This window comes from Anolis carolinensis, chromosome 6 (genome assembly GCF_035594765.1).
Source record: "Anolis carolinensis isolate JA03-04 chromosome 6, rAnoCar3.1.pri, whole genome shotgun sequence".
In the NCBI taxonomy this organism is placed as follows: Eukaryota; Metazoa; Chordata; class Lepidosauria; order Squamata; family Dactyloidae; genus Anolis; species Anolis carolinensis.
The window spans coordinates 38,307,345-38,451,523 of NC_085846.1; the positions used below are offsets into that span (position 1 = coordinate 38,307,345).

The window sequence follows — 144,179 nt, forward strand, 5'->3', positions numbered from 1 at the left end:
CAGTCTGTTATGTTTCTAATGTATGGTTGGCATTTTGCAATTATGTTGTAAACCACTTTGAGTCCCCCCAGGGGTGAGAAAAGCGGTATATAAATGCAGTAAATAAATAATAATAAAGTTGCTTTTCAGAACCTAGAGAGAAGCCACATCTGAGATCATGGATCATTTAGGTATAAGTAATTTTTATTATAATACTTCCTACTAACACATTTATGGATCATTTAGGGCTAGGGCAGGATCAATATAAAGGGTAGGCTTTCCTTCCCCTGGATGTATAAGAACCACCCCATTTCCTGCTCCACAAAAGACCTTCTTATCAGTTTAGCACCAACGGTCACCTCTTTCCTGGTTACAAAGGCATTATCAAAAAGCAGAAACAAAGCCAATCACAAGTGACAAGAGAATGCAACTCAGAAGGAATGGAAATGAGTGGCACAGCCACAGTAGATTTGCCTTGTGGACTCTTTTCTTCCTTTACCTCTCTGGTGTTTTCTCACCCAGTACAGTGGAGTGGTTCTGAAATGTTATATAGCTCTTCCTGGCATCTGCTCTTGCCTTGTACAAGCCACCACAACAACATCAGTCACTTACTTCTCTTACCTTTAATTAAGGGGAAGTAGCCAAACAGCTAAAGCAGATTACACAAAGTCTGATGTAACAGAAGTTTATCCTCAATGCCAGTATGGTCTCCCAACATGGTTTGGATGGGGCTGCCTTCCCAAATTTTCAGATCCAACTGCTTTCTTTAGGCCTGTATGACAGTAAGGCCCAAATAGTAACTGCCTTCTGCTGCTTAAGAGTGAATTCTTATAACCACTTCCAGGTAGAAGTTGCAAGGATTCATTTACTAATGCTCTTGTACTCCAGTGGATGTGGCTCTTAATGAGACATGCACATTATCACAGGATGTCTATGCCCCACACCACTGGAGAAATTATACTGTTTAGCCAGCATGGCACCACATGGAAGTAGAAGCCAATAATGAATGGACAAAGGCAGTGACATCTCCAGCCCATCCCATTTAGATATCAGCCAACACGCCAACGCCTTAAATCAAGAAACAGCTTTCTAAGATCTACAGAGATACTCGCAGGAACACCTCAGCAAGCGAGTCTGGAAGTGGTAGGTTAGAACCCGGTACTTCAGTGGCTGAGATCGGATAAGAAACTCCCTCCTAGGCACACAGAAGACTAGGAGATTTGGAAGGCGCTGAACAGACAGCTCTGCCACCATGAGATGGAAAGCCAATCTTAAGAAATGGGGCTACAAAGTGGAATCTATGAAATGTGAGTGTGGAGAAGAGCAAACCACAGACCACCTACTGCAATGTAGCCTGAGTCCAGCCACATGCACAATGGAGGACCTTTTCATAGCAACACCAGAGGTACTCCAAGTGGCCAGCTACTGGTCAAAGGACATTTAGCACAATGCCAAGTTTTTAACTTTGCGTTTTTAAATACACTACAACTGTACCCTGTTTTGCTTCTGATATGATAAATACCCAGAGGCAGTATTATCGCTGTCTTGACAATATACTGCATGAGAGCTGCCTTTGAAGAGAAGAACCTTCAAAGACTGTGGAACACTCTCACAAAGGAAACTAACCAAAGGCTCTTTCACATTTACAACTGTAGTGCTGGGATCCTACTTTTAACTGCCATTGAAAATGTACTGTACATTTCTGGGATTTGCAGTCCAGGGAAGGCATTTAGACTTCTCAGACAGAAGGCTCCAGTGTCTTACTAAGGATTCCACAATCCTAGAGTTTGCCAAAAGCTAAAAGTGGAATCATGGTGCTGCAAGTCTATAGTGTGAAAGATCGTCATGAGTCTATACTGTTGGCTTGATGACATAGAAAACAGTTACCACCACCTCTCATCATATAAACACAGAAGTTACTCTCATGCTAGTTTTAATTTTAGTCACATGTTTATTTTATATGATGGTTTAAAAATATAGCTTTCATCTGAATAGTACAGTATATAAAGAAATAAGTGGAGGCAGAAAACCATTAAAATGGCTGCTAGAATATTATTCACATAGAAGTCTGGGAACAGGGAGACTTCTTCAAACCTCCCTTGTCTCTATGACGAAGACCATTTAATCAATGACACTAAAGCCTTTTCCTATAGATACTAAATATGAATGCATGAAAAAAAAATCTAGAATATCAATTGTATTTTCAGTATTCCCCTACCCTAATTCAGGAACCTGCCAATTCATGTGGAACCTAATTCTGGAACTAAGAACCAGAGGTATGTTGTAGCATAAAGATAGTCAGACAAGAGAAGTTTTTCCCAATCCCCAATGGAAAGTATATTATATGAAGTCAGGAAGGGCTAAACATAATCAAAATGAATGAAAAGATGTTTTAGCTCCATCCCAGAGAAAATCAATATGGGATCTGTAAAAAGATAGCCAGGCATGAAAACAGCGACATGGAGATGTGCAACTTGAATCTTATACTTTGGAAAACAAGTACACACACACTTCCCCCAAATTACTAGTTTATTAGAAAGTTTATTTTCCTCATTTTTACAGCATGTATATATATTTATATATATATATACTTTTATGTGACAAAGTTAAATATAGCCTGCTGATACTGAAGTAAGAGCGTGTTCTCTTTTTCTGTAAGCACTCTCGCGGAAGTCCAATTTCCTGGGCCCACTGGGGTGCCATGTCTTCACTCTGAACCTCAAGGGAACCAAGAACTGAGAAATTAATACTGTTACTTGTTGAATATCTACAGCAGCTACAACTGAGTCCTTTTGTCAGAGCAGCATTTTCCAGTGCTAGATTTTTTTTTCTAGCAAAGTGTAAGGAAGCTCAGGGCGGTATAGAGCCTAGAAATTTCAGGGTAAGAGGCAAAAGTGGTTATTTTCGAATTTTGGGAGTGGAAGCCATGTTCATAAGACAAAAACTAGCAGTGCCCCTCTGGTTTGGATGCCACTTTGCCAGAAGCCAACTTCTTTTTACACTGAACCGAAATGGCAGGAACCTCCTCCTCTGTTTTTTAAAGAAGGTCCTATTTTAGGGAGTGGAAACAGGGGAATTCATTATCTCTCAAAAGGCGATGCCACCTAAGTGAAAAAGGGACACTTCTGAGGACTGGGCAACTCATTGCTCTAGAAAAAAATCCCAATAAAGAAGAGGATTCAAACTAAAACCACTGCACCCAAAACTTTTCCTAAACATAAAAAGGCACATATTTGAAAATAAAGAGCCTTAACATAAACACACATACACACCTACCTAGAAGCAATGTCCTCTCAGCAGCTCAGATTGAGTGGTTTGAATCCTGGGGAAAGTGCTGGATTTTGGGGTGCTTAATGAGGGAGACTCACTCCTTTCTTCAACGTAAAATTCAACTTCTTGCTCTATGGAACCAACTGGCTATTCTGGTCAAACTAGTGGTGCTGCTAAAGCATGCAGCAAACACCTTAGCTGCCACACTAACTCCTATTTTCTTGGGAGTGACATAGGATGGAATTCTTCAGCTATAATACAGAAGGGAGTCCAAATCACTGTGTCTTGTTTATTCTTCTCACATTTCCTCCTTAAAAGGATTTTTTTTTTCATTTTATAGTACATAAAATTAAGAAGAGAGAGAGAGCTTGAAATTTACATGCTTGAAGTATGTCCCCTAGCCACAACTAGAAGCTCTGAAATTTTGATGCAGGTTTTCTTTCCAACTACATCAAAATGTATAGATAACCAAAGCCACCTGAACAAGTACCACTCAAAGAACGGACTGTAAAAAGTGTTATTGCAGTATACTACCAATATGGAACATTTTTCAGAGGAGCTACAAAAAGCAGCATTGTACATTTACAGAGTTCAGTGCAATTTTTAAAAACATTTTTCTTCTGAAAAAAAATCATAAGTTAATAAGGAACCATCAAATATTACAGAGTAAAGAATACAAGTCAGAGTCATGTTGAAGATGTTCACAGGACTCCAGCACATTATATTGCTTCAAGGACTAATAGAGGGATCGCTCTGTGTTCTCTCTCAGCATAACTGGACAAGGGCAGCCTTGCCTAGCTTGTCTGATGTTGGAAACTGGTCGCTGTTTCCCGTTTTGATTATCAGCAAGCTGCTGAACATGGGAGCAGAGGACAAGAGAGATAGGTCTAAGTTGGATATTTCTTGGATCTTTTGCTCGGTTTAGCATCAAAGGTGAAATCCAATTGCCGCTTTCACAATTTAAATTAAACACGGGTATTGAAGGCAAGATAATTTAGATATTATCCACTTTGGTTTTCAGAGTGGAAAGGAAAAAAATAGATGATAATTGCAAATTAAAACAGTGGGCCCACCTGGTAAGAATTTCGTATTCATGTAGATGCGAGTAAGCCATCTTCTTGGATGTACAAGGCCCTGAAGCTCCTTACAAGCAGATCTCTGGCAACACAACTTTCCCCTTTTCCAGAGATTAATTATCTTGAGTCTGCCTTTTCCTGCCCAATTGTACCCTTCTTTGGCTGTTCTCAGGTCCAGTGTCAGCTGTTGCTTTTCAGGGAGCAAGACACATGGATACGCACAGGCATGCCCCGTCCTCCTTCTCCCCTCCCCACCAGCGAGACTGCTTCTTTCTCACACCCTTCATGTGCCATGGCTGGGGGGATGCTGTAAATCCTGTCCTGAGAAGATGGGGTGCAAAAGAGGGTGAAGGTGCAGTGCTGTTGCGGCAGCCGTTGCTGGCCGGGGTGCTAGAAGAGTTGGATAGAGGGCAGCATGGGGGACAGGATGAAAAGTGAAGGGGCCTGGGTGGATGGCTGAGGCAGGGATGATATGGATGGGGTGGCTAGCCAAGAAAGTGGCAGGGTGCCCTGGGATGATGGAGTGGGTTAAGTGGGACAAGGAGATGGGTGTTAAATGAGGCTGGGGGATATGATGGACTTGAGCAAGAGGCTGGGGGTGTGGGTGTGGATGGATTCCAATGGCTGCAGCAGCAGCTGCTGCGTGATGCTGCAGGATAGCATGTTGAACGGTGGTAATGGAGGTGGCTGCAGCTGCTGTGGGCTGCTGGATATGGATGGGCTGCAGGGCAGGGGCTGTGGCCGGAGCCAGGGCAGCAGAGGCAGGAAAGGCCTTGACCTGCTTGGCAAGGAGCTGCTGCTGAATGTGTTGTTGAGCGGCCTGCTGAAGTTTGCTGTATTTCTCCATCTCCTCTGGGGTAAAGGTAATGGGTTGGCTCTCCAGGGGTGCCAAGGAAGAGTCCTCACTGCCCTCAGGCTCCCCACTGATGCTAGGCTCCCCACTCTGTGGTATGTAGCTTGGAAAGTGCTCTACATCTGGCCCCAAAGGCACCATCCTGTTTTCTATGGAGACAGGTGGGTTTCCACTGTCCAGAGGCTCTAAAGTTTCACCTTCATTTGGATCAGGGAGGAAGCTGTGCGCCACAACCACGTCTCCAGATCCATAGCACTCTGGGAGTGCTGGTGGTTCAAGGGGAACAGAAGCCACTTCTATGGCCACTTCTTCTGTTTTTTGATCAATTGGAAGGTTGCCTGGTGTTTCTGTTTCTGGAGTTTCCTCCTCTTGGGGTTGGCTTGCCAGGACCGTCTCCCCAGTGACAGGGGTTGCTTCTTCCACTTCTGAAATCTCTAGGTCCTCTACTTTTTCTAATCCAGCTTCTTCACAAGGCTTGGTATTTGGTTTTCGGACTGTGGGAAGTTTTCCAATTAATGGAAGGACAGGCTTGTTGCCAAGAGAAGGAGGGAGCTTTGGGCCAAAATAGCCCTGTGGGGGATCCTTCAGCTTTATCCCAACCTTGTGTGGAGCTGCAAGGGAATCTTCATTGCTGCTGGGCTTCTTCTCCACCTTTCTGGACTGAATTTTTTCCAGAAGTAGTTTGGCTGTGGCCGAGTTCTTCTCCTCAGGATTACAGCTGCTTCCCAAGCTAGAGCTGCCACTATTCTGGGGGTGACTGCTGGTTCCTGTCACTTCCTCTCTTCTTGTTTCTTCCTTTCTCACAGATCCTTCACCTTGTCTGCCTCTGAAATAGTGAGGGGACTGTGAACGGTAGATCTTGGACCGGATGAAGTCTCGTCGCACAGATCTTCTTTCACTAGGGCTTTCGTGGCCACGGGATCCCTTCCTTGAAAGGGACCTCTGTGAAAGACTTCTTGTGCTCCTGCTGCGCTCCCGGCTGTAGCTTCTGCTCCGCTTCCAACTGTGTCCGGTTCGGCTTCGACTCCTCCGCTTACTCCGGCTGTGACTGCAGCTGCTGCTGCGCGTCCTGCCCCGGCTTCTTGTTCTAGATCTCCCCCTGGCATGGGTTCGACTACGGCTCCGGGTCCGGGACCTGCTTCTACTCAGACTGTAGTCGTCTTCTGAGGAGGAGTACTTGCGCCGTTTTGATCTGCGTTTGGAGCTTGCATAGTCTGAATCATCCTCTGAGTCATGAGAGCGCTTGGTACGACTCCGTGATCTATCACTGTAGTCACTGTAGCTGTCTTCTGAGTAGCTCCGCCGTCGGCTGTATCGGCTATTGTCAGAGGAGGCATATGAGCTTGTTGAGTATGACCTCTGAGATGATCTGCGAGAGGAATGTCGATGTCCTGACCTTGAGCGGCTTCGGGAACAGTCACTGCCAGAGTCATAATCGTCACTGTACTGTGATGCTGACTTCTGCCTAAAACGCTTGTGACAGGAGTCCTCATCACTTTCATAGCCACCACTGCTCTGTCGGCCTCTATGGCTGGGGTGAACTGAAGCCAAGGTGGAAGACCGCCTCTTGCTAGCTGATGATGCCTGTTGCTGGTCCCCCTTGTTTTTTTTGCTGTGATCTTGAGACGAGGTGCCACCATCCTCTTTCTTGCTACTACTATTGCCTTCTTCAGTAGAAATAGACTTCCGTTGAGAATCTTGAGTGAAGCACTTTCTTTTTTTGGAGCAGCCAGCATCTTCGGTCCCTTGTGGTCGCTCAGCGTCCGTGGGAAAAGAAGGCTTGCTCTTTTTGTGTTTGTGTTTCTTCCGTTTCTTGGATTTATCTTCTGGCAGGTCTCCTTCTCTGCTCTTCTCCTCTACCTCACCTTTACGTCGACGTTTGTGCTTAGTGGACTTCTTGTGCTTCTTCTTCTTCTTGTGTTTGTGGGACTTCCCCACTTTGCGACTGATGACATTGCCTTTGCTGCCATCTTCTGGCCCTTCTACCTTGCCAGTGCTCAAAGGGTTGGACTCCTGCTTACTGCACCCTGGCAGGGACTTGCTCTCTAACAAAGTAGCAGATCTGCCAGCTAGAAGATCTGCCTCTTTGCTCTTGCTTGCATTACCCTCTTCTGTAGACTGTGTTTTCTCCTTAGAAATACTTGTTGCTGGTTTCTGTTTTTCCGCCCCCTTTGCTTTGGTGTCTTTGTTACGAGACAGCTTAAAGTCAAAATACAAAGGATTGCAGCTGTACGATACCGAAGGCTCTGCTTTAGTAAAGATCAGCAGTTCTGAAGGCCACTGGAGGGTGGTGCTCTCATCTTTACTCAGTACTGGGAAAAAGGGCCCTGTTAAATGCTTAGGTCCATCTGTGGTTTCTTTACTAGTTGCTGGAGGCTGGGGGCTCTCTTTAGCATCCTCCACCTCCATAGGGTCACTTTCCTTGAGCTGTTTTGCTTCCTGCTTGCCTATATCTTCTGAAGGGTCTTTATCTTCTGTTTTACTGCTTTTCCTGGCAGGACTCTGCTCCTTCTGATGGACGACACACTCTGCTACCATTGCTTTCTCACCATTTTTTGCCATTTTAGGTTTGGGGGAATTGCTCTGTTTCCTTTCACATGTCAATTTCTTACTTGCAGCCTCTGCTTCTACTTGATCCGTAGCCTTCATGAACAAAAGAAACTGGAAGTTGGGCTTCACTTTGCAGTGAGCTGGTGGGATGTAGTGATAATACTCTGGTTCTAGTGCCACTGGCCCATCGTCTCGTTTCATCTTCTTCAGTTTGGACAGTGTGGTGTTTAGAGTTGTCCCATCTTTGTCATGCTGTTGCTCCTCTTCATCTCCTTTACTGTCAGGGCTGTTTGTCCCCTCTACCTCTCCAATTTTCCCTAAAATATCTGTATGAGTTCTTTCATCCGCTTTAACTTCATCATCAGGAGAACTGGATTCGTCCACGTGGTCTTTGAAGACAGAGGCAATTGATTCAAGTTTCACAGGGGCCTTTTTGGCGAAGGAGAAAGACACACCTATTTTAAGAGGGTTAATCCCCAAACTGACAGCCTGTGGCATCTGTACAAGAACCTGGCCAGGGGCAGTGTTGTTGCTGGATTGCCCACTGGTGTAAGTAATGCCCTTGTCAACGGTCACACCAGTAACTTGCCCAGAAGCTGGTGAGAAGGAAGAACATGTACTGGGAGCTGCTGAGTCCATGTCATCTTCTCCTTCTTCATCAACAGCAACAGTAGTAGTTCTAAACATAGGCCCGCTTCCGGGAGCACTGGAAGAATGAGAAATGGAGAGAGAGAAAAATATCAATAATTAGGTAGTCTGGTTATCAACATCCCCACTTTCGTATTTTACTAATTTGTGCCAATTCAGCTTTTCACTGTCTTTCCATAGAATTGCTTTAAAAGTTGGGAATAAATAAAAGAATAGTAGTTTAATGAACAGTTCTGCACATATTGGAATGTTTAATTAGTGAATTGTTACCTAGCAAGTCTGAATGTCAGAGATTCTAATTTGTATGGCTACAGGGCAAAAACCCTCAAGAAAACAGTTAACATTCAAAGCTTAACAAAAATCTTATGCATATATAGAGTTTACATGACAATTTCTTTCAGGATGAAAGCTCAAATAAAGTCCACACACTTTCACCAGATTTGCTGAATTTAGACAAATGTGTTTAACTATTGCATAGTATTTAGGGGACCCAAATTGTGACTGGCAATCAATGGGCCAGAAATACCATTTAGGATGTGTGTATATGTCGGACTTGCACATTTTATTTTACAAAATAAAAATAAAAATCAAGCAGTAGCATACAATTCAGTGAATGGCGGATGACTGAGACAAAAAAGGATAATGGTGTGTTTATCCATAAGTTATTTTAATCAAATTGTTGTCTGGCATTCATTTTTCTCTATAGTGACAGCAGATCACCACTTACCATTCAGGTTGCCTCCTCTGTTCAGCCAGCTCATGCAAACGTCGCAGGGCTTTTTCCTGCTTTCTCTCATCTTTTCGAGACCTTGATGAAACATTTCGAGCAAATTCTCTTTGCTTGAGGTCCTTCAATCTCTGTAGCAAAACAAGAATGGGAAAAGGAGAGAAGAGTAAGATAAATATATGTTTCTTTCCATCAGACAATTAACAGAATATCTTAACGTTCAGTGGTGGAGAACACCCTATTATAGGCTTATTTTAGAGTCACTATGAGCTGGGTATGACTTCAAGGCACACAACAAAAGCAACACCTTATGAAATCTTATTTATTTAATATGGAAACTCCAAACTGGGTGTTGCCTAGTTCCATAAATCTGCGCCCCGGATCTAGAATGCCCTCCTTTGAGAGATCAGGCTAGCCTCCTTGCTTCAAGCCTTCTATTCCAGTTTAAAAGCATGGTTTTTTAAAAAAGCCTTTGATCTTAGATAGATTTTTAAATTAGCCCAAGGATTTATTGTTGGCGTCACGTCGGCACTGGGCTGTGTCAGTTGGAAACAACTTGTGCTTATCCACAGCTATGACTGCATTTTATGCATTTTAATGTTTTACACTGTAATTATGTATGTGTGCGATTGTAATTTTATGGTGTTATCGTTTTAGATGTATTTATTGTCTATATGCGGCACTTCACTGTGTTTTTTTTAGCTGCTCCGAGTCCCTTCGGGGAGATGGTGGTGGGGTAGAAATAATAATAATAATAATAATAATAATAATAATAATAATAATAATAATAATAATACATAATCATACTTTTGTAAAGAAAAAAAATAAACTGAAGGGTAGGACTGAAATGTCTGAAATAAACAGTCAGGAGAGAGCAACTAACACCTTGGTTTGTGATTCTCAGGTGCTATGTGTAAAGTACTTAGGTAAATCAAATCCTGCTCACCCCTACTTTACTTGATGCATTTTAAGAACACCGATACAGAAACACCTGGGAAAGCCCAACCTTCATTAGAACGAACAAGAACAACAGTAGTATGGGAAGACAGCAATAGAAACCCTTATAATAATCACCAAATGAATATCAAAGCTCTACCATTAAAGAAAATTATAGTTCACATTTAATGATGGGCCAGGAGGATGCTTTTTTGCTTAGTACTTCGACAAGCTGTGGGGAGTGAAGAGCACTTCAACTTGTTCTTATCTGAAGAGGTTTGGCTTGAAGGGTGACATGATTATAGGGTTGCACTCCTTTTACTAGATGACACAAGAGGTCTTTTTGCGGCGGGAATGCTTTGTGTTTCATTTTGACAGGCACACAATTCCTTAAGTTAGAACATTAGTTCTCTTTGCATGGTGAATTTTTTATGCATGTAATAGCTGAATATAGTTAGCAGAGCTATGTATATTCTCAGCTAAAACATCCAATGATTCCAATCTGGTTTCAAGAAAGAGCAATACAGTAAACTGTACTCATTATGTCCTGTAGACCAAATCAAAAAGACTCCTTGAATCTCACTCAAGATACTACAGTGGCTGCCATGATCTTGATTCTGAGATTAGTAAGCCTCTCCTTAATTTAATACTGAATTTTGCTGATAGTGTGCCTGCAGACACATATATATTTATTTATTACAGTCGATGACCAGCACAAATTTATTTATTTATTTCCAACATTTATATCCCGCCCTTCTCACCCAAAGGGACTTAGGCTGGCATACACAATTGGCAACAATTCGATGCCTACACATAATTAAAACAGCAATGAAAATCCAATTAAAACAATATAAAAATATAAAACATATGGTTAAAAATCCATTCATCCAAAATCCTCGTGCTGTAGCCGTAAATCAGTCCGTAAATCAAAGAGAATGGTTTGGTTCAGTTTCCATCCAGCTACCTTCAGATTTTTTGGGAAAAAAACCTGTCTGAGCACATTGGCTGTGAAGAACTGCATTTAAGAAAAGTATGAAATCAAAAAGAAAAAATGTGAATTATTTTAAAATTATTATTAATATTATGTTTATTTGTATCCCGCTTTTATCTCTGTGATTGAGACACAAAGCAGCTCACAACAAATCATTACTATTTAAAATCTCCACATATACGTATTAAAATAAACTTAAGCATACAATAAAGACACAACTGGTTTTAAGCAACAAAATTAAAACCATACTTTCAAACAGAGGTTAAAAACAGTAGAACATCACAAAGGGCCCCTTTTTAACATCATTTTTCAAAGGCTTGATGGAAAAGGCTTACTTTGCTGCTGAAAGGATAACAAAGAAAAACCAGCCTAGTTTTTGTAAGGAAGGAGTTCCAACGTATGGGGTTCCCACCAACTCTGCCTATGAAGTAGCAGAAAACTCCCTTGCACATTTTAAAATTTAGGCAAGCTCGTCTGGAAAATATGGCCCAAACAATCTAGGTCTGAGCCACACAGGGGATGGTTCAAGCTATGGAAATCCTACTGGTGACCATGGGTGAATCAGAAGCTCGAAAGCCCTTCTGAAAAAATCTCACCAAGGAAACTCCATCTTAGAACTGCCATCAATTGACTTCAAGACACATAACAACATCGCCTGGGTGAAGCACCCCATGTTAGGAAAGTCAAGCTCAAAATGGAAATGTCATCTCAGTTTTCATCTCAGTATGCGAAATATGAGCAATCTGAGAAAGGATTAGCTGTTCACCTGGGCTCAATCATTTTGCTAGAGTCTGGATCATAAGCACAAATTCTAAAGGCAGGAAACTTGAGCCTGATCTAAGCCTTTTGGTTGGTGAGGGAGTACTCAGTATCAAAATACTTCAGACTAGTACTTTACAAACATTACAATAAAAAATTCTCAGCAAAAACTACGGAAAGGGAAAGCCCTGCAGACAGTCAAATAGAACGGGTAAATAAGGCATACAAGGTAGGGCTAGATATTATTTCTTTTCCTTTCTTTCACAAGCTTTCTAGCTCAAAACAGCAATTTCTTAAGGTTTAGAATTTGTACAGGCAGGAGGTGTAGTCAGCACCATTAGAGGAGAAGACCTAGATATATTTGCCCGTTACTCTCCCTGGCTTATAAAATTGACTGGAGACAAGCGAGTGGGGTAGTAGTGATAAGCATCTGTTTACAAAAAAGATGTAAACATATAAAGATGTTCCAACATATTTAAAAGAAGCAATAGTGAGGCATCTGAGGAAAAAGCCTCCCTACTCCTAGATGACATCAGTACAGAGGTCTGTAATATTATATTATTGGGAGAGATATCAGAGTGTGTGATGGCTGCAAGAGTTCTAGAATTAGATGGTTTATCTAGATCCATTTGTATCTGGCTTCAATCTGGTTATGGGATAGAAACTGCTTTGGGAGCCTTGTTGGATAATCTATCCTGGGAACGAGAAAAAGGGAGTGTTACCATGTTGGGTTTTGCTAGACTTCGTGGTGGCTCAGGTTTCTGCCTTGCCCTGCAAACTGTATGGTAATGTCACTCAATTCAGTCTCGCCATTCAATCTAAATCCAAAAAAGCTGTTCTAAACCAATGCCTGATGTCAGTAATAGACTTAAATTGGAGAGTAACACTAGAAGGGGCTGCACTCTACTTAAAGACTTGAATTTATAGTTTCGACATAACCTGGATTTAGCCTTCAACCTGTATGTCCATGTTTTGGCCAAGACTATACCTGTACATATGGGGCAGGGGGATAAACTGTGCCTGTTCCCTGAGATAACTAACTCGGTCATAGTGACAGAGGCTTTAGTCACATCCTTTTTCAACTGTGGTAATGTACTTTACCTGGGGCTGTCTCTGGAAAGTTTTCAGAAGCATTAGTTCAGAATATTGTGGCCAGACTACTGAGACCAAATGACTCCCTTGTTACAAAAGCTCCACTCGCTTTGGTTCTGGTTATAATCTATAAGAACCAACATGGCCTGGGTCCAGACTATATGAATGAATGCATTGTATTTCTGGGTTCCAGATTATAATCTTATAATGGCTTCAGCATGCCATTATATTAGTTATCTTGGAAAGTAAGCTTTATAAGCTTTTCTCTGAGTAATGTGAACAAGGGATGAAGCATTCCTAATGTCTGATTTGAATGAATGAATCCCAAAGAGGGGCCCGGGCAACTTCATAGGACAGTTTTTCCAAATCCTGCAGGCACATTGTTTAAGAGCTTCAGCATACAACACTACCTCTGGAAAGCACATTCTAGCCTATAAAAGCATTTCACATATTGTCTTTAATCTTCTTTTAAAAAATGCAACATCCTTTCTTTGTTTTTCAAATACTGTAATGGGTGGGGGGAAAATAGAAAACATTTTACCACATTTGAGGATTACAGTATACCAGAATTGATCAACCTCACAAACTAAAACTGCGAAATCACTGAAAGGACATGATGAATAGATTTCAGAGTTTAATTTTTAAATTGCAGGGCTCAGCAATTTCCCTTGCTAGCACACCAACAGAAAGGGCATCTTCCCCTCAGGTGAGCTCTTTTAACCATCCAGAGTCTTCAGGAACTGTAAAGGCATAGAAGAATAGGGAATGTTATCTTCCTTTTACTCAGATGGGCTGTTCACAAGAACATTCCCAGTAATTTTGAAACAAAGGATTAAGAAGAACAAGGTCCCAGCAGAGGGAGTAGTAAACTCCAGAGAGCTCTGCACAGCAATTGAATCCTGCCTCAAGATTTTCCTGAAGCTCTCCCCTGAGCAAAAGAAGCCCAACTTTTGACAACAAGTGGATTTCTATTCAGTCAGACTCAATGATTTGTTAAGCTGTTAAACTGACTGCAAGGAAGATTAGTTCCAAAGGTGGGGCTATGAACACCCTTTCCTTCAAAGAGGGAACAATAAAAAACACTTTGCTCTCCCCACTGTCATTTTTTTTTTTTAAAAAAAGCTTGCCCTGGTCTCAGAAAAATCACACTTCAAAGAGGAGCAATGGGGTGAAAAATGCACAGTTTTCTGCTCCCTCTTTAGACAGGCATTGTTGTTGTGCAAGAATACTTGCAGACTCCTCTCCCCAGGGAGGTTCACTAAGCTCTTTACTTTTCTATTTTTTGAAAGATACTAAAACCCTTTTATCCATCAAACATTTTATAGATATTTTTGATTGTTTTCATGTGGTGTCCTTGGTTTTTAATGCTCTTATGTTATGTACCTGTTTTGCCTGAAGTGGTTTTTGTTGTCATTATATTTAATGGTTTCTTTGGAATGCTGATAAAAGTGAGGTGGAAGGAAAAAAGGAAGACCGTATTATGGATAGATTGACTCAATAAAGGAAGATACGGACATGAGTTTTCAAAAGCTGAGCAAAGCTGTTGATGACTGGGATTCTTGGAGGTCACTTTTTATACGTGTAATATTAAAGCCAACATCGTAGCAAATAGGAAAAACAACAAAAGCATCAAAAACTCCTTGCTTAAGGTGAGGAAGTGGATAGGTAAGTAAAGGTTTTCCCCTAACGTTAAGTCTAGTCATGTCTGACTCTGGGGATTGGTGCTCATCTCCATTTCTAAGCCGAGGAGCCGGCGTTGTCCGTAGACACCTCCAAGGTCATATGGCCGGCATGACTGAATGAAGCGCCGTTACCTTCCCGCCAGAGCGGTACCTATTGATCTACTCACATTGGCATGTTTTCGAACTGCTAGGTTGGCAGGAGCTGGAGCTAACAGCGGCCGCTCACGCCGCTCCCGGGGATTGAACCTGGGACTTTTTGGTCTCCCGCTCAGTGCTTTAACGCACTTTGCCACCGGGGCTCCTACGAGGAAGTGGATAGTCTATGCAAAATTATTTCCTTTTCACAATCTCTGAGAGCTTTTTTTTAATGCTTAGCCAAGAGACTTGAAGAAAGTAGTATAAAAGTAAGTTATTTTGTTTTAACTCCTTGCGGGAGCATGATTATGGCTTCTGCTCAGTATCTTTGGAGTCTATTGCTCCGAGGGTACTATTGTGTGCATGCATGGCTTTTTGTCATGGCCTTGGGCGTGTACAATAAACTATTTTGATTGATTTAATCCTAGACACTGTGCTATGGCTCCTGGTTGCTCTGGCCCCCACAAAAACCAAGTTGAGCGTTTCAGTGTCAGACACTTGCTTTGGCATGTTTGGGTTCTTAAACCATAACATAACACACATACACACCCCAAAAAAACAAAAACTCTTTCTTCTTGTGTCTTGGGCCCCTTCTACACTGCCATATAATCCAGATTAACAAAGCAGATAATCCAGATGGTTTGAACTGGATTATATGAGTCTACACAGCCATATAATTCAGTTCAAAGCAGATAATCTGGATTTTCTATCGCAGTGTAGAAGGAGCCATGATTTTTAGGCCTGTTTCTGGGGTTATTGGGGGGCAGCGATTCAGAAAATTGTATTGAATAAACTGCATCGGCTCTAGTTTCTTTGATACAGTTACCATGATTTTCTATGGGCGAGCAGATTAAGACTAATATATAGCATATGTTCTGGATCTCAAAAACTAGAGCTGATAGGGCAAAACTGGTGTCATTTTTGGAATCAGCAAATCAAATATTCCCTGAAACTGTTCTAACATTTGAGGCATCAAAATGTGTGTTGGTCTGTGTAATATATATTATTTCAAGGATAGTTAATAAACTGAGAAGTCAAAAACTGTTCATGAACCAAATAGAAGCTTTTAAACATTGTTGGCATTTGCTTGAAACGATGATGAGCCTGCTTTACTTTACACTTGAAAAGGAAAGGAAAACAAGCTATTTAGATGTTACGCTGGAATTCAACCGTATTTACAATTCATTATACATATATCCGACTAAATGCAGGACTTTTGTGTGTGTGTGTGTGTGTGCACGCGCGTGCGTGCGTGTGTATGCAGTGTCCAATGACAATTCACAATCCAGCTTAAATGTACTTTAATTAGAGATAAAGCCTACTGGAATTAGGCAGGGCTGAATTTGTCTGTCTATTAAATAATGATTATTGGAACTTGAGCCACAATCCATGGTATCTAGTTACATATATTCAGTAACACAACTCAAATAATTTATAAAATGGATGTAAAAGCAAGCTAACAAAAAATAACAGATAGCTACTAAAGTCACCCCAAATTAGGGTAGTAAATCCTCACTAAACAATTGTGAGGTGTGCATCTCAGGCAATATGGGATGACTGTAAGCCTCAGGCAGCATAGCTGTCTCATTTAACAGCCATTTGTTGTCCACTACACTCAAGTTGCTGCACATGATAGTCTCTTGTTTTCTTCTCAAATCAGTTTGCTGATACTTATACTTCATAGCTCTAAGTTTCATTACCAGGGAAAGAGTTTAATTCTTATTGTTTATGTCAAAATGCTATGTCAGGCACAACAAAATGCTGCATCTCAACATAGGCTGCATATATTACTTTACAGTTGGCTCACTGTATCCAAACCTCAGATATCAAAGACCAACTATGCAGTTCACTATGCAGTCATCCCTCCATGTTTGCGGTTTTGACTTTTGCCAATTTGATTACAATTTTCTTTCTAGGAATTGTTAGGTCCTCCTGTGTAATTCTAGGGCCAACTTTCTCATGCCGAACTTTCTAAATGTGTGTTGCAACACGTTAGTGTGCCGACTGCTGTGTGTAATGTGTCACGCAAACATAACAAGGAACCTCTAAATCTTTGTGAAATAATCAATACATCATATACTTTTAAAAAATATAAATGAAAAGTTTTCATGAGCTCTATTGTGTCCCCATGCATTTTATTACAATGTATGTATGTGTTCATATCACTTATAAGGGGTTAGATTAACCCTTGGTAAGCTAATAAAATTGAGGGTTGTTGTATGTCTTTCGGGCTGTGTGGCCATGTTCCAGAAGTATTTTCTCCTGACGTTTCGCCCACATTTAGGCAGGCATCATAGATGTGGGCGAAAACGTCAGGAGAGAATACTTCTGGAACATGGCCACACAGCCCGAAAGACATACAACAACCCTGTGATCCCGGCCATGAAAGCCTTCGACAACATAATAAAATCGAATTGCTGTGCTGAAAAATGATGATGTCTAAAAAGCGTGTCACCAACATAAAGTGTATGGACACTTCAGACTTATGAGATTTCTATATAGAATACCTCTCTTAAGAATCTCTAGGTCCTTCAGTATGATTCTGTGCTCAGTTTCCAATGGAAGCTGACCATAGAATTGTGCTGGAAGACCTAGAAATTCTTAGATGTTCTGTCAGGTAAAAATATCATTTCTTTATTCACTTTTTCACATTCATGGGGGTCCTGTGCTCCTAACCCCAGCGCATGTACCTAACTGTATTGTGTTTTGGTGGGTCAAGAAAAAAACCCTGAAATTACCTAATTGCTTCAGTCACATAAGCACATATGTGACAATTTAATCCTTCAGATACTGTCACAGGAGGCTACACAGAAGCTTGATCAACTGCACAGTGAGCAAAACTGCTTTGACATTTCTTCAAACAGAATTCTTCTAATTGCTTATCTAGCAAATGGTGCTTGCCATTCCCTCTCTTTGTACAGTGATCTCAGGACAGCTGAAAAATGACGCAGGACGCATCCTTAGCTTCAAGAAAGTTTCATGGTATGACATCGTGTGTGGGAGCAACTGGCAAGAGTAAGCCCATATCACGTTAAGTGCACATACTTCTAGTAGAAGTTAAAAATAGGTTAGAAATATGCGTAAAAGGGTACATTGAGAGTTTTGCTTATTTTAATTTGCTTCTTCTGGCAACATTGCTCATTGTGGCATCGCGTTTGAGGAGCAGTTCAGTGACTTCTGAATCAATCCTGGTAAGCACTGAACTAAGACCAAGCCAAAGATGACATTTGGCTGGCATTTGGTATCTTTGGACTAGCTATCAAATCATATCGGCAGAGAAAACGAAAAACACAAAGCCCAACATACTGGAGATAGCAGAGTCTGGCTTAAAATCAAGTCTGGTTATGCCATCTGCCTATGAACATATGATGTGCGGGACAATTTTCACTGAAGAAAATATTTCTGCTCATTAAAAACCACATACTAGTAAAGAGGACTGGCCCACAGAATCTAAAAGAGAGGTATTTGTTGCCACAGCAATATCATAGAAACAGGGAATACATGCTTCTAATGCTCTCAAAATCTAGCTTTACGTATAAGGTCATTATCTTATGAAGGAAACATGCAAAACTTGAACTTCCAATTTCATGCATTTCTTCTCTCTGACACTTAGTTCAAATGAAAGTTAGAGTAAGAGCTTACAATTCTTTAATTCAGCAACACATTTGAGAGAATTCTCAATCAAATACGTAGCTACTCTATTATGAAACTCAACATCACTGTTATCACATAAATTTAATTTCTACTTTAACTTGGTTCCTCTTTTATGTTTCTTTGCATAAACTAGGAATGTGCAAAGTGCAGCCTAGAGACATTTTGTGGCCTTCAGGGCAGCATAGGGGATCAATTTTACCCACATGTTGAACTGCCCTAGGGCATTTTAGGTTAAAAATGGCTTTCTTTATAACTGGAAGGAAACTGGAAGTGGATTCTGATTATTTCTTGTTCTGAAAAAAGAGCTCTCTGGGCCTAAAGGGGCACACAGAAGCCTAAAAACAAGATGAAAATCCCACATACCCTAAGGTAAAGGTAAAGGTAAAGGTTTTCCCCTGACAAGAAGCCTAGTCGTGTTTGACTCTGAAGGGTGCTGCTCATCTCCATTTCTAAGCCTTAGAGCTGGCATTGCCCGTAGACGCCTCCAAGGTAATGTGGTTGGCATGACTGCATGGACTGCCGTTACCTCCCTGCCAGAGTGGTACCTATTGATCTACTCACTTTTGCATGTTTTTGAACTGCTAGGTTGGCAGAAGCTGGGGCTAACAACGGGAGCTCACCTCGCTCCCCGCATTCAAACTGCCGACCTTTCGGTCAGCAAGTTCAGCAGCTTATCGGTTTAACCTCCTGCACCACCGGGAGCTCCTAGAAAACCAAAACAAACCCTAGAAGGCAAAAAAACAAAACGTTTTGGGATTTCTTTTTTGGTTTTTTGTTTGTTTCAAAGTGGGGTATGGGGAGGTGTATGCCTACTGGGCTAATGCTCCAATGAAATAATAATGTCTAATTCATCTGCATTTGATCAAAACCTTGTATTTCCTCTAAGGTCAGCTTAACTTGCTAACAACTAAGGTAATTACTCTATGTTTTAAAAGAGGATTTACTCAGGTACCCAGCCTGTTTCTTTGACAGATCAAAAGTGGACAGTGAATTAAAAGGCAGGTGTGCATGCAGGTGATTTGATAATCCACTGATAAGCAGGCGGGGTATTAAGTGATTGCTGGCTGATCCATGGACCAAAAAGAATGCTGACTCTATTTGCAGTATACACCAATACAGCTGAACTGAACACAACTGAAATGTAGCAGGTCAAATTCAGCTGCTGGTATGACAGGAAGAGGAAGAAGGGTGTTGAGGAGAAAGTAGGGTTAAGTCATGTACAGTTTAGGGACGAATAATGCTTCCACTTGTAATTATTTAAACTGAATTTGCCTTATGAGCAGGCAACTGATCTTCATTTTAAGTCAAGTTGTTTCCTTCAGCTTTATGAGAGTCCTCAACAGTTTGAAAATACAACTAGTATGAAATACATAGTACCCCAAAGTTCGCTGAAAAAGTTCATTGAAAGACTGCACAAAAACGTCAACAAAATGGGGATTTTCTCTTCAAACCTGGGCACGCAGGCCTCCAATTAACACAATCTCTGCTTATAACATATTATTTTCATATTTATGAGAAACTAATTCTACAGATCAAGTAGAATCCTCAACAAAATGGAGCTTCTCTCTTGAAATCTGGACACATAGGCCTCCAATTAACACAATCTCTACTTAGACCATGTTATTCTCTATTTCTGAGAAACTGATTATACAGATCAAGTAGTAAATGGTACACACAGTCATTATCTTATCATGTATCACTGTCTATGTTTTTGTTCTATATGGCTAAGTCTAAAGAGTTCCAATAAACTCAAGAAGTTGTATCCACCAATTAACAGAACTGGCCCAACAAATACTGCATTTTGATCGCTCCATTTTGTCATCATTAATAAAGCTACATCTTTTAATCTCTCTCACTTTGTTACAAATGTGTTACCACCAGACTCTCCTGTGTATCTACAGTATGTGGGAAAAAAAGAACCAGAATTATCTGAACTGGAAATATTTGGTAGTACCACCAGTACCATTTGGATGGGGAAACTGTGAATGAATACCAGGCGCTTTAGGCTATATTTCACAAAACCACTCTTGAGTATTTCTTGTCTAGAAAAACCCTATGAAATTCCTGGGCTCACCGTAAATCAATAAGTGACTTGAAGGCACAGTAGCAGTATCAGAAAATATGCAGTGTCCTCATTAGAAAACAAAATAAACCTTATTGAAGGAAATAAATGATAGTGCTTTTTCTAAACTGAAAGATTTCATTGTTTGTTACATTATCTGTTCCAGTCATGTCAGTTTAAAACTGTTACCTTATTTTTTAAGCTGTGATTAATCTAGGGCAGGGGTCCCCAAACTAAGGCCCGCGGGCCGGATGTGGCCCTCCAAAGTCATTTACCCGGCCCCTGTCCTAAACTTTAGACTTAGGGTTGACCTAAATCTACCTGGTCTTTGGAGGTCTCTTTGCTTATCTATGGTCTTATAAGATCATCTAGATGGTCGTTGGAGGTCTCTTTGCTTAGCTACGGCCTTATGAGACCATCTAGATGGTCTTTCAAGGTCTCTGCTTACATATGGTCCTATGAGACCATCTAGATTGTCTTTGCTTATCTATGGTCTTATGAGATTGTGTAGATGGTCTTTGAGGGTACCTTTCCTTATCAATTGTCTTCTGATTGCTTTATTAGATCATCTAGATGGCCTTTGAGAGTCCCTTTTCTTACCTATGGTCTTATGAGACCATCTAGATGGTCCTCGGAGGTCTCTTTGCTTACCTATGGTCTTATGAGATTGTCTAGATTAAGGGTCCCCAAACTTAGGCCCATGGGCCAGATGCAGTCCTCCGAGGTCCTTTACCTAGCCCCTGTCCAAAATTTTAGACTTGATCTAAGTCTGCAACAACTTGAAGGCACACAACAACAACACTCCTAATTTTGGACTATTTCATCATAGTCTGGCCCCCAAACAGTCTGAGGGACCGTGAACAGGCCCTCAACTGAAAAAGTTTGAGGACCGCTGATCTAGGGCTACTAGTTCTTAAAAGGAGATGCATTATAATGAGACAGGACATAGGTACAGCCAGTCCAAATGTCATACTTATTTTGACATGTGCTCTCTCAAGTCTGAATGGTTTAAACAACAGATGTTAGAGACTGAACCATGTAAAATATGAACTTTTTATTACTGGCTGTGGGCGCTCTGACCTGAGGTTCATACTATCCACTTTTTACATTGGAGAAAGTAAGTCTGCACTAATACAGCTATTATAAAATGAATTCTCTTTCAAACTTACTTTGAAATCCTCTATTGTGTAATTAATTACTTTCTGGCACTGTGAAACACTGAACTCAAACTCTACATAGCAGGGGTATTTAACCAGGGGTCCCCTTGGGGATCCGTGAACTTAAAAATATATTCTCCCAGAGTCCTCTTGGGGAGATAGGGCGGAATACAAAGTTTTATTATCTTTGTTATTATTAGTATATAAACAATCTGATTTTAATGTAGCATGTTCTGGGTGTGGTGGATAACTGCCTGCAAAAAGGTTGGTAAGAGGCCTATAATGGTGAAAACTTGCCAAAACTGACCTTTGAGCAGATGTTGCACCATGCTAGGTTATGAGGTACTGAAATTGTAAAATGTAATTTTGAAAGAAAATATTTAAAGGTATGTTGGTGCTGAGTGTCACAGAACTATCTGCCGCTACATTCTGAGAAGGGGGCCACAATTTTCACCTGATTGGCAAAGGACTCCATGGAACAAAAAAGAACCACTGCTCTATATAAATTCATAAGAGATCCAAACAAGGACTCTCATTCTCTCTCTCTCTCTCTCTCTCTCTCTCTGTGTGTGTGTGTGTGTGTGTTAAACAATGGCATCATCACCCATCTTTCCATACAAGTACAAAATATTTGCAAGCCTACAAAACATGCAGGTATTTTGTCACTGGGCAGACTGAATACCTGCATAATGGGCATCTACACAGCAGAATTCATACAGCTCAACACTACACTAACTGTCAAGACTCAATGCTATGGAATCATGGGAGTTGAAGTTTGGTGATGACTGTGAGGCCCCAGAAGTCTTTGACAGGGAAGGCTAAAATCCTGTAAAACTATATGGCATGATATGACATGGCAGTTAAAATGGTGTCAAACTGTATTAATTCTGAAATGTAGACGTACCCACAGAGGGAACTATAACTTATTCCTTGCAATCGATTACCTTGTTGCTATTTCCATATCTCACACTATTAACGTCATAGGCCTAATTATTCAGAATGTCAAGATCCACATGCATTGCCTCTAGCACCTATCAATTTCCAAAATAAGCCTAAATTCAACAAAATAGTCTCCCTCATTACAAAAACATTACAACTATGTAGCTATGATCAAAGTTCTGGATACATTATTATACAAATAAAAAACAGACACATGAAAAATGGATATTGCAAAACTTGGCATCTTAATAAACTCTGCTTTTGTTTATATTTAAGTAGCTGCCAATATACTTAAATCATTTTTGCAAAACAGATTTTCTATTCCAAGCCAAGAGATAATTTAGCAGATTCAAAATTTCCAAGCTAGTTTCCAGCAGGAGAGGGGGTTGATAATAATTTCTGCTCATCTACAGGACCTCCTGCCATTACCTATTACAAAGTATGTGCATGCACACATATACACACACTTTGTTCATCTGTCTGATTCTTCTTTGGAGTTCAATTTCATTGGATATTACATCAGTCCATTCTCTAGTCACAGTTGTTTTAAAAATGAAATGCTTAAAGCTGAAGCAATAAATTGTTGACATTTATTAGAGCAAATATATCATTTACTCTCTTATAAAAAAAGACCCAAAGCAGACGAAAGAATGTTAAACCAACACAAAAGTCATTATAGCATTATAACTGTTGACATTTCAAAATGTTAGAAAATGTCGGCAATAGAAAATAACAGTTAGTAGGAAGACTGAAATTTTACCCCCCCCCCCCCCCCCGGGGTCTCTAGATTTGCAAGCTTGGACAGAGCCAAGCCTCTGTCCTGGAACCTGTTTATAGTGACAGATTAAGGACCCAGCCAATAAAAGAGCAGGCTCCCACCTGTCAAACAGTTTACTGAGTTGTCAGCAAGATCAAAATGGCTTTACTTATCCATGAACAAACTCTCTGTTTTGTGCCATGGGCGGCCCATTTTACAAATGACAGCCTTGCAAACTGTTTATTGCTCAAATTAAGAGTACAAGAAATATTCCTCATAGCCTTTACCATGAGGAGGATATTTTTCCAAAAAACAGGACAGTTTCCAAATTTCCATTTTCTGTGTTTCCTCATGTCTCCCTACAAGTGACAAAAGCCTGACACTTGATACGAGGCTTAATATCAGTTGCTAACAGCATACCCTACTGAACCAAGTGCAATGAAGACATCACTGCTGGTGGAGGCTGGGGAGGGGAAAGAAGAAGGAGAAAAAGGTTGGGGAGGGGAAGGAGACCGAAAGAAATTCAAAGGCTAATTGAGAATACAGTATCGTCATCATGCAAACAAGACGACCAGGTCACACAAAGTGACAGCCTGTCCTTTTACCTGTTTGTGGGCATGGTCATAGGAATTTATGTGATTGTCAAACTCTTGATGCTTTTGGTACTGCTTATCACAGAGCTCACAATAAAAATTGGCTCGAAGATCTTCAAGTGCCTTGGCAATAGCTTTTTCTTTATCCACATAATCCTGCAACAGCAAAAGGTATTAAAACTCTGTTAAAATTCCAGCCTGCAGCCCAAAATGCCCATGGAAGGCTTACATTCAGCACCAAATCTTGTACTATTGTCTTATTTAGCTTAACTCACTAGTGAAACTATGATTCTTTTCATTTGTTATGTATAAATTATTTTGTACTATCTCAATGCACAACATCTAGAACTAGTAAGTTACTTGTGAGCCTGAAGCAGGAGAAACTGAGAGTAATGGAGAACAAATACGAGTACAAATACAGTTGGCCTTCCATTTGCATGAGTTAGGGGAGCAGGAACTCTGCAAAAGCAGGAAAACTGTAAATACTGAACAGTAGATCAGTCGTCCTGTATGCCCCCCCCCCCCCCGAATGCACTACGAATGCATGCTTGGGTGTCAGACCCCATTGCTGCTACCCCCTTTCCAAAGCCCAGCACATTTGAACATTCATACAACAGCCATGTCTCCAGGAGGTGGGTGAGTCATCACCGTCTCTGCCATGCCTGCCTCAGGACACTGTCCTGTGAACATTCATACAGCAGCCTTGTCCTTAGGAGGTGGGTAGGGGTGGATAGGGTTGGGTGAGGGTGAGGCATCACCAATCCAATAGCACACAAAGAATGGGCTGATTTCAGCCTCCCACATTCTTCTTTGCTTCCCCAGGATTTCTGAAAATCAATGATGTGACAGAAGGATACCAAACTGGAGTGCATACTCAGGGTGTCTTAACAGTTAAGATAAAAAAATAACCTAAATTAATCCTGACTAAACATACTATTTCAAGGCTTTTTTGAAAGAATAACAAATTCCAGCCAGCACCAAAATGTCCAGTTTTGCAGTACTCCACTAACAAACAGCAGTTTCTCTCCCACCTCTCTTCCATGCACACTGTCCACATAGAGACATGGGTAATTTAGTCCACAAAAATATGCTTCAGTTGAAGGGAAACAAATACGGCATGCAACATTTCCAGAAATCCCTCAATTAGCCATCAACAGGTAATTTAATTTGGGTACCTTGTATTTTTGCCTTAGCTCTTCAGTATCTTCCTTCTCCACTTCCAAAACTCTTCTTCGTTCCGTGGCATCTTCAGCATAGTCCAGCTAATCCACCAAAAAAGAGAGAAAACAGTAAGTTACATATACCAGGCATTACTCAAATACCAAATGTATAGTACAAATACATCCAATTTGTCCCAAGCCCCTTCAACTTATCCCCAAACTGTGAACTCCATATGTAAGAATGTAGTAATCCTTGCTGGGGAAGTCCTAGTAGTGACATGTCAAGAAATGGAAGGAAATCAGACATATAAAGTCAGTAAGGATTTAGAGAAGATAAGAAGTGTTTTGCTAATTTCAATCTCTCTCTCAAAAAAGAAGCAACCCAGAAAATCCATTATCTATAATCTAACGCGGGATAGGAAACTGCGAGAGGGAGAAATTATAATCCAACAGACCACATTGATATGTTTTCAGCTGAAAACAGAACCAAAAATCGGCCATTAGTCTACTTGTTTTCTGTATTTGGGGTTTTGGGTCCATTTTTAGCCAATGTGGTATGGTCAAAAGGAATGTTGCTTCAAATGGTGTTCTGGGGGGTATTTGGCATTTTTTGGCATAGTTTCTTCCTGGAATTTTGAGGTGGAGGTAATTCAGTGTCTTAAGGGTCACACTCAGAAAAGAAGCTGAGGTTATATGCAGCCTGCAGACCACAGTTTCTCCATCTCTGTTTTAATGTGGATATATCAAGCCGCCTTATTACAGGTCAGCCTTGCTAGATTGGAAGCAGCTCAAGAAGATCTCAGACAAAGGTCTTCCAAAGCCCTTTAGCTGAGATTTAATTGTAGATGTGAGCGACTGGAATGTAAAGGTTCTGTGTAAAAAGTATATGCTCTAATTATTGCTTTGTTTTCATATAAGTTGGTAAGCAAAAATATATTGCCTTTGTACTGCAGAGATCCCATTTTAGTAGAATACTCCTCTAACAGTGAGCACTATTGCAAGGATTAGGATAACGTAAATGAGACCCTGTTTACTGAACAGGATATTCTCCAAATATGCTGTTTTACCACCTTGGAGACCCTGGATAGAGCCCAGAAATCTTTGTAAAATCAGGTGGCATGGCCTGAAATGTGGGGAATTGGATGTGGCATTCAATCCTAAATTTCTATTTCTTCCTTTCTCTCACCATGGATCCACCACCTATGCCACCCTTAAGCTGGTACTGGAAATTTATTACCCTTAGTTTAAATAGATTTTTTTCAAAGTTTCGCCAGGAAATAAAATATCACACAACTTCTACTGCTAGGGTGAGCCAATAAGTCTTTGTAAGTGGTGGATCATCTCCCTCTCCCCAATATAGACTGCTCTGTAGATTCTCATAGTCAGTGATCATATTCAACTAAAAAAAATCCATAAATTAACTAGAAACTGACAGATAAATGCTTCCTTGTATTTTTCCTGAATCCGCTCATAATTCCATAGATGACTCAGAACTCTCTTGAAAGAGATCATTATTTTTTATGCTTTTCATGTCTTCTATTAAAAAGACTCAGTCTTGCAAGTCTTTGTTCATAAAGACGCAGCAATCTTCTCATTATTTAACATGTATAGCAACTTAACAGATTTATTTAAATTGTTCTCAATACTATCTGCATTCATTTCAGTCTGATTTCAGGCTAGGGTATGACACTGAAATGGTTTAGTTGCTCTGATTGATGACCTGCTCTAGGGGCACGACAAGAAGTGTGCTACACTGTTGAATATCCTGGATCTTTTGATACCACTGACCATAGTATCTTATTGGACTGACACTGTGAAATGGGTGTAGGGGGGGATTGTTTTACTGTTGTTTCACCTAAAGGGCCAGTTCCAGATAGCAGCATTAGAGGATTCTTGTTCAGACCTTATTTACATGAAACTACTGGGGGAAGTCATGAGAACGACTGGAGAGGGGTGTAATCAGTACACTAATAACACTCAGACCTATTTCTCCTTTTTATCACTGGGGCTGTGCTGATGCTGGACAAGTGCCTGGATGCTGTAGTAGGTTGTGTGATAGCCAATAAACTGAAGCTGACTCCAAACAAGACAGCTTTATGGACTAGACTTTCTTATGTTCAGCAACTGGGTAAACAGCCAGAACGTGGTTGCATGCTCCCTGAAGAAGCAGATACATAGCTTGGGAGCGCTCATAGATCCATGCCTATCCCTAGAGGCCAAAGTAGATTCTGGTTCTGGTTCTGAGTATTTGGCATCAGCTCTGACTATTGTATCAGCTACGGTCTTTCTTGGATAGACACAACCCAGCCATATTAATCTATATGCTGGCAACCTCCCAATTAATCAACTGTAATGAACTCTACCTAGCACTACCCTGGAAGAAGGGAACAAAGCAAGGCTGACAAGGGGCAGGATTCCTCTTCTTGCCTGCCTTCCTGGTCAGGGAGGGAGGGAGGAAGTAGTGGCCTGCAGAAGTTTTTCTTTTTTTTAATATTGGCCCTCTACAAGGCCCAAGTTGTGCAGGCTTGATTCAGAGGATAATAATGGACAGGCTGCTGGAGAGGTTATGGGTGGGATTGGGTGGGGGGTGGTGGTTGACCTTTTAAATATAATTTTGTTGTATTTTTATTTTAATCATATTTTAACTATGATTGTATTTGTGGCAATACAAATATGCTCCCCTGGTAGCGCAGTTGGTTAAACTGCTGAGCTACTGAACTTGCTGACCGAAAGGTCGGCAGTTTGAATCCGGGGAGCAGGGTGAGCTCTTGCTGTTAGCCCCAGCTTCTGCCAACCTAGCAATTCGAAAACATGCAAATGTGAGTAGATCAATAGATACTGTTCCGGTGGTCACACCGGCCACATGATCTTGGAGATGTCTACGGACAATGCTGGGCTCTTCGGCTTAGAAATGGAGATGAGCACCAATCCCCAGAGTCGGACACGATTAGACTTTATGTCAGGGGAAAACCTTTACCGTTATTATTCGTGACACAAATATTTAATGTTTTCTAATTTTTGTATTTGCCTTTTTAAAATTTTTATTGGATTGTGTCATGTCATTGTTAGTTATTTGAGTCCCTATTGGGAGAAAGGCTGGATAGAACTAAAGATGATGATGACTGAGAAAGCCATTGTTCCCATACGTGCCTGTCCAAAAATTAAGATCTATTGGGGGGCGCTATTTTGTGTTCAATTAGTGAAGGCAACACTATATTGAGATATGAAAGAGGGCTCTCTCAGCTGTGATACCATAACTGTGGAATAGTTTCTCCTTGGAGGCCTAACTGGTGCCAATAATCTTGTCATGTATACACCAAGTTGCAGTTTGACTGTTTTCCAAAGACTATAAAAATTAATAATTCTAACTGTCTGTTATTTATGGTATTAAAATCTTTTAAAAATTAAAACCTGTTTTGAACACATTGTACTATTTTTTTTTACTTAGGTATACCTTCTTGCTACTTTTAACCTATCTCTATAGGTAAAGGTTTCCCCTGACGTTAAGTCGAGTCGTTGGCAGAAGCTGGAGCTAACAGCAGGCGCTTACTCCGCTCCTCTGGTTTGAACCTGGGACCTTTTGGTCTGCAAGTTCAGCAGCTCAGCGCTTTAACACACTGAGCTATCGGAGGCTCCAACCTATCTCTAAGACACCCCAAAATCTCCTGATATAGGACAGGGATCTGTTCGCACTGACATCCGAGATCTAATGGATGTAAAAAAACATTCATTGCAAGGGATCTCATTGGGATACGAAAAGTTGGAAGGGACCTCATTTGGAACATAATGAAAGACTGTGGAAACTGCAGTGCAAAACCAGTAACTGGGTTTCAGTTGCCTAGCTTTGATGGAACTTTGAACACATAGACAATAGTCTATAAATTAATAACAAAATTATTTTTTATATCATGAATTTAGAAGAAATTGGGGTTGAAATAAAAGTTGGTGTAGCTTTTGTCTTTATTGGGAAAGATCAGAAGCAAATCAATACGGACTAAAATTTAGGTGACTACATCCACAGAAAGGTTTTCATGGTCCTTTGCTCACTCATTTTTTGGATTTGATCTTAACGTTTCTGTGGAATTTGATATAGTGTGATTCAGCAAAGTGATGGGGCTAACATTAGAATGAAAAAAAATCAGCTACTCCCTAGTGAATGCTGGCATTTTCTACTCAAGTGACTGTTACAATCTTGGTCAATCTTCTGTAAAAATGTGCATATGTTAATTTCATAGGGATGATTGCATCTCTGAGACTAAGATGCAGTATTTCTGATTATGTCAGAGAGAACACCTTTCAAGGGTACTGGCCAGGTTCCACAGCATCATGAAACTAGTTCCGACTGCTCAGAGGACAGGAAATGGTGAAGATTTCAAAAATCATTTGTTGCATCTTAAAGGAAGGTATACTGCTGCAGGAAGAGGTATTAGAAAATCCACCTGGGTTCATACAAGTCCCCAGGATACCTGAAATTGACTACACTGACTAGTCAGTAGGCGTTTAAGTATATGTCTTTAAACAGCAGTTAACAGTGGCTAAATGGTAGTTAAATGCTACAATTACACATTAAATATTGTTTGTGCTATTAGTAAGCATTGAATTTAAGTACAAGACAACTCTGGTCCACAAAAACAAGCACAGGCATATTTCACTGGATTTAAAAATGTGCAACTGAACCTGTAATGCAACACATCGATCTGTTAATTCATGCCAAAATGTACACATAGTGTCTTTTCTTCTGGATGAGTGTAGGGATTAATTCAAGATCTTAAAAATGACCAAGGGGATGCATATCTACTGAGGTACTGTATTTTTACAAGCTAATGAAAACTCCAATCTAGTGCTCAATCTCTGCAGTTACAACCTCCATATAATATCCAATCAAAAATGTGAAGGAAATCATTTTAAGAAAACATTGGCTTAAAGCAGTGGTTCTCAAACTCTGGGTCTCTAAATGTTTTGGATTTCAACTCTCTGAAGTTTCAACCAGGTTGACCAATGTTTATTTGGGGAGCCAAAGTCCAAAACATCTGGAGGGCCAAACTGTGAACTCTTAGCGTAAAACATCTTTACTTACCTCACTACTTTTAAAACGATTGGGTTTATTTAAAATAAATTATTGCTAGTTGTTATTTACTCATTTAAATGCATTGCATTATGTGAGTTCTTAGTAATATGCCTTGGGGTTTTTGTGCATTTAAAGATGGAAATCAATTAACAACAGTTAAGAGTCAACAGCTTGGTGTAATGAGTCAGTATTAATCATTTCACCCAGGACTGTGCTATTAATTGTGTTGCCATTAAACCAAGTGAAATTAAAGCCACCAGCGGTCATAAGAATTGTTCCAAAGAGAAGAAAAACTAATAACAATATTTTTATTAATTATTTCCACTCTCCGCATTGTCTAAAATATCCATAGAAGGTTCCTCTTACCTCCATTTCCATCCGTCCCATGCCCATGACATCATATTTGACAACGATCGGGATGGGATCTGTCCTACCTGTAAGAAAAAAAGACTGGTCAGGTGGGTGGCTGAAGAAAAATATCAGCCTCTGGTGAGTCACTTTGTACACATTGGGTTTGGGTTGGTTAGAGATCTTGCCTTTGGAGAGCAGAGACCAGAAAGCTACAGAGAACCAAACACAAGCCATTCTCACAGCTTACAATCACAAGCTGCCACATCTCAAGTGCCAGACTTGCCCTGGTTTTATCCTTTACTGCCTGAAGTTCTCAGCTCTGATGTTTGCGGAACTTAATATTGAAATCAAACACCCACACACCACAAGATTAAAAAATGGGAAGGGAGCGGGGAGAAAAGATATCGCCTCTCAGATACTGGGAGACAATATCTATGAAGTAAATAAAACCTTGGGTTTTCTTGAACATCTTGGTTGGAGATCAGAAATGTTACATTTATTAAAAATGCAAGAATGCATGCCAAGCAAGTAGTTTAGACCTACTGTTTCGAGAGTGAAATTGGAATTCTTCCCTCTTTGGAAGAGCAGAAGGCATTAAGCATTCACCAATTCCCCAATAATACTCCTGGATTATGTCACGAAGCTATTGGCCCTACCTTTTACTTGCAAGCTGTGAAAAGGACTAGTTGCGAAGAAAACTGACTTTGAAACTAATCAAACTATGCTGAAGATTCCGTATGTATTTTTAATTCACTCATAACCAGCCAAACAAAGCAAAATGGGGCAGACGAGCACTTTGACTATCACAGCCTTTGGGGGGTGTTTATTTTTACATCACAACATGCGCTGTGAGTTGTGATGTAAGGCCACTGGAAAAAAGGAGCTACTTACCTTATCCGGTGCATACCTTGAGTGAAAAAACAGAACGTTTACTTCCCTTATTATTGGTCTTGGTGGGGAATTGTTGTCAATAATAGTTTCTCTCTCTTTTATACACACATATACATATATTATATACCCTTGGGCCAAAGGAAGTCCAAGCTTGATTTGTGCCAAAATAAGGGGACTAGATTGTTAAAGTCACTTCATGCGGCACAAAAGGTGTGGCTTTAGAGGATCCATGTCTGAAAAAGTTACTAAACACATTTTCAACTTATGGCAGCTATGTGGTCCAGCTGACAGTGTTGTACTTGGAGACTTGGGTTCATGCTTCACCTAAGTCAAAGGATTTGTGTGGCCTTTTCTCCGCTCCTTATCTATATGGTAAGAATTGTGGGTTTCCTCACAAAATTACTGCGAGAGGGTTTCTTTTAAAGACCTGAATTCTTTGCACTTGAGATTCCATGAAAATGAAGATAAAACCAACCCTAGGTTCTCTGAGACATATGGTAAATTGATTTGGGAAAAAAATTTCAAAGTGATTCCAAATCAAAGAGGTTTTTGATACAGTCATTTTTGATACATTCAGAATTTGGAAGCCTAGCCTAAGAGCTTCATACCCGGAAACATTAGTCATTTACTCAATAGCATTTTCCCTAATGCAACTTTTATATAGTTATGCACACATTTTCAGGAACGAGGATGGAGGAAATGGATTTTATGCCCAATGGTATTAGAAGCAGTGACTGCAGTTTTGAGCAAAAGGACCAAATTCATAGTAGCTTATTTAAATGATAATATGCCCCTCGCCCATGTTTGGTTTCTTCAGGAGATGAATATACATTTATGATTTTGGCACACTCTTTCATAATATAAAGAATGTATCAGTACTTTTGCTTTCTAAGGCAGTCAAAGTGTTCAGTTTTCAATTAGCTATAAAATCTCCATAGCAACTACTAACACCCACCACATGTTGGAAAAGGGAAGGGAGGGGGAATCAAGTTTGGACAATATTAATTTGAAGTGATTCTCCACAATTTTTTGGCAATTCTAACACAAACATCCCTTCTGAGCATTAAACCCTCAATGAACAAGGATCAGACACAAAAGAGTGCATGAAGAAATGGAAAGGAAAAAAAGGGAAATGAAAAGACCAAGCAGAAAAGATGAAGGCTACAACAGAGAAAAGTAAGCCTAACATATTTGGTGCTCTGATGACAAAAAAAGAAGTAAATTCAGTCTGAAAATTAAAAATTACCACTAAGTTTACCATCACCACAACAAGTCCCGGATCATTATGCTGTAAAAAAGAAACACCATTTGTTAGCCAGGAAACTGTCAGGGGCAGAAAACAGGCCCTACGCAGTAGGCGGATGGGGGGAGGGAGGATGGGGAGTGGGTGAATGATAGTGGCATCTAAGATTTCCACCCATCCCACCCTTCTTGCAGAAGCAGTGAACAAGAAGCAACACTGGTTCATTTCTATGAGGGGTTTGAGCCTTTTACTTACAATGAAAAGATGTTGCCTGGTTTGAGAGGGCAATTGCAAATTTTTTAAAAAATTGAGGTGCAGTGAGTTCTTAGCTAGGACTGTGCTACATGGCTGCAACTGTACCAAGTGCAAAGAGAGCAACAGATGTAGAGTGTGGCCTAAGGAACACATGATAAGTGGAAAAGTCAGTCTCCTGATATTTGGAGTCTGTGTATTTTAAAGCAGCCATGGGGTACAATGCTAAACTATCAGGTAATGAAGTGGGGCTGAGTATTGTCCCAAACTACATTAATGTCTCAAACAAAATTCATGAATGAAGGGTTAAATGGCAGTTCCAATGCAATATATAGTTAGTTGCCTTGGCAACAACATGAGATTCTGGACAGTCGCTAAAGAATTGAAGGTTCCTGCTTTTCAGTTTCACAAAGAAAAAACATGCCTAATTATAAGATTTTTTTCCAAGTATATATGAACAGTGGTGCCTTTCAACACATCCATCATGGCCCCTATATTCCGTCTGCACTATCCCCTAATGACTTAAGTTTAAATGTCCAGCTCAAAACTTCAGATATCAAAGAAAAATTGCTGACACTCTAAACCTATCTTCAAATAAATTATACTGCCAAAGTGATCCATGATTAATATTCTTTGTTTTATTTTGTATGGGGAAATCCACAAACACATTAACAGCCAGGTTTAAAAATGAGTACCAAAGATAAAAAAGCAACACCCAGAACACCAACAAAAGCAACCAACAGCAGATCAGATGGTAGCATAATATGGTTGAGAACCTCCTTTGTTTATTTCTCACATTGGTGAGAAGAACTGTGTCCCTCTGGTGTAGAAGCATGTGTCTCTCTAAATATTTTATTCAACACATTCAAAGCTCTGAAGGTGATAATCAACCCTTTGAACTTCATTCCAAAATAAACTAGGACCCAGTATAGATAGGCTCTTGTTAGAATATATTCCAAATAGTATGACCCCAAACTACTCTGGTAGCTGCACATTTCACCAGCTATAGATTCCAAAAACTCTCCAAAGAAACAACGAACAAGTTGCCACAGTCCAGCACAGATAAAAGATGCAGTAGTTGTGTGCACTTTTTCTGGTAAGTGCAGAAGTGCTATGGAAAAACACTTCCGATCACAACTGCAATCTGGTCATCATAGAGGAAAAGAGTCAAAAGTGAACATGACCATTCTGATGAAGCACCACATCAAAACACAGTGTAAATATGTATTCCTAATTGACTAAATTTACATCTGTTCTCCCTGGATGAAGTGTCTGCCTGTTAGTCCCAGATGATATACTCAGACAGTGAAGGGAACCTCTGGCCTGCAAGTTGTCCGTAACCAGGCAGGAAATGCATCCCTGGATCTTGGCAACTTCTACAATCTTCATGAAAGGCTTACTCAACAAGCACTATATAGTAAGTGAGAGTTCTGAACCAACAAAGCTAAAATTATGGTGTTTCTTTTTTTAAAAAAAACTATACAAAGCTTAAAAGGGTGATACCTACACTTGCCATTGCGTGTATTTTGTAAATATTTTCATATAAGATCTTCAAGTTACACTGACACAGAAAAGTACTTTTTAAATCAGTTAACCAAGTCAGCTGTGCAATATGATCCACATACTGCTGTAGGTTTGAAATTTCACTTTCTATTTGTATTTTCGTAAATGTCTGCAATGCAGTCAGCGGACCAAAGGAAGAATAAAAATACATATAACGGGGAAGCTCACATAAAAATAAGTACAATAGCAGAAAGTGTGCACAAAACAGGTATCTGGGGAAATCACATGTGTTACAGAAACTGTAATACTGTAAAATGCACACATTAGGAGAAATGTGGATAAAATATATCCAAAACTTTGGTGGATTGAATTGATAGAAAGTGGAGTATTATAAACCTATTTCTATCAAAATAAAAACCTGCGTGTAATCCAATTTGTCCATCCTTAATCAACCCTTGTGATAACTACTTACAAGGAAAGAAAGACATACTCTTTGAAAAATTCAGATAACCACAATTTCTCTATCTAGCCTGTTGGTGTCATGAAAAAGTGCCATAATATAAGATGTTTCTGTCCTGCAACGAAGGCTGTATACTACTAAATTCTCCCTAAAAAAATCATTAGCTAATAATCCTAATCTACCGTGGCACTGCAAAAAGTAACTCAGACATACAAATATTCTAGTTGGATATGCAGGACTAAATATTTCTGTTTGCCACAAGAACTTATCTCTCATACAAAATACAGAAACCTCAACTGTATATTCTGGGGAACAAATAATCATTCATCTTTGTGATGTTCAAAGATACATAAGCAATGCCTTGCAATAACTCATTAAAAAAAAGGAGAAATGGAATGAGCAGATGGCACTTTCTTTCATCAATGTTACATGATCTTCCTCTTCTCACAAGGAATCAGAGCTGTATGAATAAAGGTCCCAGGAAGTTTTCCTTCCCCTATGTTGATGAGGCCTCAAGCTGACTTAGCTGGAGAGGTTAAATACAAGGCGAATCTGAAAAACGATATACTCCTTTTATTATTCCCACTATTTTTGATGGGATGATACGAGTACAGGTAGTCCCTAAGTGATGAACAAAATAGGTTCTTAAGTTGAATTTGCGTGTAAATTGGAACAGATACATTTTTAAGTATAACTCCAGCCATATATATATACAGTAGAGTCTCACTTATCCAACATAAATGTGCTGGCAGAATGTTGGATAAGCAAATACGTTGGATAATAAGGAGGCATTAAGGAAAAGCCTATTAAACATCAAATTAAGTTATGATTTTACAAATTAAGCACCAAAACATCATGTTATACAACAAATTTGACAGAAAAAGTAGTTCAATACGCAGTAATGTTATGTTGTGATTACTGTATTTACGAATTTAGCACCAAAATATCATGATATATTGAAAACATTGACTACAAAAATGTGTTGGATAATCCAGAATGTTGGATAAGCAAGTGTTGGATAAGTGAGACTCTACTGTATCATTTCTCTCTCACACACACACACATATAAATACATACACACATGCACACACACACATATATACATAAATATATACAAACACATACATACATGCATTGGATAAATATGGCATTTAATTATTTATTCATTTATCCCACCCTTCTCACCCCGAAAGGGACTCAAGGTGGCTTACAACAAGGGCACAATTCAATGCACCCTTATCACATGTCAACATAAACATATACTTTAAAATCACATCATTAAAACCTATAAATTAAAACAATTGCTTAAAATCACAAAATCCAAAAACATATGTCAGCAGACATTACAGTTGTCATCTGTAATTGTTCATTATTGCACTGAGATATCAATTGTTGCACTAGGAATCTCTGTGCAAACACTTGGTCCCAAAACCAGGATTTAACTTTCTTCTTAAAGGTCAGGAGGAAAGGGGCTGACCTAATTTCCCTGGGGAGGGAACTCCATAGCCAAGGAACCACCACTAAGGTGGCCCTGTCTCTTGTCCCCACCAGTTGCACCTGCGAAGGGGGTGGGATTGAGAGCAGGGCCTTCCCGGATTATCTTAATTTCCAAGATGGTTCATAGGAAGAAATAAGTTCGGAAAGGTAAGCTGAGCCGGAACTGTTCAGGGCTTTATAGGCTAAAGCCAGCACTCTGAATTGTGTTCAGTAGCAGACTGGCAGCCAATGGAGCTGGTGCAACAGGGGAGTTGTGTGCTCCCTGTAACCTGCTCCAGTTAGAAACCTAGCTGCTGCCCATTGGACAACTTGAAGCTTCCAAGCAGTTTTCAAAAGCAACCCCACATAAAGCACGTTACAATAGTCTATTCAAGATGTAACAAGAGCATGGACCACCATGGTAAAGTCAGACTTCGCAAGGTACAGGCGCAGCTGGCGCACAAGTTTAAACTGAGCAAAAGCCCCCCTAGCCACAGCTGAAACCTGGGGTTCCAGACTCAGCGATAAGTCCAGGAGAAATCCCAAGCTGCGAAACTGTGTCTTCAGGGGGAGTGTAACCCCATCCAACACAGGCTGCGACTGACCAGGAGAGCCCCTGTCTTGTCTGGATTCAATCTCAATTTGTTCGCCCTCATCTAGACCGTCACAGCAGCCAAGCACCAGTTCAAGACCAGAACAACCTCCTTAATAGCAGGTGGAAAGGAGTGATCGTTGAGCATCATCTGAGTACAGATGAAGCCAAACTTCAAAACTCCGGATGATCTCTCCACCTGTCCAGTTCCCAGCGTAGATCATCCACTAAGGCGACCACGGCTATTTCAGTTCCATATCCCAGCCTAAAGCTACACTGCGTCGGAACCAGATAATCTGTTTCTTCCAAGAACACTTGGAGTTGCGAGGCCACCACACGTTCCAGGACTTTGCCCAAAAGGAGATTGAAAACTGGCCGTTCACTAATTGAGTGAGGGTGCAGTGGTTTTTCAACAGCGGTTTTATGACGACCTCCTCTAGGCCTGCTGGAAATTTGCCTTCTTGTAAGGAGGCATTAAGCACCACCATTACCCACTCTGCCAAACCCCCTCTAGCTTTCTTTATCAGCCAGGATGGGCAGGGTTCTATGATGCATGTGGTTGTCCTCACTACTCCAATGATCTTGTCCATTTCCTCAAGCTGCACCAATTAAAATGAATCCATTAAAATCGGACAAGCAGGTGCTTGTGTTATATCTCCAGAGACTGTTGTTAACATGGTATCAAGGTTGGAACAGATCAGAGCGACTTTGCAAAGAAACGAGCAAATGCTTCACAGCGAGCTGCCGAATGGTCAGACATCCCGTCTTGCAAGACGGGATTTAACAAGCCTCTGACCATTCAAAACAGCTCAGCTGGACAGTTCCTTGCAGATGCAATGTTGGACACAAAGAAAAATTTCTTTGCGGGGTCAATTGCCATGCCATATGCCCTTAGACGGGTACACAGACGTGTTCAGTCAGACTTGTGTTCTGAATGCCACACGCACTCTAGTTCCCTCTCCATTCGCTTTATCGCTGCCAGCTCCTCGTTGAACCAAGGAGATGGTTTAGCACTGTTACTCGAAAGGGGACATTTCGGAGGAATCATGTCTATTGCCCTAGTCATCTCCCTATTCCAGAGAGTGATCAGAGCATCAACAGGATCACCAACCGAAGTGGTGGGAAATTCCCCAAGAGCCAGACCACAAGCCCCCTGGGGCGAGCTATTTTAATAGGTTCTCCACCCTTGGGGAGGTTAGGGGGCAAAGTAAGCCTAAACCTGATCAGGTGATGGTCGGTACATGGCAACTGAGCAATCATCAGCTCCTATACACCACCACTTTCATTCTATCCCTGACAGAAAACCAGATCTAGTGTGTGTCCAGCACTGTGAATAGGGCCAGATACTAGTTGGGACAGCCCCATGGTTACCATGGTAGCCATGAAGTCCTGAGTCACTCCCGACAAGGTGGTCTCAGCACTACGAGCTGTTGAGACTCCAATGCCAATGAGATCTCCCTGGCTAGCTCAGGCAGGGAGACTGTAGTGCAGCGGGGTGGCTAGTACACTAACAGAATCCCTATTCTATCCCGGTCACCGATCTTCAGGTGGACACACTCAAATGTGGTAGACTGTGGGATGGGGCACCTAGACAGGGAGATGGAATGCCTATAGACCACTGCGATCACGTCTCTCCACCCTCCAGATCTCGGCTGGTGTTGCAGGAAGTAGTCTGGTAGGCAAAGCTAAAGCCTACCCTGGTGACCACAGATAGCCTGTTAAGTCTGCCAAAACTTGAAATTTAACAACGTTCTCTGGAGTAGTCAAAGTAACTGTGCAACAGGAAAAAAATAAGAAAAAACTGTATATCATTTATTCTGCATCTCTTGCATGAGATTTACTGAAATCATCTCTAGTTATATCAACCTGAATAGGTGACATACCTGTTCTTAACACGGATCCTACCAAATTCCCAAGAAAATCTAGCAGTGCTCAGAAATTGTGCTACCACAGCCTCCCCTGCAGTAGTGTAATAATCACAACTCAGTGTCTCAAAATGCTTTCTAACCCCTACAGCTATTTATGCAAATGAAAGAGATTCACAATGATGCCCACTCACACAAATACGACAAAGGATGTCTCTTACAGAAAACGCCATTGAAAATTCTTCATTCAGGGCATGTGGGAAATCACAAGGGTGCAAAAAGACTTAGTACTGTCCAAAAAAAAAACCCATAGATTTTTATGGCAATAATAAAAATTAGAATAATACATTCAAAGAACTAGAAAAGCATATTGAAATAGTACCGGATATGAGAAGATGTGAGAGCAAATCTTGCTTTCCTATAGAGGACAGTTGGAACTTTAAAAATGTTAGATGAAATGTATAATAGTACTTCTGTGGAGGATATGAATGTGATAACTACAACAAACATAGTATTTTGTCCCCCCAATATCCCCTTCATTTGTGATATAGGAGATATTTATATAACTCTAATTTACTAACAAGAGCTCCACTTCCTCTACCCCCATTTTTACTTTTCTTTTGTGTGTGTGCATTTGAATAATAGTATGTGGGTTTTAAAAAATATATAGTAATAAAAGCTATGGGGACACACACTAAAGCATAACCTTCAATAAAGAGAAGTCCAACCCACATTCTTCAAACAGCACCTGTCTTTAAGATGTGTAACAGAAAGATATTCTAAGACACTTGGAGACAGAGAAGGAAAGCAGACTATATGTCTAAGGGTAAATTCTAGCAGGCGTCAATTCCTGTTTTCATATTTCCTCTGCAGAATGTGATTGAAAGAAAAAGAAATATTTTGAGTAAGTCACATGTCAGAAAAAAAGAATGCTGCCATATTTATTTTCTTCATTTATCAGAAAACAAGTGGCACTCTCTCAATGGCATACAGAAAATATTAAAAACAATTTGGATTCACAGACATTTAAAAATGAGTGAAACAAGCAAACAAACAAAAAAACCCACCAAGCAACAAATAATACAAACAAATCTAGAAGGTAAGGAGCCACAATGAAACACAGCACAAAAAGAAGTTTAAAAGCCTGTGAGAATACAGAATTTTTTGAGGAGCTGAAAGACCACTGAAAAAGGTACCAGATGAGTCTATTAGATATGCAACAGGGCACTGCTAAACCAATGGCATTGCCTGTGGGGATGGTTACTGAGCCTTTATACCAGGTCTGTATGATACCAATGATGCCATGCAAAGATCTGGATGAATCCAAGTACCAACTGAAAGCTCTGATGAACCAAAGGCACTGATCCTTTTGGTTGTCACAAGGGCAAACCTAATCAGCCAAGTGGTGTCCAGGGAGAAGAGTCTCAGTCTGGAATAAAGAGCTGTGCATGAATACCAGTCTCAAATGCAGCTACAAAGTATTATAGATTGCCTCCCAAGTGCATCTGCCCCAATCTTTTTATTCTGGCAGGCTTTTTAAAGGAGAAGGTTTTTAAGATTGTCCAGGGTTGCTGTAATTGTATATGCTTTTAATGATGTTTAATACTGTTTTAATACTTGTACATGTGTATATTTTAAGTTGTATTGCAATTCTTTTAGTTGTGAGCCACTTTGAGTCTCAGTACGAAGAGAAAAGGTTAGATATAAATAAACATAAGAAGAAGAAAGATAAAAAACTAGCTAGTATAGAAAAGACATATAATTACAGACAAATCCGAGCCAACAACTGAAAATAAGAATTACTATACTTTGGCAAGCAGCAGATTTTGTTAAAATTAGGTGTGACAGGCTTAACCTTTGAGATGTCATACTTTGACTGCATTTGCTTATAATGTTAGACTATGGAGTTTAGCAACACATGCTAAGTATTGCTCTGCAAATCTCAAGCTCAGTGTTTCCCTCAACCTCTTCTTGTAACAGCTCCCAGAAGACTGGGAGCTGTCACCTCTATTTGTATTAGCTGCAGTTTGGCATACATCCAAACCTTAGCTATCACTAAACTGGCTTCATCAAACCATAACTTAAGGCTAACCACTGTCCATCAGATGTTACACTAAGCTGCAGCTAGTAAAAAGACAACAAAAAAGTGAAAAACTTTCTGAAGCCATCCAAGACCACTCCAAGGAAGACAGAAAAGCATACAAGTCAGAGATTCACACATGTTTATAAGGCTAAACCATCATTAAGATTGGTGTGCAAATGCAGTAATTGACTGATCTTGAACAAACTAGTTTTTGACCATCTGTAAGATTACTGATTGTTAAAGCAACTCGTGAAAAACTGGGGTTAAATAAGTGCTCGTTAGATTTAAAGTATAAAAGAAATGGAAATTGATGTTCAACATTTCAGGTTCCCTATTCAAGGGATATTTTTTTTATAAATCTTTTTTCCACTTCCCAAAATTTCAGTCAAATTCTGAGGAGTTAAATTTTGAGGAAAGAGTTAACTAAACCACACAACTGCAAAATGAGATGCTTTTGGTGAGTAGGGTGCAGGAGTAAAATAGGCCACTACTGTGGCCTGCCCTTTAGATATGAAGAGACAACACATTTGGGCTGGCAGATATGGACCGCAGGGTGGCTCATTTCTACCTACAAGATGAAATATCTCAAAAGAACAAATACCAAATTATAAAGGATGAATTCACACACTTGAATGAATACTGAATAACAGAATTACAAAAAACATAGGAAATGCCAAATAGGAGACCCCCCACTATACATGCCAAGAGCAGAACAATTCAGAAGAAACAGCCCAGCTGGTGACAGTGCAGTATTATTTTTCCTACAGAAAGATGTGTAGACATGAGTGTTTTTAGAATTGGTTCCGTTATATGAGCAAGACAAATGTTTCAATGATTTAAATCACAAGGATGCTTTCTTCCCCCAACTTCCAGAAATCTAATTATGAAGGTTATTTTAATGTATTACAAGATCTGCTCAAAGCTAACAATTACTATCTCTAGTATCCTCTAGAGCAGTGCTTCTCAAACTCTGCTCCTCCAGGTGTTTTGGACTTCAGCTCCTAGAAATTCCAGCCAATTTACCAGCTACTAGGAATTGTGGGAGCTGAAATCCAAAACATCTGGAGGAGCAGAGTTTAAAAAACAGTGTTGTAGAGCACTGAGTCTTAAATGAGGTCCCCTTAGCTCAATGTTGGGGTTGAGAAAAATTTGCTAACAGTAAAGATTTCTGAACACAAATTTACACAAATCTATTAGTGACAAAATGCAGTGTTTACAGCAGATTGTGCAATGCTTCAACTGCACTTCACAAAAAGCAAAAACAGCCTGTTTAGCAAAGCCTTGCAAATGCTGATTTATTATCAATAAATGTTTGATTTTTAGAATTACAGTATTTCATCTGCCTATGTACTTGGGATCACAAAAAATATTCTCAGGCAGAAAGGGGTCGCAAGTGGAAAAAGTTTTAAAAGCCCCGCTTTTAAGTTTAAGAAGCCCTGCTCTTAAGAAGAACTGAAAGTTCTTCAGAGTTTTAAAAGAACATTAACAGAAAATTATATATGATCCATGTCATTATATTTTACAGAATGAAAAATAGAATCATAGAGTTGGAAGAGACCTCATGGGCCATCTAGTCCAACTCCCTGCCAAGAAGCAGGAAATTGCATTCAAAGCTACTGTCTTCTGGAGTGTTGCCTATCCCTCCCAGTTTTGTGTCATCTGCAAACTTGATGATCATGCCTTCTAACCCTTCGTCTAAGTCGTTGATAAAGATGTTGAACAGAACCGAGCCCAGGACAGAACGCTGAGGCACTCCACTTGTCACTTCTTTCCAAGATGAAGCCGACGCATTGGTGACCATCCTTTGAGTTTGTTCACTTAGCCAATTACAGATCCATCTAACTGTAGTTTTGTCTAGCCCACATTTTACTAGTCTGTTTGCCAGAAGGTCATGAGGGACTTTGTTGAAGGCCTTACTGAAATCCAGGTACGCTACATCCACGGCATTCCCTGTATTGACCCAACTTGTAAAAAAGAGATCAGATTAGTCTGGCATGACTTGTTTTTGGTAAATCAGTGTTGACTATTAGCAATTACCACATTTGTTTCTAAGTGTTCGCAGACCACTTCCTTAACTATCCTTTCCAGAATCTTGCCTAGTATCGACGTGAGGCTGACCGGACAGTAATTGTTTGGGTCATTATTTTTTCCCTTCTTGAAGATAGGGACCACATTCGCCCTCCTCCAATCTGCTGGGACTTCTCCCGTTCTCAAAGAGCTCTCAAAGATGATTGCTAGTGGTTCTGAAATAATTTCAGCTAGTTCCTTCAATACTCTTGGATTCAGTTGATCTGGCCCTGGGGACTTGAATTCATTTAGAGTGGCCAGGTGTTCCTGGACAACTTGTTTCCCTATTTGGGGTTGGATTTCCCCTAATCCTTCGTCCATTCCATGTTGCTGAAGACGGCTTTTTTTGTGTGAGAAGACCGAGGCAAAGAAGGCGTTAAGTAGTTCTGCCTTTTCCCTGTCCCCTGTCAACATCACCCCATCTTCTCCTCACAGAGGCCCTGAATATAATGATATCAAACTACTGTATTTCCAGGTGGTTATCTAGTAAGGTCAAAGTGAGATATAAATTGAGGATTTCCCACCCTGTTCTTTAGACACTGTGTTAAACCTAATCTATCTTTCTGCAAACCACTGCCTTTTATTCTAACTTTAACTGACATATGTGAACAGTGCTATCTCCTTGATAGCTCCTCAAAAACTCTGAAGATGGTAACTCCAGAAGGCAGAAAATGTGCAAGGTTCTCTTGACACTTCACAATTTTTAGTTATAAAGTTCAGTAAAAAAAATGAGCTTTCACCACTTTTTCCTCCACACAACTGAAGAAAAGCCAGCATATAAACTCACTGAAGTAACATTTCTCTCTAACAAATGGTTCCCTTTCCATCTGTAAAATGAAATCTGTCTTAAAGAGATAGGAATCAAGCAGGAAGATATTTGCTCCCCAGTGCATTTACTTTAACATAAAAACACTAACTGCTCACTGGATTACTGAAGGCTTTGCTTAAAGCAGTGGTTCTCAACCTATGGATCCCAAGGTGTTTTGGCCTACAACTCCCAGAAATCCCAGCCAATTTACCAGCTGTTAGGATTTCTGGGAGTTGAAGGACAAAACATCTGGACCCACTGGCTTAGATTTCACAGAGTCCCTAACCAAAGCCTTCAGTGATCTAATGAAAAGTGGGATGGTTTAATGCAATGACAGGAAAAAGGAATAATTGATAAATTTACAGGTTAATGGATGACTTTCAGCAGAAATAAACTGTTGTTGTTGCATTACTCTAAACTGTGTTACAGCAATAAAAGGGAAATGCTTTCTTACCAAGTTAGTTTATTATCTGATCTAACTTTAGCTTAACCAGGTGAGTAATTCATGGGATGCAACTCTCTTTCACAGACCACAAGCACCTATGTCTAGTTTATGCACTTTGAGATTCTAATAGAAAGGCAAAGTAGACCCCATAGATATCTGCACACATCTGTGAAAGAACAAAGATAAGAAGTCATGGAGAATTTGTGCTTTCAGCATGTTTATATTAATGCTTCAGTATACATTCTTTTTCAGTCAGTCTGTCAATCAGTCAACTTGGTCTAGCTGTTTTCATAGATGTCCTGGTCAATGACATCACTACACGACTGGCCTGCAGCTCATATACTTTCTGGTCAATCAGATCAGACACAGTTTTGTGGAAGTACTGGATGAATGTTTTTAATCACATCAGGAATAACTTGATAGGTATGCTGCTTATATTTTCATGCATAGGCTGAATCAGGCATGGGTAAACTTTGGCCCTCCAGGTGTTTTAGACTTCAACTCCCACAATTCCTAACAGCTTACTGGCTGTTAGGAATTGTGGAAATTGAAGTCCAAAACACCTGGAGGGTCAAAGTTTGCTCATGCCTGGGATAGAGCCTGTTTGGGATCTGCAGTGTGCGTGTCATAGTCTCCTGGGTAAGTATAAGGCTCATAGGAGCCCTCATCATAGTCATCTACCCCATAAGACATGGTGGAGTTTTGAAGGAAACACTGAAAGAGCTGTCAGCCACCAAGCAGCCATATAAAACAAGGACTCTGTAGGAATTCTCTCTGCTAGCTATACGTGCTGAATAGGGGGGTAAAGACATAGAATGCTGCAGCTTCTGTGGCTACATCTCCACCTAAAACAATTTCTTTCTACCACTAAACATTTATGCTTTTGTCTGAAAGTGCTGGCTAGTGTTCACCCCAAAGATAAGATCCTAGATAGTAGACACATTAAACATCTTGAAGGCAACTGGGATGTCTGATAAAGCTAACCAGAGACAGCTGAGAGCTGAGGTTTTCCACTGCTAGCTAGATCTCTTTATAATACTAACCATAACATAATCCCCAATTTAACAAGAACGGTGTTATTTATCTGCCTTATTAGCATTAAACTACTAATAAGTCCTGATTTTTCAAAAGTCCTTATATATCTAGCTGGCTACACTATCCATTTTGTATGTGTGCTCTCTTATAAATCTTTCCAATTTAATGTGATTTTCCTTTTATTCTAGTACCTCTTGTACTACTAAAACAATTACTACACATGTCTGCTTCATTATGAAGAATGTATCTTTTCAGCTGTCCAGAACCTACTTCCAAATGTGATTATAAATGCCAGTCACAATTTTTTCTGCACAAATTATTCTGATTTATCAACACTATCCACAAGAGCAGCCTTCTTTTTCTATACTTCAGACAATCCCGATTTCTACTAGTGTCTTCAATTGAAGGGAGATGTTTACAAGCTGGAAATGTGCAGAGGAGGGCGACGCGGAACAATGGCTTCAAACTGCAGGAAAGGAGATTCCACCTGAACATTAGGAAGAACTTCCTCACTGTGAGAGCTGTTTGGACCTGGAACTCTCTGCCCCGGAGTGTGGTTGAGGCTCCTTCTTTGGAGGCTTTTTTAGCAGAAGCTGGATGGCCACCTGTCGAGGGTGCTTTGAATGTCATCTTCCTGATTCTTGGCAGGGCGTTAGATTGGATGGCCCGTGAGGTGTCTTCCAACTCTATGATTCTAAGATCTTACAATTTCTTGTTTTCACACAGATATTCCACCTACTTGACCAATTACAGTAGACTCTCACTTATCCAACATAAACGGGCCAGCAGAACGTTGGATAAGCGAATATGAGGGATTAAGGAAAAGCCTATTAAACATCAAAATAGGTTATGATTTTACAAATTAAGCACCAAAACATCATGTTATACAAGTTTGACAGAAAAAGTAGTTCAAAACGTAATAATGCTATGTAGCAATTACTGTATTTACGAATTTAGCACCAAAATATCACGATGTATTGAAAACATGCGTTGGATAATCCAGAATGTTGGATAAGTGAGGCTCTACTGTATATCCTGATTCCCTCCTGTCCTTTAAAATATGGGAAGAGCTTTGAAGTGACTGTGGTATTTCCAAGCGAAAGCTAACTGTACAGGTCACAGACATCTAAGAAGTAGAAAAGTGCATGGTGACTAGTATAACCTTCCCTGCACCCACAACCTTGCAATGACGAACTGCATCACTCCTGGCTTTGGTTGTGATGCAGTAAATAGACGTTGGTTGAGAAGTTGAAGAAAATAGCATAACAGAGCATGCAAAGACAAAGTCAAAAAGCCAAATCAGTATCACAAAAACCATAAAGAACAACTATAAGAGGACAAGGATTGAGAAAGAAAACCTGCTAGAAGTTCCTATTGGTGCTACGGGCAAAGTGAACGAAAAGGAACTGGGCATTTGGGCAGCAACTAGGTGTATATACCTCTAGAAGTTTGTGAAAGTGCTCTGCGCAGATGTAGACAAATAAACACAGAGACCATGAAGGAGAACAATATCACTCATGGCTTTGCTTGGCAGAAGAGCAAGCGAACCTATGGAGCATTCTACTAAGATATGTCATCTATAAATGTGACTTCAGCTACCAAAAAAAAGCAACTATTGAGATAATTTCAGTGCAGAGCCTCCAAATAACAAAGACATTCTATTTTAGGGGTGGGAATGGCCACTGCATCAGTTATCTATTAACTACGGTACTTACAAAATCTTCAAGCAAATATTTTCTCTAGATTTCAATTTTGCTATATCTTCACTAATAAGGACAAAGTGTTGCTAAGTTACTGAAACTGCTCCAATCTAACTGGATGGCCCCCCAAGAGGGTCTTCCTCCAGGGGCAAACCAGGAATGGGCAACTTGGAAGTCCTTGGAAGTCCCTGAACAGACTCAAAAGTGGAGTGGGCAGATCAAAAGACAACTTGGCAAGGTGGCACTACCTGGAGGAATCCTCCACCTTGTGTGACTGTGGAGCTGAACAAACAACTCAGCATATGTATGCTTGCCCACAATGCCCTGCCTCATGTACGGAGGAGGAGTTGTTTAAAGCTACAGACAATGCGGTTGCTGTTGCCCGCTTTTGGTCCAAAACTATTTAGTTGCCTGTGATTTCTTTTCTTTTCTATTTTATTTCCGTTATTTGAAATGTATTTGCTGTACCAATGCTTTTGACACGAAATAAATAAACTGAAACTGCTCTATTCTGCCTTTCAGAAAAGGTTGAATCACTGTTCTTGGGTAGAACATTACAAAACAGGAAGACAAAGGCAGCCCTCTGCAGTATGTTTATCTGCTCCGATGCATGAAGAAAACATACACACAAACAGCGTACAAACCACTCAATTTGTCCAGCATGACTGAATGTCGTTGGGATTTTGGGGGAAAGTAGTGTGAGAGTAAAACTTACTTAGTATTGATTCATTCATAAAGTCAACAAATTAGAGATAGAGAGATAATTTGGGAGGCTTGGATGCTGTTTACCTCTTGCATGTATGTCGTCTTAAGAGTAATTTGACTGAAAGGTAATCAAATGACTGTGCAGAGCTCCTGTGAATCATTCTAAGATTTGCCAACATTTTCATTCAAAATTCAGTGATCTCAATGGAAGTCTGAACTTCTTAACTTACATGCTACAGAAGAAAATCTGTCATATTTGTTCTTTGCTTGAGAAAGGGTTTTTTACATTTAAAACCAAGGAACATGCATCTGGAAAGAGCATCTTTAAAAAGAGCAGCCCTCACAAAGATACGAAGTATCGTGTTAACTAGGACTGGGAGACAGCATTAAGTCTGCCTTTCCAGCCTACTGGTATCAGCATTTCAAATACATATGCTCCAACAGTTAGGAAGAAAAAAAACACAAGTAACACTATGAAATGGCACTAAATCTTCTTTACAGAGGTGACATACCTAAAATGAAAGATGATATACATAAATACAGCTGCCAAAAATCTAAATACTCTATAATTATGCATGTCTGCAAGGATAAAACATTTGACCATCACTAATTATAAGGAAGACCACTTATGAGAGATTCAATTTATAGTTACCCAGGAAATATCTCAGCATTTTAAGTGCATAGTTTTGGTACTATCAACTTTGTGCTACTAATGCTGATCTTGCTAGTCTGTCTTGGGATCAACTGATTACTGTATTGGGTGCAGACTACTGTATTAGCACACGACAATGTCCCAAAAATGTGCGCATAGAAGTGTCTGGAAATATAGCACTAGGTTAGAAGATAGAGGGAGCCCCGGTGGCGAAGTGCGTTAAAGTGCTGAGCTGCTGAACTTGCAGACCGAAAGGTCCCAGGTTCAAATCCTGGGAGCGGCTTGAGCGCCCGCTGTTAGCTCCAGCTCCTGCCAACCTAGCAGTTCGAAAACATGCCAATGTGAGTAGATCAATAGTTACCGCTCCGGTGGGAAGGTAACAGCGCTCCATGCAGTCATGCCGGCCACATGACCTTGGAGGTGTCTACGGACAATGCCGGCTCTTCGGTTTAGAAATGGAGATGAGCACCAACCACCAGAGTCAGACATGATTGGACTTAACGTCAAGGGAAACCTTTACCTTTAGAAGATAGAGGTTGACTGACAGATATCCTGGAACAACTATGGTAGCAGCTCTTTGCCAACCTCATTAGCTAAGAACGATGGCAAGGGGTATGTTAACTGTTAACTATAAAGATTAAACCAATTTCAATTTGCCCATCTGCACTAGGCAACACAGTGAAAATGGGGAGAGGGGGTTTCATTAGTTGGACAAAACAGAATTGTGACCTCAGTCAGAGGATTTTTTCTATTTACTGTATATTACTACTGCCCACCTTGTTAGTAGGGAGGCACGAAGCGTAATGTTTTAAAGGTAAGATGTGTAAGTTTAAGCATCTTTAATCCATTCCTTCCAAACTAACGTTAGTAGAGTCAAGCCACTCAGAAAGTTTCTATGTGTCCCTGAAAGGGACTAATTTTGTAGAGTAATGTCCTGCAATTGCATTAAGAATCCTGAGTTGCTTTGATGTTGTTAATTAATTGTTATGCTGTGCCACCAGCCCAGGCTTTGGGGGCATGCTGGTTAAAGAAGACAACTGAATAAAAAGAAGACACGAAGGCAATTCTCCCATTCAAGCAGCCATGGAGAAAACAACTTACCATCCTCTTTCTTGCAATGATACCACTAAGATAATATTCTATGTATGCTCAGTCTTTTGAGAAACTGCAAGAGGCTGATTGTGAGGAGAAAGAGTGTTTTGTTCAACTGATCCTCACTGTAGCATAACTTTTAATATAATCCTTTCACAGGCATATATCACAGCAGGAGCCAAGAATATTTTACATGATAAACCTAGCTGCAGTTTCAATCCCCAGCAATGTATATACAGCAAGCTCACAAGAGTGACTTTGAAGTTCAAATGAGCAAAGGAAAAATGCTAAAGACAACACTTTAAGTTGGCAGTTCTCAAACTGTTGGGTGACCTGTGTATGCAAGATTCTAAGACAGTAGGTGCCAAATGCATATCCTTCTTAGCAGCAAAGGACTAACGTTTCAACACACAAAACTGCTACTATAAGCATGGAAGGAGCAAAGGGACTAAAATGTGGCAGTTTCTAGTCACAGAACAATTTCTTAAAACAAACCAAACTTCTAGTTTTACAAATAAAATCAAACCAACATAATCTGAAATCTTAGCTACTCCTGACAGAGTACAATCTCGCACATGAAGTCAAAAACTGTTCAATGCCCCTTCCCACAATTTGTAATTGCTCAGTCTGGAACAATGTGAAAAACACATTGTCTTTGTCAAGTTCACTGAGATTTATTTATTATTTATTTCTGGTATTTCTACCCCGCCCTTCTCCCCTGGGGGACTCAGGGCAGCTTACAAACTGGCAACACAGTGCCATCACATCAACAATACAATACAAAAGGCATTAAAAACTAAAAACATTTAAAACATCATAAAAACCAATATACAATAATAAAACATTACCATGCACTGAGGTAATGTCCTTTCATTCACTAGACCTTGTTAATCCAGAGTCTTAAAAACCGACCGTGCCAAGCTCGAAAGTTCATTCATTGAACGCTTGAGCACATAACCATGTCTTTAGTTTTTTTCTGAACCCTAGAAGGGAAGGAGCCTGCCGGATGTCACTGGGGAGGGAGTTCCACAGCAGAGGGGCCGCCACCGAGAAGGCCCTGTCTCTCGTCCCCACCAGCCACGCCTGTGAAGCAGGTGGGATCGAGAGCAGGGCCTCCTCAGATGATCTTAAAATTCTTATGGGCTCATAGGAGGAGATACGTTCGGATAGGTAAATTGGACCGGAGCCGTTTAGGGCTTTGTAGGTCAAAACCAGCACTTTGAATTGAGATGCTTCCTTACTTCTGAAACCACATTGAAGACTTTAAAAAAAACCCACCTGTTACATGGTTCATATATTCCACGGGAAGTACCATTTTTCAAAGGGCCAGATACATCACATAGGGATATTCTGGAATTAAGTTCTTATACAGTGACTTTTGGGATTTTTGAAAAATAAGTCATCACACTACCCTAGCAGGGAACAAATTCAAGAGCTATAAATAATCACTATGCACTTGTAATAAAAGCAATCTGCAATACTGAACTGAATGCATAATCTGTTTCACAACACATTCTCTTGGATTTGAACAGGTACTTGGGTTTGACTTTCAGAAAGAGCATTTAAGTCATCCTTTTTCCTGCTTTACTGTTTGCAAATTATTTGTTCGGCTTTAATATCAGAATTAGGAACCTAGTTTTCCAAATACAGGAGAGGTTGAATGGCCAGGCATGGTGAGAAATATAGTCCATCAAGTTCTGGGGAACCAAACTGAAAAAACTGTCCTAAATAAAAGAAACACTTTATGGCTTGTCAGGACAGTTCAGAGTTTTTTTTGTGTTTCTCCTGAAAACCAAAATCATGGTGGTACAACTGCCAGTCATCTTTTTTCAGCAAGATAATGCACAAATTTCCCAGTATAAACTGTGTCCACCCATTCTATTATTCTTGTTTTTAATACACAACTTTCAACTTGTCATAAATAAAACCCAGCATATACCCACATTTTACACCACAAACCCATGCTGGATTTTTGTAAATGAGGAAGGGTTGGGTGCAATATGATAAATGTAAAAAGAATGGGTGCAATAGGAGGGCAAAGGGAGGGGAGTAATCTCATCTAGAAATGTAACTCAAAGTATAATAAACTTTTTAATTATAAAATATCTTACTTACCTTGGAGGGATTTCCCCAAGCCCTGGCCCAGCTTCCAACCATGCTTCTGTAGCAAACGGTGTCCAATATTATCCTGACAGATAGAACAGAGAAACAAACCAAAAATATTCCAATAATATATTCTTCTCTTCCACTGACATTTAAACACATGATGAACAAGAGATTTTTCTACATATATGCATGCAAAAGAAATAAAATAAAAACTACTCATGGGCAAGATAGGCCCGGTAAAAGGGAAAAGATATTTACATAAAAATAATCAAATCAAAACAAAAAAAAACACCTGCTGGCAAGATTTTTCCACAGGAACAGGGTTTCAGGGAGGGTCATCACACTTTCTGATGGTGTGCTGGGCAACTTTTGTGCATAACAGGAAAAAAAGCAATGTGGGAGAAAATAACAAAAAAATGACATTTAAAAAGCATAAAATCAAGCTAGTTATACAATCATATCCATCACCTAGAGAGGCACCAGTTGATTTGTGCAAAGAAAAACTAATGATGTATTTAGTCTTTTTTTTAAAAAAAAAAACAACAACTTGTTTGTGTGTCAGGCTTTGAAGAGACTGAGTTAAACAGGTAAGTGTCAGACTTGCCCCCACCACTAGAAACCAAAACACAATCAGAGCAAAATCCAGGCTAGACTTGATTGGTTTTTTTAAAAAACAAAAATAAAAATATTTTTATATATGTGTTTATGTGTGTGCGCGCACATACACACACACACACACACATACATAATAGCATGCAGCCAATTATGAAACTGAAAAAATACAGTGAGTTTAGTAAAAACACAAAACAAATTGAAAGTATAAACCAATTAAAAAGGAATAAATATATATTTACATATATATATATATATATATATATAAAATGAGCTCAAGCACAGACTGGGTGATGCATTTCACATGTAAGCTAACAGAAATACTAAGATGTTAGAATGGAACAGGCCTAGCAACAGGTTAAAACAGCAAGGAACCATTAGTGCATGTAGGGAGAAAACACAACAAGCATAATGTCTCATCTTTCAAAAAGAAAACCAAAATGGATTGAAATTAATGTAAGCGGAGAGGAAGTGATGCAGCAATTCAGTGCCATCTTTTTTACATGAATATTATTATTTTTTTTAAAAAAAGTTTCATAATATTCTTTAAGTGCTGCATTTTTAATATGGAAGGTATCAGGGTTCAAGCATGTCTAGGTGTCTTGCTGTTAACCTTAAACAAGTGATAAATTACTTTGAAGCAAAGTTTTGAAACTGCATTCCCCATATGTTCATAGATACTCTTCTCCTTCAGGAATAATATTCTTTAGAGACTTTAAATTCCAAACTAGCTAGAATAGCTATATGGTAGGAATCATAAGTTTAAAGGGAAACAATGAGTTTCAAACTTCACATAATTCTAGAGGAGAGAGAGGATTCGAAAGAACTTTGTTCTTCCATATATATACATACACACACCCCCGATCTGCATGTATGTGCATGTTTTTTAATTCACTGGATACATTTAAAAACTAGAAGCTATCCAAACTCTAAAAGAAAATGGCTAGCAGAGAATGAAGAGAGAATAGTATATATCTGTCATATCTCTCACCATGCTCCTTGTGCTCTCCTTCCCTACACTATCCTTGATGCAACTTCACAGAGATTTGGATATGCCTGTATATTCAGAGAGAAAAATCAGAGCTTCTATTTATAGGTAAAACACTGGTTCTGGATACCTCTGCAAAAATGTGTTTTGGGAAAAGAAGAAGAAATGGCCCTGGTAACCCAAGAAACAGACTAGTCAATATTCTAATTCATTCCAGAGTTGAGCCTAGTTCAAATCTATGGTTCGTTAATAAACATACTGGCTAGGGGGAAGGGGAAATTGTACTCCAATGCATATGGAAGTTACCAGATTAGGGAAGTTTAGCTTATCATTTACACTGAACTAACTAACAAGAAAAAATAAGGGTTCACTATTTAAATGATTTATATACAGTTTTGAAAACTGTATTGATAAATGGCTGTTATTCATTAAAAGTATCTTTTGAAATGTGACATCTAACTGATTTTTAAGATTAAGGCAATAAAATTAAAAGCACAAATAGCATTTTTATTACATCAGAAGTACTAAGGGGAAAAGCCTGAGTTGAAATACACTACATTATAGCAGCTGACACTTCTTTGAGTCAGTTCCATAAAATATTGCTTATTTTAGACATTCACTGGGTTGTCAAACAATGCACTTAGGGAAGTATATTAATCGTGTATCTGGCAAAAATGTCTGGGGATATGCCTTTGTTCAGTAAGATTGCATGGGCTGAGGGAACAGCTTCTATATTATGTTCTTTAGGCAGATCACAGATATTTTTAAAATGTTTCCCATTCTACAAAAATGTTTTTTCTCATGCACCATTTGGAAAATGAGGTTGTGAATAAAGTGGTACAGTTCCGAGAATACAAACTTAAACTGAACAATACAGGAACCTGTAAAAATGGGCCAAAAAAGACCAGTTACTATGATTTGGCCAAATTTTATTTATGCTAACCTTTGTGACTGAAAACCTGGTTCATGAAAAAACATGTAGTAGAAAACCAAAATTGTTGTATAAATGCATTAATTAATTGTCACATTGTCAAATGTTATTTTATATAGTTGGGGGAAGTTTTGGTGGATAGCGTTCTTAAAAAGAAGCAATACCTTACAAAAGATGATGGTTTGAATCCAAAGAAAGTAACTGCATTTGGTTCAGACTTTAAATGAGCAGGCCTAGGAATTAACTTTTTATATGTATGGTATTTTTAAGTGCCCTTAACCTGTCCTGGATCAAACCTGGAATTTAAATGGAAAAGAACAATGCAAAAATAGTACTATTAATAGTGGCACTGAAGCTAAAGAATATATACTTATTTGTTCTTGAAACTATTTGTTGCTTTTCCTCTTCCCTCCAAAAACCAGCATCAACTCTTATGTTGTATATTCTGTATCTTAGAACATTGCGTAATCTTGAGAAATCAATTGGTGCAAGAAAAAAAATCAAGTTTAAGAATAGGTTAGCTGTCTGGAAACTGAAAACTGCCTTTGAACTTACTATCATACTTTGTAGTGCCAAATAATAACCCCTCTCTTCACTTCTCTGAGTTATTTGTTCTGTTGTCTTAGCCACCTCAGTGGCTAGAAAGCTTTCTTTTTGAATTGTTTATTCCATTTCCACAGACTTTGAGGCCTGTGGCTCAAACTTTTAGAAAAAAGAGCAACTTATTGTTAAAGAAAGAAATATATTTTCAATACAGTAGTTAGCTTTTTGACAAGGAACAAAAAGTGATAAATTACATAAAAGTTAACATTTAAATTTCTGAAAAAGTAATTATTAATTTTTATCTCTGTAAATAACTTATTTCTTTATAAATCACCGATGACCCTAAATTTGGGTTACTGAGCAGTGACAGAACTAACCTACAGAAAAAGGGCTCAGCCACACAGTTTAGGGAACATTTCTGACTAAAACTTCTGAACAGAGATGTGTAGGACTATACTTTTACTGTGCTAACGGTTAATAGAAAGCTTGTTGTCATTCTATAAAAGTGAAATATGCAATAAAATGCTGCAATATAATATCAAAACTGTTAAGTCAATATTGAAAATGCAGCAACTTTTAGTCCATTAAAGTATGGTTGAGCAGAAAGTCTGGCAGAAAACAGCTGCCTTTGTGCCCCCACTCCTCCAAAAGGAAATGATTACAACCCAGATGAGACACTGTGCTAAGTGTGTTGTGTTATGAATGCACTAAAAAAGAAACAGACAAATGAAGCCGTTATGCTATTTCCAAAAGCGGTGCAGGTGGAGTGAAAGCATTTCCATACGAACCTGGCTTTAAAAACTGGGCTGTCAAAAGAACAGTTAAATGTAACACAAAGTAAGAAACTGTCCAACCGACTAATGATAATTTGTTTGTTTTTTTCAATTCGTTTGCTTTGTTTTCAATTCACTGCTTGCAAGTAATGTACTTATTAAAGAAGAATGAAAGCATAAAATAAATACAAGACCAGCTGGGAGTTTAAGAGTGTTGTGGCTGACATAGTGAAAGGGGGAGGAGAAACAAACATTAGAAGGGGGCATGGGAAAGAGAAAAAACTGAGGATGGTTATACACATTAGCAGACTTACCAAGCCACTTAAGAGACTTTGTGTGAAACAGTTTTCATATTAAAGCAACAGCTTCCAGCCTGTAATCCCATGATTACAAAATAACACAGAGACTTTTGGGTTTCATGCAGCTCTTCACTAGATAGAATGCACATTCAGAGGGCCCTTCCAGACAGGTCCTGTATCCCAGGATTTGATCCCACAATATAGGGCCTGTCTGGAAGGGCCCAGAGCAAAAATAAAATACAATAGTTTCCATAGGAAAGGCTGAGGGTATATGGCTGTTTTGTTAAGACTTCCTTAAGGTAACATACCCTGAGTGGGAGTCTGGCAACAATTTGAGGGATGAGAAACGATGAAATAACTTGCAAATACACAATCCAGGTTAAACTGGTCCATAGCCCAACCAAAATGACTGAGAGAAAGTGTTGTCATCTCTTGAGTGGCTCCATAAGGAATGCTGACTGTGCATCAAGGAATCCATAAGCTGGAAGACTAGGTGCTACAGAGAGTGATCCCATGCAAAAGAGGAGGCAAAAAGGAACTAAAAGGGAGGGAGGGAGGAAGAGATTCCCGAAACAAGAACCTGAGCTTACTGCGTATGACACAATGAAGACAAGAGAGAAAAGCCCAAGAGTAGTGCTACATCATTCAGCGCCTCTGGAAAGCACAGTATTTATAGTGCTTGGCAACTTCTGGGCTGCTGCTAAATGGCAAATTGGCAGCCCTGTCAAGTTACATGTTTTGGATAAAAGGGAGTCCACAGATCAATAGAGAAGCAACGTGGCAAAAACTAAGTCGCCTTAGTGATTGATGATTACCTCTTCTTTTTCTCCCTGGCCCTCAGGAGCCTGGACTGACCCAAATTAATTTGTCTGCCATATTCAAGGCACTTTAAAAATATAAAGAGTGAATCTGCCCTCTTCTTTAAGAATGGTCTACTTGGATCCATCTCTGCAGCCCTCTCCCATTAAACAGTTATTGGCAGATCCTGAAATAATTAGGTTTAAGTTCACAAATTAGTAAGTCAAAGCAGTTGCATGGTGCTGCCTCATCCTTAACAGGTTTCCAAGTTGGGCTGTTCCTGAGCAAGGTGTGGACTCTGCAGCTCTATTCCCAGTAACGTATCGGTTTCACTGTCATCTCTCATCTGGACAAGACCTAAATCTAACATTCATATCTTTACATCCCAAACACTTTTTCAGAAAGGGTGTTTTCTAATGCTTGGTTTGTTTGGGAACTTTACATGTGAACTGCTATTTTTGTTTAATTCAACCTACCTTCTAAGGGAGGCCAAAGTAATTTACATCACACAAGAGAATGGGAATCTAACTTCCAAAGCTAGCCTGAAAAATCTAGAGATGGGTCAAGATCCCAGAAATGCAAAGGTCTAATGAATATGGAATAATTCATTTCCTCTGTGAAATAACTGTTAAAAGGAAAGAGTTTTGGCAGATGGATAATGTCATAGGGACTCTTTAAGTCCTGTATGTGGCTCATGAGGAATTCACTCGTTACCAGAATTGCAGCCATGATTCAGTTTCCGAACTTCAGACTAGATACCTTGTCATATACACAGGATATAGTAGCTGGGAAGGGGAAGAGGTTTAAACGAAAGCTTGAATTAAACCACAAGAGGGGAGGGGAGATATCCCCAGTTGAGCAGAAGAAGCTGACCTTCCTCGTATGGACACCAGCTGCTAAAGAAAAAATGGAAACTATCTTGTGTTCTTTAACAGTGTTGTGATCTGTAGACTCCCAACCAGCCTTTACCATCCACCTTCAAGCTCTATGTTGTAGCAATACAAGTTAGGATCCCCTCCAAAAGATAATGCTGCAGAGCTACTTCGTGAATTCAACTATTTTCCCAAGCAAAGCCATTCCCTAAAAAGGTTTCCATCTATGCTTCCCCTTGGGCTTTATATAGCTTCTAGATCCAAGAGATCACAACAGCTTTTTAGAAACTTAAAGCCACTTATGTTTTAGAAGGCTTTACTTACTACTGTTAAGCCCTTGTGATAAATCCACTTTACATTTCCAGTTCAAAATTGGATTTTATTTGCTGTTGGAAAGAAAGAAAACTATCTTTCAGCATTGAAAAATAAAAGGCAGTATTTGGTGTTATATTGTTTTCTGAAGGTGGGTAGAAATGCTTTATGTCCTAATTTTCCAACAACTATGAAATATAGAACTGCAATCAGAGAAGTTTTTAACACTAGGCCTTTTAAAAGATTTTACTTTGGCTGATATTTAGATCACAAATCAGCTTACAGCTGTTCTCTCCAGGCTTAAAGAAACAAACTCTCCAAAACATTGTCCGGTTGTTGAGATTCCATTTAACTTCCTAATCAATACCCTAGCACTAAAATAGAAAACCCAGTACATGTTTTCCTGGGAGCAGGTCCCACTACATTGAGTGGTGGCTTATTTCTGAGAAACTATGTACTGGGTTACATTATAAAAGCATGTTTTCAAAAAGTCACTATTATAAAATAATATAAATCCACAGGTAATTGTATGCATGGTTACTAGGTTAGAACTATGAGTGGTTTAAGAATTCCCTTCTTATTTCTTCTTTAAAAGTGATTGACCTCTTAATGCATTTGCAAGTTTTAATGTGTTCTTTTGCAACTGGGCTCAGTACACTGGCCAACTAACCATGGTGTACTATTTCATGATGCCCAAATTCCATTCTGTACTGATAACACTGGCCATCATGTATTTTGCTGCCTCAAATGTTAGCCCTGAATCTGGGTATACCTTACCTGCTGCTTCCAAAAATGGGACGGGTTACAAGGGACATACAACTACACATCTGCTATTTTTCTTTGAAATGAGCATGCTTTTAGTTGCATTCAATTTCATTGATAGCTTACTTGTATTTTAACTTTTGTACAATGTATACTTTTAACTGTATCTTTAGTAACTTTTGTAAGAAGCCTTGACTCTCAGGGATGGAGAAAGATGGGGTTGAAATAAATAAGTAGAAAAAAATTTTTTTTTGAAAGAACTGAAGTTATTGGCTGAAAAAATATACAAGATACAGCTACAAAGTACACATTAACCAAAGCAAAGTACAGTAAAGGCAAAATCTTCTTTCATGCTCTAATAAAGCTAATACTAAAAGCACCCACCTCCCAAAAAAAAACCTGAATAGTCTCTGGTCAGTCATTTGGCTGTCTTTTCAATCTGGTCAAATGGTTAACTGTAGCTGAAATATTCAGAAAATTAGCTTAAGATGCACTCTGCAATGCTTTTAGACTAGGGAAGTATAAAGATTATATAATTGTTGCCCTACTTCCTATTTCTTAACTAAGCTCTCGTATCAGAGAAAATCCAAGGATAATGGACTGGATCCAGATTAAGTTCCTACTAAAATTTATGTGGCTTTTCCAGATCCAAACAGCTTCCCCAATTCATTTGAAAGATAATTAAGCTTTAATAAGCTAAATTGGATCCAACTAATTATGAGAACAAGAAGTCCAGGTTGTGGCAAAAAAAAATAAACAAAGCTTCATCAAGGATAAAGCATTTTGCACACTAAATAGACTGCATATTGCTTGTAAAAATCTCTATTCATGGAAGGGAGAGTTCTGAACTTAAACTACAAATTTGTGAATGTGAATCAAAATGTTGGGTCTTACATAGCTGCTGTACACATTGATCACACCTCAACAAGGCAACCTTTAAATGGGACCTTCCTATTTTTGGCTATGTAAAGGGACAGAGCTCTAGCTCATGACACAACAAGTAGGGCTGCTGCAAATCTGAGACAACCGTCCTGGTACCAATGTCTCCAGTACTGCCTCATGCTACCTATTCCATGACATTTGCACAGAGGGCAACTGGCTTTGCATTTCAATTGGAGTGTGTCTGTATGTCTCTCTATGTATGTGCACAAACAAGACTGAATAATTCAGCAGAGTTAAGTGCAGCTGCATCACTCTTGTCCTTCCCACCCCCTCTGCAGCATTATTTCATGTGTCATCAATGACCGCCATGCCTAATTCTAGCATCATGCCAGCACAATAAGACAGTAGATATTGAATGCAGTGTTCACTGGACCAGAAGAACAGAAATAAGAGATGGAGAGGGGAGAGGAGAAGGAGAGGAAACCCTAGAAAAGAAATTATAAATGCAGACCGTGCAAATACAAACCAGGTCATGGCTGCTTAGCTAATTTGGGCCAACTGCTGTGGAAGAAAAAATGTCGAACACCCCAAGTTGTGTAAATTTCTGAGAACAGCTCAACACACACACAAATACGCACACACAAACACCAATCTACTACACAGGAAAGCAAATATATGTTTATATATTGCTTTTTTCCTAATGCTAGAGTTCTTTAAAAGCATTCACAAATGCAATGGTACTGGGAACAGTCTACAGTCAGTAGTCTCAAATCCAAACATTAACAGGACCGGATTAACTTCACAGCTGAGACTACTGCTGAGCAGGGCAAGCTATGTAGCCCAATGATGGAACACTGACTTTTGTGTTGAGATGAGAAGTGCAGTGGGTATTTCTCTAACAATGGCCAAAGGAGAATGTGTTATGGAAAATGCTTGACAATCTCAAGATAACTGGATAGAACTATTGCTACCACTGACTGGACAGAACTATTGCTAGTATTGACAGCACCTTCTCATGTAATTCCAGTATTATCACCTGACTAAGGCCCATACCCCATCTATCTCCCCTAAAGGCAAGCTTATGCATGCTGACTTTTCAACAGCAGTACAAAGAGAGAAAGGTACACTATTTTAAGGAATCCGTAAGTTACAAGACTCTTTAAGAAGATTTTAGGAACCACTGAAGCTGCTTTGCATGTGATACTAAAGTACTAGCCCACAGATACACTTACTGAATTTGGATGTAGTGATAACTTAACAATACAGCAGGACTGCATGCAGTCTCTTGGTGTTGGATTCACTCAGCTTTGTGCAAGGAGAGTGTATGTTACTTTAAGGGTCACTGTGCATGTTGGAGACCATAGTGCAAAATGCCAACAATAAATGCCAAGCTTTCTTATAGTAGTACAGATGTCATCAGCTTGGCTATAGTGAAAACTGCAAGGATATTATGAGACGTTGGCAGGACCAACATGGCTCAAAGAGTGCTTACAAGAACAGGAAATCAGAAGGGCAGGGAACGCTATGAATGCTCAAGAGTACAGGCCAAGGAAGGATGTGGCATACAATTCCAAAGACAGAACAAAACAGGACATGTTTAAAGGTTAAATATATCTACCGATCCAGGTGTGGATTGGTGGGTTCACTGCCCCCCTTATGGAAGGCTGCACTACCTCTCCAGATTTTGTCCTTAAAATGTCCCCCACAGTACTCTCTTGATAGGTTTTACTAAAAAAAATTCCCCTGAACCTAAAACAGTCTGGGGGATCAAAACATAGCAAAATTGCTCCTTCCACACTAATACTGGAGGAGAGGAGGGGTCCTTTTTCAGATAAAGACACTGCACACCATTGGGGATCTCAAAATTATCTTGGGAACTGTGCATGCCACACATACTTTCTCAACCCATGTTTTGTCCTGAAAATGCTCAACCTCTCCATGTTTTGTTTTCATTTCCATAGCCTTCTCCAAAACACTTTTAAGTATCTATTTCATTTCCTTTTCAACTACTACTCCAGTGAGATTACAGTCAATACAAATACATGATGCTGAATCTCAAAGACATGTTTTGGCTATAGAAATACCTCTACTCTATTTGGGACAGAACAAGCATAGATGTATCTCAAGGAAAGCTGACATGCTTGAAATGCAAATGGGCAAGTGAGCAAAATGTAACTCTTCCCTTTTTGTCCCTTTACAACTGCTAACGGCAACTTTGAAAAAAAATCCTGTGTGTGTGTGTTCCAAATGCTAACATTTTTGTTCTGCATTTTTCATCCCTGGGCCAAGGAAAATTTCAACTAAAGAGGATCAAATATATTTTACCACTAATTATCCACCAAATCTATATACTCAAAAGAAGTTGTATTCAGCATTTGTTAACATGAGCTTCTATAAAGGATCTTTTAACAAGAATTAAATAGATGTTCCTATCTGTTGTTTAAAAGAACTTCTTAGATGAGATAGTGACTTGCCTCACTTTAAAAATAATAGGATACATCCAAATATATTATCACACACCCTTCAGTTTTTCTTCTTCTAAAAATATGATCTGACTTGTGGAACTTCCAAAGAACAGGTGAGCACTCTCTGGCCTGCTGGGGGCTTGAAAGTGAAAAGTGACTGCTTACCGATTCTATAGGCTTGTCTAAAGATGCTTGTTCAATCTCCAGATGGCCTTCCTCATATTGATCAAAGTGATTACCCTGCAAGAGAAAAATCAAGCATTACTTCTTCCATAGGGCACAAACAATTCTAATTGATAAAGACCCATAAATCCATTGTTTTGCAGTTATTTAGAAACCCATTCCCTCACCTGATCAAGCTGTAGTTTTATATCAGTGCTACATTGTCAAGATTTGTTATTTTCATTTCGCTGATATAATGGAAGATTCACCTTTTTACTTCCAGTAGTAATGTTTCTAAATATCTCCAAGATTATTCCATATCCTTAGTATAAATCTACCCCAGACATCTGAGCTAGTTTTCATAATTAAACTAGTATCAAGTAAGAACTAATCACATTGCCATCATTCCTTCTGCTGGCTTTGTGTGTGTATGTGCCTTCAATTCACCGGTTACCTTATGGCTGACCCCATGAATTTCATTTGGTTTTCTTAGACAAGGAATAGCCGGAGATGGTTTTCTGAGATTCCTCTCGGAAATATAGCCTACAGCACCTAGTATTCAGTGGCAGTCTCATATCAAAGTACTAACTTGGCCTAACCCCACCGAGCTTCTAAGATCAGACAGGATCTGTCACCTTTAGGGTATTTATGCCTATCATTAAACACCCTCCTACATTTTACAGGTGAAAACCAGAACATATGTGAGCAGGTAACATCAGAGTGTGGTGAAGACATCAAAAGTGGTTAATGAAGGAAACTAACACACTATAATAAACAACAATAATAAACAATTATTATACTAATAATAAACAATAATAAGCAAACAAAAATAGGCTGCCCACTGTTTTAGGTTGCTTGAGTTTTTAGAGTATTGCTTGATATTAAATATTATATGATCAAACTACTGACATAAAATCACTCCATAACATTAACTATCTTAAAGAGAAATAAATGAAGTAATGTTCACTCTAGGTGTACCATATATTCAACATAGATGAGATTTCAATAACAGTTGTCCCTGAAAGCAGAATAATTTACTACTTCAATATGTGAGCTTCTGCTTATTCTTCCTGTAGTAAATGGAGAGGTTTGCAGACTCAAACGTTTGTATGATCACGTCAACAATTTCCATGTCAGTTTAAAAAAAACAAAAAACACATGCTGCTTAGATTTTTTTTAAAAAAATCAGTTGCTCTAGCCATCTGTGTAATTACAATTCACATTAAGAACAGACTCTTGTGTCCTCTGGATATCAGTATGTGTTTGTTTTTTAAATGATGTAGTAGGTAATGAGATTTCTAGCATCTGTGCTGCACAAGGAAAACTTTGGGGAAATATGTGGATCATGCCTAGGGCAATCTCAAAGGTTATAGAAGTTAAAGATGAGGAATCCAGGCAGAACCAATATCCTTGAATTCGACTATTCTCCATATTCATATTTGACAGTCCATTCTTAAAATGGATAATGAAAACTTCAGAAAAAAAACCTCATTATTTCTGGTTCATTTCTTTATTCTTCAACAGATATGAGCAATTATAACCCTCCAGAAGTTTGTTCTACAATGCCACCACTCATGGCTAGTGGAACCAATGTTGTAGAATCATAGAGAAAAAGTAAAGGAATATCTGGAGGTACAGTATTCCAAGTTTACTAAGTTTCTATTCTTAGTTCATAACCATCCTACGAGCTACAAATAGAAGATGGCTCTAGTACATTTAATGGTCTTTTGTGAGTGGCTGGAGGTGTGGTACCCAAGGTTCTCAATATTGTTTCCAACATGCTTTTTTCTCAAAATAACTAGCTGTTATCCCTTGGTTTATATCTAGTGAAGTAGTGGCAAAATTCCTAACATTCGTGATGCAAAAAGCTTGTGTCTCTTCCTGAGCCTCTTAATGTTCAACATTTAAGAAGACTGAATTTATTGACAAGATCTGAAAGTGGGGGGGGGGGGGGCATTACTATTCAGAACCTTGGAAATCCCAGGTTCAGGTATTCTCTACTAAGAACCTTCAATCATTTGACAAGGAGGATCAAGCACATGTTTACGTGGGAAAGATAGCCTGAGGATCAAAGACTAATACAAACTACAAGCAATTCCTGGATTACAAACCTCCAACGTACATACATTTCCTAGTTACAAACATGGGTGAGGAAGTGAGAGGCCATCCACCCCTAGGAAGGGAAATTATCTATGGAACTTTATCATGACAATCCATAATTTTCAAAATCCAATTGTCAAAGGGACAGAAAATGAGGTGAAATCTTCTGAATAGGGACAGACAGCTAAATAAATGTTACAGGACTGTTAACCCTTCCCTTTTGCTATCCAAAACTTTTTTTTAAAGGCTAGAGTTACACTTAAAAATGTACCTCTTTCAACTTACATACAATTCAACTTAAGAACAAAGCTATCTTGTTCGAAGCTCAGAGACTGCCTGTATTAAGACACAGAATGATACGATACTTCAGAAATGAAACAAGTGATATGGATATCAGAACAGTCTAAGTTCTATTTTAAGAAGTTACATTATGCATGTTTCAGGTGCCACTGAGATCTAATAAGACAGATGATTAGTTACTGTCTTGGGAGATAAGAACTTCCTAATAACTAAGATTTAAATTGTGGTTGACTTTAAGAATAGATGAAGAAACAAAGACAGCTCCACAACCATCATGTATCCCTGTTTACCACAACGTTACGTTCCTTCTCTCAGATTTATGATGTCAGCAGCTATTAGTCCGTGCTGTAGAAACAAAGAACAATGATACTGGCAGTCTGCCTATCCCATTTCCCTCCCTCTCTTTTTGAGAATCCAGATTTTTATTATTTTTTTTTTGGGGGGGGGGAGGATTAAGAAAAAAAACCAAGGCAAAGGGGAGATGAATTGATATTTCTTGAACCTTTAATCTCAAGGCTAGAATGTAGGAAATTACCCTTTACCAAATCAGCCTATTACTAGTAGTAGAAGCTCTTCAGTGGTTCAAGCAGGACTCCTTCAGTCCTATCGGAGGTATTAGCTATTGCTCCTAATTTGGTGTTACAGTAGAGTCTCACTTATCCAAGCCTCGCTTATCCAAGTTTCTGGATTATCCAAGCCATTTTTGTAGTCAATGTTTTCAATATATCGTGATATTTTGGTACTAAATTCGTAAATACAGTAATTACAACATAACATTACTGCGCATTGAACTGCTTTTTCATTCAAATTTGTTGTATAACATGATGTTTTGGTGCTTAATTTGTAAAATCATAACCTAATTTGATGTTTAATAGGCTTTTCCTTAATCCCTCCTTATTATCCAAGATATTCGCTTATCCAAGCTTCTGCCGGCCCGTTTAGCTTGGATAAGTGAGACTCTACCGTATCTGCAAATTTGATAAGCATGCCTTCTTTTCCATCATCCAAGTAATTGAATAGAGTCCAACTCCAAATCATTGAATAAAGATGTTGAATAGCACTGGGCCAAGGGCAGAACCATGAAGCATCCCACTAGGCACTTTTTGCCAGGATGAAGAGCCATTGGTAAGCACCTTTGGGTGAAAATTAAATATGGTATATTAATACTGAAAATAAACATATGGATATTAAACACAAATTTAATTAAAAATTATATTACTGGAATACAATACTTTCACATACATTAAAATTTGATTATTTATTGATTTATTTATTTCCAATATTTCTATTCCGCCCTTCTCACCCGAAGGGACTCAGGGCGGCGTACAATTGGTAACAATTCGATGCCAACACATCATTAAAACAACATATAAAAATGTATTACAACCAGTTAAATACTGTATAAAATATAAAACATAAAACATATGCTTAAAATCCGTTTGTCCAATATCCTCCTACTTTATCCATATAACAGTCTGGGTCGTCTTTATCATTTATTCGTTAAAAGCCTGGGCACATAGCCATGTTTTTAAGGCTTTTCTAAAACTCAAAAGGGTTGGGGCTTGCCGTATATCTCTGGGGAGGGTGTTCCACAGCCGGGGAGCCGCCACCACCGAGAAGGCCCTGTCCCTCGTTCCCACCAACCGCGCTTGTGAGGCAGGCGGGACCGAGAGCAGGGCCTCACCAGAAGACCTTAGGGATCTTCCTGGCTCATAGGAGGAGATGTGTTCGGACAAGTAGATTGGGCCAGAACCGTTTAGGGCTTTATAGGTCAAAACCAGCACTTTGAAATGGGCTCAGTAGCATATCAGCAGCCAGTGGAGCTGGCTTAGCAGGGGGGTGATACGCTCCCTGTATGCCGCCCGTTATTAATCTGGCTGCCCCCCGTTGTACTAGTTGGAACTTCCGGGCCGTCTTCAGCGGCAACCCCACGTAGAGAGCATTGCAGTAGTCCAAACAGGATGTAACCAGAGCGTGGACTACCGTGGCCAAGTCAGACCTCCCAAGGAACGGGCACAGCTGGCGCACAAGTCTTAGTTGTACGAAGGCTCCCCTGGCCACCGCCGAGACCTGGGGCTCCATGCTCAGCGATGAGTCCAGGAGAACCCCCAGACTGCGAACCTGTGTCTTCAGGGGGAGTGCGACCCCGTCAAACACATGCTGTAACCCTATTCCCTGTTCGGCCCTACGACTGACCAGGAGGACCTCTGTCTTGTCTGGATTCAATTTCAATTTGTCAGCCCTCATCCAATCCGACACAGCGGCCAGACACCGGTTCAGGACCTGAACAGCTTCCTTAGTGACAGGTGGAAAGGAGTGACAGAGCTGGACATCATCTGCGTACAGATGCCACCTCACCCCGAAACTCCGGATAATCTCTCTCAGCGGCTTCATGTAAATGTATAACCCATTTGTGGGCTAATAATCATTAAGAGGAACATGTGTATGTGAAATAAGCATGGTTTGTCATTCTGACTGCCTAAAGGGATTGCTCACCACTTTTACATTTTACCAAGCTTACCATGTAACAAAAGCACAGTATTTCAGAGAATGAAGAATCTCCTACTGAGAGACTATAAGAAGCAATGGATGCAGAAATAGCTGAATAAATCAGAGGCCAACAGAAGGGAAGGTTTATATGTATTACAGATTCATCCAAGACCAGCAAGTTAACACAATGCAAGATCGCCGAGACTGAAAAAGGTTCTGGCATAAGCACAGGTGACTCATCAGTATCTTTTTATTACAGCTTGATACTTGTATATTCATTCTTCTTCCATTAGCTGCCATTTAAAAGAAATTATGGGAAAAATAAGAGCAAAAAAACAATGTTTTAAACAAAGCTAAAAAAGTGACAGAAAGCAATAATCTCTTTGCATGTTCAATGCAGAGAACTGATAAACTCTGTGCTTGAGACATGAATCATGTGCTCTGCCAGATGTTCTTCAGAATTGGATAAGCAAGCTATGTATGCTAGGACTTGCAGCCCAACAACATCTGGCACATTACATGAGTCTTATCTTTACTCTGTGTACATGGCTGGCAGAGGCACTTTAAAACTGGGATCAGACAACTGTGAAATAATCTGATGGTGCTAACTGTTCTGCAGAGGCGGCAGCAGGAGTGGGTGGGGCATTGAGCAAATATTCTCCAACTAGAAACAGTAGCCAAAGGTTTCGAAACAGTTACTACAAGTTACTAAGCACACTGAGAATAGCATGGCCTTTACTAAATTAAATTCAGTGGCTTTGCTGGCCTGGTCACCATTTTTAGCTATCAAAAATGACAATTGGTCTACATGAAAAAAAAATTATCTAAGATTTCAAATAAATGAAACACAAAAATGATTTCTGCTTATTGGTGCAAATTCACTGTGAAAATTTATTCATTGTGGTACAAAGGATGTATACAGCTTCAGCTCTAGACAAACAAAAATAACCCGAAGCTACAAGCGCCTGACTATAACATTCACTTTTCCACCAAATTATCTAGCTAACAAAAAAGGTGAACACTGCAATTTGCAATCATTCCTGTTTTTTGACAGAAAATTTATCAAAAAGACAAGAAGTTCAATACAAAGTACTAAGACAAACAAGTTTGGGTATTACCACATTTATAATGTCTATGCATGTGACAAAATAAGTGCCTAAGAGATGTGCAAATGGCAGAGGGCTACTGAAGAAAAGGGCTCAAATGCTTTTAGTAATTCATACCTCCTTCACAAAAACAGACTATGCCAGTTTGATGCTTTTATGTCTGGTCTAGCATGAAACATTAGTAGAGACTGCTAAAGCTGCAGAAGCAAGTAAGCAGTAGTGGCAATCTACTCTATTTAATATTTCTACCTCCCATCAAGGGTATCAAAACAGGAAAATATAACTATATGCCTGTGTGTATACCTACATTATACATGTATGTATCGCTTTAAGGGCATGTCTTAAATGGATTTTCTGCCAGGGCTGGATTCATATTTCCAATTCCTAGGTATCACATTGTCAGAAGGCTAACAATCCAGACACCTGAGATCTTTCCAAGTCTTTCACAACATATCACAAACGAGTAACTGCAAAAGGGAAAGGACAGCAACTTGTTTTTAGATTGTGTCCATGTGTATCAGAAACTAAATGTGTAGCCTTCATTACTTATAGGCTCTACCCGTTTCCCTCAAAATAAGACAGTGTCTTATATTAATTTTTGCTCCCAAAGATGCACTAGGTCTTATTTTCAGGGGATGTCTTATTTTTCCATGAAGAAGAATTCACATTTATTTTTGAACAAAAAATGAACATTTATTATATACTGTACAGTAGTTGTCATCACAAACCAGCATAACCAGACAAACTGTGAATCCTATCAAGACTTTCTTGTTACTTCCATTATTTCCATGTACAACAATCTATAGTACGTACTTTGCTAGGTCTTACTTTCAGGGGAGGCCTTATATTTAGCAATTCAGCAAAACCTCTACTAGGTCTTATTTTCAGGAGATGTCTTATTTTCAGGGAAACAGGGTAGATCAGTTTCTCAACCTGGGGTCCCCAGATGTTTTTGGCCTACAACTCCCAGAAATCCCAGCCAGTTTACCAGCTGTTAGGATTTCTGGGAGTTGGTCAAAAACATCTGGGGATCCCAGGTTGAGAACCACTGCTCTAGATGCATTGGCTAATAGGAATCAGCAGACATCATTGTCGCCTTCTTCTTCCTCCTCCTCCTCCTCCTCCTCCTCTTCCTCTTCTTCTTTTTTATTTATACAGTAGAGTCTCACTTATCCAACACTCACTTATACAACATTCTGGATTATCCAACACATTTTTGTAGTCAATGTTTTCAATATATCGTGATATTTTGGTGCTAAATTCCTAAATACAGTAATTACTACATAGCATTACTGCGTATTGAACTACTTTTTCTGCCAAATTTGTTGTCTAACATGATGTTTTGGTGCTTCATTTGTAAAATCATAACCTAATTTGATGTTTAATAGGCTTTTCCTTAATGCCTCCTTATTATCCAACATATTCGCTTATCCAACATTCTGCCGGCCCGTTTATGTTGGATAAGTGAGACTCTACTGTACCTCACCTTTCTCTTCATGGGGACTCAAGGGGCTAACAATCATTCCAAATGGGAGTTCAGAAATATCACAGACATTTGATCTATTTTTTGCAACTGAAAATCATTTTCGGGCATCTCCAGTCCCCCCTCCCACCATTTTAAGCTGTAGGAAATGGCTTCCTGAAACAGCAGTTAAACGTTAAACTGTGACTTCTTGGTGTCATTTTCAACCCAAAATAAACTGGAATGATGTCCTCTTTCTTCTGCATAAGGATTTTCTTCTTTTCAAGGCCAATGGGCACACTGAAAAGTATTGTGTGCTTTTGATTTCTCACATTAAAAGTTCCAAGCAACCTGATTTATATTTTGTAACAAAAAAAGTTTAGCACGCAACCCTAGCAGCCCTAATAGTTTTTACATTCCATTTTAAATAACCCTTTTAAGTAACAGTAAGATTCTCATAAAAGCTATGAAGACTACTCAAGAGCTGAGTAAGTGCTGCGGGGACTTAAAAAGCTTCGAGCAACATAAGGCATCTGGTTTTCTATTTATCTACTAGTGTCATAAGAGAAGAGCACTGTGGGTTAAGCATGCCCTTTTCTAATTAAGGCAGCGAGAAAAAGAGGAACTTCAGGAACAGTCCAGTAAGGTTTGATACTTGTTCAGCATCAATACACCACTACAAAATATACCAGTCCTAGAAGCTCAAAAACACTTCAGATTTGTTTTTGTCTGAATGGCAGCAGCTGACAGAAGACTTTCGATCTGAGGGGAGAGGGCTCCCTACATTAGCTTGTGATATTGGGGAGGGCGGGGGGGAGTAGGTGTCACCTTTTCAAAAATGTAACAGTACAGACTTACATACAGCTACTAGTTCCAAACGGAAGAGACAACACGGAGTGAGAGGAAATCTACCCCAGGAAGAAACACTCACTCCTGTATGAGTTAGTGTGGGGAAAAGGTGTCTCCACTTAAGCTTTATCACCAATCCTTGTTTCCATGACAAGCAAAAGATTTCAAAATCCAATTGTCACAGGGACAGAAAGTGAGGTAAAATCTTCTGAGTTGGGGTACAAACAGCAAAATGAATGTTACAGGAGTGTTAACCCTTCCCTAATGCAATTCAAAACTAAAACAAATAGTGTGGCACTAAAATATGTACCAAAATACATACAAATTCAACTTTATAACAAACTTAAAGATCCTATCTTATTCATAACCTGGGGATTATCCATACCACTGAAAGCTCTTTGGAGAGCCAGCATGGAGCAGTGGTTGAGAGTTGGACCATGACTCCGAAGATGAGTTCAAATCTTCACTTGGTTACAAAATCTAAGATGCTCACTATTGAAGGCTTTGACCTAAGGAGAGGTTGGCACTCGTATATATGGTACGGGAAAACCAGTGTTGAGAAAAATTTTGGCAACCACTTTATTAGGTCATCTTTAATGAGAGTCTGGGAAAGATATAAAAAGAACTTTTACACTAAAACACCAAAATGGGTGTCATCATTGGAAGCCAACCAAAGAAGGCTACTTGGTTGGATAAAATGGCCATCCTATAAAGAATTATTGACAGGGAGACATCCCGCAGTTGAATTAAGACCGCAACAGGAAATTCAGGAAAGGTTTAAGGAAGTCTCATGGCTACAATACCTGCTGATTAAAGAACAATTCAATTCTGATAAGAAAATATGTTTCTCTGAGGAAGACTTTTGGGATAAACTGATAAAATAAGAAAAAAAACCAATTACAGTAATTTACAATAAACTTCTTGATTGGGCTACTGAAACTGAACAAATTAAGGATTCTATGGTAAAAATGGGCCAGAAATATAGGAAGATCAATAAATTTAAGAGAGTGGAAAGACATTTGGTTAAGAAAACTAAAATTTACATACGCTTCAGATCTAAAGGAGAACTGGATGAAAATGGCATACCGCTGGTACATGACATCGGGAAAACTCGGTAGGATGTATAAAAATGTGGATAATGTTGGAAATGCAAGACAAATGAAGGCCCATATTTTCATATGTGGTGGACTTGTAAAGAATCAACGATCTACTGGAAAACTATTCATGAAGAGTGCCAAAACAAATTTGGGGAAAAGCTTTTCAATGAAACCAGAATATCTTTTGGGAATGTTTGATTCAGTGCTATTCGCGGACCAAAATAAGGGAAAGTTATTTACATACTTTACTACAGCTGCAAGAATGATCTTTGCGAAAAGATGGAAACTGGATAGTACACCGGATATAAAGGATTGGATAATTAAAACAATGGAAATAAAGGACATGGACAAATTAACATTTTTATTAAAAGAAAATAATGGTAGTGGAATAAAAAAGACTGATTGGTCGATTTTTGAAGATTATCTTACGAAGCTTTAAAGCCTGGAGGGAAAGAAAATTCTTTTTTCAAAGATATTATTTAGTTTAGAACCCACTTGCATTTAAACAGAAGGAAGAAGAACAGAAGTTACAAACTCTCCCCCAACCTTTTTTCTTTTTTTCATTTTTCTTTTTCCTAAATACTCTTTCCTACTTTCCTATAGTTATATTGTATCCCCACTTTCTATGTAAATCAAAATCTCTTTCTTTTTAATTGAAATAAAAATTAATTTTAAAAAATCTTCACTTGGTCGTAGAAACACACAAGTCATGTTCTCTCAACCTCAGAAGACAAGGCAAAATTCCTTTCGGACAAATCTTGTCAAAAATCCTCATTATAGGTGTGCTTTAGGGTTGCAATAAGCCAGAACTTACTTGAAGGTACAAAATAATAATAGTGCACACCATCCATTGCACCTTTAGAAGTTTCACTACTCTAGCCTGGTTAGGGCAGTCAATTGTGCCCTTCCATCATGTAGATTATATGAAATTAGTCCACTTCTCTTACCTAGAGGGAAAAGGGGTAAAACTGAATGGCCGGTGAGGAGGTTGTCTGTGACATCTCTGCAGGAACAACTGCTTTGACCATACATTCTAGGCAGGAAGACAATTCAGAACAATTTCTAAGCTGACTTGAATCCGATCTTGGGAGAAAGCTTCAATATAAATTCCATAATAAAATAAATAAAAAGTTCTAAATACCAATCATCTTAATTTTCCCAGATAAACTTTGACGCTATATAGAAATTCATGTGTCTCTGGGTAAACTAAGATGATGGACATCTGGAGCCAAGACAGTGTGCCCATCTGCCCTGAAAAAGAAGATATTCTTTACACAAAAGAAAAATGCAAAGGTCTGTGCAGATAGGATTCCATTTTTGTTTAAATTTCTACTGAGGAACTAATTCCTGAGTAAGATAAGATTCCAAATCAAAATAGGTCTTTGACAGAAATCCTTAGAAACAAAGGGGCTAGAATGCTTCCTGCACTTATGAAATTTGAAGACCTCAACAACACAAGCCACCTGTTTGTTCCACAAAAGCTATTGTCCCGAAAAGTAATGTCATACATCTGGTTTACTCAGGTAAGGAAATCAAGCCACATATTGATACCAACATTCATGGTCTCAATCGCATCTATCTTCAGTTAGGAAATAGCATTGTCCTAGGAGCATAATTTCCCTTTTGGATGTGAAGTCCTAGGTTTAATGAGCAGGAACGCCTATACAGTGCAGAAAGGGAGAAAGAATCAATCTTTGATCAGCATCTGGGACTAAAGAATCCACAGAGTGCAGACCCACCAAACATGTAGTCACTGACTCCCTGAGCCTGGTACTGAAACTGGTGCTGGCCTGGGGGAGGGGCATACTGAAACTTGCAGATTTTTTATTCATTCAGGAAAGCATGTAACTCTATGCTAGAGTATATGTGTTGCATAAGAAAGGTCTCAAATTCAATGCATGGAACAATAATTTGATTTTGTGTCAGTGCTGGGAATGCTACTTATTAAAAAGAACATGGTAGAAGCTCTGATTACCCCAAAGGTACCTCTTACTGCTACTGCAATCTAGAAAGTAACGTGGAAGGTTGCTTATTATTAGAACATTACCATTATTACTACTACCAACCGATTGTAAAATACAGGTTCTATAGATTCCTCCATCTCTGATCATCGTATTTCTGAGTGGATTATCCTGATTTGCTCCTGTTCTCCACAGAAGTATAACATCAGGCCATCGGCGTCGTCTCACTTGTTCAGTCGTTTTCGACTCTTCGTGACCTCATGGACCAGTCCACGCCAGAGCTCTCTGTTGGCCATCACCGCCCCCAGTTCCTTCAAGGACGAGCCAGTCACTTCAAAGATACCATCCATCCATCTCGCCCTTGGTCGGCCTCTCTTCCTTTTTCCTTCCATTTTCCCCAGCATCATGATCTTCTCCAAGCTTTCCTGTCTTCTCATGATGTGGCCAAAATACATCAGGCCATGCCACTACACAAATGCTTTTGAGTAGGAATGCAGAAGCAGTTGCTCACTCAATTCCTCTTCCTTCTCTATCTCCCCACCCCAGCAACTGTTGGCTTAAATATCATATCTAAACCAATCTCCAATTGAAAATTAAACTTCCCTTGTACACTAAACTCACCCTTACAGCTCACACTAACCCAGGCAGTCCAAATACATACCTTGTGCCACTGTTTGGAGAAACCAGTCTGGAAAGGCAGGATACTCCACTGCCACATTCCATGAGTTCAATGGAATTCTCTCTTTCTATGAATAATGGTCTCTTTCATTTAAAGAGAATGGCAGAATTTCTAACTAATCTGATTTCAGCTCATAAAAATAATTTTATTTCTTATCCATCTCTCCTCATGGCTCGAAGCGAGTTACAGCATAACTCATATTTTCAGCTCATGTTTTCAGTACGCTCCTTCTCTCCCTATATCTCCGTCCTTTTTACTGAGTATTTTTGTCTGTACATGCCTTCAAGTCATCTGTTGACCTATGGCAACCCTGTGAGTTTCATAGGGTTTTGTCAGGCGAGGGATACTCAGAGCTGGTTTTCCCAGTTTCTTCCTCTGAAATATAGCCTACAGCATCTAGTATTCATTGCATCTGGTAGCCCCTCTCCTCCTATCCAAGTATCAAATAGGGCCTACAGAAGATATGTACAATGTGTTATGCCATTTAGTCAAATTATTTTTTAAACACCTAATTTTAAATAATTATTGGAAAATTACTATAATTATCTAAAAATAAAAACATTCTTTCGTTAAAACTTAAGCTAACTCAAAATGAAATCTGATTTCAAACACAAATGTTAAACTCTGCATCAATCTTAAAACTATGTTAACTATATCATGAGAAATTTTTGTACACAAAAGAAAATGCTACTCGGAACAATATTTTCCTTCTGAAGTCAAGCACTTTGGAAGTGATACAATAGGTCATGTATTGTATTTATTACCTTGCAAAAATAGGAATGTTTATGACCATCAGCCAAACAGGCAGGATATTTATTTTATAACTCATGGAAAATCCCGCCCCCTGAGCAATAATTGCCACTCTTGTTTCTGGAAACCTTTAGGAAACTAACTCACAACCTTGTAAGACTCTTATTAACTTTGTTTTCAAGCACACAACCTCACTTAATACTTTTGTATTTGTACAGAACTAAAGACAAATACATTTATTTCACAATCAACTCCATATCTCATGACATTTATTGTGCTAAATGACAATCAGCAGTTTTACTTTATACATCTCAGTGAAATAGCCATCTTATTTAGGTGATCCTTAATAAGTTTAACGAACAAAAAGAATGCACTCCAATTCAAAGAAAGTATGTTACAAATAGGAAACTTGATTTTTAAAATAAAAATATAAAGTTCTACAGATATCAGTCAAAGTTTTAATTAGCCCAAAGAAGTGGCCAGTCTTTCTATCACTAAATTAAAACAGATTAGTAATATAATTGACCCTCCAAAGGTTTGATAGAGAACCTCCAGGAATGTGGAAACTCTTCGAATAGCTACTGGATTCTCTTGAAGGGGAAAAGGAGGAAAAATGGAACACCACTGCCACCATCAAGGTCCACACTAGGCTTGTTTTCCCACAGTGAGGCACACATGGAAAATAAGTTTGGGAAGGTGTGGAGAAGTAGTCCAAGAAGGGAATGAGGACAATGGGCATGAAGGAAGCCTTCTCCTCTGCCTGTCCCCACTACTTGCCTCTCTACCCAACTTGGCTCTCTCCCCAACAACCTTGGCATGTGTGGAGGCATCACATGCAGTAGGAAAGTTTTTGTCCCTCAGAAGGGAGAAGCAAAGTCTGATTCCAAAGCAGACTGCTGTGGGTTTTGGCAGGTGTTGGCTAAGGCAATCACTGCTGTTCGGTCTTCCCTAAGCCTGATGCAGTGACCCACAGTGAAGAATTTATGTGGGTTGAGTGTTTGTGTGTGAAGGCGGGGGGGGGGGGGGGGATTTAGAGTAATTGGAACCAGGAGGAAAAACTACATTTCCATGCCAGCCACTGACCTCTACTATTGGAAGGAACAGAGGTAGGTGCCTTTCTGTTCTCTGCTCTTCCAAAAGCAAAAGTATTGCTCTTGACCTATAAAGCCATATCCACGTCAGTCTCGGGAATCTGAAGGACCATATTCTCCCTTACTAAACAGTTCATGCTTTGAAATCTGCTGGAGATGTTTTTCTCCCTTTCCTACCACTCTGACAGGGACATTTGATGGGAACGTGAGAAAAGGCTTTCTTAGTAGCTGCCCTCAGACCTTGGTACTGTCTTCCCATAGAAGTCAAACTAACACCTCCCTGGTTTCATTTTGCATAGAAGTAAAGGTTTTTCAATTTCAACAGGCATTTGATAAGTATACAAGTCTCATATCACCCAAACAATGTGCTGGATCCTGCTAATTATTGTGCTTGTGTATGCATGAGTGTTTCTAATGATACATGTATTGATCGGATTTTAATTTTTTATTGTTTAATCTTGTTTTAATTTTTATATCATGTTTTTAATTTGTTGCATGCTGCCTTAAGTCCTGAACTGGGAAAGGGGCAGGATATAATTTATTTATTTTATTTATTTATGACATTTCTACCCCATCTTTCTCAACCTCAGAGGGGACTCAAGGCGGCTTTACACATAGGCAATTATTTGATGCCTTAAAACAGGGGTCCCCAAACTAAGGCCCGGGGGCCGGATGCGGCCCTCCAAGGTCATTTACCTGGCCCCTGCCCTCAGTTTTATAACATAATTTATAACATAATAATATATAATAATTATAACATATTGTATATACATATAATATTAATAATATTATGTTGTAATACAGGAGCAACCGGAGTTGCTTTTGGAGTGAGAGAATTGGCCGTCTGTTTTGATGGCTTCTCTCATGTCCCCACATGGAGCTGGAGCTAATAGAGGGAGCTCATCCGCACTCTCCCCGGGTGGGATTCGAACCTGGCAGCTTTCAGGTCAGCAACCCAACCTTCAAGTCACGAGGCTTTTATCCCCTAGACCACCAGAGGCTCCTATATAATACTAATAATACAATATAATAATATTAATTATATATTTTACATGTAATATTACTAATAATCTTACAATATATTGATACAGTACAATATAGTACCAGTATTGTACTGTGCTAATATAATATTGTATGTAAATTTAATTTGTAAGCCATTCTGAGTCCCCTTCGGGGTGAGAAGGGCGGCATATAAATGTAGCAAATAAATAAATAAATAATATTTTATATCATTTTAAATAATATAATATATTGTATATACATATAATATTGATAATAATATTATAATGTTATACAATATAATACTAATAATACGATATAATAATATTAATTATAGGTTATATATTACATATAATATTACAGTATAGTGGTATAGTTCGATATAGTAATATATACTGCTAATATTGTGCTATGCTAATAATATAATATATTGTATGTACATACAGCTGCTCTGAGTTTCCTTCGGGGTGAGAAGGGCAGGATATAAATGTAATAAATAAATGCAGTAAATGAATAAATAAATAATTTTAGACTTAGGCTCGCCCAAAGTCTGAAATGACTTGAAGGCACAACAATCCTAATTAACTTGACTATCTCACTGGCCAGAAGCAGGCCCACACTTCCCATTGAAATCCTGATAGGTTTATGTTGGCTACAATTGTTTTCATTTTTAAATATTGTATTGCTCTTTCATTGTTGTTGTTGTTGTTTTGCACTACAAATAAGACATGTGCCATGTGGACAGGAATTTGTTTGGGGTTTTTTTCAAATGAGAATTCGGCCCCTCCACAGTCTGAAGGATTGTGGACCGGCCCTCTGCTTTAAAAGTTTGGGGACCCCTGCCTTAAAACAATGTACAAGTAAAAAAAAATTAAAATAGAATTAAAAATATGTTAAAACAATTAAAAACATTTAGCTTCACAATTAATCACATAATCCACAAATGTAATCCGGGCCGTTCCAATAGTCAATGCACATCATTCCATATCTTACTAATATAACAACAACAGTCTTAAATGATGTGGTACTATGAATATTCAGCTATCATCTTCTGAATGATTTATCTGTTTTGATGTAGGTGCTGTTCTGCATTCTGCTCGCAGGAGAGACAGCAGTTTTGAGGAACATAGACTTCTTGAAAGAGACACTATGTCAATTATTTGAAACAGGATGAAGTTTTGCCTTTTTGAAATATTTGCTCCCATAAATCTAAGAGTTGCAGAACAATTTTAAATATGCCTTCTTGGCTCTGATGCTTTGTGAGGTTTACTCTGAGGTTTGCTGTGATCTATTTTATTTTTTTAATGGATGGTTACACTTTAGACTATTTGTAGATCTCTAGAACAGAATTCTGGAATATAAATATGATAATTTAAACATTTCATTCAGTAAGCAAACTGAGAAAGATAGGATCTGTAACCACAGTATTGTGAAGAATTCATTTAGGGCAGGCATGGACAAACTTCAACCCTTTAGTGTTTTGGACTTCAACTCTCATAATTCCTTACAGCCAGTACTGTTAAGAATTATAGTAGTTGAAGTCCACCTGGAGTTTGCCCATGCCTGATCTAGGGTCACAATACCTATAACGTGGTAATTGTTATCTGCTATAACAGTTTTGAGATTCACTGTTTTAACTTAGAGGAATATTACTAAATTGACAAGACATAAACAATTCCCCTCTATTGACAAACAGAGGAGAAACAAACTCTTTCCAACATACTGAATGCCTTTGAAATGGTTCAGGACCAATCACTGCAAGATGTTCAGCATCAAACTGCAATGTGTGTTTTAAAGGGATACTTGCCCTGATTTTATCTATAGCCCATGGAAAAGCACTAAAACAATGAATATGCAGTTCTAGGTAGAGAGGGAATGACTACCCCACATTTCATATCTAACTAGTACAACATTCTGAGCTTCAAAGGCTTCGGTTGCTTGAACTTCTAGTCAAAATGAGACGTAAAGATGTCTCCTGGACATCTCAGTGGCTTTCAATACCATCTGGGGTGGCTCTCTGGAATGGGGGTTGGGGGCACTGCCTTGCAATGGCTCCACTCTTTCCTGGAGGACCGCACCCAGTTGGTAAAGCTGGGGGATACCTGCTCAGACCCCTGGCCTTTGATATGTGGGGTCCCGCAAGGTTCTGTTCTTTCCCCCATGCTTTTTGACATCTACATGAAATCGCTGGGTGAGGTCATCCGGAGTTGCCATCTCTACACAGATGACACTCAACTCTACTACTCCTTTCCACCTACTTCCAAGGAAGCTCTTCAGGTCCTGGACCAGTGTCTGGCCACTGTGATGGACTGCATGAGGGCCAGCAAGCTGAAGCTCAATCCTGATAAGACAGAGGTCCTCCAGGTCAGTCGTTCGACCTATCGGGGTATAGGGTGGCAACCTGTGCTCGACAGGGTCGCACTCCCCCAAAGACACAGGTCCGCAGTTTGGGGGTCCTCCTGGACTCATCACTGTTGCTTGATGCTCAGGTGTCAGCGATGGCCAGGAGGGCCTCTGCACAAGTAAAGCTGGTACGCCAACTGCGACCATACCCTGAGAAGTCTGACTTGACCATGGTGGTTCACACTCTAGTTACCTCAAGGGTGAACTACTATAATTCACTCTACATGGGGCTGCCCTTGAAGACAGCCCAGAAGCTGAAGTTGGTACAAAGGTCAGTGGCTAGGTTACTAACCAGAGCTGCTTACAGGGAGCGGTCAACCCCGCTGTTTAAGCATCTCCACTGGCTGCCGATAACATTCCGATTGAAGGTGCAGGTTATTACCTGTAAAGCCCTAAACAGTTCGGGACCTACCTATCTTCGTGACCGTGTCTTCCCCTATGAACCTACACAATATCTAATATCTTCTGGGGAGGCCCTCCTCTCGCTTCCATCTTCCTCACAGTTATGACTGGTGGGGACGAGGGAGAGGGCCTTCTCGGCTGTGGCCCCCGGCTCTGGAACTCCCTCCCCAGGGAGATTAGGTTAGCTCCTTCCCTATCCACCTTCAGAAAAGAATTAAAGACCTGGATGTTCTGTCTGGCTTTTGGCATGACAATCATTAGTTAACCAACCCCAGATGGTATTAATAACATATCCTGAACTTTATTTGGTCCTTATCTTTTTCCACACTTTAGCCATCATCCTATTTTGTACTGCTGCCTTAGTATCCCCACCCATGAAGATGATACAAATTGTGCCTGGTTCCCAGTTGATATTATTAACCATTGCTATAATATCCCCGTTTTATACTGTATTGCTGTTTTTAATCCATTTTTATACTGTGAATTGTATATTATGTATTTTTTGTTTATTCTATTCTAAGTGTGTTGTTGGGCTCCGCCCATGTAAGCCGCCCGAGTCCCTGCGGGGAGATGGTGGTGGGATATAAAAATAAACTTATTATTATTATTATTATTATTATTATTATTATTATTAACATATAAGAGGATTACAGAAAAATGATTTAATCACACTATTGTTAGAATTTGTTATGGTATGAATAATTACAATAAAATATTCTAATACTTCATTATCTAACAGCATTGCATCAAAAAGTGACAAAAGCTTTACTTCTGGCAGGAGTACAATCTTCATTCCTAGATCTAAGAGGGAAAACATGTGCAATTTATAATTTAATGTTGCAGGTGGAGACAGGTCTCCCTTCAGATATTACTACACATTCTGCCTAGATAGCCTTATCAAAGGCAAGGGACAGAATAAGGCTTGACACTGCAGCTATTTGTTCATAAAACCTGCAAGCACAGAGCAAACTAAACAATTCAAGAGCACCTTTCTGGGATGCAGCCCGCAATGCGCAGTCTGAACATAAAACTAAATTTATTTTTATTTTTATAGTCAAGGATGTTTCATAGATGGTTCTCTTTCCCCAAAAGCTATAGGCAAAGGGCCAATTAAGCATTACTGAACCAGCTAAAGACAGAGAGAATCTAAATGTCAGGGCTATATTCTGCTGCTGAAGATTTAACTCAGTTAATAGCTGTCCTATTACAGGTAAAGCAGACTTGGTGGCTGAGATAGTGGCATCTTCGCTTTCTGATTATTCAATATACAGGCAGTCCCCAAGTTATGATCAAGATAGGTTCTGTAAGTTTGTTCTTAAGTTGAATTTGTATGTAAGTTGGAACAGATACATTTTTAATAACTCCAGCTAAAAACATATATACAGTGGAACCTCGGCTTAATAGCATCCCAACTTAAGAGTGTTTTGAGTTAAACCATCGCTCAACCCTGGTTTTGCTTTGACATACGAGCAGCATTTTAAGTTAAGAAATAGCGCCAGAGGGAGCACTAGCACAAGTGGGAGTGCTAGCATGAGAGCACAGAACTTTAGGGCTTCAAGGGAACAGACTCGGGCCTCTTGTCAGCTTTGGGAGATTGCTGTCCACTTTGCTCTTGTCCACTTTGAGGAACTTTGGCTTAGTTGATTTTGTGTGGGTTTTATTCCTGGTATGTTTGGCTTCATGAAGAGGGAGAGACAGCAAGACAGGGAGAGAGACGGAAATGAGTAGTTTGAAGAAAATGATATTTCTGTTTCTTCACTTTGTGTTTTATGCTTCCTTGCCACAAATTTGTGCTTCCACCAATGTGCCACAACTTTGGGCTTCTACCATTTTAAAGTTGATATTTCATTTTTTATTGTTCCATGTGAATGTGCAGGCTGTGCCTTGCTGCTACACTGGCCAACACACATTTTGTTGCCTCAAATGTGCTTCCTTGCCACAACCTTGTGCTTCTACCTTTTTAAAATGGATCTTTCTTTTTTATTGTTCCATGTGAATGTGCATTTATACATTATTTGTTATTTATAACATACATTTTTTATTTAAAAATACGTAACAAAAATGGGGGGGGGGGGTTGGGGGGCCAGAATGGATTAATAGCATTTCAATGGGATAAAAGCGATTTGAATTAAAAGCTCAGTCATAGAACTAATTAAACTCTTAACTCAAGGTATCATTGTATATTAGTTTTTGATGGCATAACCCTAACCCTAACTGGTTAATATCCTTGTGGTGTTTGTTTTGCTGTCTGTGCCCCTGTTCAGAAGATTTCACCTCACTTTGTCCCTGCGATAGTTGGATTCTGAAAAAAAAAGGCTTGCTGTAGAAATAACGATTGGTGACAAAGTGGAGACACCTTTTCCACAAGATAGCTTTCAGGAATGAATTTCCTTTCCAAGGTGTAGATTTCTTTCACTTCCTGTTGTCTCAGCCCCACTCTTAACTATGAGTCGTTTTTAAGTCGGTTGTTTATAACATGGGGATTGCCTGTACCTTGCTTCATGCACAAAATTAATAAAGATATTGTGCATAAATTTACATTTAGACCATGTGTACAGTGTATATGAAACATACATGAATTTTATGTTTAGACTTGTGTCTCATCCCCAAGATAGCTCATTATTTTTATGTTTATTTTTATGCACAAAATACACCACCAGAAACTGACATAGACCATTTAACAATTATGGATATCCAATCCTTGTTCCTTATCAGATAACCTTTTGTTCCGCCACCACAGTGGGTGGGTGAGTTTCTATCTGCACTGTATCCAGAACCAATCCAACATTGAGCATGCTGGATCAGCCCCAGTTTATAGGTCAATGTAGATTGTCTCTAGGTCAGCAGTATAAATCCAATGACTACTTCCAACTAGAGGAACCCCACAGAAATAATTCAATAGTAAATCAAGAGTTTAAGAAAATCTCACTGATTCAGTAACTATGCATTTGTTGGGGTTAGTAGTTGAATTTGGGCTGTAAGTAAAAAGCAGATAACCAAACATTCATGTGTCTGCTCACTTTCAGGGAACAAGTCTCTCTTCCCTGATAATCCATCATAGAGACTTCATCCAGAAATTACTGGATGCCACTCATGGGCAGAGCAATCCAACCATGACGTCATGGTTGGAAGGGGCATTAATTCTGAATTTGCATTCACAAAATACATGAGTAACAAGTAATTAACAAGAATTTGAGATAGGTGATAGTACTGATAACAATCCTATCTGTACAGGGTATTCAAAAATCCCAAACAAATTGCTTACTTGGTGAATAAACACTCTTTGTTTTTAAGTATCCTCACTCTGCACTACTCAATTCATTCCTATGTTTACGCAGTTTTTCACAAAATTATTTTCCTGCTGCATGCACAGACATTATTACAGGTCTCCCTTGGATTATTGTGGGACCTTCATCCAAGCTTTTCACTTAAAATACACTGAAATTTAAGTGATTGTTTTATTTTAAACTCTAATGTAAGCACTAAAACAGCAATGGGAAGGAAGCAGGGCACAAAGGGAGAGACTACTATACTATAGTTATTAAATTATGACTAACCGATAAAACCAGATTGCAGAGCATTCTTATCTACTTGGGACTGGGTGACATGAGTTTATTATGGTGGTGGCTTTGTTAAATTCATAGGTTCCCAGTCCACTTCCAGTCCAAAATCAAAGTACAGTGAGCTCTCAGTATCTGCTGGGATTTGCCTACAGGACCCCCCCCCCCCCCCAACAACAGATACCAAAATCACTGGATGCCCAAGCCTCATTATATAAAAGGTATAGTAAATTGTGTCAAGCCATGGGTGGTGGAATCTATGGGAGTGGGTTTTGTGTATACAGAGGGCTGCTAGGACTGAGTTCAGTCTCTAATGTGCTTTGTTAATTGAAACCATGACATCTGAAAGACATCTGCATTTTCATGTCCTATATTAATCGTTTAGTTGTCTACTGAGGCCCTTTTCTGGACATGGCAAAAGATATTGTGGAAATAGTTTTCTCCATGCTGGAATCCCAACAAAAGAATGTTCACCATGTGGTGTCTGTTTATGTCATACCAGCACCATATATATTTTTTTTACTTCCCCACTCTAATCACTTTCTTTGCTTTGTTTTATTGATCTATCATATTGTATGTATTGGGGGGGGGGGGGTCTTACTGAAGGCACGCAGAGCGCTGCAGTTACAGGACATCACAGACTGATCAACATACAAAAAAGTATAATAGTCTTTGCAGATAGTCAAAAATGTGAAGACATATGAAACAAGAAATTTTTTTATTGAAGAGAATAACTGCTTCCAGAAAGTGCACTAGATTTTGCTTGGAGAGTTCATGAACATTGTCAAGCAGTAAGGAATTACATACCTTTCATATCCCACTCACAAATCCTTGTCACAATAGTCACAATGGGATCTTTCTATCGATAAAGCTAAACGAACAAACAGTCCAGCTTGGTTTTCTTTTTTTTTCAGATACCATTTCAAGGAAATGCAGCAAACCAGTTAGAAAGCAGACACAAGTAACCTGAGGTTAAGAGAGCCAAACTAGAATTACTGATACAGCATCAAGGAAAGTCAGTCACAATAATGATTTCTTTTATTTAGAGACTTCAAGAGAATCCACAATTACATTATCACTCCATAGAAGTGGCAAAATAAGGTACTTAAGAGACTAGTGTGTGAACACACTCCACCCCAGATACTTATATTTCAAAAACACTCTTGCTTAGGTGTACTATTTCCATACAAATACTACATATACAGGGGAAAGCACTAAAAACAAATAACACTGGAGTCAAAAATCTGAACTGTATTAATATTATGACACCTGACAAGTCGCTATCCATCTGTTTTAAGGCAGAGTGGAAAAGTGGCTCTTCAGGCTGCACAGCAAATGATGGAGCCAATGATGGAGACTGTGCTGCAACGTTATTTGGAAGGTCTCACTTTTCCCAGCCCTGGTACAAATTATTCAAGGGGTACTCCCCATGTGGAAGTTCCACTCAAATTTCTTCTTAAACTTGAACAATGCTTTTGATTACCTTCAGCAAGGATTAGCCTTACAGCCTCTCAATGTATATCCTACAAATTATCTATTTACTAAAACACTGTATTTAAAAACATACCCGTTGTGACAACGTAATTTTGCATCTTCTTGTATGCCTTAAAAGTCTCTTCTGATTTATGGCAACCTATCATAGGGTTTTCTTGGCATAATTTGTTCAGAGATTTGCCCCTGCCTTCCTTTTGAGGCTGAGAGTGATTTGCTCAAGGTCTCCCAGTGGGTTCCCATGACCAAGTGGGGATTGAAACCTTGGTCCCCTAGTGTTAGTCCAGCACTCAAACCACTACACTTTGACTCTTCTAATTACATCTCCAGAAAACAAAGAGTGGTGAGAGTAAAGGGCAGAGATAAAAGCAATAAAATGGCAGCTTATCCAAACCTCAGTTTATTATTTTCACATCCAAAACCAATCCAGAAACAGAATCCTACTACTGCAGACAAACCTTCAACATGACTACATTTGTATTGGAAAATCTTTGCCTGCAAACATTTTTATTTAAAATTATCTAAGCTAAACTGCATTTTCCATGTACTGTCCCAATTACCTAGAAGATCCCTAAATCCCCCTTAATCGGGTTGCAGAAAAGACTGCTATTTTCACACAGCTTTAAAAAAGGAGCGACAACCTGACAATTAGAACACACACATACCAACCGAGTGTCAGTGAATATTCATCCCTTGACCCAAATTTCTGTTATCCAGATATGTAGCAGTAATGCAGTACTTTTTAGGAGACTCCAGAAACAGTCAATGCTTTAATCCAGTGATCAGACTCTTTACTCATAATCAGTGTGTTAAACAGAGATAATATGCCACAACATACTAACAAAAGCTGATTTCTGAAAGAAGCTGGAATTTGAAAGAAAGTAATTGAATATCTTTGCATGTGGTTACTTTGAAAGGAATTAATTACGGTATGTTTACGCTTGCTACAAGCAAAAGCCAATCAAGAGATAATTCACATGCCTCTTCTCAAGACTCAAATATATTACACAACATGCAATTCCGATTATGACTATTCCAGCAGATGAGGCCATCATCCTCACCCTTCAAGGAGGGTAACTATCGAAAACCAACTATCAGATCCCCCATTACTGCATGCCAAGTGCAGCATCCTTGGTGTTTAAAAACCTGATAAAATTTAAGTCGCACCTTTAGCTTTTCAAATCCTCCTTTTGCAAAAATCAATTCAGGACAAAAAGGAGAGCAAAATAAGTGACAAGAATGATTCACAAGCTCTTGCGGAGATGGATGCCTTGCCTAATATGGATGGGCAGAGCTGACAATTATACCTCAAAGATCACTTCTTCAATTACTCTTCTTTTCCAGAAAATGTTAAAGAAGACATCACTAAAAAGGAGATGTATACAGAGACAACTCTTCATGTAGACACTTTGAATGAATGATGGAAAACTGTTCCATCCTGGCTGTATTGTGACTAAAGTTCCACAGTTGTCACTGTTCATTTTGTGTCAAAGTGGTGGGGGGAGGGAAGGAAATTGTATTTCTTGGGACACTGCCACCTGCTTTGTAAAAGAAAGAAGTTGCCTCTCTCTCATTCCCCTACTCATTAATGTGGTCAAAGCCTGTAACTGTTCCCACTTATTTTTCTGTGCCTTGTATCACTTTATTTCACATCAGGGAAAGAAACCTGGACCCCTTCTACACAACTGAATAAAATCCCACATTTTCTGCTTTGAACTGGAATATATTGCAGTGTGGACTCGGATAACCCAGTTCAAAGCAGATATTGTGGGATTTTCTTCCTTGATATTCTGGGTTTTATGGCTGTGTAGAAGAGCCCCTAGGCTCCTTCTTCACTGCCATATAAAATCCAGATGGCCTGTTTGACTGGATTATATGGCAGTGTAGAAGGGGCCCTAGTTGGCCCAGACCAAAACTATGGCCCCACCTACACTGCCATATAAAATCCAGATTATTTGCTTTGTACTGGATTACATTAGTCTAAACTGCCATATAATCCAGTTCAAAGCAGCTAATCTGGATTTTATATGGCAGTGCAATGGGGCCTTAGGCTCCTTCCACACAGCTATATAAAATCCACAATGAACTGTATTATATGGCAGTGTGCACTCAGATAATCCAGTTCAAAGCAGATATTGTGGATTATCTGCCTTGATATTCTGGGTTATATGGATGTATGGAAGGGCCCTTACATTATTCAAAGTTTAAAGAACTGAATGATGGCAGTAATTTTGTTACTTCTTCCTTCTCTCCTTATCCAAGCTCAATACAGCTGATTTTTATTATGGTCATCTACACTGACCATTTAACACTGTGCAAAGCTAACTTCAAACCATAGTGGACAGACATCAAACTCCCTCTAAAGCACTAAAAAGAAAGCTCTTAATGCGCATTAGTGTTCTGTGGTTTGATCTCCAACAGATTCCAGGATTTCCAATATAATAATCTGCACAAAACCCCCTTTCTTCCATACGGGTTTGAAACTGCTTAAATGGTCAACAGAGACGGGAATTTCTGAGTGAACCCCCCCCCCCCATTCTCATGTTCCAAATGCAACGAGGGGGGTCTCTAGGCGACTACAAACAAGATGCACAAAAGTATGTTCACCTTTATATAAGCAAAATGGGGGGGGGGGGAGCTATGCTGCATCTGCGAGAGGAAAATTACACAACAATGAGCCCCTTAGTGGCAAGGGCTTGGAAATGCTCATCACCCAAAAGGATTCCTTCTTTTATCTTTATGGATGGAGGGTGGCAGGAAGGAGCGGCAGAAGAAGGAAACCCACTGCAGAAAGAAGCAGTCATTTCAAAATAACCTCTGATCCATCAGATGTCTGGGGGGGGGGGGAATCAAACAATGCGAAGGCCATTTCTGTTCTTTCAAAAACAACTGAAGCCCTTTCTGTGCACACAGGCATATGGAGGAAGATACTTGAAATATTTTGCACAAATAGACAAGAAGAAATGGAATATGGATTTTGTTTTTTTTATACGGCATTGAATGTTTCCCTCTCTATATGTTGTAAGCTGTCCTGAGTCCCCACTGGGGAGGAAAGGGTGGGATAGAAATAAAGTCTCATTCATTCATTCATTCACTTTCCTACCCTGTTTCTCCCGCACAATGGCCTCTTCCACACAGCTGTATACAATCAACATTGAACTGGATTATATGGCAGTGTGGACTTAGATAGCCCAGGTTAAAGCAGATATTGTGGATGATCTGCCTTGATATTCTGGTTATGTGGCCTAGTATTGTGAGAGAAATGTGGAAGTTAAGAGGAATTATGGTATAAGACAAAGGGGCAGAAGCATAAGAGACAGTGCCGAACAAACCAGACTACGGCTTCTTCCACACAGTTGTATAAAATCCCACATTATCTGCTTTGAACTAGGTTATATGGCAGTCTGGACTCAGATACCCAGGGGTCTTTCACACAACCATATAACCCAGAACATCAAGGCAGAAAAACCCACAATATCTGCTTTGAACTGGTTTATCTGAATCTACACTATCATATATTCCAGTTCAAAGTAGATATTGTGGATTATCTGCCTTGATATTCTGGGTTATATGGCTGTGTGGAAGGGCCCTATGCCCCTTCCATAAAGCAGTATAAAATCCACATTGAACTGGATTATATGGCCATGTGGAGTTAGATTACCCAGTTCACAGCAGATATTGTGGATGATATGACTTGATATTCTGGGTCATATGGCTGTGTAGAATGTCCCCTAATGTCTCTAAGCCCCTTCCACACAGCTGAATAATATCCCACATTATCTGCTTTGAACTGGGATATATGGCAGTGTGGACTCAGATATTCCAGTTCAAAGCATATATTGTGGGATTTTATGACTTGATATTCTGGGTTATATCGCTGTGTGGAAGGGCCCTTGAGATAACCCAGTTCAAAGCAGATGTTGGGGGGCCCTTCAACACAGTCATATAACCCAGAATATTAAGTCATAAAATCCCACAATATCTGCTTTGAACTGGGTTATCTGAGTCCACACGGCCATATATTCCAGTTCAAAGCAGATCCTGTGGGATTTTATGACGATATTGTGGGATTTGATTCAGCTGTGTGGGAGGGACTCTGAATGGTCTGCCTTGATATTACGAGTGATATGGTTGTGTGGAAGGGCCCTTAATGTCTCTTAGACCCCTTCCACACAGCTGAATAAAATCCCACATTATCTGCTTTGAACTGGAATATGTGGCAGTGTGGACACAGATAACCCAGTTCAAAGCAGATATTGTGCAATTTTCTGCCTTGATATTCTGGGATATAGGGCTGCGTGGAAGGGCCCTTAAGCCCCTTCCACACAGCTGTATAAAATCCAAATTGAACTGTAGGGCAGTGTGCACTCAGATAATCCAGTTTAAAGCAGATATTGTGTATTATCCACCTTGATATTCTGGGGGCCCTTCCATACAGCCCTATATCCCAGATATAGGATATCTGGGGTTTTCTGCCTTGATATTCTGGGATACATATAGGGCTGTTATATGGCTTTGAACTGGATTATCTGAGGGCCCTTCCACACAGCCATATAACCCAGAATATCGAGGCAGGAAATCGCACAATATCTGCTTTGAATTAGGTTATCTGAATCCATACTGCCATATATTCAAGTTCAAAGCAGATAGTGTGGGATTTTATTCAGCTGTGTGGAAGGGACCCGAGTCCACACTGCCAGATAATCCAGTTCAGTTTGGATTGTATACATCTGTGTGGAAAGGGCCTCAATGGAGAAAAACAGTCCTGTGGCGAACAATAAAAAGGCAAAGAAACAGAAGACACCGCAGAAGACGCTTTGTCGATGCTGTAGGTTAGAGACTCTCTGCTTGGGTTCTCTGAGGCCTTTTCATGGAGGTCAATACAAAGGCCTCAGAAAACCCAAGCTGATGATAAAATGGGGGGGGGGGCGGAAGGAGAACGCTGAAATGAGCCCCCCCCCCAAACCCACAAGGAAGACGGAAAAGAAACAAAGCGGCCACTGCATTGAAAACAAACGCTGCTTCCCTTTCCTTTCCTTTCGTTCTTTTTCCCCCGCAGCAGGAGCGAGCATCGGTTACCTGAAAGTCCCTGTCCTCGTTGAAGCGGGAGAACCTGTCCGCCATTTTGCTTCAGCTCGGCTCTGCTTCAGTCAGGAGACTGCGACGAAGGCGGCCCCGCTCCGTGCGTGAGGAGCGTGCGCGCCCCCGCCGCGGCTCATCCGGGCACTCGGCTTCCGGGTGCGCGCGCCTGACGCTTTGTTTTGGTCTGGAGCCGGAAGGGACCCTTTTCTCGCGCCTAAGACCCAGGGAGGAAAGAAGGACATCACCATCAAATGCACACAGAGGGAAATAGTAAGGAAATTGGAAAACACAATAGCAAAAAATAAATACATAAATAAAACGACAAAATAAAATAGCATATATAACAAAAAGAATGAAAAAAGCACCATAATAAAGAAATAAAAGAAAAATATATAACAGGAAATCAAAAGAAAACAGGGAAACAAATAAAGCACAGTACAATAAAACATCAAGCAAATATAACAAAAAAAATTTAAAGTGACAAAATTAAATAAAAGTATAAAGAACAAAAATAAAAATAACCAAATAAAAAAGTAATAAATCAAAATACATAACAGGAAATAAAAGAAAATAGCAAAAATGTGGCAAAATAAAATAACAGCAAAAATAACAAAATATAAAAAAATAGCAAAACACAAATGCCATACATTAAACCATGTAACAAGAAATTAAAATAGCAAAAAATTAAATTTATTTGTCGCGTCAGAAGCGAATTGAGGATACAGTTATAATGTATTTAAGAATGCAAACAAAGTTAAAAACTTGGCATTATGCTAAATTTCCTTTGACCAGAAACCTGGCCTCTTGGAGTGCCTCAGGTGCCGCTGTGAGAAGGTCCTCCATTGTGCATGTGGCAGGGCTCAGGTTGCATTGTAATAGGTGGTCTGTGGTTTGCTCTTATCCACACTTGCATGATGAAGACTCCACTTTGTGGCGCCATTTCCTAAGATTGTCTCTCCATCTCCTGGTACCAGAGCACAGTCTGTTCAGCACCTTCCAAGTCGCCCAGTCTGTGTGTCCAGGAGGGAGTTTCTCATCTGGTATCAGCCACGGACTGAGGTTCTGGGTTTTAGCCTGCCAGTTTTGGACTCTTGCTTGCTGATGTGTTCCTGTGAGTATCTCTGTGCATCTTAGGAAGCTGTTTCTTGATTTAAGGCTTGCTAGCCAATATCCGAATAGAGGATGGGCCAGAGATGTCAGTGCCTTGGTCCTTTCATTACTGTTTGCTACTTCCCGACAGATGTCAGGTGGTTCAGTATTGGCTAAACAATATAATTTCTCCAACAGTGTTAGGCATAGACATCCTGTGATAATGCGACATGTCTCATTAAGATAATGCGACATGTCTTATTAAGAGAACAAGGACAGATATCTTCACTGTGATATCATTGCGATCCCTAGATTATGCCAGTCAGCTTTTGTATGATATTATTTCTAGCATCCACTTTTTTCTTGAAAGTCAGGCAGTGATTCTTGTAAGTCAGAGCATGGTCCAGAGTGACTCTCAGGTATTTTGGTGTGCTGCAATGCTCCAGTGGGATTCCTTCCCAGGTAATCCTCAGAGCTTGAGATGCTTATCTGTTCTTAAGATGAACAGCACACATTTCATTTTAGATGGATTAGGAATCAGCTGGTATTCCTTGTAAAAGGCACTAAGAGCACCTAAAGCTTTGGAGACCTTCTGTTCAACCATTTCAAAGCTCCCTGTTTGAGCGGTGATTGCACAATCGTCAGCATAGATGAAACTCTCGGTCCCTTCTGGCAGTGACTCACTTGATTTAGTTGATTTAGAGTTTAGTTACAAACTCTAATGATTACAATGAGTCTGCTCCAAAAATGACAGCACTTCTAGAATTTGCTTCTGTTAAGACTTCCTCCTACTCCAATCCCTTCTCCTGTCCCTTCTGGCAGTGGCTGATCATTTGTGTAAATGTTCAACACTGATGGAGCAAGCAGGCTCCCCTGAGGCAGGCCGTTTTTCTGTTTTCGCCATCTGCTTCTCTGACCCTGGAACTCAAGAAAAAAGCTCCTGTTTTGTAACAGATTTCCTATAAAGCGGGTGAGGTGGTAGTCCTTTAACAAAAAACAAAGAAAAATAAAAGAACAATAAAAAGCAAAAAAATAGCCAAACAATAAGGTAATAAAATAAAAAATATAACAAGAAACAAAAGAAAATAGTAAAAAAGAAACACAGTACAATAAAATAAATTAACTGCGAAAATAACTAAACATTTAAGAAAATAGCCACAAAAAGAAATAAAAGAACAAAAAATGAAATAAAAAATAGCAAAATATGAAATGAAAGAAAATAACAAAAAATAAAGTAGCAACATAAAAGAACAGAAAAAGAAGAAAGAAAAAATAATAGCAAAATAATAAAGTTATAAATGGAAACATATAACAAGAAATAAATATAACAGCAAAAAACAAAGAGTAAAACAAAATAAAAATGAAATAAAAGAAAATAAAAAATGAAATAAATGAAAATAAAAAATAAAGTAACGACGATGGAGGCCCAGGTCTCCGCCGCTAGCAAAACTGCCTTTTTTCATCTTTGGCAGGCTAGACGGCTAGCCCCCTATCTGTCTAGGGACAACCTGGCTACGGTGATCCAGGCTACAGTCATCTCGAGACTGGATTACTGTAACGCCCTTTACATTGGCCTTCCTGTGTCGGTGATCCGGAAGCTCAAATTGGTGCAAAATACAGCTGCCCGGCTCCTTGCGGGAGTCCCAATAAGATGCCACATAACACCAATCTTACGGCAGCTGCACTGGTTACCAATTGAGCACTGGATCACTTTCAAAGTGATGGTGCTTACCTTCAAGGCCTTACATGGTCTAGGGCCGATGTATCTGAGGGACCGCCTCACTCCCTACAAACCCCAGAGATCCCTCCGTTCTGAGGACCAAGACCTGTTGGAAGTCCCCAGTTTTAAGACCTTGCGTCTAACAGCAACTAGACGCAGAGCCTTTTCAGTAGTGGCGCCATCTCTCTGGAAACCTTGCTACCTGAAGTTCTTGCCTTGCGGGACTTGTCAGCTTTCCGCAGGGCATGTAAAACACATCTGTTTTGACAGACTTTTGAGTTCTGTTGTTGATGTTTTAAAAGGTGCTTTTAGGATGTTTTAAGATGTTTTTTAAAAGATGTTTTTAAGATGTTTTTTAAATTGTTGATTTTAGCCGGTTCTTGTAAGCCGCTCCGAGCCCTAGGGGAGTGGCGGCATATAAGTTTGAAAAATAAATAAATAAATAAATAAATAAATGAAATAACAACAAAAAGAGAAAAAATTAAAATAGGAAAACAATAAAGCAATACATTAAAATATATAACAAGAAATAAAAGAAAATAGCAAGAAATGAAATGAAAGAAAATAACAAAAAATAAAGTAATCAAATAAAATAACAGCAAAAAGAACAAAAAATAGCAAAATAATGAAGTCATAAATTGAAAAATATAACAAAAAATAAAAGAAAATAGCAAAAATGAAATAAAAGACAAACAAAAATATCAACAGATTACAAAAATAAAAGAAACCATCAAAAAATGAAAGACAAGAAAATAACAAAAAATGAAGTAACAAAAAACAATAGCAAAAAGAACAAAAAATAAAATATCAAAAAGAAAAAGAAAATACCAAAAAATGAAATAAAAATTTAAACACACACACACATATATATGTACGCACACATATATGCTTTCAAATTGCCTGTCCTCACATGGAGACCTCATTAATTTCATAGGGCTTTTGTAGCAAGGAATCCTCAAGAGATTATTTTCCGAGTTCTTTCTTCTGAAATATCATCTACAGTACTTGGCATTCATTGGTCATCTCCCATCCAAGTGCTAAGATCCGTGGTGACCCTGCTTAGCAGCAGTGATGCATATTTTTATAAGCAGACATGTACAGTCAGTTAAGAACAGGGCTGAGACAACAGAAAGACAGAGGAAATCTCTCCCTGAGAAGGGAAATTCAGACATGAAATCATGGGGGGAAAGGGTGTCTCCACTGAAGCTTTATCACCAATCCGTATTTCCACAACAAGCCAATTTTTTTTCAAATGTCAGTGATCACAGGGACAGAAAGTGAAGTGATAGGGGTGTAACTCCAGCCATATATGGCTGAAGCAACACTTTAAAATATACCTGTTTCAACTTACATACAAATTCATCCTAAGAACAAACCTACAGAACCTATCTTGTTCATAACTTGGAGACTGCCTGTATGGGATTTTGCTATAGGGTTGGCACTCTCCACCCACTTTCATACCCTCCAACTGTAGCATTTTGGAAGGGACTGTCCCAGTTGCCCCCCTTTCCTCTCACCTTTTCAGCTTTTTTAAAAACATCCCCTTTTCCCTCTCATCTTCTTTCTCTCTTAATCTTAGCTAACTTCAGTTGCTAAAAACTGAGTTTGAAGTACAGAAAGTAGTTTGTAATCAATTAACTCTTGAGTGAAGAACAGAATTTGCGCTTCCCAGTATGATCAGGCAAAAGCGAAGCTCTACAGTCTTTCCTAGTTTATGTGTTCCCTCTCATTAATAACTTTTGTCATCTTGCTTACAGCCTGATGTTTCCGAGCCCTTTTGATTCTTCGTGACCTCATGGACCATCCCAGCCAGAACTCGCTATCAGCGGTTGCCACCTCCAGCTCTTTCAAGGTCAAGCCAGTCACTTCAAGGATAACATCCATCCATCTTGCCCTTGGTCTGCCCCTATTCCTTTTTCCTTCCATTTTTCCCAGCATCATTGTCTTCTCCAAGCTGTCGTGTCTTCTCATTATGTGGTCAAAGTATTCCATCTTTGCCTTTAATATCCTTCCCTCCAGTGAGCATTCGGGCTTTATTTTCCTCAAGTATGGACTGGTTTAATCTTCTGGCGGTCCAAAGCACTCTCAGAAATTTCCTCCAACACCACCGTTCAAAAGAGTCTATCTTCCTTCGCTCAGCCTTCCTTATGGTGCAGCTCTCGTATCCATAGGTTACTATGGGGAAAATCATTGCATTAACTATGCGGACCTTCATTGCCAGTGTGATGTCTCTATTCTTAACTATTTTATCAAGTCTGGTCATTGCTCTCCTCCCAAGAAGTAAACTTCTTCTGATTTCCTGGCTGCAGTCTGCAGTAATCTTTGCACCTAGAAATACAAAGTCTGCCACTGCCTTCACGTTTTCTCCGTCTATTGCCAGTTATCAATCAGTCTGGTTGCCATCATCTTGTTGTGTTTTTTTTTTTTTTTTGGGGGGGGGGGGGGTTAGGTCTAACTGCAACTGAGCTTTCTTCTTCCACCTTGATTATAAGGCTCCTCGGCTCCTCCTACATATATAAGGTTGTTAATGTTTCTTCCAGCAATTTTAACTCCAGCCTTGGAATCGTCAAGCCCTGCACGTCGTGTGATGTGTTCTGCATACAAATTAATAGGTAGGGCGAGAGTATACAGCCCTGCCGTACTCCTTTCCCAATCTTGAACCAGTCTGTTGTTCTGTGGTCTGTTCTTACCATTCCTTCTTGATGCCCTGCCCGACTTACCGGGCAGGGAGGTTGCGGCGGCTGGCACACCTAACGCGCCCGCCTCTCTTTGGGGTTCTCCTTCCCAGAAGCCTCCATGTCCCGTGCTTTTTGGTGCATTCGGCCAGGCAGCCAATGGAGGCCCTGCTTTGTTCTGCCAGTGCAAACAAAGTGGGGGTAGACCACCGCTGGGCACCAGTCGCCTCTCAGCCATTATACAGATTCCTCAGGAGACAGACAAGGTGATTTGGTATCCTCATACCATCAAGAACATGCCACAATTTAGTATGATCTACACAGTCAAAGGCTTTAGAATAGACAATAAAACAGAAATAGATGTTTTTCTGAAACTCCCTGGCTTCCTCCATTATTCAGCGGATATTGGCAATTTGGTCTCTTGTTCCTCTGCCTTTTCTAAACCCAGCTTGTACATCTGGACCTCTCGCTCCATGTATTGCTGGAGTCTGCCTTGCAGGGTCTTGAGCATTACCTTACTTGCATGCATGTGATATACAGTAAGTGCAACTGTATGAAAGTTTGAGCATTCTTTAGCATTTCCCAATTTACTTATTTAGGATTTACTTATAAGTAAACATGCACAGGCTTGCGGGATATATATACGAACATGCCACAACCCTGCTTTAAAAAACAAAACTAACTACTTGTATTGTAGTTAGTTTTTTGCATAATGTTCTACCCATTATACTAAAAGCATTATAGTCATAAACTCAGTTTCATTTTCATTTATTTAATTTTGGATTTCTGTCTTAAATATATTATCTTCCTAAATGACATAGCTGTCAGTATTACAAACTATAAAGCCATTTGAAAGCTGCTGAGAGATAAAGGAAAATTGGCAGAGCCATCTTTCCTCAAACCTTTCTGGCACAAAGCATCAATCAGGATGACTAAGGTGGTTCCTCCCTGTCCTCTTTTCTCCTGCAATTGCTGTGCATTTATTTTAATGTATAGGCATAGGACATCAGTGAGCTATTCTTGTGTATACTCTGTCAGAGGAGTGACCATCATAGATATAGGTCAGATTGCTCTGCCTATAAGAAGAACAATTTAATGTAAACTTTAAATTGAGTCATGACTTAGCTCTTACCTTCTTTTAATTGCGACATATCCTTGTAATTTCATCTTTGTCATCTTGTTCACTCGGTTTTTTTCAACCACAATGGCTCAATATTTTCAGCTTATACTGTTTATGTGCTTGAAGGTGATTTAGGGCCGCATTACATGCTGACTTTCCCCCGTTTCTATATACTTTAAGGCAGGTATGGGCAAACTTGGGCTCTCTAGGTGTTTTGGACTTCAACTCCCACAGTTCAGCCCCCAGAAATCCCTGCCAGCTTACTGGCTGTTAGGAATTGTGGGAGTTAAAGTCCAAAACACCTAGAGGGCCCAAGTTTGCCCATGCCTGCTTTAAGGTTATTGTAAAGACAGAGTCCCAGGGAGCCAACAATGTGAGAGTACTTCTGCTGGTTGCGTGTGGGACTCCGCCTTTAAAATGCCTTTAAAGTGTGAAGAAACTGAAGTTTTTGAAGTTGGGGAGCAATCGACCTCAGAGCTCCTCATTTGCGTAGAAACAGCTAAAGGCACTTATTTTAAGGTGAAATGGAAACTGTCGGATTTCTCCGTTTCAGATCATTTTAGTGACATGAAAGTGTGGGCATTCTTGTGGGTGTTCTTGAAATGTGCGTTTATACCCCTTTTGTCACCATAGATCACCTTGCATGCAACTTTAATGGTAATTTTTTTAAAAAAAAATTCTTCAGGAAATGTCCAATTGTGATATTTTGCTGCTTCACTATACCTATATTTTTCCTTTTTGTAGACCTGGGATATCCCAATTTGGACATTGTGTGTTGCCATTTCTTTTCCCTCCTTCAAATTTGTTTTAAAAAATTGGAAATACTAAGGGTATTTTTCTTCAAAGTCATTGAAAGATTATCCAGTATTTCAGAGGACTTTAATTTTGATTTCGGATTTCCGAAAAAGAAAGAAAGAAAGAAAGAAAGAAAGAAAGAAAGAAAGAAAGAAAGAGCTCAGCAAACAGAGGATTTGTCTAGAAACAGATCACATGTGATGGGGGTGAATAAATTATATTTTTTTCTTTAAAATGGAAAGGCACGAAATGCTATGATACAGAGACAATTCCCTCCACTTTCTTCCCCAAATAAAATGAGGTCCTTATTCTGTAGTTTTCATTTTACTGGATTAGATTAATATTTTAAGTATGGCTGTAATTGTAACTGTGTTTGGTGCCTTTTGATGGCATAGTCTGAGAATTCGTTTAAATTGGAAAGTAATCCACAAATTCTCCCAGTAAGTATATATGTTTTATCATCAGTATATTTAGGCAGTCATGCTATCTTACTCATAGTGGGTTTTGATTCCCACTGCTTCTCCCTTTTCTGTCTAAATGTGTGTATGAGAGTATATAAAAATCCTTTATGAAAAGAGAGATCACTGGCAGAGGTTATAAAATTCCTGGTCTCATTGTGTGTGGATTCATGCTCACCATGCATAGCTGATATGGCAGCTTGATAAAGTGACTGATAAGGTGATTGGTATGTTGATTTTTCTAACTGGGGATTCAGTGAGAATGGAATAGTAATACTATTTACTATGCAGTACCAAATACTATGTATTTATCAAAATATTTTTAAAAATCTAAACACACTGGCAGCAATTCAATGGCTGTTGAGCATTATGACTCAAACATTTACCCACTGACGGTGCATAGCATTCTCAAGATAGTAGCAGTGGTTTTATTTTATTTTTTCTCTTCCCCTTCTTAGGGCCCATCTACACTGACTATATAATGCAGCTCCAAGAAACTCGAGGCCACAGTAGCCACAAAACGCACACCGCTGATGTCTGCTGTAGCATGGATTAAACAGGAAGCAGCACATTTAAAAAGTCAAATAAAAGTCTGATGTAAGCCATAATTTGTGCTGCTGCTGATCCCAGTGTATCCTAGTTTTGTCCCAAACTTGGCTTAGTTCCCAGCGAGCTGGCTCCAATGTTTTTCAGTCAAGACATGCAGAGATGAGGGTAGAACCAGAAATTTATTGTGTCATTGATCAAAGAAGGATTCCCGGGGAAATTTCCCAAATGTGACTTGCCTCCCAGGACCTCATCCTATGCAGTCTGGGCTCAGTTTCTGTGCACTTCGGAAACAAGGTCCCACGGAGGTCATCACGGCGCATGGAAACAGAGCCCAGAATGCATTTTACGTAGTCGGATGCTACCCGACTCCAAATGGCAAAAGACAGGGAAAGGGTGTGGGATGGCTGGCCACCTCAGAAGATGGCACTTGAAGGTAGGGAACGAAGTAACATGGTTTCCCCTGCTTTCCTTCCACTCATAGAATGATCTCCTAGTACAGACATCAGTATCAGTACAGACATTTTAAAATAATAGATTTTGTTCTGACTGGTACAAATTACAATCGACTGCCTCATTGGTTAGAAGTATATTTATTGTTGTCATGTTTTACAGCCGATGATTGGTGGAGTGTGTATGGCAGGAAACTTGCTTCTGAAGTCCAGCGAGGCACCAGAAGATCATCTTGGGGATCCAGCTTTTGGAGATCTGGGTATCATAGAGTTGGAAGAGACCTCGTGGTACATCCAGTCCAACCCACTGCCAAGAAGAAGGAGAATTGCATTCAAAGCACCCCCGACAGATGGCCATCCAGCCTCTGCTTAAAAGCCTCCAGGGAAGGAGCCTCCACCACACTCCGTGGCAAGGAGTTCCACTGCTGAACAGCTCTCACAGTTAGGAAGTTCTTCCTAATGTTCAGGTGGAATCTCCTTTCATGTAGTTTGAAGCCATTGTTCCACATCCTAGTCTCCAGGGCAGCAGAAAACAAGCTTGCTCTCTCCTCCCTATGACTTCCCCTCACATATTTATACATATATAAATGTATTACATGTGCATTGCACATGCAGTTATGGATAATTACTTGTGAACTTACACTGTAAACCAAATATTTTTCATGTAACGTTTTTACTTAATCCTCCCAAGTTAGGGAAGAGGATGAGTCCCTTCAGGAAGATAGGATAGTATATAAATAAAGCTTTATTATTATATATTATGAACTGCTGGTTTTTTCCCCTGGAAGTTTCCAAGAATATCAATTGAATTCATATTTAAAAGATTACAGTTTCCACTGTGCCTCACAGTTTAACATTTTAAAAAAATCAACCCTGGAAACTACCTGTAGTTTTCAGTTTTCTAGTTTTGGTGTATGTGAGTGTGTGGCATTTTTGGATCCAAATAGCGCTAGGGCAGAAAATTTTCCAAAGCTCGCCTGAGTTGCCCTGTTTGAAATAAATGGTTTGTGGATAAGTCAGCGAAAGAGTTCAGTAGTATTATAAAGAAGTGTTTGTGTATGTGTGTGTTTTCTGTGTGTGTTAAGGGAGGCCGTATGGCTTGTGCAGCATGAGTTGTAACGATCTTATGACTGTGTAGTGCAGAAATGATTGGGAAAATGATGTGGACACGATCTTATGATTAATCAGAGTGAAAAGGGAATTTGGGGAAATATGTTCATTTTAGAAGTAATTTCGAGCATATTAATTGATTTGTCTATGCTAAATGGGTGTTTTGTTAGATCTGAAAACTGTGTTTGCAAAGGAATGTGTTTGTTTTAGAAATTGGACCTCACCATTGTATTCAAGTTTTTGGACATGTTACCCATCTTATCAGTCATTCACATTTCTGAAAAATGGGTATATTTTCCTAGTAATTAAGTTTGCAATTAATCTCACCCCATGGCAGCCATTTTGTGACATATCACCTACAACAGCCATTTTGATATAATGCTCAGAACACATTTCAGAAACTAAAATGTGTCCATGGAGACAAAAAGGTTAGGGATTTGGTAGCAAAATGAAGGAGATTTTGGTTCACCATATCTTTACAGCTATCAGGCAATTGAGATGTGTTTGTCCTTACAAACCAGAGTAATGCTATATCTCTCCTCATTTCCCCTGATTTCTAGTCAGATATTTTTAGGGCCACGGGACAAGATTAAGGACCTCATCACACAGAGTGTTTTCCCTAATGTAGGACACTTTGAGTTCATTTCAAGGACGAAGTGGCACGAGCCCATCAGATGATGTTTGTCTACTTCTGGCCATCATCTGTTGCCTTTTGTCCTTGAAATGGAGCTGAAAGGAGGGAGTTCAGAACAAGGCAAGAATTCGTGTTCTGAGATGCTAGTGTGCGCCAGAACCATCGCTAAAACCGAAAAACATATGTGATGGTATCTGACAGATTTGCCCCTGTTGAATTGTTTCCGTGACATAGAGGAATGGGCATTCCTCACCATTTTACTGTCACTGCATTTTCTACTTAATAGTAATTAGGCTTGAAATTGTGCTCTTGCTAGCTTTTTAACATAACACTAGTCTAACTGAGGGAAGGAAAGCCTAGCAGGAGGGGATCGGGGCAAAGGGGTTTATAATTACACTGGTGTAATGAAAGGAAGCAATGCCTTGCAAGAAAGGGAGCATGGCAAAGGGATTTATAATTACATTGGAATAATGAAGGGAAACAATGCCTTGCAAGAGGGGATTGTGGCAAAGGGGTTTATACAGGGCCGGCCCAAGGTAATTTTCAAGTATAGGCGCACAGAATTTTGCCCCCCCCCCCAAACTAATCACTGAAAAATAAAAGCGTTGGATAAGTGAAAATGTTGGATAATAAGGAGGGATTAAGGAAAAGCCTAAATAAAGAACAACACTCTGAAAATGGGAAATCCAGACAGGAAACAATCAGGGCAGCTAACACCTCCCAACCAAGTATGACCCCAGGGAGGAAGCAGCCAGGCTTTGTATCTGCAAGGCCATTAAATGCTAATCAAGCTGGCCATTTGCAACATTCACACTTGCCTCAGACAGACAAGAGTTGTTTCTCCCACCCTGGACTTTCCACAGATATATAAACTCCATTTACCTGGCTTCCAACAGACCTCAGAACCTCTGAGGGTGCCTGCCATAGATGTGGGTGAAATGTCAGGAGAGAATACTTCTGGAACATAGCCAGATAGCCCAGAGACCTGGCCTTGAAGGCAAAGGCCAGTACAGGCCGCAGCCATGGAGGCAGGAAGGCCTCTTACCTGCCTCTGGCGACCCATCCCGAGACAGGCAGCAGGAGCGAGCGGTAAACCGGCGCCAAGATGGGCAGCCGCGTGGCTGCTTGTGCCATGTGACTGCTTCACCCCACCCCGCCTCTGGCGGATGTCTTTGGTCCCGCCCCACCTCTGGCAGATTAGCAAGATGAGCGGGGCGCCCTCTCCGACCACTGTGCACGCGCTCAACTTTCCCCCACGCTTGTCCTGAATCGCTCTTCTAAGGTTTTGCAAAAAGCACACCTTTCCTGTCCCAAAAAACAGTCGCCATAACCTTCCTTGCAAACATTTGCAAAATAGAAGAGCGATCCAGGAAGAGCGTGGGGGAAAGTTGAGCACATGCGCAGCTGTGGGAAGGGACGCCCACCTGATTGAGGACGCAAGCCAAGCGGCAAAGTTTGGTGGGGAAGGACTTTCCACACTCTTTTATCGCTATGATAACTGCCTAGATTTCAATAGGGACTATGTTGAGAAGTGGTATTTGGGTCTGGCTTTCAACTGCATATGGTAAATGTTTTCTCCTATACTTTGTTCATTTTTAATTCCAAAACATAATCTACTTTCTGGATAGCCCTCGTATAATTAACCTACATTGTGCTCAATGCAACACAAAATGCTGGAGTAAAATGCCTGTTTGCATGGAAAATTCTGCCACCTGCTGTTTGTAAATACTGGAATAACTACTTTTGTCATATGCAGTACTGTACACAGTTCTCCCTAGTTTTTCTGCAACCTTAATCTTTTTGTAGTCTATCAGGCACTGGATCAAGCAAAGCATACAATGGCCTTGTCTATGGAAACAAAAAAAAGGACTCGCCTTGAGTCCATTGCTGGAAGTCTTCCTGACGCATGGAGACATTCAGCAAGTATCCTGCTTTTTCTGCCTTTAGCCTGACTTTACTATGCTTTAGGAAAAGTCAGGGGAACATTTCTGAATTTCCAGGAAATTCTGGAATATCCTGAGGTTTTGCAGTCACCTGATCAGCTGGCTCAGGACTGTTTCAGACTAATCAACTGTCTACACCAGTGGTTCCCAACCTTTTTTTGGCCATGCCCCACCTAGGCATCTATAAATTCCCAATTCCCCACCACCACCACCACCCCCCACTGACATATAATCCTTATTACTAAAAAAATTGAACTATTTATTCATGTGGTGGATAAATAGGACTTGACATTAACTGGGTCTAAAAAACTTCCAAAGAACATGGCACCCATGAAAGACATCTATATATTTTTGTATTGCTTGTAATGTTAAAAGAACATTTCTAAGATTTACAGGGATACTCACAGGAACACCTCAGCAAGCGAGAGTCCAAAAGTAGCAGGCTAAAACCCGGAACCTCCAGGGCAGACAGAAGATTGGGTGACTTGGAAGGCACTGAACAGACTCTGGCACCACAAGATGCAGAGACAATCTTAAAAAATGGGGCTACAAAGTGGAGTCCATGACATGCAGGTGTGGAGAAGAGCAAATTGCAGACCACTTATTACAATGCAGTCTGAACCCTCCTACATGCACTATGGAGAAGTTTCTTACAGCAACACCAAAGGCACTCCCAAGTGGCCAGCTACTGATCAAAGGACATTTAGTATAATGCCAAGTTGTTGCTTTGTTGTTTTTTTAACTTTGTGTTTTCAAATACGTTACAATTTTTACCCTTGGTTCGCTTCTGATACGATAAATAAATACCAACATTGCAACACAGTGTTATCATTATGCATGTATATTCCAAAGAAAAAGCTCTTGAGATAATACTGTTTTGAAGCAATATATAGTTGCGGTGCCTCCTTTTGTATGGTTACCTGATGTTGAACTTCTTAAAACATAAATGACTGAAGTGTCTATGCCAAACTTCTATACAGTAGATAGCTCAATAGTGCCCTCTAGAGTGTCTGGTTAGTTGGCACTATACTTTCCCTATATGCCTTCCAAACTTAAATTATTTTACACAATGGGTTTTTTTTTAGCTAGAATCTGACAGCTCCTTTCATATTCAAGGGTGGGGTCCTTGCAAAGTGGAGTCTAGTCATCTAAGTAACTTTGTGATTAACTGGATGGAGCACTGTCACCAGCATTCTTCAGATTTTCACAAAGTTTCAGGATCCATAATTTCTACAATTTGGATTATAGAATCGAAAGATGCCTTTTAAAAATTTATTTACTCAAGAGTTAGGTTGAGGGGAAGAGTCCTTAGGAGAACTTGGAACACAACTTCTCAGCTAGACGGACTGCAAAGTACCAAGAGGTGTAACCAGTGCTAGACTATCCCAGCCCAAAATTGTTTTCCTTTAATCTTTCTACAAATTGGTTTGAATCAGTTTTTAATTAGTAAACTGCTTTTACTTTATTTGATATTATCATACATACAGATAAATGTTATTGCATTATTATCATTGTTATGTTATCTTTCCACAAAGGAGATTCAAAGTGGCTCACAAAACAATTTAAAATCCAAAAATAAACAAACATTAAAACAGAATTAAACATCAATGATATTTTAAAAATTCAGTTAAAATCCATAAAAACTTATTCAACACTAAAACCGCAACAACTTCGATCTGATCTTAAAAACCTTATTTAAAATATCTGCCTGAATAAAAAGGTTTTAGCCTGCCGCCAGAAGAATAGTAGGGAGGGGGCCATACTGCCATCCCTGGGCAGGGAGTTCCAGAGGGTTTATGTCATGAGTGACTTGAGAAACTGCAAGTCGCTTCTGGTGTGAGAAAACTGGCCGTCTGCAAGGACGTTGCACAGGGGACGGGCGGAAGTTTTTTTGAAGTTTTTCCATCCTTGTGGGATGCTTCTCTCCTCTCCCTGCATGGAGCTGGAGGTGATAGAGGGAGCTCATTCACGCTCTCTCCATGCTGAATTTGAACCAGCAACCTTCAGTTCAGCAAGCCAATCTTCAAGTCATGGGTCCTGCTGGCACAAGGGTTTAACCCACTGCACCACCGGGAGCGCCAGTTCCAGAGTTGAGGGGCAGCCACTGAGGCCTCTTCCACACAGCTGTACAAAGTCCACGTTGAACTGAATTATATGGCAGTGTAGACTCAGATAACCCAGTTCAAAGCAGATATCTGCTTTGATATTCTGAGTTATGTGGCTCTGTGCAAGGGCCCTGAAAATCATGATGGGATGTAACTAAGGCATGTACCACTGTGGCCCGATGTAACTAAGGCATGGACGACTATAGCCACTCAGGGAATGGGTACAGTTGGCACATAAGATTTAATTGTGCAAAGGCCCTCCTGGCCACAGCAGATACCTGTGCCTCCAGGTTCGACACTGAATCCAAGAGAACCCCCAGACTACAGACCTGTATCTTCAAGGGGAGTGTGACTCCATCCAGCACAGGTTGAATCCCTGTTCCCTGATCTGCCTTTTGACTGACCAGGAGCACCTGTCTTGTCTGGATTAAATTTCCATTTGTTTGCCCTCGTCCAGTCTATAACCGATATTGTGTGCCTTGAAGTTGACTACAACTTATAGTCACTTTGTCCTAGTGTTTCCTTGGAAGTTTTATCACTAGGTTTGCCATTGCCTTCCCCTTTGGCGGAAGGAATGTGACTTGTTTTTGGTCGCCCAGTGGATTTCCCCAGCTGGCCAGGGATCCAAACCCTGGTCCTCCAAAGTCCTAGTTCAACACAAACTGCTACACCATATTGATTTTTCATAAAAGTCATGAACATCAGAAATTACTTCGGAGGAAAGTCTTGTAAAGCAAGAGTTTCATTTCTTCCTCCCAGATGTGTAGGCATGTCTAAGAAAATGGGGAAAGGCACCTGAATGGATCAGCGAGCACAGTGTAGATCTCCAGATGTTGCTAGACTATAACTTCAATTAATCCTAGCCATTGTAGTCAGTGATGAAGGGGAATAGGAATTGTAGAACTACATCTGGAAGGCTGCACTTCGACCATCCCTGCATTAATGAAAAGCATGTGTCTCACTTCCCAACATAGATATTGTGATGTAAACAATGCCCAATCATGTATTAACAAATGAATGGTATACATTTGGTACTTATATGAAAGTGTATGGTTGTTGTACTGCAACCAATAATTATATTTCTGAGAAATGGCTGGGGGAAACTATACATGCTGGAATATGAAGAATAGTAGGTATCACAAATACATAGAAGTAAATTATGCTTATTGTTAGAATTAGAGGAAGTAGAGCATGTGGGTAACTATAACCATTAGTTAAGAAGCTGGAAGTAATGTGTTTTTTTGCATTGTAGTTGTATAGTGTGTAGTTTTGTTTAGTTATTTGCAGTACAGTCAGTTCACTACATTCACTGGGGGCGTGAATAACCACAGTAAATATGTAAATTTACCTGAGTGAACACCTTTATAAGATTTTTTAGGTCTTTCAGCATGCCTCTATGGTTGACTTCCATTGAAAGCTGATCAAAGAATCATGCAGGAGGACCTAGAGCAGTGGTTCTCAACCTGGGGTCCCCAGATGTTTTTAGCCTTTAACTCCCGAAATCCTAACAGCTGGTAAACTGGCTAGGATTTATGGGAGTTGTAGGCCAGAAACATCTGGGTGCCCCAGATTGAGAACCACTGATCTAGAGATTCCAAGGAAAATGTTTGCTCTACAAATATCTAGATCAGTGGTTCCCAAACTTATTTGGTCTACGGCCCCCTTTCCAGAAAAAATATTACTCAGTGCCCCGTGGAAAGGGTGTGTGGCTTAGAGGGGATGGGCGTGGCTCCTGCTAAGAGTGCGGGGCTGAGCCTCTCCCCTAGTCCAAGATACAGAGCTGGGAGGGGGAGGTGGAGGTGGGAGGGGCCACAAATGGGCGGCCAGTACTGGGATGGGTGGAATTACGAGCTCTGAGGCAGGGCTGAGCTTCTATCCCTGTCCTGCGGCGCCTGCGAGGACACAGGTGGCGGGGCCTCTTCCCATGTGCCTGATGGGGCTGGACCTCTATACCCCACCCCCGTGTTCTAAGAAGTGCCTCAGGGGAGGTATACAGAGGCTCAGCCCTGTCTCGCGCTCTTGGGAAGTGGCTCCGGCCCGCCCCAGCCCCGCCCTTTAGTCCTTAAAGGCCTCTCAGGAGAGGTATAGAGGCTCAGCCCTGTCTTGGGCTCTTGGAAGGAGCCCCACCCCCTTCCCTAGCTCCGCCCTTTGTGTCCCAACAAGTGCTCCAGGAGAGGTATAGATTCTCAGCCCTGTCTTGGGCTCTTGAGAAGAAGCCACGCCCCTCCCCTGGCCCTGCCCCATGTCCTAATAGGTGCCATCACCCCCCCCCCGATCACTGCAGCACCCACCAGGGGGCAGTAGCGCCCACTTTGGGAATCACTGATTTAGATCCTTCAGCATGATTGGAGGAGACTGACCAGGGTCAAACTGGAATATCTAGAAATTCCTAGAGATTCAAATCCGTAAAGAATCAAATCCACCTAAGCCAAAACTGCAAGTATGAAGGGACAATTGTAGATTAGTTAAGTCATTCTGTGTGTGTTTTTCTCTCTCCTTATATATACTTTTATTTTAATAAAAAAACTTCTGTTGTTTAATAAAGATATATTTTTAAAAAGAATGACTAATACTTACAAAAATACTGGCAGGCAACGCAGCAAGAGTTTCCTGCCAACATACCCAGTGATAAAGAATTATGGAATCAGAGCTGACATGTACAGACATACCCCAGTTAACAAAACTTTGGACAGTGAAGCTCCTTTTTACTAGGGATGCATCTACACTGCAAAATTAATTCTGTTCAAGACCACTTTGTCATGACTCAATGCTTTGGAAGCAAGTCTGTTAAACTGGTGTCAAACTTGGCATAGATGCACCCTAAGTCCTTTTCTGCTTTATCCTCCTTCTAGTTGGCATCTCACTATCTAGTATTTCCTACTTTAAAGTTGTTCTGCTTAATGACAAGGCCAACTCTGGATTTTTTTCAAATCAAATATTTGACTCAACCATTTGCTTTTTTTTTTTTGGGGGGGGGGGGGGGGTAAGATATTGTAGTCTTTGTTCCCTCAAAACTTAACCCAGACTTCACTTTTTAACAACCTTCTGAGATTAACCACCAGAGGGCTGTATTTGACCATTTCGAAAAAGTGTATTCATCTGGATAGCCCTTTATCATTTCAGATAAGATAGTAAAATGTGGCTCAATAAATCCGTTCTTTTTTTTTTAGTTTGTAGAGGAAAGGGAAATAGTTACCTAGTGCACCAAAATTATACAGATGACCTTGGTGCAATGATGCTGGAGCACCAAAACGGCAAGATAAGAAAGAAACAGATCTGTCCCACAAGGTAAGCCTTGTTGAGGTGAACATTGTCTGTCTTTCAGAGTGTACTAGAAAGCTAAGTGTCTGGTTGCCTCTTGTTGTTTAAAGGTATTCTTGAGCTAGATGTTCTTCATTTCAATGGGATCTGCTGTTCTTCATATCCACGTGGCATCTGGAAATGTACGTATCTTCTGCGGATGCAGGGACTGTACTGTAGTCCATCAAAGCTTATGCCAAATAAAGTAAGTTTTAAGGTACAGAATAACAATTTGCTCTTGTTTTTGCAGCAAAAGATTAAAACAACTGTCAGACAACCACCACCACCTTCGTCATATTGCCATTAACATAAAAATGGGTTAAAACAGAGGGTGCTGTTTTTTATGTATTTCAATTTAATACTTATACAGTGTTCCCTCACTTATCGCGGGGGTTACGTTCCAGGACCACCCGCAATAAGTGAAAATCCGCAAAGTAGGGACACTATATTTATTTCAATACTTATACATTATTTTAGTAGTTATAAACTATTTTAAGTCTTTATCAACCAATCATTTGTTGATAAATCGCCTTCTTCTCCTCCCATTGCCACTTGGGCTCCTTCCCCCCCCCCCCTTCAGCTTCTCCTTCCTCCCTTCCTTAGGCTGTAACTTGTAATTTTTTATGATTTTTAATATTGTTTTAGAGTTTATTGAAAAACCGCGAAACAGCAAAGCCGCAAAAAGTGAACCATGAAGTAGTGAGGGAATATTGTATTGTAATTATTTAATTGTTTTAACTATTTATTTTTAATACTCCTACATTTAAATCTGTTTCAATGTTTATAAATTTTTGGTTTTAAATTGTACATTTTTAATTTAACTTTTTTAACATTCTTAGTTGCTTTGATCTCTTAAGAGATAAAAATCAGGATGATGATGATGATGCTAATGATAATAATATACAATAAACATTTGTCGTTTTAGAAATAATGACCAGCGATTCAAAACGAGGCACACTTCAAAATCCAGGCATGTAGCGATGGAGAACACTTTGATTAGTGATTTCTGCCTGCTGAGCTTCCTGGTCATTAAAAAAGTGGCAGGTCTAAGCCCCTTGCCCTGATCCAGGCCATCCAGCCCAAAGACATCTCCTAAAGATGTTTACACAACCATCAAGGGATCTCATAAATCAGCTTAGCAACTCAAAGGAGCCTCTCCCCTCCCCAGCACTGAAGCAATGGTTCTCTGCCATCAACTTTGTTGGACCAGCCATGTTATCTGAATGTTCTATCGCCACCTCCCAAAGCAGTTATTTATCCTCAACTTAAGAACAGAAATGTCGGTGGGCAAGAAAAGCGATTTCAAGACTGGCTTAAAGCAAACTTTGAAATATGTGGTGCAAATACCAAAAAGTGGTAAGCCCTGGCCCTCAAGCGTTGTAATTGGAAGTCAACTGTTACAAACAGTGATATAGATTTTGAAGAGGCGCAAGTACAGTTTAAAAGGAAGGCACATTGGGAAAAACTTTGCCTTCCATCTGGAAATCTATGTCCTTAATGTGAAAGACCATGTGAATCCAGACTAGGTCTTCATGGTCATTTATTGATTCCACCACCAAGACTTTATCCTTGGAAGACAATCATACTCTGCCATGAGTGATTTCCTAATAATGATTGAATTATAGAGTTGGAAGAGAGCTTGTGGGCCACTCAGTTCAACCCCCTGTCAAGAAGCAGGAAAATCACATTCAAAGCACTCCCGACAGATGGCCATCCTGCCTCTACTTAAAAGCCTCCGAAGAAGGAGCCTCCACCACACTCCGGGGCAGAGAGTTCCAGTACTTAACAGCTCTCACAGTTAGAAAGTTCTTCCTAATGTCCAGGTGGAATCTCCTTTCCTGTAGTTTGAAGCCATTGTTGCGCATCCTAGTCTCCAGGGCAGCAGAAAACAAACTTGCTCCCTCCTCCCTATGACTTCTCCTCACATATTTATACATGGCTATCATGTCTCCTCTCAGCCTTCTCTTCTGCAGACTAAACATATCCATCTCTTTAACCCACTCCTCATAGAGATTCTTCTTCAGTCACCTTCTTCTGGACACCTTCCAGCTTGTCAACATCTCCCTTAGATTGTGGTGCCCAGAATTCAACACAGTATTCCAGGTGTGGTCTGACCAAGGCAGAATAGAGGGGTAGCATGTCTTCCCTGGATCTAGACACTAGACTCCTGTTTATACAGACCAAAATCCCATTGGCTTTTTAGCTGCCGCATCAAATTGTTGGGTCATGTTTAACTTGTTGTCCACGAGGATTCCAAGATCTTTTTCACATGTACTGCTGTCGAGCCAGGCGTACCCCAATCTGTATCTTTGCATTTCATTTTTTCTGCCTAAGTGGAGTATCTTGCATTTGTCCCTATTGAAGTTCATTTTGTTAGTTTCAGCACATCTCTCTAGTCCAGGGGTCCCCAAACTTTTTAAACAGGGGGCCAGTTCACGATCCTTTGGATCATTGGAGGGCCGGACTATAGTTGGCCACCGAGCAAGAATAATAATAATAATTATTATTATTATTATTATTATTAATAAAGAGGATAGGAAGAGACCCCTTGGGCCATTGAGTCCAATCCCCTTCTGCCTTTGTGCACCGAAAGAACAAGCAAAGCACCCCTGACAGATGGCCTCCCAACCTCAATGTTAATAATAATAATAATAATAATAATAATAATAATAATAATAAACCCTTGGGCCATTGAGTCCAATCCCCTTCTGCCTCTGTGCACCAAAAGCACAAGCAAAGCACCCCTGACAGATGGCCTCCCAGCCTCAATGTTAATAATAATAATAATAATAATAATAACAATAATGAAGAGTGTTGGAAGAAACCCCTTGGGCCATTGAGTCCAACCCCCTTCTGCCTTCGTGCACCAAAAGCACAAGCAAAGCACCCCTGACAGATGGCCTCCCAGCCTCAATGTCAATAATAATAATAATAATAATAATAATCCAGACTGACAAAGTTCTGGAACACAACACACCAGACATCACAGTTGTGGAAAAGAAAAAGGTTTGGATCATTGATGTTGCCATCCCAGGCGACAGTCGCATTGACGAAAAACAACAGGAAAAACTCAGCCGCTATCAGGACCTCAAGATTGAACTTCAAAGACTCTGGCAGAAACCAGTGCAGGTGGTCCCGGTGGTGATCGGCACATTGGGTGCCGTGCCAAAAGATCTCAGCCGGCATTTAGAAACAATAGACACTGACAAAATTACGATCTGCCAACTGCAAAAGGCCACCCTACTGGGATCTGCACGCATCATCCGAAAATACATCACACAGTCCTAGACACTTGGGAAGTGTTCGACTTGTGATTTTGTGATACGAAATCCAGCATATCTATCTTGTTTGCTGTGTCATAATAATAATAATAACAATAACAATAATAATAATAATAATGGTTGTAAGAGAAGAAGCGACCCCATGGGTCATTTAGCCCAACCCCCTTCTGCCTTTGTGCCGTGGGGGGCGGATTAATGGCTTCGATGGGCTGCATCCGGCCCCTGGGCCTTAGCTTGGGGACCTCTGCTCTAGTCCGTTAAGATTGTTTTGAATTCTGATATTGTCTTCTGGACTATTAGCTGTCTCTCCCAATGAACCGTATGCTCAACAGTGATGCTCTGTCGCACAATGTTCTATTTCACATTAGAAACCATCTAGACTTGGTGAGTTTCATAACTTTCCCTTACGTTTTCCCACTCTGCAATCCTATCCATCAGGGTCGAGGAAACACGTGGTCCTCAGGAATGATGTCAAGTCTCCCAAATGCCTGTTTGGGCCTAGTCTGCAGCGAGAGAGTTTGCCTGGATCCCTCGCCAGAGGCCGCTGCTCCTGGGCCTCCTCTGGGCTCCCTTCCCTTCCTTGGGCGAGAGAGAGAGGCCTAGCAAGGAGGCCTGCCATCCCCCTTTCCTCCTCCTTCCTAATCCCTCGCTCCTCGCTGCGGGAGGCCCTAAGCTGCCTTTTCAGGCCCTTTCCTCGGCGCGCTCTGCCTCTCGGCGCTTTCAATGCCTCTCCCTGGCAGGAGACGTGTCCGACAAGTGGAGGGATCCGTCCCCCGCCAGCAAGGTCAAGGTGCGCTTAAAGGCCGGCTCTTCCCTCAGCAAGGGAGGCAGCCGGAGCTGAGGTGCCAGGGTTTGTTCCCATCAACACCAGCAGAACGGGCCACTGTCTCAGCCCCAACTTGGGCTCCTCCTGACTCCGAAACAGGCCTTGGAGAGCTATCACCACAAGGCCTGGAGGATAGGCTCATGTTCCTCACAGCTTTGGGTGGCCACTGTGGCCTCTCTGGTGGCTTTTTATGCATCCTTGAGTTGGGAAAGACTCCAAGGCCACTCGTGACAGGTGGCCACCCATCCTCTGCTTTACAAATGTCCTAGAAAGAAACTCCACCATGTTTTGAGATGGTATATTCCATTGTCGAGCGGCTCTTATTACAGTAGAGTCTCACTTATCCAACACTCGATTATCCAATGTTCTGGATTATCCAACGCATTTTTGTAGTCAATGTTTTCAATACATCGTGATATTTTGGTGCTAAATTTGTAAATACAGTAGAGTCTCACTTATCCAACATAAACGGTCCGGCAGAACATTGGATAAGTGAATATGTTGGATTAAGGAAAAGCCTATTAAACATCGAATTAGGTTATGATTTTACAAATTAAGCACCAAAACATCATGTTATACAACAAATTTGACAGAAAAAGTAGTTCAATATGCAGTAATGCTATGTAATAATTACTGTATTTACGAATTTAGCACCAAAATATCATGATGTTTTGGAATCATTGACTACAAAAATGCGTTGGATAATCCAGAACGTTGGATAAGTGAGACTCTACTGTACAGTAATTACTACATAGGGTACTATGACGTCCCTCCTCCTAGACACTATGCTCCTAATGATGCAGCCTAGATTTATATGCAGTCATCACTCCACATTTGCTGGGGTTAGGGGCACAAGACCCCCATGAAATTGAAAAGCCTCAAATAAAGGAATTGCTCTTTTTTCTCCCACAAGAACACTTCTCTAGTAATTTCGAGGTCTTTGAGTACGACATCCACTGGAAGCTGACCATAGAACCACTTTGGGTGACTTAGGTTGCATCTATACCAGTGGTTCTCAACCTGTGGGTCCCCAGGTGTTTTGGCCTTCAACTCCCAGAAATCCCAGCCAGTTTACCAGCTGTTGGGATTTCTGGGAGTTGAAGGAGAAAACATCTGTGGACCTAGGTTGAGAACCACTAAACTACACTATAGAATTAATGCAGTTTGACACCACTCTAACTGCCAAAGCTCAATGCTATGGAATTGTAGGATGTGTAGTTTGATGTGGCACCAGCACTCTGGAAAAGAGGTCTAAAGACCTTGTAAAACTACAACTCCCATGATTGCATAGCATTGAACTATGGTAGTTAAAATGGTGTCAAACTGCATTAATTCTATAGTATAGGATGGACTTCTAGAGAATCCTGGAGATACGTTCTCTCTAGCAATCTGTAGATCCTACCAGTATGACTGGAGGAAGCTGATCATAGTCATACGATACGACCTAAAGATTCCTAGAGATGACATTTTAAATCAAATCCACAGATAATAATAAAAAGGCAAAACCACTAATGTGGAGGGATTACTATATTATGTTCATCCCTGGTATTCTGGCACACTGGGGCTATGCAGGATTATAGTAGTTTGACACCACATTAACTGCCATGGCTCAATGCTGTGGGATTCTGGGGTTTGTTGTTTTGTGAGATATTTACCTTTTTCTGTGAAAGTGCACTGGTACCACAGCAAACTACAAATCCCAGGATGGAGATATGGCAGTGATGTTAAACTTCTGTTGCTCTGCACTGTGTATCGAATTGCATAATAGAGTTTTTTTTCTATCAATATTTTTAAGTTATGGATGCAGAATCCATAGAGAGAACCAACCGCCTTTAAGCCATCCTTTCCGTGTCGAGGCAGTTATGTAAGCTCTACAGAAAAAGGCTGGTGGGTGTTTTTATCTGTAATATGCTTAGCTTCTGCCACACACGCAAACCAATGTCACTTTTGCAATTTTCCTAGTGTCACAAAGTGCCTGCAAAACTGTCTTGACTGAAGCAGACAGCTGCTCCATAAGAGCTGCCCTTCCCAGCCAGTAATGCTTGGTGGGTTTGCCATACTACCAAAAAAGAAAACATTATTGTTGTTGTATCACTGTATTATGATTTCCAGATGGGAAACTGGAAAGAAGTCTCTTGCAACAAAACAAAGACTCTTGCAATAATAACAGCACATTTTGTGGCACCGTAAAGGCTAACAAATCCACGGTGGCATACGTTTTCTGGCCATAATAAATAGTTTCCTAGTTTGTTTCTACAATTACTAGATGATTAAACCTCCTATACCTTTTAAGCATGAGTATATGGATTAGCCTGCCCCAATTGAACCTCCAGATGTTGGAGGAGATAGACTACTATTCCCATCATTCCTAGACTGTATTTATGTTGTAAAATTAATGCCAGTTTGAGAACCATATATTTTTGGGTATACTTGGGCCTGAATATGCTGTGGTCTGCAAAAACTCAGACCAAATTCAGTTTGTTTGCCTTTAAGGTGTCACAACGTTTTTTTAAAAAATGCTTTTGATAGAAATATTGTTGTGCCAAATAATATTTTCTACTACACAGTCACCTTTGTTATAGATCTTGCTTATTAATAGCCTCATAATGACTGGTTCTTGTTTTTTCTCTAGGAACTAATGCACAGGAAATTGGAGCATTCTCTTGAGCATTTTGATAAAGATTGCTAAGCTCTTCTTCCAGGTATGTGTATGTGTGAAGTGTGCAGGTAATGAAACAAAAAGGAGCAGGGAGGAAGGAACAGATCCGGTGGGCAGATGGCAGCTGGTGGTCTGGACTACTGGGATGTGTAGTACTTGTACAAAGTTATTTTGCGAACCCAAAGCCAACAACATCTAGAAATTTGTAGAACTCACACACATAGAAATATTCCGGAGACGTAGCTTTAAAAACTGTGGTGTTGGAGGAAAATTCTGAGAGCTCCTTGGAGCGCAAGAAGATCCTACCAGTCCATACTCCAGGAAATAAAATCCGACTGTTCACTGGAGGGAAGGATATTAGAGGCAAAGATGGAGTACTTTGGCCACATAATGAGAAGACAGGAAAGCTTGGAGAAGATGATGATACTGGGAAAATGGAAGGAAAAAGAAAGAGAGGCCGACCAAGGGCAAGATGCATGGATGGTATCATTGAAGTGACTGGCTTGACCTTGATAGAGCTGTGGGTAACGACGACCGAGAGGGAGCTCTGGCGTGGCCTGGTCCATGAAGTCATGAAGAGTCAGAAGCGACTGAACAAATAAACAAACAAACAAAAAACATTTAAAATGCATTGCCAGGCTTTGCTATCACAGGTTGGCCACTTCTACTTTAAAGCATGGGAGAATGGGAAACCAGTGTGGAGTAATATTGTAATAGTAATATTGAACTAGGAGACCAGGGTTTGAGTTCTGGCTTCATGATGGAAACCGAGGACCTCTTCCCTTACTCGATTTCCCCCTGTTAAACTCCATCTTTTGGGATGGCCAGCCATCCCACATCCTTGTTGAGGTCCATCTTTCCCCCGCTTCCCCCATTTGGGGTTGGGTGGCATCTGACTTCTCAAAAGGCATTCTGGCCTCCATTTCCATGCGCTGCGGAAGGAGTCTCACAGAGTTCAACTAGTTCAATATGATGAACTTCATGGTACTCTGTTTCTCAAGCATATGGAAGAGGAGCCCAGAATGCGTGGGATGAGGTTCCTACTGAGCAATCTTGGGCAAGTCACACACTTTCCTCTTCAGATGACCTCAATGACATTATTTCTTTCAAATCAGTCTTGCCAAGAAAAGTGTTGCCTTGGGGTCGCCGTAAATTAGAGTTGACTTGAATGTAGCTAACAACGACAGCAAGGATTGGCAAATGAGGAATCTCACCAGTGAAATGTGTTGTCGAAGGCTTTCACGGCTGGAATCACAGGGTTGTTGTGAGTTTTCCGGGCTGTATGGTCATGTTCCAGAAGCATTCTCTCCTGATGTTTCACCCATATCAGTAGCAGGCATCCCCCAATATACCTCACAACCTCTGAGGATGCCTGCCACAGATGTGGGCGAAACATCAGTAGAGAATGCTTCTGGAACATGGCCATACAGCCCGGAAAACTCACAACAACACTCACCAGTGAATATGACAGAGTGAGCAATGGAAACCGAATAAGGCAGCCCAGATTTTGTCCACCCCATCTCCTCCATGTCTTCTTCAAACTGTATATACGAGGGCTTACGGAATCACTAGGCCACAGCATGACAAAGGGACCGTTCCCCACATTTTGTCTAGCATTGTGAGCCTTCTGGGAAGTAGTACAGCAAGAAGGAAAACACATTAGATGTTTTCCATATATGTTTCTTCAATTTGTACCTGTATTCCCAACTTTGGAATAAATGAAAGCAAAATTTTCCATTCCTTCTGGATCCTCAGGTTTCATTTTGTGTGAACACACGATTCTGTTCACATAGCTAGCAGCCTGCTATTCTAGGCTTTATAAACCACCATCTCGTTTTTGGGGTATGTGAGGAGGGTCTTTGCTATGTGGTTAGTCTCCCCGTGCACACACGCACACACAACTGCCAGGTTGGCGATGCCAAGTATGTAATGGCAGCACAGCCTCTCCTATTCATTTCCATAGCAATGATCCTCTTTTTCTCCTGCCGGCAGTACTCTGCTAGCCAGGCCTTTTGTGGCTGGTTTTAATTAAAAGGCTCTTAAGTGTGAGACAAAGGCAAAGCTGAAGGGGTCTGTGCAGGGGGGGAAATCGGGAGGGGGAAATGGCTCCATTCTTCCAGCCTGGTATGCAACTGCTAACCTCCATCCCAAACCACCACCAGACTCCAGCGTCAGCCACTGAAGCCACGACAGAGGAATTCTCAGGCCACCTGTTATGTCATAGACAGTGAGGGAAGCAACAGATTGAGAGTAGACAGGAAAACAGGAGAAAACGTGTTTTTACACATACACCATTAACAATCCAACCCAATCCATAAAAGAGTCTCTTCTATTGTGTGTATATCTGAAGTAGGTCCTTTTGACCAGGAGAGGGGGATAAGTAAAAATGAGATGTTCTGCCATTGGAATCAGATATATTTGCATGACGTTATTCATGCATTTCCTGCCAAACCTAATACTGTGGCATGTACCGCACTACAGTCCATTTTCACTGGATTGTTTTATCTATAAATTAAAACAAACAAAGCCTATACATTTTCCATCTCCCGTCCTCTGTCTCCTTCTTCCCTCTTCTTCCTATTAGCAATTCCCTACCGTTTTGTACATTTTCTTTTGTTGTGATTCTTCAAGGCTTGATTCAAAGTGAAGCACATTTCATTATGAGGAGTTTTAAATGTCACTATTTCTCCTGTTCAAATCAGTAGAACTTAAAAATGGCTTAATGCTGGTGAGATCATGCTTTTATTTGTTTTGCTTTCTAAATATCTGATAGTATAAACCCTCCACATTTGTCCTTTTGACTTTTGTGGATTGGATGATTCACAGATCTGATTCAAAATGTTATCTCTAGGAATTTCTACATCCTCCAGTATGACACTCTTGTCATTGTTGTTTACATGCTGCTTTTTTGCTTTTAACAGAGTCTCAAAGTGACAACATTCTATGATCAACTCCCCCCACCCCACCCCCCGGTCATGCTGGAGAAGCTAAATATTTCTAGAGAGGACATCTCTCTAGAAATCTCTATGTCCTTCAGTGTAATTCTGTGTTCACTTTCCAGCATTAGTTGACTATAGAGTTTTGCTGGAAGAATTAGAAGTTCTAAGATTGAACATCTTTTTTGGACCTCATCACATGAAGGTCCTTAAGCTGGGGGATACCGGGGGGATTCATGGGGCAGCGTGGCAAATCTATGGGGCAGAGGTAAACCATCAGGCAGCGTCCCACATCACCCCTTTATCATCCCATGCTGGACTTGTCTAGCCCTGGCTTGATCCCATGTTGTTCTTGGTTTAGTGAATGAGAACATGGGTAGTCACCCATGTTCTCAAGACTGCCACATAGTATTCTGCTGAGTCATAACCTGCACAGAGCCAGCATGGAGCCCCACCAGAAGGAGCCCTGCATCATGTGATGGTCTCCATCAGGCTCCACCCTAAAACCCATGTGATGAGGTCCTATGAATCTTTAGGTCCTCTGGTGCAATTCTATAGTCAGCTTTTAGAGGAGTTGACCAGAGTTGTTCTAGAAGTCCTAGACATTCCTAGAGAAATGTTCTCTCAAGAGCAAGAAACCAATATCTTTATTTATAGTTTTTCACTTTCATAAGATCCCGTGCCCCTAACCCCAGCAAATGTGAGGGAGGATTTAAACAGGGCCATAGGATGCTGTTTTATGGTGACCCAAACCACTGGTTTACCTAGCTCAATATTGTCAGGTGTGATTGCCATCAATGGCTCTCTAGGGACTTTATCCTATGGATTTAGCGCTCCATTTCCATGCGCTTTGGAAAGAGAGTCCCTCAGGAGTCCCATAGAGGCCATCACGTTTCATAAGGGCATTTTTGGTGGGACTCCGTGGGGCTCTGTTTCTGCAGTGCATAGAGACAGTGCCCTAAATCCATCTTTAGGAGAACACGTGGGGGTAGGGGTGGGGACGAACATTGATGCAGAAAGGACATAGGATGGCTGGCCTTCCCAGAAGACAGGGAACAACAGGAGGGAATGGGGTAAGAGGGCTCCTCCTGCTTCCCCTGCTCATGGGATATTTAGGCTGTGTTTTTTTAGCCCTTTCAGGAGATTACATAGTGATCTCCCATCGAAGTATTAATCAGACCAACTCTACTTAGCTACTGAAATCAGACTAGAGAGGTATGTTTTCATTGGAATTGTGGTAATGGTCCCCCTGTTGATTACTGACATTTTAACTGAGGAAAACACATTTCATTGAAATACTGTATATATAAAAGCAAGAAATGAGGCACACATCCCAGCGCTACACAAAACAGTAACTTGCTCTTGTACAGGAATGCTAAATCAGCTTTTTTTTTTTAGAGGAAAAAAGGGGGGGGGGGGAGAGAAAGTTGTCTGTCTGCAGCCTCCCACCCTCTAACACCACTGCCATTTTACGTCTTCTCCTCTATGTGTATGAATGGAGTGTCATACTGAAAAGCGATTTATGAAAGTATCATGCAAAGGCAAAACCTTGGTTGGGCTTTGAAGTTTGACAGACAGATCAGAAAGGCCTTTTACACCCAATGCTGAGCTTAGAGTCCCCACGGCATCAACAGAGGCCCCAGGGCAAGAGATGGAGAGGAGCAGTGAGTGTGATAGACAGAAGGAGACAGGAGAGTCTAGGCTGATGGATAGGGAGTGCTCGCAACACCATGCCTGCCATATCTTGATATGTAAGGAGTTAGAGAGGAGGGGAAGCTGGACAGCCAGCCTGATTTCTTTCTCGGCCCTAAGCCTTGCTGATAAGACACCAACTCCATGAAGTGGAATGTCTCCGTCTTTTGTCTCCTAGCTCGCCTTTTGCCCATACCTCTCCTGTTTTTGATCATGCAAAACAAGGACGAGGACAGAGTCAAATGAGAAAAGTTAGCTTTGTAGACAGCAAATACAAGAATGCTTTGGGCAGTATGCTGACTGGAAGATTTTGGAAATGGTACACATTCATTGGGATAAGAGGCACAGGATCAGTGTGCAAATGAAAAATCAAAAGTAGTGAAATTGCTTTTTTTTTTTTTGCCTGAGATAACATCCCTCTGGAGCCCCGGTGGCGAAGTGTGTTAAGGCACTGAGCTGGAGACCGAAATGTCCCAGGTTCAAACCCCGGGAGCAGCATGAGCGGCTGCTGTTAGCTCCAGCTCCTCCCAACCTAGCAGTTCGAAAACATGCCAATGTGAGTAGATCAATAGGTACCGCTCCGGCGGGAAGGTAACAGCGCTCCGTGCAGTCATGCCAGCCACATGACCTTGGAGGTGTCTGCGGACAACGCCGGCTCTTCGGCTTAGAAATGGAGATGAGCACCAACCCCCAGAGTCAGACGTGATTGGACTTAACGTCAGGGGAAACCTTTACCTTTAACATCCCTCTAGGATTTTGTAGGTCCTCCAGCACAACTCTATGAGCAACTTCCACTGGAGGTTAACCACTGAATCTCTCTGGAGGTCTGAGAGATTCCTAGAGAGATGTTCTCTAGAGATCTCTGGGTACTACAATACACTGCTTCTTAAACTGTGGGTCCTTACTCCAAATGTGGTTCCTTTTTTCCCAAAAATTGGTAACAATAAAAGGTTACTGAACATCGCCTAGTAGCTATTTCAAACATTTGCATTAATCTGTTGTTCGGTATTTACAGTGGATTCTGCAGAAAATGCTTCAGTGGTACTCCACAAAAAGAAAAATCAGCCTGTTTTACAAGGCTTGCAAATGCTGATTTTTTTATCAGCAAATGTTGGGTTTTTATACCTATATTATACTCATATACCTATATACCAGGGTCACGTAAAAATTTCTCAGGCCAAAAGAGGTCTCAGGCCAAAAGAAGCCCTGTTCTAGCATGACTGGAAGAAATTGACAACCAAGTCGTACTGGAAGACCCCACTTTCTAGACAGAACATTTTAAATCAAATCTGTAAATAATCAAATTTGCAAAATTCAAAACTGCAAACATGGAGGGGCGACTGTTACCTAGTAGGCTATTCCAAATCTGAAACAACAAGGATATAAGGATATAAAAAGTGCTGTTGTCTCCAGTTCATCTAAATGTGTGGTCATTTTCATGGTTTCCTCCTTTCTTTTGAAATTGTCCACCTCTGCAGGAATCTACCGTATACCATGCAGCAGTGGACAAGTCTACATAGGGACCACCAAATGTAGTGCCCATACACGAATCAAGGAACATGAAAGGCACTGCAGACTAATTCAACCAGAGAAATCAGCCGTAGCAGAACACTTGATGAACCAATCTGGACATAGCATATTATTTGAGAACACAGAAATGCTGGACCACTTTAACAACTACCATAGCAGACTACACAGAGAAGCCATTGAAATCCACAAGCATTCGTACAATTTCAACAGAAAGGAGGAAACCATGAAAATGGACAAAATCTGGCTACCAGTATTAAAAGAAAACTCTAAAATCAGAGCAGTAAATAAAGAGCAAGACTAAAAAAAGCAAGGGAATTCCAGACAAGAATCAATTAGGGCAAACTAACACCTCCCAACAAAGGATTTTCCCAGGCAGGAAGCAGCCAGGTTTTAAAACTGCAAGGCTATTCAATGCTAATCACGTGGCCAATTGCAACATTCACACTTGCCTCAAACAGATGAGAGTTCTTTCTCTCATCCTGGACCTTCCACAGATATATAAACCTCCGTTGCCTAGTTTCCAACAGACCTCACAACCTCTGAGGATGCCTGCCATAGATGTGGGCAAAACATCAGGAGAGAATGCTTCTGGACCATGGCCATACAGCTCAGGAAAACTCACAACAACCCATTTAGAATTAGAGACAAAGGATGGGATCAACCCTCAACGATCTGATGATTTTTCAGCTGATGTCTGAGCACTGCCTTATTCCTCCCCAATTCAAGAAAAACGTTCGCCTTTTTAAATGGAAGATCAGAGGTGATTGAATATGAATAGTATTGTTTAATTTCTAAAAAGGAAAAGGCACGAGCTCTTTCCCAAGCATTTGTGCTGAAAGCCCAGCCATGGAGTTCTGTGTGAAGTGTAAAATTTAAAAGCCATTCTTCACGTGGCGAAACACTCTTTGGCTGATTTACAGTATGAAAATACCACCGATTCCTCTTTTTGATTGAAACCACAGAAACTCACAAAGTCTTCTGTTAGCTGAGGACCTGTCTGCAATGTCATAAAACAAAGAATTCTGTGATCTCCAGAGATTGTCAGTCTGTTTTTTTTAAATAACACACATGTATTGTCAGCATGATGCAGGCTATATCTAAACTGCGGAATCATAGGATCAATGCTATGGTATTCTGGAATTTGTAGTTTTATGAGATATTTTCTCATTCAGAGCTTTTATACTGCCATAAACTACAAATCCCAGGATTCTGAAGCATGGAGCCACAGCAACTAAAGTTGTGTCCAACTGCTAAAATTCTCCAGTGTGGATGGTTCATCAGTTGGGATTCTTTGCATTTCTATCAAGACGATCCACACAGGCTAGGAATTTTTGGCAGTTCAACCCCCAGTAAGGTAACATTCCCAAGTTTCAGATCAGTTGCATGTTTACCCAGAAGCAAATCTCAGTGTATTCAGGGATTAAACTTGCCCACAGGTTAGCATGCACAAAATTATACTGTCAGCGTGTGTACCTCTTCTTCCTTGGTTCACCCCAACAGCCTAAGTGTGAGCTTGATCTCAGCAAGAACTATTCAGTGTCAGGACCCAGAATGTGTTTTAGGAAGCAGGGTCACACCAAGGAGCTTCCAAACCCTGTTGAATTATTATTCTTCCTATAGTGTTTAAAGCACAGTGCTGTGTGTTGTTTGCCCAGATAATTGAAAAAGACAGTCCTTGCCAGACAGCTCACATGCAATGCACAAGGAATAGAAAAGGGAGGGGAAAGGCATTAGAACACAGTCAAGTCAAGCTTAGGCACAAAGCTGGGCAGAAGTGGAATGTGTGGCTGCAAAAACTGGGGGGATTTTGTTATTAATAGCATGGATTTTTGAAAATGGTAACTCCCTGAATCCTCCATTATGGTCTGCAATGATGCTGGTTTGGGGAGGGATCTGATAGTAAGTAACTTTTCTGAACCCTGCAAATGAAACATACACATGAATACAAATAACCTGTAACAAAAACCTTAAAATGGACTACCGTGTTCCAAGTTCCAGCCAGCTAGCCATGTTGTCTTCCAGGAGGTTCCACAGTACCATCCACACTGACAATTTAATGCAGTTTGAAGCTAGCTTCAAATTCCAGTGGCTGGTCAACAATTTCCCACAAAAACGCATGAAAGAAAACCCTTAATGTGCATCAATGCTCCACAATTTGTATAATCACCACCCGGGCCTCAAATTGGTTCCATGATTTGCTATGCAATCATCTGCAAAGCAAAACCACTGCATAAAATTGTCAGTGTAGATGGGTCCCAGACCATTCTACCTCTTCGTAGCATTTTCATTCCTGCAAGAATCGTATGATCACCAAACATGCCCTGTAGTGGTGTGTATTTGTATGGAATTGCTGTTCGTTCTGTTTAATTTCATTTGTTTTGTATCAGTTTAGTATTTGTCCCCGTTTCCGAAAATGGGGCACCTATATGAATAGAATTTTCATCTGGTTTAAGAAAAAATCGAAAATCTTCGGACCATTGGCTGCAATGGGAGGGCTTCTGAAGCTCCCCCCCCCCCCCCCCCGGCTCAGTTTTTGGGCTAGAGGGGTGAAATTGCCACACACTTACGGCATTTCGACCCCTTTTAGCCCACCAACTTTTAATACGTTTGGGTCTTCCCCAGAGTACTATTGTTATTATTATTATTATTATTATTATTATTATTATTATTATTATTATTAACACCCATTGGCACACATCAGCTGTCATGGGGAGGCAGACCTCTCTCAGACTCAGCTTAGGGTCTCAGAATAACTATTGTTATTAATATTAACATTAATACCCATTGGTGCACATCAGTTGTAATGGGAAAGCAGCCATCTCGCAGACTCAGCTTAGGGTCTCAGAATAACTATTGTCATTAATATTAATATTAACACCCATTGGTGCACATCAGTTGTAATGGGAAAGCAGCCCTCTCGCAGACTCAGCTTAGGGTCCCAGAATAACTATTATTATTAATATTAATATTAACACCCATTAGTACACATCAGATGTCATGGGGAAGCAGCCCTCTCTCAGACTCAGCTTAGGGACCCAGAATAACTATTGATATTAATATTAATATTAACACCCATTGGTATACATCAGCTGTAATGGGAAAGAAGCCCTCTGTCAGTACCTGCTTATTGTTACGCTGCCCGAAAGGAAAACGAAAGCAAGCATGATGTATGTGCAGCTTTCTCTTTCGTGTCGCCTTTTGTTTCATCCGAAGATATCATCTTTCGTTTAGTGTATCCAAATGGACAATACCAAATGAATAGACAAATGAAACCGATGAAACAAATACCACACACATCAGTAATGCCCTGCCTTCACTGGGCTAGACTATTTTGGGATCTCCCCTTCCTTAGTTTCCCAGTACCACTTCACTCCTATATATCATCATATATTTTTTCCTGAACTTGTTGATATTTCCCTTTTCTGAATGGAGGATGCTGTTTAGAGAAACTCATACAAGAAGAAACCACTATAACAGAATTGAGAAGAGTGCCTCTTTGCTCGTGCAGAGTGTTTTTCCTTTTGAAGAGCCATTCTTGTATCTTCAAAAATAGTCCATTGGTTTTCATTTTCAAGCAACAACATACAAATGTTATGCAGTATGTAATGCAAGAGACGATGTAGTCAAAAGCAGAAAGCAGAGGATTGTTATTGCTGCCCCCAGGGCGGAGTGTACAGCTAATTATTTTCCGTGTAGCAAATCTCTTTTAACAGAGTATAAAATTTGTCATAGCATCCCGGAAGATCCTTACTCCTATAAATAGCTGTCCCCTTTGGCATTTCTCTTGCCACGTGCAAATTTTAGATGGTGGAGGGGAAGGAAATGCAAGGAGAAGATGCCGAGGTTGGCTTGACCCACCTGCGGTTCCTTTTAGCCTTCTCCCTGTCCTCCCCCCCTTTGCAATATCACTTTTCCCTGGAGAGTTAGAATAGTTTCCGGCAGTCCCAGCAGCTGGGCACACGTTGCCAACATCTGTGGCATGCTATTCAGCTTGGATGGCTTAAGCTCCCTGTCATGTACTGCGGGGAGCAGAGAGAGAAGCTAAACCCTTCAACTCCAGGAAGAGCACTTGCACATGACACAGTCATGTGGTACACAGGGATCTTGTCTGGCATATTTTGTTCCTCGGACTGTGTTACAGCCTCAGCCCCCTGACCTATTTCCAGTGCCAAGGCCAACTGGCACTCCAGTTCCTAAGACCACTGTAGCCAGACTGCCTGGGGGATGTGGGGAGTTGTGATCCAAAAGAGTAACTTTTCTCAGTTCTGTATGAAAGTTATAAACCAGGTTTCCCTTTTCATCCAGCCTCAGTTTCTCTGATGCCATGTTTTTGCATTGTAGAGAACACAGCTTACCAGACATTTCACACTTTTTAGAAATGTATCATTTTGCAACACAGTAAGTAATAATAATGATGGATGCCGTGCCAAAAGATCTCAGCCGACATTTGGAAACAATAGACATTGACAAAATTACGATCTGCCAACTGCAAAAGACCACCTTACTGGGATCTGCACGCATCATCCGAAAATACATCACATAGTCCTAGACACTTGGGAAGTGTTCGACTTGTGATTTTGTGATACAAAATCCAGCATATCTATCTTGTTTGCTGTGTCATACAATAATAATAATAATAATAATAATAATAATAATAATAATAATAATAATAATATCAACTTTGATTGAAGTCAAAAATCAGAAACTCCTCAAAGCACAGCAGACAAAAAACCAGTACAAGAAAGCCACACTACAAACTAGAGCTGACAGCTGGAACAACAAAACATTGCATGGAAAGTTCCTTGACAAAATTGAAGGAAAAGCTGATAAGGAGAAGACCTGGCTCTGGCTCACGAATGGGACCCTGAAGAAGGAGACAGAAGGCCTGATCCTTGCAGCCCAGGAGCAAGCCATCAGAACAAATGCAATTAAGGCCAAGATCGAAAAATCAGCTGATGACCCAAAATGCAGACTGTGCAAGGAAACCGACGAAACCATTGATCATATCCTCAGCTGCTGTAAGAAAATTGCACAGACAGACTACAAACAGAGGCACAACTATGTGGCCCAAATGATTCATTGGAACTTATGCCTCAAGTACCACCTGCCAGCAGCAAAGAACTGGTGGGATCACAAATGTGCAAAAGTATTGGAAAATGAGCACGCAAAGATACTGTGGGACTTCCGAATCCAGACTGACAAAGTTCTGGAACACAACACACCAGACCACACCAGTTGTGGAAAAGAAAAAGGTTTGGATCATTGATGTCGCAATCCCAGGTGACAGTCGCATTGACGAAAAACAACAGGAAAAACTCAGCCGCTATCAGGACCTCAAGATTGAACTTCAAAAACTCTGGCAGAAACCAGTGCAGGTGGTCCTGGTGGTGATGGGCACACTGGGTGCTGTGCCAAAAGATCTCAGCCGGCATTTGGAAACAATAGGCATTGACAAAATTACGATCTGCCAGCTGCAAAAGGCCACCCTACTGGGATCTGCGCGCATCATCCGAAAATACATCACACAGTCCTAGACACTTGGGAAGTGTTCGACTTGTGATTTTGTGATATGAAATCCAGCATATCTATCTTGTTTGCTGTGTAATATCAACTACACTTTATTTATATTCCACCCTTCTCCCCGAGGAAACTCAGAGAAGATTACAAAATATAAACAAGCAGGCAAACATTCAATGCCTTGTTACAAATGAAAATATATTGAAACACAAATTCACAGACAAAGGCAAAGACTTCTTTTTTCGTTTCTGGCACTGAAGGCAGTGCTCATCTCTGGCTCTGGGGCATGTGCTCTTCTTCGTTTCCATGCCAAGGAGCCTGCATTGTCGTAGACACCTCCTGGTCATGTGGCCCACAAGACTGCTTAGAGTGTCTCTTTGCCTTTTCCCACCGAAGCGGTACCTATTTATCTACTCACATTTGTCTGAGCCCTGCCACATACACAATGGAAGACCTTCTCACAGCAATACCAAAGGCACTCCAAGTGACCAGCTACTGGTCAAAGGACATTTAGTATAATGCCAAGTTGTTGTTGATGGAATTACATTAAATATCCTTTGACCAGGAGCTGGCCACTTGGAGTGCCTCTTGTGTTGCTGTAAGAAGCTCCTCCATAGTGCATGTGGCAGGGCTTAGACTGTATTGTAATAGGTGGTCTGTGGTTTGCTCTTCTTCACTCTTGCATGTCGTGGACTCCACTTTGTAGCTCCATTTTTTAAGGGTGGCTCTGCATCTCGTGGTGCCAGAGCACAGTCTGTTCAGTGCCTTCCAAGTTGCCCAGTCTTTTGTGTGCTCAGGAGGGAGTCTCTCATCTGGCGTCAGCCACTGATTCAGGTTCCGGGTTTTAGCCTGCCACTTTTGGACTCTCGCTTGCTGGGGTGTTCCTGCGAGTATCTCTGTAGATCTTAGAAAACTATTTCTTGATTTAAGGCATTGGTGTGCAGACTGATACCCGAGCAGGGGATGGGCCAGAGATGTCAATGCCTCAGTCCTTTCATTGCTGGCTGCTACTTCCCGGCGGATGTCAGGTAGTACAATGCCAGCTAAACAGTATAATTTCTCCAGTGGTGTGGGACATAGACATCCTGTGATAATGCAGCATGTCTCATTAAGAGCCACATCCACTTTTAAAGTGGTGAGATGTATTCCACACTGGGCATGCATATTTAGCAGCAGAGTAGCAAAGCACAAGGGCAGTGGATGAGTGAGCGTCTTGTCTCGCCTACGCTCTGCACCTAAACAGCCTTTAGATGCAAAGTTTGGGAAAGTTGCTTTACTGGACCTCCATCCTGGGAATGGGGCCAGCTGACCGAAGAGACTGAAGAGTTTTAGTACAACAAAGTAACTGTCCCAGGCTCTATAATACAAATCCAAGTCACATGCAAGAGATAACAGCCTCCTTTAAGAATCAGCAGACAGCAGCAAAGAACTGTCAAAGGTTGTTGATTGCAGATTTGCTTCTCTTCATTCCCTTCTCCCCCTTCTCTCTTCACTGCTTTTCCCTCCCTCTTTTAAGGAAGCCCTCCCTCCTGCCCCTTAGTTGGGAAGGACATCCAGCCGGGCCTAACCTGACATGCACAGCTGAAGGATCCGGATCCCTACTCTCTCCCCTTTCTTTTGGACAGTCCTGATGCTGGGTCATATGAGGGCCCTCAGCTGTTCTTGTTGGACAGGGATGACAACTGGGGTGGGAGCTGCAAAGGGTGAGATGCAAACAGTTCATTAACCAAGAGCATGGCATTTTACACACACACCCAGCATATACACCAATGAGTCACAGTCTTAGGAGCCAAGCCAGGAATCATATTTATTCCATCAGGCTCCTCCCCACCACATGGAGAGATTTTAAATGAGGCCAGGAAGCCCCCTGTAAGCAGCATCATGGACCAAGGTTGGCACAAACACTCAATATGCCAAAATTTGAACACTGGTGGAGTTTGGGGAAAATAGGCCTTGACATTTGGGAGTTGTAGGTGCTGTGACTTATAGTTCACCTACAATCAAAGAGCATTCTGAACCCCACCAATGATAGAATTGGGCAAAACTTCTCACACAGAACCCCCATGACCAACAGAAAATGCTGGAGGGGTTTGGGAGGAATGGACAGTGATTTAGGGGAGATGTAGTTCACCTACATCCAGAAAGCACTGTGAACTCCAACAACATCTGGACCGAATTTGGCACAAATACCTGATACGCCAAAATTTGAATACTGGTAGGGTTGGGGGGAAGGATTCTTTTTGTCATTTGGGAGTTGTAGTTGCTGGGATTTATAGTTAACCTACAATCAAAGAGCACTCTGAATGGATCTGTACCAAACTTGGCACACTACCTACATGAGCAACATTGAATACTGGTGGGCTGGGGGGGTGGGGTGGGGGGCTGTTTTTTGAATTCTGGAAGTTGTCATTCACCAACACTCAGCACTCTGTACAAAACTGGTGATGGAACTAGAAAACTTTCCACACATACCCAACATGCCAAACTTTGAATACTGGTGGGGTTTCGAGGGGACTGACCTCAGAGGTTGGGAGTTATAGTTCACCCACATCAACAGAGCAATGTGCACCCAACTGATGGATCTGAACCAAACTTGGTACAAATACTCAACATGACCAACTTTGAATACTTTGAAAACTTGGAATCAGAAACAATAACTGCTATGATCCAATAGCACTGAGACATGGAAGTTAAAGTGGTGTCAGACTGCCTTAATTCTACAGTGTAGATGCATCCCTGGTCTCCAGCTATCCCAATGGACCTCTTTTGCCCATTTAACATCCTTATGTTCTTTGTCTGCCCTGAGGTTCCAGCCACTACAATCAGCCTTATATTAACATGTGGAAAATGAGAGTTATGGCAGACTTCTACAAACCATATAAAAATAAAGGTTAAGATAGACATGACACATGATTCAACACAGGATTACACTATGTAATATGATTTTTGTTCCTGAGTTATTAAATGTCATTTCCTAATTGGTTCTATCATAAAAACATGGAAAAGGTTTGTTAAACTGCAAAATCTTTGGGTTGCTATGAGTTTTCCAGGCAGCATAGCAATGTTTCAGAAGCATACTCTCCTGACATTTCGCCCACATCTATGGCAGGCATCCTCAGAGGTTGTGAGGTCTGTTGGAAACCAGGCAAGTGGGGTTTATATATCTGTGGAAGGTCCAGGGTGTGAAAAAGAACTCTTGTCTGCTTGAGGCAAGTGTGAATGTTGCAGTTGGCCATCTTGATTATCATTGAATGGCCTTGCAGCTTCAAAGCCTGGCTGCTTCTCTCCTGAGGGAATCCTGTGTTTCAGGATTTTGTTCATTTTCCTTCAACAGAAAGGAGGAAAACATGAAAATGAACAAAATCAGGCTAACAGTATTTTAAAAACTATAAAATCAGGACAATAAAAAAGAGAAACACTCAGAAATCGGGAATTCCAGCCAGGAAAAAAACAGGGCCAGCTAATACCTCCCGACAATAGAACTGAGCTCTGCTTTGCCTCCTGGAAAGCTATTACAGAGAACTGAACTCTGCTTCATTGCCAACAAAGGATTCCCCCAGGCAGGAAGCAGCCAGGCTTTGAAGCTGTATGGCTATTCAATGCTAATCAAGGTGGCCAATTGCAACATTCACACTTTCCTCAAACAGACAAGAGTTCTTTCTCCCACCCTGGACATTCCAAAGATATATAAACCCCACTTGCCTAGTTTCCAACAGACCTCACGACCTCTGAAGATGTCTGCCATAGATGTGGGTGAAACGTCAGGAGAGAATGCTCCTGGAACATGGCCATATAGCCTGGAAAACTCACAGCAACCCAGTGATTTTGGCCATGAAAGCTTTCGACATCACATTGCAAAAACTTTGTTTTTGTTGGACAGCCTGCAACATATTTTACTATAGTCTTTCAGTGAATATCTCATAGAATCTCAACCAATTCAACGTAGTCTGTGTCACAAAAACAAAGTTTCTAGAGTATAACAACTTTCAAAGTAAGTATCACACAGTTATACAGGAAATAACACTTTCAAACAGACCTCAACAACCTCTGAGGATGCCTGCCATAGATGTGTGCAAAACGTCAGGAGAGAATGCTTTTGGAGCATGGCCATACAGCCTGGAATACTCACAGCAACCCAGTGATTCCGGCCACGAAAACCTTTGACAACACAGTCTATAAATTTGCCTTTGCAAAAGTGGAAAAAAACATACATTAAAAAACAACATTTTATTTAACTTGACAGAACAGCTAGGTAGAAATCTCTAGATCCTCCAACATGACTTTGTGGTCAACTTCTGCTCTAGAGGACCTAGAGATTTCTAGAAAGAATATTTTAATCAAAATCTGTGAATAATCAAATCTGTAAAAGTCAAACCCACAAATGTAGAAGGTTGACTGCATTACCAAGCGCAGGAGGAACTCCAGATGTAGATATTCATCAAACTAGAATCCCTCACCATGTTGGCTGGTATAGTGTGGGAGTTGTGGTCTGAGAAAGTAACCTTTCTAAACTCAGCAAAAAAAATAATGTTGGAGGATATTCTGTAGCTAATCTGCAGACTGAATCTGGATCAATTCACAAAGAGAGAATCTGAAACAGCCAGAGCCACCGGAAAGCATTTCTTGTCCCTGTTCTCCCCTCCCCTCCTCCATCATAAATGAAACTAGAGGCACATTCATGTCTGGCATTTATGAATCGACAAAATATGCTTTTGCACTTAGCATACATATGACTGACCGGGAAAGCTCGAAACCACATGATTTGTTCACAGTGTTGTACATTTAAAACCAGTTTAAATAAACAATAGGCCATAAGAAATGATCCTGGTCTAATAAGAGCAAGAAGAGATTTAGTGGTATGTAAATTCTGTAGTCTGCTTTCCTCTATATTGAGAAAAAAATCTGTTTGGAAGAGCTGAGCTGCTGCCGGGAAGAGCCCTCGACCATGGTAAATAAAGATGTTTGCATGAGGTCAGCTGCAAGTCGTGTCAGTTTACTGCTCTTCAATAGAATACAACAACCCAGAGAAGTCTATAAATTAGGGTTGCTGTGAGTTTTCCAGGCTGTATGGTCATGTTCCAGAAGCATTCTCTCCTGACATTTTGCCCACATCTATGGCAGGCATCCTCAGAGGTAGTGAGGTCTGTTGGAAACTATGCAAGTGAGGTTTATATATCTGTGGAAGGTCCAAGGCTGGAGAAAGACCTTTTGTCTGTTGGAGGCAAGTGTGAGTGGCTCCAACAAAGGATTCCCTGACAGGAATCAGCCAGGCTTTGAAGCGGCAAGGCTTTTCAATGCTAATCAACGTGATTAATTCCCAATAATTTCTTAATAGCCCTACCATTTAGTCCTGATGCTCGCTATTTATTTTATGAATTTTATTTTAATGTTGTTGATTTAATTATATATGCTGTTGTATTGTTTTATCCATTGATTGGGCTTGGTCCCCATGCGAACAGCTCCGAGTCCCCTCCGGGAGATGAAAGCAAGTTATAAATAAAGTATTATTATTATTAGGGGCCTCTGGTGGCACAGTGTGTTAAAGCGCTGAGCTGCTGAACTTGCGGACCAAAAGGTCCCAGGTTCAAATCCCGGGAGTGGAATGAGTGCCTGCTGTTGCCCCAGCTCCTGCCAACCTCAAAAACATGCAAATGTGAATAGATCAATAGGTACCACTCCGGCGGGAAGGTAATGGCGCTCCATGCAGTCATGCTGGCCACATGACCTTGGAGGTGTCTAAGGACAACGCCGACTCTTCGGCTTAGAAATGGAGATGAGCACCAACCCCCAGAGTCGGTCACGACTGGACTTAATGTCAGGCGAAAACCTTTACCTATTATTATTATTATTATTATTATTATTATTATTATTATTATTATTATTGAAACATTAACACTTGCCTCCGACAGATAAGAGTTCTTCCCCCCACCCTGGACATTCCATAAATATATAAACCTCACTTCCCTCGTTTCCAACAGACCTCAACAACCTCTGAAAATGCCTGCCATAGATGTGGGCGCAATGTCAGGAGAGAATGCTTCTGGAACATGGCCATACAGCCCGGAAAACTCAAAGCAACCCAGTGATCCTGGCCATGAAAGTCTTCGACAACACAGTTTATAAATCTGCCTTTCGGACACTGAGAAATGAATGTGGCAAATCCAGACTAAAGGATCTGCTATCATACCTTCAGCAAGTGGAAAGGTTTGCACTACAATTTCCAAGTAAAAGAAAGTAATTCTGTGCATGTTCAGCATCATCACTCTTTGACAGAGAAGGCTAAAGACTTCATAAAACTACAGCTTCCATGATTCTGTAGCATTGAGACACTGCAATTAAAGCGGTGTCAAACTGTGTTAATGCATTCCCAGAATCGTCCAGCAAGCTAGGTCAATGCCCATCCCAATTATACGATTCTATGGACTTAAAAACAACAACAACAACCCTAAAAAATCAACTTGTCTTGGTTTGAAGCGGCTAAGGAGAAGCTTAGGCAACAAGAATTTGAGGCAACAGCAGGGTCTCCAGCTACTTGGCAAGGTGTTCCCTTGGCAAGTTATCAGCTATAAATGCCACCTTTTTTTCCTGGCACAATTTCCCCGCAGGAATACAACTGGCACAGTTGAAGGACATTAATATGAACAGCTTTATCTGCTGCATATTTGCCTTTCTTGCAGTGATTAGTGATTGCTGGTAATGTGTATCAACCAAAATATGCTGTGATCTTACATGTATACCTTTAAGGATATAAAAAGGTTTTCATCCAGTGTGCTTGTGTGTGCCATCTAGTCGCCTGTCGTCTTATGGCGACCCCATGATTTCGTAGAGGTTTCATACTCCAGAATTTTGCCACTTTCTTACTTCGAAATATAGTCTCCCATGTAAGTAAAATACAAGGCATCAGCAGAGGTTGTGAGTGGAGTGAGCGCTCGCTGTTAGCTTCAGCTTCTGCCAACCTAGCAGTTCGAAAACATTTATTTATTTCCAACATGCCAATTTGAGTAGATCAATAGGTACCGCTCCGGCGGGAAGGAAATGGCGCTCCATGCAGTCATGCCGGCCACATGACCTTGGAAGTGTCTATGGACAACGGGGCTCTTCGGTTTAGAAATGGAGATGAGCACCGACCCCCAGAGTCAGACATGACTGGACTTAATGTCAAGGGAAACCTTTATCTTTTACGTAGACTTGTCCACAGCTGCATGGCATACTCCTGCAGAGGTGAGAGGATCCCTCTTGTCCGCTGAACATAGCATTTGTTGGATTTTCTTAATGGGTCTGTAGATAGTTTGTAGGTTGTGTTTCTTCATCATGGTAAGAATGGTTGATATATGGTAAGAACACTTTTCCTCTGGGTGCATCTTTGTCTTTACTCTTGTGTCTCTTTCAGGGGTGAATTTTCCTTCTGAGGTGCAGATTTCTCTCACTTCCTGTTGTCTCGCCCCTGTTCTTAACTAGGAGTTGGATGTTTGCAACTCGGGGCTGCTTGCATCTGGATTTTGGAAATCAGGGGAAATATTCCCTCTGCTGCCAAGTGTCAGGTTAGGAAAAAACAGATTGACTAGCTGGTGGGCAAGAGGGTCATAAATCAAAGTTTGTCTTGAAGGGTCAAGTTATTCCCCTCCACCGGAGCCCCAGGTCTTTGATTCTGGGAGCCCCTTCTCCCCTTCCCCCCTTCCCCAGCTCCGAAGAGCACGATGGTTTCAATTACGCCCTGAAAGGCAGAGGGGCCCCCTTTCAAGGCAGGCTGGCCTTCTACTCTCAACAAAAGCTTAAGTTACAGGAAAAGGAGAGAGCTGAGCGAGGGAAAGAAGTTAGGAGAGGAGGGGAAAAAACAACAGGCCAGGGGGTGAGGGGGAGAAAATCCCAAAAAGAAAGAAAAAGAAAGAAAGAAAGAAAGAAAGAAAGAAAGAAAGAAAGAAAGAAAGAAAGAAAGAAAGAGGCAAAAGCAATCTAGAAAAGGCCTGGGTGTTGGGTGCAAATTTCAGACGAGAAGGAAAACAGGCCCCTTTCTTTTCGAAGACTTTTCGCTGGAGCATGTCCAAGGCACGTCAAAACTTTGGGACAATTTGATCTTATTTATGACCGAGTCTCCGAGTGCAGACAATCCCAGCCCAGCCTCTAAATATGCTTGGTGGTGAAATTACATAAATCGAACAGGCAAGTTCTGAAAATCTGCATGATCTTTCCATGTAACCACTCCCTGCCCCAGGCTTTCTCTTCTGCAAAATAAAGAAATAAGCAAACAATAAATCAAGCTGGGAGACAATCCATTCTTGAGCAACAAAACACAATATTTCAAAAAAAAAAAAGTCTGTTCAAGGCATGCAAATGGAGGTTCTTTGCATATAGTGCTCATTTCATGTTTTTATTTCTTTGGCTACTGCTAGAGCCAAAGAAGACAAAAGGCTTTATGGCTGGCATGAAGAAGAGACAATCCCTGGAAATTTTGCTAAGGAAATGTCTGGCTTGCACCAATCACTGGCTGCACACTTTCAAGAGCAACTCCTTGGTAGCTTTAAAAGCTACAAATCTGTTTTCTTGGGTTGCTTGGTTTGTTTCAAATAAAAGCAAACAGGACACGGAAGTCTGTCCCCACTACTAGTTTCTGCCGTTGCATAGTGTGATTGCGAAATAGTCTCACACATACTGTTCTGCATCAGGATTGCCAACTCTGGAAAAATACAGTCCTTGGCCAGATCAGTGGGCAAATCCCAAAACTCATTTCTTAAAAAGGGAGAAAGAACTTGGAAAAGTTGCTTTGTAGATTTCAGCTCCCCTTTGATCACACTGGATAAGGGGTTCTGGGAATCCAAAAAGGAAATTTTCCAAACTCTAGAGCAGGTATGGGCAAACTTTGGCCCTTCAGGTGTTTTGGACTTCAATTCACACAATTCCTAACAGCCGGTGTGAGTTGAAGTCCAAAACGCCTGGAGGGCCAAAGTTTGCCCACGCCTGCTCTAGAGAGAATACAAGTAGTAAAGAAATTGGGGGGGGGGGGGGGCACAGAAAATATGCTTCTCTCAGCCTGATGTCTCATACGTATGTTTGGTTTAATCTCCCATGGTCTCAATGCAGCATGGCCAATACATATTACCTGGGGATGGTAGCTTTGTAGTCTAGTACTTCTTGCAGGCACCAAGTTGGAGAGAATTGATCTAAAGTGCTCATTTATACTACGTAACACAATTTTTGTTCCTGGGTTATAAATGTCTTCTCCTAATTGGTTCTATCATAAAAACATGGAAAAAATTATTCCTCTTTAGGAGATGGAACGGTATATAAATAAAGAATTTTATTATTATTATTATTATTATTATTATTATTATTATTAAACTGCAAAAACTTTGTTTTACGGCACATCCTGCAGCACATTTTTCAATGAGTCTCAAGCAATTAAACATAGTTTGTGGCAGCCCCCAAAACGAAATTTCTGGAGTATAACAACTACTTTCAAAGTAAGCACTGCACAATTAAACAGGAAATAACACTTTCGAACCAGAAATAGATTTCCCCCAAATGTTGTTACATAGTATTATTACACAGAATCTTAGCGCTGGATCCCAAGAACCACTCTTGCTAAAGAACTCCAATATCTTTTTCACATGTACTGCTGTTGATCTAGTCGTCCCGCATCTTGGCACTTCATTTTTTCTGCCTGTTTTGTGAGCAAATCCTGGTACTGTATTCCAAAAATAAATGGGATAACTTTTTTTATTTTTTGTGATCTTTTGGTCTATAGTCATGGTTTTAGCTATGGAGGGAGGGATTGATTCAACCTCTGGTTTTGCCAGTGAAACTGAATGACTGTGTCGCAAAATGATGCTGGTCTAAAAATGGTGTGTCACCAAAATGAAATTTCTGGAAAGCTCTACTCTAAAACTATCTTTCACAATAGCCTATTCCACTACAGAACTACTCCCATCAGCACCATGTTATTCCTTAGTCAGGTTCTCCTTTCAGGTAATTTTAACCCATGGATTCAGTTACAACCTTTGGCACAACATAAAACAGCCTATCTTTTCAATTACCCATCCTAACTTAATCCTGCTTGTCAATATCATTAAACTTGCAGGTCCAGGGCAGGAGACAGTATCCCAAGAAGTTTTTGCTGGTTAGGATTCTAATTTGGGGTGTAATGTCCACATACTTCCCTCCATAGCTAAAACCCTGACCAAAAAATCATAACGTGTGAAAAAGTTCTCCCTTTTATTTTTGGAATACAGTCCTTCTGGGAGTTGCCTTCCAAACAAATAACTCTTCCAAGTTCTAATAATTTATAGATCTAAATGCAGAATCAGAGAAGCCTTGACCAAGCATCCTAGGGAGTAAACTACAACAAAAATATTCCTGAAATAAATCAGGAAGCAAGATTTTGGGAGAAGCCAAGAGTCTTCTGTCCCGGGGTCAATTGCTCTAGGGAGGAAAGCCCGGCTCTTTGCTGCCAATGGAGAAGATAAGAGGAAGAGGAAAGGTTTTGTTTTGGGTTTTTGATGCTTAAAAAGGGTCAAGTTGCAAGGAGAGAAATGGGCCCAGATAAAAGGTCTGGGTCAGGCATGAGAGAACTAAGGGACCGTTTTGAAATATGACAAGGGAAGAATTACAACTGTTGGGAGATAACATGCTGAAGGTAAGTGGAGATGGCAGGAGTGGGGAGGGGAGGAGGTTAAGTTGGCAGAAGAGAAGGGGAGAGATAAGAGAAGAAAGCGTCAGGGTCACTTGCTCAGAAAGAAAGGGCAGCCTGAGTCAAGAAAGCAGATGGCGTGGTCCTATTAGGCATACCAAGATTCCTCTAAAATGCCTGTTAAGGAAGGGGAGAGCGGGGGAGATTTCTTAGGGCACGAAGTGAAAGGAATGCCTTAACTTTGCATGAAAACTCTTTTAAATCAGAAATGTAGCTTGGACAAGGATGTCTCCTTGCCTAGGTAAACCGTATATGTTTTGCCAAGGACTGAACAATGACGGCATCAAGGAAGGAAGGCAAGGGACAATCCTTTGTAGTGTCTGTATGCTCTTTGGTTGGGTTTGACTTATGACAGTCCTGTAAATGAGAGACAACCCCGCCCCCAATAAGTCCTGTTGTCTTGGAAGCTCAGGGCTTATCTTCCTTGATAGAAGTCCTCCTATAATGTGATCTTCCTCTTCTCCTACTTACTTACTTTGCTTAGGCAATCCCTCATTGTTCAAGTATGATGGCCTTCCAAGTGTAGTGTCTTGGTGGTGGGTCCTTAGGTGACTGTAGAGACCTATTCTTGGCCTGCATGTTCTTTAGCAGTGAGGACATCGATTTTCAGTTGGAAGTCAGTCCCGGTCAGGGTTGGCTTGACGCATCTTCCTCTTAGCAGGTTTCTCCCTTTCACCCTCCATTCATGCCTCTTCAAATTCCACAGCATTATTGGTCACAGCTGACCTCCAGTGTGAACGCTTGAAGGCCAGGGCTTCCCAGTTCTCGATGTCTATGCCACAGATTTTAAGGTTGGCTTTAAGCCCATCTTTTCCTGTCCATTATCCTTCCGTTTTCCGTTCTTCAGCTAGGAATAGAGTAACTGTTTTGGGAGATGGTGATTGGGCATTCAGACAACACGGCCAGTTCAGTGGAGTTGATGGTGGAGGATCATTGCTTCAGTTCTGGTGGTCTTTGCTTCTTCCAGCATGCTGATGTTTGTCCACCTGCCTTCCCAAGAGATTTGCAGGATTTTTTGGAGGCAACGCTGACAGAATCATTCTCGGAGTTGAGCGTGACGTAAGCGTATAACAAGGTTGAGAGGACAATAGCTTTGTAAACAAGCATCTTGGTCTCCCTATGAATATACTGATCCTCAAACACTTTCTGCTTCATTCAAGAAAATCCTTCCTTCATTCCTTTCTTTTATTACTGCTTCCCAAATGAGACAACAGATGTGCTGGCTGGGAGATTTTGTATGGACAACAGACTCGAAGCTGTAGTCTAAATATGGTACACCTCTGGTTTTCATAGCTCTGATTATGGTATTAGTTCGATACTTTGTAACTATGGGCATTGAAGGCATAAGTCACATTTAAACTCGCCATGACATGTGCCCTCTGCCAGACAATACTGTGTACAACCAGAGGCAAATCCCCAAATATACCTCTATGGGGCCAAGATTGCACAAACCACATTACTTATGCCCTGGGTTTTTCCTATTTTATCATACCTGAAAGATGGAGAGTGAATTCATTCATTCGGAGATCATATACAAGAATACTTCCCAATAGATTATTCGATCTAGGGAAATTGATGAAGGTAAAGCAACCCTATGAATCATAATTTAGGGCTATTCCACACAGCCATATAACCCAGAATCTCAAGGCAGAAAATCCCACAATATTTGTTTTGAACTGAGTTTTCTGAATCCACACTGCCATATATTCCAGTTCAAAACAGAACATGTGGGGATTTTATTTCAGCTGTGTGGAAGGGTCCCTAGAAGTGTGGATTTCAATTGATGCTGACCCTTCATGGGGTTTTCTTGGCAAGGTTTGCCATTGCCTTCCTCTGAGCCTGAGAAAGTGAGATTTGCCCTAAATCACTCAGTGAGTTTCTATGGTTGAGCAAGAAGTGGAACTTTGGCCTCTGAAAGTGAAAGGCCTCTTCTACACAGCTATATAATCCACATTATCTGCTTTGAACTGGAGTATATGAGTCTACATTGCTTGATAATCCAGTTCAAAATGGATAATCTGGATTTTATCTGGCAGTGTAGAAAAGGCCTTAATCCAATTCTCAAACCACACCACCACCATAAACTTTTACTTATTACAGACTTTGGGTGCATCAACACTATACAATCAATGCAGTTTGACACCACTTTAAATGCCATGGCTCCCTGCTGGAGATCCTACAATTTGTATTTTGGTAAGGCACCAGCCTTCTTTGGCAGAGAAGTCTAAAGACCTTGTAAAATGACAGGTCCCATGATTCCATAGCATTAACACATGAAAGTTAAAAAGTGGTAAAACTGCATTAATTCTGGGTTGCTGTGAGTTTTCCAGGCTGTATGGCCACATTCCAGAAGCATTCTCTCCTCATGTTTCGTATGGCAGGCATCCCCAGAGGTTGTGAGGTCTGGCAGTGATTCCGGCCATGAAAGCCTTTGATAACACAAGCATTAATTCGCATCTCTTTCTATGAAGCGGCACGGGCTTTAAGATCTACTGGGGAGGCCCTCCTCTCGGTCCCACCTCCGTGTGGTTGGTGGGGATGAGAGAGAGGGCCTTCTCAATGGTGGCCCCCTGGTTTTGGAATGCCCTCCCAAGGGGGATCAGGCTAACTCTACCCTCCAAACCTTCTGCACACAATTAAACACTTGGCTTTTCTGACATGACTTCCACCATGTTTAGACTCTCTGATAATACATATGAGGACCTTTATTAGCATTTTACAATTTTGAGGTTGAATACTGCTGTTTTATCTACAGCAATTGCTGTATTTTATTGTTTCTACCGGGGAGGGGGGGAGGGCTGTGAATTTATGATGTTGTGTTGGCTGTTTATTATCTATGTTTTGTTTTGCACTTGTTGTATTTTGTATGTTGCACCTTGAGTGTTCTGTGAGCCGCCCCGAGTCCCTCTGGGAGATGGTGGCGGGATATAAATGAAGTCATCATCATCATCATCATCATCATCATCATCATCATCATTTGTTGACCAGGTGGAATAGCAGCCTCAAAGCCTGGCCGTTTTCTTCTTATGTAAATCCTTGTTTGATGAGCTAGAATACAATGGAATAGGCTTGCTGCTTGGAAGGCAGTTCTTGGGGACAATAAAATAACAGCAATTGATGTATAATTCAGTTTAAAACAGATATCCTGGGATCAGATCCTGGGATATAGAGCAGTGTAGAAGGGGCCTTAGTTTTCATCAAAACCAACGGGACTGCTTTGTTGGACTGCTTTCAGTGGGAAGTCCCAGAAAGCCAATGTCTTCATCACAAGAAACAATTTAAGGCAATTAACGTCAATGACCAACCTGTTTCATAATTCAATCTTCTAGTCATTGGGAAATCAACTAGATTAAATAACTCCTTTGGAACAAATGAAGACTTGAATATATTTGAAAACCTCCCTTCCCCCCAATGCATACAAGAACAAATAAAATTGTAGGAAGTCTCAATCATGATTCAACCTTAATTTAAATGCACAGTGAGTCCTTCCCTCAATCCCAAGTTCTTCTTGTGCCAGAGACATTTTAGCACTCTCACCTTTACACACATGCCCAAACACAAAGAAGCCCAAGGTTCCATAAAATTATAAGCAATTAAAATGTAATTAGCTTGGCTCTAAGATCTCCTTGGTAATGGCCCCTATATTCTGCCTAATTACGCTGCACTCTCCAGCCTCCGCCTCCCCCAACCCATTTCCGAAATCCTCCCTTTCCCAAACAAACCCTCACAGCAACACGTTAAAGGTTTTTCTGGCTTTGAGGTGCCACTGAGGGAAAAGGGGTCATAATGGCCTTCTTTGTTACTGAAAGGGGGCAATTATAAGTAAGGCACAACCTAGCCATTAAAGGCACCTCTTAAAACCGCCACGCCTTCCCAGTTCACAAAAAGATAGGGAATTTTAGGGAGAGGGTGCCAGGGGGAAGAGATAAAACACTTTGAAGGGGATCTTTATCACAGTGGAAAAGCAATTTCCATATATTCATTTAATCTTTAAATAAACTTGGTAAGCATGAGAGAAACCAAGCAAGATAACAACCTTTTGGTGGACCCCGCAATTTCAAGAATGCTGAAAATAAATGGAAATAGAGAGAATCCTTCTGCAGGCTTTTGCAGCTAGGTAACTGTGACTGTCGAAACTGCATTGTGAGTCCCAGAGAAAACATAGACCAAGCATGGGCAAACTTGGGCCCTCCAGGTGTTTTGGACTGCAGCTCCCACAATTCAGCTGTTAGGAATTGTGGGAGTTGCAGTCCAAAACACCTGGAGGGCCCAAGTTTGTGCATGCCTGGTGCAGACCAACTGTTGACTTTTGTTTGCTATGTGCCTTCAAGGCAGTTCACTCCAACTTTTTGGTGACCCTGTCATACCATTTTCTTGCCAAGATGAGTTTGCCATTACCTTCCTTTTAGGTTGAGAGAGAGAGTGATTTGCCCACAGTCACTAAGTGGTAAGAAGCACTGCTTGACTATCAAGCAAAAAGTGGGCGCTAGAAATAACATCGCACGAAAGCTGACTGGCACAACCTGGGGATCACAACCAAACACAGTGAAAACATCTGCCCTTGTGCTTTGCTACTCTGCTGCTGAATATGCATGGCCAGTGTGGAATACATCTCGCCATGTTAAAACAGTGGATGTGGCTCTTAATGAGACATGCCGCATTATCACAGGATGTCTATGCTCCACACCACTGGAGAAATTATACTGTTTAGCCGGCCTTGCACCACCTGATATCCACCAGGAAGTAGCAGCCAAGGCATTGACATCTCTGGCCCATCCTCTGTTTGGTAATCAGCCAGCACACCAACAATTTAAATCAAGAAGGAGTTTTCTAAGATCTACAGAGATAATCACAGAAACACAGCAGCAATCGGGAGTCCAAAAGTGGCAGACTAATACCCGGAACCAGTGTCTGTCTGGAAGGGCACTGCCCATGAATTTGGAGGTTCCACTTTTTATAATGATGAGATAAGAGCCCCTTGGCGAAGTGTGTTAAAGCGCTGAGCTGCTGAACTGCAGACCGAAAGGTCCCAGGTTCAAATCCCGGGAGCGGAATGAGCGCCCGCTGTTAGCTCCAGCTTCTGCCAACCTAGCAGTTTGAAAACATGCCAATGTGAGTAGATCAATAGGTACCGCTTCGGCGGGAAGGTAAGGGCGCTCCATGCAGTCATGCCGGCCACATGACCTTGGAGGTGTCTACGGACAACGCCGGCTCTTCAGCTTAGAAATGGAGATGAGCACCAACCCCCAGAGTCAAACATGACTGGACTTAGCATCAGGGGAAACCTTTACCTTTTTACAACAGCTTAGAAAGCAACCTCTCCTTTGTTGGTCTAAGGTCAGATTCAGCCTTCACAGCTCTGAAGGATTGCAACATTCCTCAAGGAATGTTCCTCTCCCCCCTTTTAAAAAAATCCCTCACAGTTTGTGGTTTCCTTGTGAAGTTAGGACACTGCTCTTTCCACCTATGTTAATTAGGTATTGCTGGCTTTCTCTGTCCTCAAGGGTCAAAAGGCAGAAAAATATGGTCACCAGACTTACATTGTGATACCAGAGTATGCAGATGGGGAATATGGACACTTTGCGTTACTCAGATGGAATGTGTGATTGTACGCCACTATCTATGAAATCAGACAGCCAAACTGAGACTTGGGAGATTGAGTTTGAAGTCCCTACCGTACCCTGAAATTCATTGAATGAGCAAGCCCTTCTCTCAACCCAACTGACTTGATGGGGTTGTATGATAAAGAGGAGAGCCATGCTTCTAGGCAGGAGAGGGAGAGCAGAAGTGTAAGAAGTATTCACATACATAAATAAATACCTGCAGCTGTTGTTATGTGTTTTTCAATGCGCGCTGGAGATAGCAGGCCTACGTCTGCAACTCCTATATAGCTTGAGGGCTGGAAATGCTTCCCCAACCCCCACAATACAAACTCAGCTGTCCCTGGGAAATCAGACTCTTTCATTTCCATGTAGTTTGTCTTGCTCTCCTGCTACCTCAGCCTGTTAGCCCATTGCTGGTGGCCCATAGGACGTGCTGAAGAGGATGAACAACTGTATTGCATCCTGTCAGATTCCTAAGATCTGAAGGAAAGCAAGAGTCATAGCCATCTTGAAACCAGGCAAGGACCGTAATGACACAAAAAGCTATAGATCAGTCTTCTTGTTGTGCCATCTTTAAGAAGTTTTGGAGAGACTTACTTTGCATAGAATTATGGAAAAAATAGACCCATGTGCACAGTGTGTTAAAGCGCTGAGCTGCTGAACTTGCGGGCCAAAAGGTCCCAGTTTCAAATCCCGGGAACGGAATGAGCGCCCGCTGTTAGCCCCAGCTCCTGCCAACCTAGCAGTTCGAAAACATGCAAATGTGAGTAGATCAATAGGTACCGCTTCGGCGGGAAGGTAACGGCGCTCCATGCAGTCATGCCACATGACCTTGGAGATGTCTACGGACAACGCCAGCTCTTTGGCCTAGAAATGGAGATGAGCACCAACCCCCAGAGTCGGTCACGACTGGACATAACGTCAGGGGAAAACTTTTACATTTACTATGATTCTACAGCAAGCTGGCTTCAGGAAAGGCAAAAGCTGCACATCACAAGTGTTGACCCTGACTCAGCACATAGAAGATTACAAGAACTGTCTTCATAGACCTGTCAACAGCTTATGACATTGTAAATAATCACCTTCTCCTAAGAAAAATTTATAATATCACAAAGGACTACCATCTCACCCGCTTCATAGGAAATCTGCTACAAAACAGGAGCTTTTTGTTGAATTCCAGGGCCAGAGAAGCAGATAGCGAAAACAGAAGAACGGCCTGCCTCAAGAGAGCGTGCTTGCTCCATCAATGTTGAACATCTACAAAAATGACCAGCCATTGCCAGAAGGCACAGAGAGTTTAATCTATGCTGACAATTGTGCCATCACCGCCCAAGCAGGGAGCTTTGAAAAGGTTGAATAGAAGCTCTCCAAAGCTTTAGGTGCTCTTACTGCCTATTACAGAGAAAAACAGCTGATCCCTAATCCAACTAAAACACAGAGGAGTGATTTTCACCTTAAGAACAGACAAGCATCTCGAGCTCTGAGGATTACCTGAGAAGGAATCCCACTGGAGCATTGCAGCACACCAAAATACTTGGGAGTTATCCTGGATCGTGCCCTGACTTACGAGTAGCACTGCTTGACTATCAAGAAAAAACTGGGTGCTAGAAATAACATTGGGTTGTTAACATTGTACAAAACCTAACGGGCACAACCTGGGGATCACAACTAGACACAGTGAAGACATCTGCCCTTGCGCTTTGCTACTCTGCTGCTGAATATGTATGCCCAGTGTAGAATACATCTCACCAGGTTAAATAGTGGATGTGGCTCTTAATGAGACATGCCTCATTATCACAGGATGTCTATGCCCCATACCACTGGAGAAATTATACTGTTTGGCCAGCATTGCACCACCTGACATCCGCC

At 40.6% G+C, this 144,179-nt stretch overlaps 1 protein-coding gene across 4 annotated transcripts; it reads right to left on the bottom strand.

Annotated features, from left to right (window-relative positions):
- Window positions 1-2,495: 2,495 nt before the first annotated feature.
- Window positions 2,496-89,772, bottom strand: gpatch8 (G-patch domain containing 8). Of its 4 annotated transcripts, none has more exons than XM_003222606.4 (8): window positions 89,633-89,772; window positions 61,817-61,891; window positions 51,424-51,496; window positions 30,455-30,522; window positions 25,036-25,122; window positions 23,873-24,016; window positions 9,104-9,234; window positions 2,496-8,434 (listed from the first exon to the last, which is right to left on the bottom strand). In XM_003222606.4, the coding sequence occupies exons 1-8, from the start codon at window positions 89,675-89,677 to the stop codon at window positions 4,609-4,611; spliced, it is 4,449 nt and encodes a 1,482-aa protein (XP_003222654.2). In that variant the 5' UTR covers window positions 89,678-89,772; the 3' UTR covers window positions 2,496-4,608. The 4 variants fall into 4 exon arrangements, with proteins under 4 accessions (XP_003222654.2, XP_062813160.1, XP_062813159.1 ...); XM_062957090.1 differs by lacking the exon at window positions 89,633-89,772 and adding an exon at window positions 32,577-32,618 and having other exon boundaries at window positions 61,817-61,838; XM_062957089.1 differs by lacking the exons at window positions 61,817-61,891; window positions 89,633-89,772 and adding exons at window positions 32,577-32,618; window positions 55,277-61,806.
- Window positions 89,773-144,179: the final 54,407 nt, after the last annotated feature.

Coding starts and splice junctions, on each gene's coding strand:
- gpatch8 (XM_003222606.4), bottom strand. CDS start 89,677: ATGGCGGACAGGTTCTCCCGCTTCAACGAGGACAGGGACTTTCAG. Junction 30,523..51,423: donor CTTGGGGAAATCCCTCCAAG/GTAAGTAAGATA, acceptor TTTTTCTTACAG/GTAGGACAGATCCCATCCCG. Junction 8,435..9,103: donor CAGAGGAGGCAACCTGAATG/GTAAGTGGTGAT, acceptor TCATTCTTCCAG/TGCTCCCGGAAGCGGGCCTA.